The 144,179-nt window shown below is 34.4% G+C and overlaps 1 long non-coding RNA gene and 1 pseudogene across 1 annotated transcript; both read right to left on the reverse strand.

The window, feature by feature from the left end:
• Positions 1-32,286: 32,286 nt before the first annotated feature.
• Positions 32,287-95,361, reverse strand: LOC145285015 (uncharacterized). The gene is made up of 3 exons (XR_013868930.1): positions 94,948-95,361; positions 81,415-81,593; positions 32,287-32,454 (listed from the first exon to the last, which is right to left on the reverse strand). It is a non-coding gene; the product is annotated as an uncharacterized LOC145285015 (long non-coding RNA).
• Positions 71,684-71,809, reverse strand: LOC145285401 (U2 spliceosomal RNA; annotated as a pseudogene).
• Positions 95,362-144,179: the final 48,818 nt, after the last annotated feature.

The following is a 144,179-nucleotide window of genomic DNA, read 5'->3' on the forward strand; positions in this document are numbered from 1 at the left end:
TGTAAGTCACACGAGGCGAGAAATACATACATTTACTCAGATAGAGGATAAGGTGTAACACACTTATTGTTATTGCTTATCTAGATTTTCATTTGGATAATACAACAAATAAGGTTTATGTATTATGTACAAGGTCACGTGGGGATTTGAAAACCAAACGCACAAGGTGAAACGCACACTGGCATACAAAAGTGCTCGATGACCCCCATCGAAAATCTCCGGTAAGAGCACCTCAGCCAATTAGCAATAAACTAACCCGTTCCCAGTGCGAACGTAAAACCTGAGAGGGCGAACCCAACAGCAATAAAGCCTCTCTCGAACAGATTGTCGAGGACGTGTTTCAGATAGGAAAGTATGTCGAACATTTGCATTTGATACAAGTTGAAGTATATATTATAAGATTTACGACTGGATTTTTTTTCGATGAAATGTACACATATCTCTTCGTGTCTTTTTTTTTTCTCTTTTTTGTCGACATTCGTATCGGTTGCAGTTTTATCAATTTCTTTTCGAAATGTAACAAGTTTGTATCAATACTTGTGTTATGGAATACGGAACACATCCAACGTTTATAATGACGTTGATTGATTTATAGCAACGTCTTAAGAAAAAAACTTACCAAAGTCATGATCAGAGTATATGAGGTAGAGTTTGGGTAGAGTTGTACAATTTACAGCCTTAAATAATTATCTTCTTTTCTTACATAAAAACAACGCGAGAATAACACTAATAATGAGATAAATTTACGTTAACTTCAGGATTTATTCGCTTGCAACTGAAGTACGATATTACTAGAAATTGGGATAAACCAGTTCGTCTGATGTCTAGACTGGTCGGGTAAAAAAAAATAAAAAATAAAAAAAAATAAATAACCGTGAATGGATTCGTTGACTGTTGCAATAGCTTTTATTTAATGAGGGTATGATTAAAGAACATTCGAAGGCTCTACTTATAGACACTGACGATATGAATTGATCTTCTACTAGTAACAAACCAGAAACGGGAATCGCTCCATAAAAATATTGGATCGTTTAGAGTTCTCGAACATAATATTTTTGTGCCTCCAAATTTTAAAGTCCAAGGCTTATACAGATTAGCTACCTACCCAAAACTCTTTTTTTATTCTCAAGACTTATGTAGATTAGTTACCCATCGGGAACTCTTCTGAAATTAAACATAGCTTTTGATTCAACGGGAACGCTTCAAGTCAGGCAATCGTTAATAAATCCAAATCGCACTCTCGAAATTGGCGCCACTATTTTAAATTGATGTTGATTGCGAATGTATAATACAGAAAGTGCTGCCACTCTTTTCTTATAAAATGAACTATACTAAATGGCATAAGAAGGACGATAGTTTGTGAAAAATAGATTTATCAGCTTTAATTCAAACTATTAGACTACCCGTGACCCGTTGGTCAGTATGTTATATTAGCTATGGAATTAATGTATGAGTGTGACACTTGTGACGTAAAGAAAATAGTTTTTTTGTGACATAACAGAACCATTTCTATGAAAGTATATCAAAATAAAAGAAGAATATAGATAGATTTCTATGAGTCGTTCTGTTTATAATTATTTATTTTTGAAAAAAAAAAACTGACAGCTGTTGAATTATAAATGGTTTGCCATACTCATAGGTAAATGTGCACTGAACATATACCATAATACTTAAAGTTAAATTCAAATTTTGATATTTCTGTAGTAAATGAAATTGTTAGTTGAAAGTATATAATAGTTAAAACACACTCTTCATGTTAAGAATGGTTTTTAAAATAGAAAATGAAAATAAAATGTAACTTTTTCATTTATTTTAAACAAACATTCATGACCCATTGGGTCAAATATTTAATTTATATGGCCATAATAAGGTCAATAAAACTAATTAATACAATGCGGAAACGAACGATGTAAAAAAAGCAGAAAGTATTAATTATTGTTTATTTGGATAATTTAAACGAGAAAAAAGCCAAAAACAATTGGGACACAGTAAAATAATACGTTTTATTGTCGCGTTGATTATTTATTTGTAACGCAAGTTAAAAACATATTTTCGGGGTTATTTATTTATGTTCGTAGTGTAGAAGAAAATGTATGAATGTTTTTTTTAGAAAGGTGTATTAAAAAAATGGAGAATAAATTTAAAAAAGGAAGGCGGTAGGTAAATCGCCATTGTAAAATGCTCTTATGGTTGTCAACGGGTTAAAGTAGATTTATTTGTTTGAAAATTGCGACAGTTATAGTTTTAGTACAGAATAGTTGCATGTTAAATACTAATTTCTAAATAATAACGTTAATATTTCAATGCGTAGGTCAAATTCTGCAAAAGTAGCGATTTGTGTTCATTTGTTTACGCTGTTATGGGTGTATGTTCATGTACGCATGCGCAACCGGAAGTCGTAAACCGGATGTGGGGTTACAACACCCGTTACAAGGTCATTTGAGTTTTATAATTATATAGATTGAACTCTGTTAACTTGTTTTTTTTCTTGTGGCTCTAAAATGGATAATTTCTGTGATTGGTAAAATGTTCTTTTAGATATTGCATTTTTCGCTATAAAAATATATAAGCCCCCTCATTTAAAGCTAAAATGGACTTTACTGAATGACACAGCAAGGATGACTATACTAATTCTAGAAAAATAGATACGCCAGCTTTTACTTTAACCATCGAATACTGTTGGCTTGTTTTCTTTTTATGGCCTTAAAGATGGGTGATTTTATAAAACTCTTTAAGCTTTCCCATTTTAAGCCAATTTGAATGTATAGTAAAACCCCGAGATACGGTGACCCTAGAATACGTTTTTTTTCTTCAGATTACGATGTGGAATACGATGTTTTTTTCCGACCCCTGATTACGTTGTTTGCTCCGGTTTACTGTGTTATTTATGTTTCTATTTTTTATGCCGTATCTCGGGGTTCTACTGTATTAATATGTCTGCATTAGAAAATTCTCTAATTCATTTGATTTGGTAAAGTGTTCTTGTCTGTAAATCTTATTATTTCAATCTTTTACACGTGCATTTAAAATTTTCCGTGTGCTAGCTGTTCGGATTATTTTTCAATATAATTCTGGGTGTAGTTCCTACTCGTTAAGAGACAAAAATGATTTGATTTTTGATGCACGTAATATCGGTGTTTTGAATTTGTGCTCATCACAAAATACATTTTTTTTCTCCATTGTTTTTTTTCTTATGAGAAAATCGCTTGGTACACGGCATTGTTCGTATTGCAATTGACATCCAAATACATGCACCTCTTACTACAACGTTTCAAAATGTTTTATTTGAGGTTATTTCTCGTTTAACAGTGCGCTCAACTGATGAAAATAAATAAGTGTGAGACTCTAGTCTTAGACTTCCAGTGTGTTTGTTTTTATGACTTTTGTGATCTCTGACGCTGCTTGATTATGGAAATAAGTATACCATCTCTCACATTCTGAAAATTCAAATATATATATATATATATATATATATATATATATATATATGCATACATATACATATATATATACAATTAATTATTTATCATATTACAGCAGTTCAGATTAACATAGAATCTTAGCTTTCTAGCTGGAGGGGGCGAACAATGTTTGTGTTTTCTTACATTTTAGTTATAAACGGCTCCTTTAATTTTGTAAGCTGTAGTTTTTATTTATTAGGTTTTCTTTGATTCGAAGTCAATAGCTTTCTGGGAGATATACAATCTCTATAATTAAAACTCAAGAAAACACATTTTTTCCTATTGGTTCCTTTCCTCCATGCTCAAAACCTGAGGTAACCTCCTGATCTAAACTTTAGTAATATTATAAATAAATATTACGTTCTTATTATTAAATAATCGAGAACTCCATTGAATTACTTTCTATCTAACGAAACCAACATTTATATGTATACATGTGTGTGTGTAATGATTGTATTTGTGTGGTTTCGTCGGTGTAAACCCCAAAAGAAGTAGAGCAGTATTATAGAGTAACTTCAGTTATTTTTATGAACAGTATTGACTCTATATATACATACATGTTTCAGTTACAATTTCTGTCAAAATCCAACATCCCCAGACCACAATCTCGACTAAACCAAAGACAGAAACAGTAATTCTCTTCATACAAATCTTGAATTACCATTTCTAATCGCAACTGAAACATGTATGCAAATATGTAACCCATAATGTTTGTATGAATAAGGGATTTATACTATGTATATCTGTCTATATACATGTATACACATGTTTCGTTGGATAGCAGGGATAATTTCTGTTTGTTTTTCTTGCAATCCATTGTTTCTTTTTGGCGAGCTAATGTTCGAATGTTCTGTTCGAGTGCAAATAGAAATTTATCATAGTCGCAAACGTTTTCGCCCGCCATGAGTCGTCTTAAGGTGTGTGATGAATTAAAAAAATTACGTTTGATGAATTTATTGAAAAGTCGATTAAAATCGTTTAAAATCATGTTTAACTCTCATGGAAGTTGAAAACGTTCGCAACTATGACACATTTCTTTTTATACTCAAACAGAACGTTCGAATATTGGCACGTCAAAAAGAAAAAAATTGATTGCAAGAAAAAGCAAACAGGAATTGTCCCTGCTGTTCAACGAAACATGCATAAGAGAAAAAATGCTGCCAAATATACTAATACATGTATATATTAATGTTTGTGCTTATAGATAGATAGACACATACATAATATTCATATCTACGAACCTAGAATATACTTCACCTTATCATCACAAAGACGTTGAATGATAAGTCCATTTGTTGTACTTATTTTGCGCGATATGGCGCACTTTAATCAAATCAGCAACCATTATTTCTCCCCTTTTCTTCCGCGCGTTATCATTGAACGAGGCATAGTTGTGCACAGAGAACCGATAACGATACCCATCTTCATGAAATTTGAAATTTGGATTATGATAATTATGATTTAAAAATTTATAGGCGGCCGTTGCATCTAACACAGCTTCCTTCAATATCCCCTTTTGGTTTGCGATACTCGAGCTATAATCTTTGATATAATCTTTAACAAAAGGAATTTCCGAAAGATAAATAAATAGAATTATACAAGGACGGATGTATTTTTAAAGATGCGTCCGTTATTGAACGTTATTGAATGCGCGTTTAACAATGAACATTATCTTTTAAACATAAACATAATAATAATTGTCTGTATTTTTGAGATGAGGTGTTTTCATTGATTGAGATTGTCGGACTGACTTCCTCATCTTGGTTGTTATTGTCACAACGTTTCGGTCGTTTTGCCCTCCGGCCTTCATCATGTGTTTTGTATCGATAATAATAAAGGGTGTGGTTCAAGACTCCTAACAAACGGTTCCCCAGTTCTATACAAAACACCTGATGAAGGCCGGAGGGCAAAACGGCCGAAGCGTTGTGACAATAACAACCAAGATGAGGAAGTCAGTCCGACAATCTCAATCAATAAACATAATAATAATAATCCGTTGCGTTGTGGATAAAGTACGTATTAAATTTCACTTGTAAGTTACATTCTTCCAAAGGTTGAAGGTTCACTCTTCAGTGCGAACGACACGCAAAACACAACTGCGAATTACTAAGCCCTTCTACTCGATCATGGTTAAGAATAAAGAGTATGCTACCCCATGGATTCTATAAAGGGTTCTGTTTGAAAATCCGTGCAGATTCCCGAGTTCGACAGAAAGATTCCCGAGTTAGACAAGATACATCTAAGGAAGGTTAGAGAGTACATCGACTGAAATGTTGTGAAAATAACACGTAAGATAGGTACAGTAGTCCGGATACGATACGAATTATCATCATCATCAACATCATTATCATCATCATCACCATCATTATCATAATGCAAATTATCAATTTTCAACACAAAAATTCAGACCCCCCCTAAAAACCAAAAATCTATTTCAAAATTTATCATGCAGATCAAATAAACTTGTGAAAGTCGAGTATAATTTGTTTTTTTTTTCCTTGCTAAACTTGTACTACCTATCCATGGTAAGGTTGTCAGCAATTCAACTTGCAATTTCATTAGATAACTCGTGGCTTGTAATGTGATGTGGACATGTTAACATCCGACAACACTGAAAAGATAAAATCTTAAAGAGCGATGCCCTTTGACCCTTACTATCTCTTTCTCATAGAAGAGACCCTGTTAGTCGTTCTCTATTCTGTCGTTTATGGAGAGTGTTCGGCTGAGATTCCATCTATGCCTCCCACCTCATAAAAAGCATACACAACAAAAAATATCCCTAAAACCTTTTTTTTAATTGTTTCTATTTTTTGTTCTCTCTTTTTCTAAAACCAAACGAAACCCCCATCAGCAAAGTAGGACTGCCCATTTGTATAACACAGTGCCCCGAGACTGCTTCCCAGCTATTTACACGGTCGTTTTCAATCCAATGTAAATAAGTTGTTGTTTAGCCGCCCTCTTAATCAAATTCTGCTTAATCACCATCATCATTACCAATCATCTGACACTTAGTTAATCTTTATCCTCGATTGTCCTGGAGGCTTTGATAAGTTGTGACTTTAATAATACCTGAACGGACTGATAAGCTGGACCTGTTATCTATATTGATGGAAAGTAAAAAGAAAGTCGTCCTTTGATCTACTTTCGGCAAACTTTTAAGTCTTACTCTGATTTTGGGCCCTGTCGGTGGGGTATTAGAATATGCCAACTGCCCCCCCCCTGCAGAGGGTAAAAGTCCCTCAATGGGGGTCCTGGATATGACGTTAAACTATATCCAGTGGTGAGGTCTCAGCTTGTGGGCTTTGGGGAGTGTGGAGCCGCCCTTTAATTACCATTGCTCCCAGGTCCACTCTGACCCGGAGTGGTAGTACCTGTTAGGGTCCAAATTATGGGTTGAATAGAAACCGACGTGAAACCAACAAATATATTCTATTTAAAATATTTTTCTTCAAAATCTTTGGGTTCGGCATTAAATAACCCGAAAAGGGTTGACATGCCGTAAAACAAAAGCAACCAACCAACCAACTACTCTTATTTTGTTTTAAACATCTTGCAACACAATTCTCTATTTACATCTTACTCGCGATATGTCTAATTTGAAGTTTTGTTCTTTTTAAATATATCAGGTCTGTTTTTTGCAGATATCGATGATAATGACTATCCAGTCTCTTCTGCATTCGGTCCTTCTAATAGGATCCATCGTTATACATCTCGTTATCTTGTTGTCTTCCTTTGGGTTTCTTGTCGATTTTTCTAACATAAAATGTTTTTTCATCATGTCCTCCCGCATTATGTGTCCAAAGAATTTCAACTGTCTGACGTGGATGCTATTTAAAAATTGTCTGTTGTTTTCTAACTTACGCACGACGTTTTCATTGGTCTTTTTGCCCATGTAACTCTTACAAGATCTCCGCTGCTACTAAACGACTTTCAATAAGTTTTGTTAGTGTCCAAAATTCGAAGCCATAGAGAAGAATTTTCCATATATATGTTTTAAAGATTCTGAATTTTATGCTCAGTTTTATCTCTCTGTTTATAAAGATGCACTTACTGTTAAAAGACATCCAGGTGTAATAATACAATCTGAGTATTTGAATGTATCCACCTAGTATTTCTATTTGATCTTACAATTTGATTATACAGTAGGACTTTCGAGATACGGCATTAAAAATTAGTTACAAGATACAGTATAATATATAATACACATGTATATAATTAAATAATATTATAAATAACACCGTAAGGCGAAACAAAGGAGCCGTAACAAGGAGTAAAAAAACATTGTATTCACATCGTTACCTGATAAAGAAAAACATATAGAGACATCGTATTCCGGAGTTCTACTATATAGGCTTTTTGGAGATAACCATGAATTTTGTCTTCTTAGTATTAAGCTGCAGCGTTTTTTTTTTCTCGCTTTCCTCCGCTAATATTGTCAGTACTCGTTGTAGTTTGTCTTCGGAATTTGCGATGAAGACAGTGTTGTACGCCTATCTTAAATTGTTCATGCTTTGACTACCTACACTGACAACTTGATTATCAATTTCGCTGTAAATTTTGAAGATGTCAAGCGAGAAAACACTAACTTCACTCCTCTACGGACTAATCCGTAGCCGCTGCAGTCATTGTCAACATTGACTGCTGCTTCCTGCTCCCAATAAAAGTTTCTGAGGATTTTAAGATCTTTTCCATCGATGCTTTTTTTTTACATAGGATTCACCACTTATCAAGGCACAGTGGCCACTTGAGGATAAGGGTTAAAGAGTTTACAGTAGTCAATGGGACAATATCATAGGAATCGTTAGTAGTGTAAATTTGGTAAATTGGATTACTTAAGAGGAACGGCTCTTCAAGAACTTGTTTACGTTGGACTTGAAGACAACCATGCGATGGATTTGAAGACGATCATACTTGAAGACGTTGAACTTGAAGATGCCTAGTTGGAAAGCAGGCAAACAGAAGAGAGTTTAACAGATGTGCAGTTCTAAGAAAGAAGCTTTGTTCATGGAATCTACGTTTAGATTTAAGCACGGATAAAGTGTGGAAAATTATAGATAGTAGCTAGATGAGTGTTTCTCGTGAAATTTGGCGAGGGGGGGCATAGACAAGTGCTCAGAAACGCACTTGCCATAAAAATAAGGATAAAGCAGAGACAGGCTCGCAACGTCTTTTCTGTGAGAAAAAGGTTGCAGGGAAGATAAAAGATCATCCCTTACTAGGTTACGAAGTCTATTTTGAACTTTGTCAAGGAAGGATAAGTCTTTCTAGCATCTCCTGTCCAGATGTTAAGCCTGGTCAAAATGTCGAACAAATTCGTGTGTTGTGTAACCTTGTCAAAGCACATACATTGCGTTTTTTGTGCACATAGGCCTTGAAATCAAAGTGTGCTTCAGATACTGTTGGGACTATCTCATGACGTCACTTCCGCCGGTGACGTCACTTCCAGTATCGAGTACCAGTGCCTGGCAGTCTGAGATTGGCATACGACCAAGCTGGACGTGTGCAAACGTCCTACCGTTGAGGAATGGATATACTCAACTGACTTTGCCTGTAATTTATGTGAATACATGTTTCCTTCCTAAAAATCCTGTGTTCCTTCGTTTATTAACATTTAACCCCATAATAAATTCGATGGACGATGTTTCTGACTAAGATGGAACAATTTCTGTTTTCTTATTCGGATGCTGTTTTAAATAATACTACGCGAAATTTTTAAATCATTTCCAGGTATTCATCAGCGTTCAACTGTTACTCTATCTCATAAGTATTGGCTTATCAGTCGATTAAATTAAAAACTTTAGAGTTAAAGGCCATTAAATTGAGGCAGACGGCAGAAAATGCTAATTCAAGCTAAATCTTGATATGTTTCTGAACTTTTGAGATGACGATTAATAATTCGTATTATTTACATTATTCAGACAACAGTTCGCATTTAAAGTGTGATTTGATGTAATCTCCGATATTGTATCTTGAACTGCTTAATTCACGGAACTAGCATGCTTTAATTCCGTTAGCCATAATTGGATAAAAATCCCAGGTAATTCGCATCCGTATTTTTAGCCTCTCACACTGAGGATTGAACTTTCAACACACAAAAGAATATCACTTTTACAAGTAACTTTTTCCAAGTTCTCTAACCGACGGATTACAGATCCTTACGGTCAATTCTAATACGAAATTTAGTGGCCTTAAACAAAAAAACAAAAACAATAGTCAATTAACTTATAACTTCTACTCAGTCATGGCTTATGAAACGAGAGCGTGTTACTCTAATGAGTATGAAACGAGAGCGTGTTACTCTAGTGAATTAAATAAATAAATTACCTTTATTTTATATATCATTTTAAGAGCGTTTTCGCTCTATCTAATAATTTGAATTACAATCGTTTTAAAACAATTATGTCTTCTTTGCAGAACGTTGAATGCAAGATGAAAAAGGCAAATTCGCACAATTTTCTTAGTTCAATTCAAGCTAGGCCGAAATGATACTGAAACAACTCGCGATACTAACGAAGCGTTTGACCCATAAACCACTACTGAACTCACAGCACAATAGTGGTTTAAGAAATGTCGTGGTGGCGACGAGAGTCTTGAAGATGACAAGCGTAGTGGTTAGTCATCGGATGTTGACAATGATCAATTAAGAGCCTTAGTCGAACCAATCCACGCACACCTGTTCGAGAACTTGCTTCTGAATTAAATCATTGGAAAGACAAAAATCTTGATAAATGTGTGCGTCACGAATTGAACGATAACCAAAAGAAATGCAATTATGAAGTCTCATCTTCCCTTCTTTTACGCGATAAGAACGACCCATTTCTAAATCGGGTTGTAACTTGCGATAAAAGTGGGTTCCTTACAACAACCGGCGACGCTCAACTCAGTGGTCAGACGCCGAGGAAGCTTCACGACACTTCCCGAAGCCAGACTTGCACCAAAAGAAGATCATGCCGATTGTTTGGTTGTCTGCGACCGGTCATATCTATTACAGGTTTTTCAATGTAGGTGAAACCATTATGGCGGAGACGTACTGTCAACAAATGGATGAAATGCCTCAGAAACTTCGACAACAACACCCAGCATTAGTTCACGGAAGATGCCCAATTCTCCTCAATAATGCCCGACTGCACGTTGCTTAATCGACCCTGCAGAAGTTTAACGAATTAGGCTACAAAACTCTGCCTCATTCACCATACTCTACAGACCTCTCACCTACCGACTATCACTTTTCAAGCATTTCGACAACTTTCTGCGTGAAAAATACTTAAAAAAAAATGAACATCAAAACTCCTTCAGTGACTTCACAACGCAAAATTTTTACGTTCCTAGCATAAATACACTTGTGTTGTGTGTTGATTCTGATGGTGCTTATTTCGAGCAATAATTTTTGTGTGAGCCGATATATTTATCTGAATTTAAAAGTTAAAAAAAGCACAAGAACTTTCTTGTCAACACAATATATAACGTAGTATATATGTGTGTGTATGATGATTGTGTGTTCCCTATAGAAATATTTTTTTTAGAGAATCAACATAAACTATAAAGTGTATTTATGTATAACATTTACCATGGTACATAATGGAAGTGTTTCCGAATCTCTAAATGAAGAGACAAGGAGATATTACAACATAGCCACCTTAAAACCTTCGATATACTATATCTGTATCACATTTAAATTAAATGCATAAAATCTTCCGGGAAGACATGGGAAGTGATGCAAATCTCCAAGTGCCTTCCTAACCCAAGGAGTTTTTGGTGATTCAACCTCCTCAAAAACGTCTATACTCCATTGCTATGGAATTTATATATTACTAGCATGCCTACCCGGCGTTTCCCGGGTGGAGAGAGGTAATATACTAAGGATATCGAGAAACCACAGAAAAATATAAATGAATCAAAATCACACCTGTAACACGAAAGAGGAAAAAATAAGTGAAAAAGCTAACGCGTTTATGACGTCACGACGGGTCGAACTAACGTTTTTTAAACGTACATTGAGATTGTTACGCGTATGGCTTGCAAAAATGTCGACGCAAAAAGTGACTCTTCCTCATTGCCAAAAAAAAGCAAAAAAAAAAACAAAACGACCTAGTCGACCAGTACAGAATATCTTTTTTGGCCAATTTTTACATATTTTTAATCCGAGAGATTGATCTTTCTAACGATACCAATTTTGCCGCGGTCTGATGCGTCTGTCAAAGGTTTTGGGCAGACATACAAACACACGCAGACACACACACAAACTAACTCAGATTTTTCCTTTTATATATTAGATGTATTAAATTTTATGGAAAATAACATCAAAATCGCCCCATATGTTTATATTACTCTATGTGCTGAATATCTACGTCTCTATCTTTATGCAACGCATTTGGACCGAAACCCTTTTAAAACTTAAAATGCATATATCCTATTTTTTCCTGAGTTTTATTTTAAAAGTCGACATTACCAATGTCTGGATTATTCAGTTAGGAAAGTATCAGACTGCATGATGACATCAAAATATGCCAAAGATCTGGCGGAAAACCAGAATTATCATTCTTCTCAAGCCTGCCAAAGATACAGCGCACGCAAAGAGTCTTCGACATCTGTTTAACCTATTTTACACCTAATCTCCCACAGATTTGTCCACTTGCCATCACCTCCCACCCCTTAACAGTTTCCTGACTGGTAAATCGACAACAAGCCAGCCCCTGAATCTCACTCAACATTTCATATATATATATATATATATATATACACTTGTGCCCGATATTATTCATACCCCTCGGATCTTTGAGATTTCTATAAGAATATTGCTCAAACCAGAAGGTAGACAATATTAAAGGGATTTCAAACAATAAATCAAGCATAAGCATTTAATTTAAACTCAACAAATAAATAAATTATGCAAGTTTGAAACATTATACAAAGAAAAACAATAATGGCACTAGTTCAAAATTATTCATACCTCTCTTACTAATAGTCAATAGCATGCCCTTTATTCTTAATAACTGCCTGTAACCGTTTGGGATATTTATCAACAAGGTTTTTACAAGCATCAACACTGATTTTTGACCATTCTTCAATGCAGTAGTACTCCAAATCCCTCAAATTTCTAGGTTTCCGCTTTTTAACCTCAGTTTTCAATATGTGCCAGAGGTTTTCGATAGGGTTCAGGTCGGGACTCTGGCTAGGCCATTCCAAAACATTAATTTGATTATCCTCAAACCATTTCTTGACTATTTTGGCAGTATGTTTTGGATTATTATCCTGTTGAAGGACCCAGTTTGGTCCTAAATGGAGCTTCTCCGCATCCTGTCTAATGTTTTTCTGGAGTATCTCAAAATATTGCTCCTTCTTCATGGTTCCATCTATCTTGACCAAACTACCTGGACCACTAGCCGAAAAGGAGCCCCAAAACATTAGGCTACCACCACCATGTTTCACCGTGGGTATGGTGTTCTTTGGGTTGTAAGCTTCTCCTTTCTTCCTTCAAACGTAAGAAGCATCCATATGGCCAAACAATTCAATTTTTGTTTCGTCAGTCCACAAAATACTTGAGAAAACGGACTCTGGAGAATTCACATGGGTCCTAGCAAACTTTAGACGTGCTGCAAGGTGTTTTCCGGTGTGCAATGGAGTCCTTCTTGGTCTTCTTCCTTTCAGACCATTTTCATGCAGAGTCCTTTGCAATGTTTGCCTTGATATTTTTATGCCAGAAGACTCCAGATTTTCTAAAATGTCCTTATTAGTGGTGGTTGGATTTGCATTAACACTTCTTACAATATTCCTGGTGGCTCTAGCAGACAGTTTCCTTTTCCTTCCTCTACCAATCAAGTTGTTTGTTGTGTGGTGGCTCTGGAATTTTTTGATGATGCTCTGTACTGTTGCTGTAGGGACCTCAAATTTCTTGGAAATTGACTTGTAACCTAAACCATCCTTATGTGAATTCACAATTTTAGTCCTAAGATCATTACTAAGCTCTTTTTCTTCCCCATTCTAATAATTTTTATTCTTTTTATTGGTTTTCAGTTGATATTATTTTAATTTCTGAAAAATGCAAAAAACGAAATGAAATTAATCAAAGGTTGTATAAAAGAATTCAAAATAAGAATCAAACAGAAAACAAACAGTCAGAAACTCGAGTAATACTGAAAAAATAAGGGGGTATGATTATTTTTGAACATTGCAGATTTTATAAATAGCTGTATATTTCTTTTATTACAAGTATCCCGAGATTTTAAAATGACGAAAATGATCAGAAGAGGTTTATTAAGAATATGTATCAATATGGACGTAAACAATAAATTCTTACAAAAGTTACACCTAATAAACTCCATTTTCAAGGGGGGTATGAATAATATCGGGCACAAGTGTATATATATATATATATATATATATATATATATATATGATTAGTATGTTTTTTTAAAGAAATCCAGCAGAGTGCTCAATTAAAAGAAAAATCCGAAAAATAAGAGCGTGTTTATATTTTGTATTTTTTATACAGAAAGTTGTTAGATGAGATAAGTCATTGGTACCGTCGGTTTCAAGCCCGATAATTAGGACCGTTTTAGATATCTATATCAAGCTCTCTTCAGCCAATACTCATCTAACAGCTTTCTGTATACAAAATACAATATATATATATATATATATATATATATATATATATATATATATATATATAGAGAGAGAGAGAGAGAGAGAGAGTGTAAGGTATTTTAGGACGCTTATATGTTTGTAATTTAATATATACTAATAATTGTTTTTTTTCAGAAGATCCCATGGAAAATACTACTATAACTAATGAAATGAAAAGACTCGCTGTAATCTATATATCTATAAAAGTGAGAATGCACGCGTGTGTGGGGGCCATTTATCAGTCTATACACGCAACTATTTTTTGATCTACAAATTTGAAATTTGGTATATAAGGTATTCAGAAATATGGAAAATTTTTAATCGATTTTCACCCGAACCCCCCCCCCGGATTTCTAACGGGTCAAAAGTGAAAAACTTACATAGGATTCGTCGGACTTTTATCTATTGGCACACTGTTCCACGAATGCGCATGTGCAAATGGTTCACATGTCAAATTCATTATCTTAAGAATAAATAGGGTTGAAAACGGTTTTTAAGTCGTGTTAAGCCGGCCTCATTGTTATTGTTTTTGATTCACTGTGTCAAGGTTTTGATTCCGATCTCAGCTCGAGTATTTTTTCTTACAAGAAGTAAACTGTTTAGAAAAAATATAATACTTACATACACGTCTCAATTTTTTTCCGATTTCTTTTACTCAACCTTTTTGTATAGGAATTCAACGTTACGTTTTATATCTATGGTATATCTGTTTATAATAAATACGAATTCTGCATTAATTAAAGCATAATATTATGACTATTTTACGACCGGGCAAGGCCGGGCAGCCTGCTAATAGTGTCTATAAAAGCGAAGCAGGAATTCAGTAACTGCAAAATTTCTAAAAGTCGCCAAGTTTTTCGTTTGCTAAGTTAGGGACTGAATAAAAGCAATGCTGATGAATTAGCCACGAGCAAGAAAAAACAGCTTCGCCAACATTCTGACTGACTCAGAACATCTGAACTTAACCCCTGAATTTGTAAAAAAGGTTCATGGTGTTATCGACAAAAACCCTGCGACATCAATGCGACATCTTGCCAAAAATCTTCAAGTGTCTCAAGGAACAATAAGGAATGTTGTTCATTAAAGCCTTGCATACAAATCATACGATCTTAAACGAAGTCAGTTCATGTCAACAAAAATTCAAGAAAATCTGTTAACGCGTGTAAAAAAGACTCTTAACCAAATTGAAGCATCCAGAAGAACAAAGGTGACACTGATTTTGCTCTGATGAAACATACTTCGACCAGGATCAAAAACTTAATCGAAGAAATCATAGATTTCCATGTGCAGACTCCAGTGAAGTTCCAAATATTATGAACACGAGCAACAGTGATGGTTTTTGGTGGTGTGAAGGGGACATCATGCCACGTCATTTTTTCTACAGGGCCTCAGAATCAATACAGATGACTATGTTGAGAATCTTCAAACACTTGTTTAGACTTAGATAATACAATGCAGCTAATGGAAGGCCCCATGTCTTCCATCAAAGTCGGAACCATATCATAACATTCTCAAAACCCAAGATTGGATGACCAGTAATTTTCATGATCATGTCACACCAAAATAATGGTCTCTTAACTTACCAAACCTTAATCCTTTGGATTATTATATGTGTGGCGTCATTGAAAAGGAAATTATTAAGTATCCTCATAACACAATATCTTCTTTGATAGTAACAATAACCAAAGCAATATATGACATAAATAAAATCACCTGATCAAAGCTTGCAATTGCTTTCGAGCTCGAATTGAGTCGGTGATAGAAGCCGAAGGAGGGTGTATACAGAATAAAATGTAGATTAATATTATATTTATTTGTTTTTGTTACAAAAAATTGTAAATTTCAACGATTTAACAGGTTTATTGCTGTTTTCCTAAAAGTGTTAAAGGTGTTCCCAAATACTTTGCGCACACACCACACACACACATATATATATATATATATATATATATATATATATATATATATATATATATATATATATGTATATATATATATAATGGTCATCGTTCATCGTTTTTTGCTAATATCATTTATTTTCTCGTTTTTCAGAATCATCTAATGGATTGTCAAGTAGATAAAAAAATCACATTTCCGACATCTTTTTTTCGCCTTTAATCGAGATCAAAATGCGAGTGAAGGTATTTGTGCTGTATACGGAGAAAACGCTATAGCTGAGAGAATTGTTCCAGATTGGTTTACCAGATTCAAACTCGTTAATTTTGAGCTCAATGACGCTTCTCGTTCCCGAAGACCAATCAAGATAGACGAAGACCAACTCAGGGTTCCTTTGAAGGACGATGGCCATCAGACATATAGAGAATTGGGTGAAAAGATGAAGTGTGATTTTGCAACAATTTCACGACACCTCCAGTCGATAGGATTCATACAAAAACTTTTAGCTTGGATCCCACACAAACTTAATTTTGCTGTTAAAATTCTTTGATTTTCTACAAAAAACAAAAAAAACAAAAAAATAAAACAACAAAAAAAAATGGCAGGAACTTATGCAAACAACATAATATATATATATATATATATATATATATATATATATATATATATATATATATATATATATAAATGTGTGTGTGTATAAACAGTAATTATTCTTTATACCTACACATACTAGTGTTTGATGCTGATGCAATCCTCAACATAGGGGTGATAATTTCTGCCGGTCATGACATTCGAATTGCTGAAAAGAAACTCCAATATATTGGATATATATAGATATGATCCGGTTTGGATTTTGTATTAATCTTTCTTATGATAAGGTTCAGCGGACTAAGTATTATGATATCCGTCCGATGCACAGTTAGGGATGAATAGGGATTAGTCACCACAATACCACATTTAGTCTAACTTTTCCCCGAGAACTTATGGACGAATCTGATTGAAATTTTGTATGGACTTTTGTTATTGTAAGGTACAGAGAACCAAGCATTATGGTATCCGTTCTATGCACAGTAAGCGATTCATAGGAATTAGTATTTTATGCAAATAAGGCACACATTTAACCATATTACAATATCAAATTGTGCATAATGCACTTATTCTAAGTCAACAGTTTATAACTTTTTCCTTTTTTTAAGGATTAAAAAGTCAAGTATATATATATATATATATATATATATATATATATATGACTAGCAAGCCGCCCGGCGTTGCCTGGTCGTAAAATACGCTTAAATATGATATTTTAATTCATGAATATTTCGGATTTATTATTATAGAACCAATTCTTTATATTGTATCCAATATATAATAGTGATTTCAAAACTTAAAAAATAAATATATGACCTGGGTGCCATCAGCTAAAATTGTAACCAAAATATCTAGCCCTCTACCCTGAGTCGTTATCGATAAGCTATCGCCAGTCAAAAATGAACCAACTATAACAAATAATTGTGTATTTGCGCATGCGTAGAAGAGCATTTAACGACTTACGCCTGCTAAGTTTCATTTTTTTTTAAAATTTTGACTCATTAGTAGCTATTTTTACCGGCTATAACACGTAAAAAATGTTTCACAAAAATACTATCATTTGACTCACATCGCGCCGCTATACGACCTTTCGTCTCTGTGGAGATGCACTTTGAAAAATGGAGACAAACAGACAGACATAGTGAGTGTCTATTTGATTAATATATTTTAATGTATATGTATATTAATGTAAGTATTAACGTATATGTACACGCACCTAACTTTAATAATATATATATATATATATATATATATATATATATATATATATTAGTGATGGGACGATTCTAATACTTTTTCCGATTCCGATACAATTACCGATTCCGTACAAAATTCCCAATTCCAACACAATTACCAATTCAGATTCCGACTCTTTATAAATCTCTAAATAATTAACTATGAAATGTTTTTTCCTGATTATCGTAAAAAGAAATCTTAAATGTGCATAGATTTTCTCAAAGCTAGAAACACACTTGTGAGGAGGTGGTGTGCAGATTTTAGTTTAATTGAAAGTTAAAATCAATAAATACCTATTATTTTATTATAACTATTAGCAGTGGAAAATTTTGTCTTAAAAACAAAAACAAATGAAAAACGATAATTAAAGGAATCGTTTTTGACATCGAAAAATAGGCACACATTTTTCCGATTTCGATTCCTTAAAAAGTTCCGATTTTTCCGATTCTGATTTATCGTCCCAAAACTAATATATATATATATATATATATATATATATATATATATATATATATATATATATATATATATATATATATAACTACTTCATTTACTCACATAAATTAATATACGAAAGTATAAATTTATGCGTAAACTTTAAGTATTTACTTCAACAGTGCTCAACACGTAGGTAGAGCTAGTTAGTAAGTTATAAAATATATATGGCGATTAAGTTACACAGAATATTCCGCGTTTCATGGATGAAAGGCGGAATATTCTGTGTAGCTCAATCGCCATATATATTTTATAACTTACTATATATATATATATATATATATATATATATATAAATAGATATATATATATATACTTACATATATAAATACATATATATATATACTTATATATATATATATATATATATATATATATATGAGACAATAAGGGTGGAAAATGAAATGACAAAAACTATATATTGGTATATATAGAATGATTCATTTATTTAATAAGGGTATGGTCCTGGATATTACCTTAAACTATATCCGATGGTGAGGCCTCAGCTTGCGAAGTGGTAGTACGTGTTAGAGTCTCAACTATGGGTTAAATAGAAACCGACTTGAAAAAAAAACAAAACAAATATATTCTATTAAAAATTGTTCTTCAAAATCACTGGATTCGGCATTAAATAACCTGAAAAGGTTTAATATGCCGTAAAACAAAAAAAAAAAACCAACAAACCAACCAACCATCCTAATAAAGGTTTAGTTGTGGGATAAAGGGGACTCTTTGTACCAAGGTATTTCGAAGCCTAATACTTCACATTGTGTATTACCCCGATAAGTCTCCTCTTATAGAATTGAATTTACTCTCTTCTTCTTCTCTTACTCATCAACCTACACACACACACACACACACACACACACACACACACACACACACACACACACACACACACACACATATATATATATATATATATATATATAGTACGGAAAATCTAGTTTTTAAAGAGAACTGTTAATTATTCCATACAGATATCTTTATACTCGGATCCAGATAAGAACGAGTTTCGAAACATAATTAAAACTTCTTTATCAAAAGATACTGGTCACTGATAAAATGTTTCATGGCGATTCGATCAGTCATTGTTATAAAGTAAATTACTTGTTAAATAGATGATTAAAAAAAACAACAAATAACTAGATCTGATGTGAAACATCTTCTCTCCGTTAGGTGTAAGTAAAACATTACCGACTTCCGATGAATCGAAAAAGACGCCATTTTCCCGTATGATAACCTATCTTTAGCTTTGCAATAATGACGATAATGCAACTGAATCAATTGATTATCTATTTTCTTCCTATCCACCCAGCCTCACTCTCTACTGCGAGAGGATTAAAAATGTTTCGTATCTCAGCTGTTTCTTCGTAATAATTTAGTTCACTCAGGATCAAATTGGAGAAGCCCCCAGTGTACCTACCGTTTATTTTAATAAAAACATAAAACTTTATTTTTTTGTAGTGGTGAGAGTGTGACGATTTGGATGTCCCTCCGTCGAAACAACGAAGACCATATGGTCACCCTGGAAAGATGATGGATGACACAGGCTTAATTATGAAGCAAGCGTTGCGTAACCCGAATTACTGCTCGGCACAGCTGGATTTCAGTGGCAAGGAGAAATCGAGGGGGATTTGAAACAATGCCGACATACGCGAAGACCACATACAGAACCTGGTACTCCAGAATGGTCACCCATTTCAGAGCTGACCAAACTCAACGATGCTTACCTTCGCTGATCTAAAACAAACAGTGCGCCAACGTAATTATGTCGGATATTGTGACGATTTCCAGTAAACACGAAAGGGAAGAATTTGATTGAATCGAAGGTTTCCCTTCAAATTGCGTCTTTTTATTTTCTTTTCAAATTTATTTTACCGCGTGATCACCTATCTTTAGCGTTGCAAGAATAACGATAATGCAATTGAATCGCTTGATTATTCGTATTTTCCCTTCCACCCGACTTCTTCTTTACTATCCACCTGACTTCCTCTCTACCGCGGTAAGATTAAAAATGCCTCCTATCTCAGCTGTTTCTTTGCAATAATTTTCTTCAATCAGGATCAAATTGAAGAAGCCCCCAGTGTATTTATCGTTTATTTAAATAAAGGCATAAAGCTTTATTTCTTTTTTTGTTCGTGGTGCGGATGTAATGATTTATAAGAAACACTGAAGAGAAGAATTTGATTGAATCGAAGGTTTACCTTCAACTTATGCTTTTTTTTCTTATTAATTTTTTTTTTTAAATTCAGTTTGCTTAAATAAATCGACAGTATCTCATAGAACAACGCGATACGTCTATATATTTGAACGCGTTTTCATAACCGAAGAAAGACAGGTGTTTGGCTTAACTATATTTGCTTTTTTTTTTTTTTGCATCTTTATTTTTTTATTTCTATTTATCGGCTTCTTAAATTGCTTGTAAAGTTCATTATTTTATATTGTTTGTAAGACAATTTGTTGTTTTGCCAGTTGCTATCGCTATTATTTGATTTAGATTTTTTTAACGATGTTTTTTTTGTGTGTCGCTGGCATCTACTTTTTGTTGATGTGCTTTGTAAGCGTTTATTTAGTGTTGCTCGGGTAAATCGGATTATTTTCTTCTTGTCAAACTTATGCAATCATCAGAAACAGCGGATAGAGATGACGTTTCCGAATTCGCTATCTGAATGCGCACGACTCAACAGGCACGGAGTTATCTCCCTTCTATTTATTATAAACCGGATGTAATCACCTTGAAAATAAAACGAATCGATAAAATGTACGGTTATTGTTGTTTACTCTTTTTATCTTCTTTGAAAAGGGAATGGGCGCTTTAGGGAAAATAATTGGAGAAATTGTTTAAGTGGCTGAAGAAATATGACAAAGAATTCAAAATAAGAAAAAAAAAAGAAAGAAAAAAGAAGAAAAGCATTGAATCACTGGAAATTAGGAAGGCTTTGGAGGAAGTGATGGAAAAGGTTATGATGCAATTAAGAAAATGTGGGGAAAAGTTAAAGAATAATTATCGAAATGCATCGAAGTACGCAGGGGAAAACAAGGTTGAAATGAAAAGTTGTTTTATGTTACGAATTTGATTTCCCACATATATAAAGGATGAAAAGCGGCATATCAATACTTTTCGGATTTTTTAATGCCAAATACAGTTATTTTAATAAAACTTTTTATACTTACAGTTCTATATTTTCAAATATTTATTCATGGATTTTAGTTTGATCATTTCTTACGGCACATCAAACCTTTTCGGTTTATTTAATAATCCGATAATTTTTATATACGATTTTATATAAGTTGTTTTTGAAAGCCAAAACAATATATCTTTTCTTTAAATAGATATATAAAGATATTAAGCAAGCTCTCGACTCGAAATAGCCATTTTCAAGCGATTTCAATTCGTTTATTGTTCGTTTTTTTCTTGGCACTGTAAAAGTCTCTTTTGGTGATAATCCGTCGGGATGTTAACAGGACACATTTAAAGTGTTCAAATGTAAGCACACGGCTCACGATTCAATGTTATGAAATAGGATAACACTTTTTTGAAATGTCCGCATTTTCCTCGGACATCTACAGGGTGACCCTCCCCAAAAAACAAAAGCTAAATGGAGGCCATCTAGAACATATGCTGTAAAACGGAGAAAAAAAAGGCCAAAGGCCAAAGGCCAAAGGCCATTGTGTTTTGATGTGATGTTTTGAATATAATAAACTAGTTATGACCAAAGTTTCATTTCATTCAGACAAAGCACTATGAAACGGGGCTTAATTAGAGGTGGGCCTGTTTTTTTTGGTCACCTTGTATAAACAGCATAGCCATCGCTTCAATTTATTTAATTAAAGAATTGAAAATTATAGAAATGAAAAATTAAAAAAAGTAAAAGTGATAAAATGTAGTTCAGAACTGAAAGCAGAAATGGATAAAGTCCTTTCATTCCCAGACAACGCCGGAAGATTTCTTCTCGCTTAGGAACTAGTAGATCAGGCAGTCTGAATATACTGGCGTCCTGATGTAAAATGCACCAAATATTGATGCCTTTTTTCTTTCTTTTTGTAAAACTCAATCATATTCCGCAAAGCCAAAAATAAAATCAACGATGTTCTTCTATAAAACAACCAAACTAAACATTTTGAATAAATGTTTGAAGATATAAAGAACTGGAAGAACACAAAGATTATTTTCTAAAATTAATACATAGGACATTAATCAACCTGAAAAAGGTTGATATGCAGCAAAAGAAAACAACCAAACGACTAATATGCTAGATTTGAATAATAAAAAAACATTAACTGTAATACTAAACCTGGAATTCCAACAAAAAAAAAACTGAAAAATAATTTTTTTTTAAAATAATAAATCTTTCTTCTCCAAGTTGTAAAATTTTAATGCTAAAGCTATAATACCCCCCCCCCACGAAAACTTTAACACGAAATTTTACTTCTTATAAAACTTATAAAAACATTCCGGAAATGGCTGATGGAACTCGCCGAATATTTACGGTAAATGCGTGTTCTATATAAATACTGAATATTCGTGTTATATATTACTTTAATGAGCACCATATGTTCCTTTTTCTGTATTTTTTTTTGGGGGGCGGGGTCCAAGAGGATGCAAATATTCTCTTGATACATTTCTTAAAAGGATTATATAAACACAATGAATGAGACAACCACGATTTTTACTTGAATATATTTTATTGGTTCCCCGACAAAAGGAGGGTGGACCTATAAATTCATCCTTGTCCGTTCGTCCGTTCGTCCGTTCGTCTGTCCGCACTTTTCTCAATAACTACGCCTTGGAATCTTTTGAAAATTTGCACAAACATTAAACATGATATTAGTAAAAAAGTAACAGAACGGATTTTCCTGGAAAACTCCGGTTGCCCCCCCCTCCTAAGGGTTCCTTTCGGATTAATATGGCTAAAATTTACACTTTTGTGCTTATTAAAAAAATTGATGCCTTGGATTTTTATACAACTTTCTAAAAAGTTGTAACTAACTGATGTCTATATAATTTCGTTTATCTATACTTCGCGATAACTTTTGGGTGTGCTCCAGTGGCTCTTTAAGGGCCAATAAAAACACTCCATTTTTGGGACTATTTTACCATATTTTTCCAAAATTTTATGTGTATGTATATTTAGCAGTTTTGCATGGTGCAGAACTCAAATTTACATATGTTAAGGCCTAAAACTGCACTGTTTGTTCATTTTCACAAGGATCTGACACCCGCGGGGACTGTTGAGGCTAAATGAACTTAGTCATTTTTTATGCCTCGTTCACTTTGCACTCACGGAGGACAATGCATGCTTCACTTGTTTACTTACCTACCGAGTAATAATCTTTGGATAGGCTAGATCCTCATGTGCAAAGTATACAGTTGATTAGTTAACTAATATGACGTCAGAGATTTGAACATTGAAATTGCGAGAATATCAGCTGAGATACATGTAATAGGGTTTAGAGGAAATTCTTTCTTGTGAATTTCAATAACTAAAAAGAAGTATAAGCGCTGCTGTTTCTCCAGATCTTATGTTACATCTAGAATAAGTAAACTCACAACAACAATGTACTTTCATTCAAAGTTTTTCCTCTGCCACATGACTAAGCAAACCCACTGAACACTCATATGCTGAATCTTTAGCTTAATATAAGATCAGTTCCTGCCAATCAACCCGCATAACCTAGTCCATATGGAGACTCGTATCTAAATTTAACCTTAAAGGCAAATGTCGTAATATAATGGATCAAAATTTGTTTCTGGTATATTAAACGAACAGTTGAGTCTTGTATATACGTCGTAGATGGCCAACTAAATTATGACCGCGTCTGCGTGTTTTTTATACCCGTTCTTTATATCCGTCTTCCATTTCTTTCTAATTGTAATAATAAATGCAATTAAAAAGAAGAATCAGAAATCCATTATTTCTTACGGGTGGTATAGTATTATATTAGCCATCTATTAAAGAGGTACATGGAAAACACTAAAAATATTACCGTTCATTTCGACATTTGAAACCCAAGAATCATTCTGGCTTGTTCGTCACTTCGATTTCCTGTCATGACATGCAAACTTAACCCTCAACTTTATTAAACATCAGCAATTAACCTTGTTTTTTTTTTCGTAAGATACGTCATGTGAAACCTTTCATATTTACCAAACCACATATTATTACCCACTGAAATTTTGAAATATTCTAACGAAATAATCACGTTTTGTAGTCTACATTGATACTCTAATTACATCGTGTTAAAAATAGAATATGCAAAAATAATAATAAGTTCATATTTTCTTTATTTATCATGAAGTTTTCGATTCTTTGTCGAATCATAATGACAAAAACAAATGAAAATGTGGCAGCGAGAGACTTTTTAAACGATGATAAAAATAACGGTAATGAACACGTTTTGTAAAAAAAGAAAAGTATCGGATTTTTATTTATTTCTATCATCTCGTTGCTATATTAACATATTTTACTTGTCTATAAATTTTATCTTTTATTTTACTTTATTTTATTTTTTACTTTTATCTTCTACTTTTCATCATCTGACGCTCTTATTTTTTTATTATTCTTTGTTCTTTATCTTTTATTCTTTACCTTAATTGTATGACTCAGCATATTTTACTTTCATTGGACCCAAATTAATTAATTAACTCCAATAACATATAATGCCTACTCCCATGAGCGTAATCCATACCTCTACTGCAACATCTTAAAATGTCACTCTAGTATATTTAAAGTACCATAATTATCTAATAATCCACTGGATAACACTTTCTTCTCCTAGAATGTAGAATCCTATCAGATTCCCTTATATGCATATTGCTAGACGTCACATCCATATTGTGTTACCTAGCACCTCCCCTTCTTCGAAGCATTAGGCTTCAAAACGCGTGACATAAAGAGCTCTCATAACCCCTACACACTGTATTGTATTCCCCTGGTTCAAATTGATTAATACATCTATATGCATCAGTATATATATTACTATTAATAATACATTTTTTCTTATATATATATATATATATATATATATATATATATATATATATATATATATATATATTCTAGCATGGGTACCTGGCATTGCCTGGGTTGACATGAAGTTCCATTTGGAACAGACCTGCTATACTAATCATTTTCATCATGAGCAACGAGAATACCCCCACAACAATTCCATAAATAAAAGAACGGATAAAAACATGTAAATGTAATCGCTCCAAAAAAGAAGCAGTACGTGATACCCTCTCCACCAGATATTTCGGCAGAAAAGAATGCAAAGAGAAGAAACTATTCCCTCCACCCCAAATAAATAAAAGTAAATAATTACAACTTTTGTTTCAATAAAAAATAGCAGCCAATGCACGCGCAATCGTAAAAAAGGAAAAAAAAAATAGCCAAGTAGGCAGAACCCTTAAAAAAATGAATATCTATCAAAAATTAATTCCCAAAACAATTAAATGAAATTCTTCGTCATTTTATGTTTCTAATGTAATCCTTCTCCACCTCAAAAAATGTATTTGTCATATTTTGGGGTTCGTTTTGTTTATGAAATTGTTAGGTGAAAGTACAGAATCGTTTTATAAAAATTAATTAAGTTTATCGTCATTTTATGTTTCAAATGTAATCCCCCCCCTAAAAAACAAAATATTTTGTCATGTTTCCCCTCCCCTTTCGCTCGACAAACTTGAAAAAAATGCTAAAGGTTACATGTCTCGTTGAACGATTGGTGGCCAAAAAGTGGGTGTTCATTTTACGCTAAATTCATAAAGAAAAGTGGTCCCCACTCTACAATTTTTATTTTCTTTTATTTCAAAATTTCTTCATTCATATTATTTATAAATGCTGTTTAAACGTATTAGACCCTAAAAAGTAGATCTTAATTTTTTTAGAGTCACGTCGTAAAAGTTTACCTTTTTTTTAAATTAGAAAGTTAAGTTTGCAATCGATGACATTAACGTGAAAAAAAAAGTGTAAATTTAGAATTTAGATCTTTATTCTTTTAGGTGTTAAACGACGCTGGGTCACATCGTAAAAATTTACCGATTTCTGTATAGCCGTTTAAAGAACAATAAAAACAAACAAATGAAATCTTTTCAGTTTTTTCGTGTTTTTTTTTTGTTTGAATATTAAAAAAAAACAATAAAAGCCAAACATTTTTCTATCTACACGGGATTAATTTTTCAAGCTAGAAACCTATTGAGATTACCAAATTTAATAGGTGAATAGTTTGTTTGTTTATCCGAAGTTTCTAGAGGCAACTAACTCTAAAATGTTTTTTTAAATCGATGTTGGAATAATAATTCCAAATACATTAAATGAAATATGTTCTCAATATGATTATTGTTTAAAATTTATTACATAACAATTTTAAATAGAACACTTAAAACAATTCTCCCGTTGAAACATTAACTAAGATACCGCTATTTAATAAAATCGATTCTTCTTAATCTAATATGCAAATGAGATGATATCGTAAATGTATATTTGCGAGAATCATACTATATATAGAAATAAATGGAAGAGTAAAGCAAGGAACCTTTTGCATATATTAATCAAATTGTGAAAGAACAAACAAACAGACAGGAATACGAATATATATATATATATATATATATATATATATATATACAGAAAAGTGAATTGACAATAAAAAAGTATTAGTCTTCGCGCGAAGGAGCAGGACACAAAATGTTTTAAATAATAATAATAATAGAATAACAATAACAAAGACTTTCGTTGGCGAGGACTACTATTGACTGTAACCAGTCATTCAGTCCTTTTGAAATTTTCATCTCTATTTTTCTCGTTATGTACTGAATGAAACCTATATGAAATATGCTCCTTATTAAATTTTAAAGATTTTCTATTTTGAAAGAAGTTTTTAAAAAATTAATCTAAAAAGTTATTTTAAAGTTATTGTTAAAATCTTCAGATTTTCTCATTATTCAGACCTATATTACAAAGAGGGGGTTTCAAAAATGAGTTGTGGTGTGAGGAGAAATACACACTGAAACAGAGAGAATATTCAGACCTGTAATAATACAAAGAGGGGGTTGCAAAAATGAGTTATGGTGTGAGGAGAAATACAAACTGAAATAAAGAGAAGGAGAGTTTTAAAATATAATCTTAAAAAGATAAGGTACAAGCTAGAAAAGCATTTCATCCAAGGCATGAACATTGTTAAAGAAAATGTTTTTACTATAGGCTTTAAAAATAAAGGTACAAGATTCAATTTGAAATTTATTTATTTTAAAGTGGACTTTTATAAATTTTACAAAGTAAGGTATAAAAATTTAATTTTAAATGTAATAAAAAAAATTACCTTGGATTTATTTTATGTAATGTACATTTTGTTTCAGTTTAAAAACATTATCTTTCATCTAGCAATTAATGATATAGATATAACATTTTCAATGATTTTTTTTAAAAGTGCAACAGAATGTACATTACATAAAATAAATCCAATTCAATTTAAATTAAATTTTTATACCTTACTTTGTAAAATTTATAAGAGTGCCCTTTGAAGATAAATAAATTTCAGGTAGAGACAACCTCATGATGTAGATTTAATATTCGATGACGAAAATGTTGCTATGGTAACCAATAGCCAATAGAAGAAATCGTCTCGAAAACGTCACTGTTGTAAAAGTTGCTATGGTAACCAACAGTCAACCAGAAGAAATCGTCTCCCACGTTCCTTACTTAATCAGAGGATTTTTGAATAAAAGTAATTTTATTATAATTTTTATTTTAATGAACGAAAATTAAATTTTTTATTTCAAAACATAGCTCAGAACGTGACATATGAATTGTAAAAAATGTTTGAAATTTGATCGCAAAATGAGTGAGCGGTAAAGTTTTAAAGCAGTTCTAAATGAACTCATTTTCCTCTCAGTACAGCCCAATACGTCTCCTGTGCGTCATGAGTAAGTTGCTGGAATCTGTGTTAAATAGAGGAGTAATCAACCATCTCAGCAAAAATAACCTTCTTAGTGACATGCAATATGGTTTCCGTTCTGCTAGATCTACAGCATATGTGCTTACAGTTATATCTCATAGGATTAGCGAATCTCTCAACGGAGGTTACCTTTCTAGGGCAATTGCTCTTGACATATCAAAGACCTTTGATAGAGTATGGCATAAAGGTTTACTTCAAAAGATCTCAAGCTACGGTATAGCTGGAAATGTCTTCTCGATTATTAAATCGTTTCTCTCTGATAGTTTCATAAGATTAGTGGTTGATGGGCAGAAATCAGAAGCTCCCTGTATTAATGCTCGAGTTCCTAAGGGCTGCATCCTGCGTCCAACTCTTCCCGATCTACATTAATGATCTTCCAAATCACATCCTTACATCGTTCGTAGATATTTATGCTGATGACACTACCATCTATAGTAGCACATCTAAGACCGTAAACGTTCAAGTTCTCTTTGATTCTCTCTCCTCTGATCTTGGGCATGTGGTACAATTGGGAAAGGAGTGGCTGGTTACTTTTAATGAATCTAAAACCAAGCTTTTATCTTTAAATCATCAACGCTCTGAGCCCCATCTAGATTGAAATGAATGGCTCTCGTCTTGGGGAGGCCTCATGTTTTGACAAGCTTCTTGGCTTTACTTTTACTCCTGATCTTAAGTGGAACACATACATAAAATCCGTTGTCAAGGCCGCTGGAAAAATGCTGGGATCCTTCTATCGATCCAATAGATATCTCACTGCCGATGCAATTCTCTATCTATATGAGAGCCAGATACGTCCAAGGATGGAGTATTGTTGCCACATCTGGGCAGCAGCTGCTAGAAAGGACTTATCTCTCCGTCGAGAGATTCGGTAATCCTATGAGATATAACTGTAAGCACATCTGGTGTAGATCTAGCAGAACGGAAACCATATTGCATGTTACTAAGATGGTTATTTTTGCTGAGATGGTTGATTACTTCTCTATTTAACACAGATTCCAGCAATTTACTCATGACGCACAGAAGACTTATTGGCCTGTACTGAGAGGGAGATGAGCGATCACCTGAATTCTTAAATACGGGGCATACTGATGAGATTTTCCATGACGAGAAGCAATTCTCCTTAAGACAACGTTTAAACAGTTTTATAAGGATGGGCGCTAGTTCTGGTTGAAGTCTTTTGAGTACTATAATTGGAATACCGTCAGGGCCGGTTGCTTTACTGGAATTAAGGTTTTTGATTAGCTTGGCAACATCACGTACATATATTTGTATATCACATAGCATGTTTGCTGATACAGAAGGAAATATTGGAGGTTGGCGGCCTTGGTCGCAACGGGTAGAATTAGCTGCAAAGTTCTTGGCAAAGAGTTTGGCTTTATCTGATGCTGACGAGATGACCTCAGGACAATTCTTATCTGGAACCATAGAGATTCAACGAAGGGGCCCAAGGCACAGTTGATAGAGACTTTAAATCTCTACGGTTCAAGATGAGAATTGTCTGAAGATAGCGGTTTCAATCCTATCCAAAGCCGACCAGAGGCTTATTTGGCCAAAAGTATGATGAGACGACAACAACTACGGATAGCAGTGATTGCTGAGAATGCAGTTAGAAGATTCGAAGTTCCTATCCGTCGCGGTTACCACCCGACGAAGGCCAGAGAAATAGTTGGTCGAAACGTCGTGAAACAACAACTAATAAAGTTGTGAATAATAGTCCGCAATATATATAATACTCATCTCAATAATATATTCCAATCCAAATAATATATATGCAACTATAGATGTTAAACAGTTTGTGTATTGGCCTTTTGGCTGGGAGCAAGATGTGGTGTCTATTCTGGTGTTGCACTTCACGTTTTCTGTCCTCGGTCAGTGGATGAGAGGTCCTTCATGACCGAGACACTTTTTATTTTTGCTCCTATCCAGAGTGCGCTTTTTTGCCGAGCTGTATTATCCCCACATTAAAAAGCAACCTTGTGTCAAACTCTGCCCTCGTGGGGAGGCTAGTAAATAGGAACATTTACATGTTAAAAATTCTAGCGATTCTGTAAACTGCCAAACATTTCTGAATATTTCTTTCATTTGTAACCACGCCTTGATTCTTCTACATAGCTCGTTTAAAAGTGCCCTACTTATCTCGAGTGCTATTCGAACAACCATGGCCCATAGCGTAACGGATAAAGTACTTGATAAATTCAGTTGTCAGTTACACTCTACTGGAGGTTGAAGATTCAATTCTCAGGCCGGGTGACACTCAAAATACAATTAAAATTATTTAGGACTTCTACCCAGTCATAGCTGAGACAACGAAGCCATGCTATACCCATGAATTAAATAAAAGGTTCTATTCGAAATTCCGTACAGATTCCAGATTTCGCAAGAATAATTTCTGAGTTGAACAAAGTACACCTAAAGAAGGTCAGAGGTTATATCAGTCGAAACGTTGTGAAAATAATACTGAAGATGAGAACAATGATCCGGATAATTCAAATAATACGGATTTCTTTTTGTTCTATAACGTTTGAGTTTCGTATAGATTTTGCTTTTTTAAAAGAAATTTCACTTGGGTCAGAAATTTTAGATACCGAAGCGAACTGACGATTCTATGTGTCGTGTCCGACTCTTGTTGTATCCGTAGCGCCATATTTATCATAAGTGTTGCCAATTTCATGTGACTCTTTCCGTGAGTACTTGATTTTAAAGGGAATCTGGGAAGTTAATGTCAACAACAGAATTTTGTAAGTGTTTTTCATTTTTTTAAAAAAATATTGCGGATAACTAAAAAATAAAAACAAAACAAAACAAATAAAAAAGCAAGAATATTATATTTTCAAAACGAATCTATTCGAGGAACGCCTCGGTTTTTCAATTGAAAAAAAATGAGGAAAAGATAGAAAATTATGAAGATCTTAGAAGAAAATATAATCAAACATTTATTTTGGTTCGATTCTCAAAGGTTTCTTACAGATCCAACCCTACATTATACTTTAAGAAAAGTAGAAAATTGACCTTGTGTTTACTTTCGACACCCTTGTAACTCTCATTTCCCTTATTTTGTCCTTTAGTCCTCACATTTCATGAGTAATGTTTATGACAAAGGGGGAGAATTGCTGTTTTCTAGGTCAGAATCGATCCCATGTAACACATACTGTTGACAAGTTTTTGACTTTGAAATAGTATTTTTAGCTCTTTAGTGGCTTCATACCTTGTCTGGATCGATTTCCATGAGACAGAATCAAGCGTGTTAAAATCAAATCGAACATGTTGAATCGCATAAAAGAAGAAGAAGAAGAAGATGAAGAAGCTGAAGAAGAAGAAGAAGACGTAAAAGAAGAGAAAAAAGAACAAGTAGAAGAAAAAGAATAACCAGAATAATAAAACTATTAAAAAGCAAAGAAGAAAAAGGACATGTAGAAGAAGAAGAAGAAGGAGAAGAAGAAGAAGAAGAAGAAGGAGAAGAAGAAGAAGAAGAAGGAGAAGGATAATAATAATAATAATAATAATAATAATAATAATAATAAAAGCAAGAAGAAAAATAAAGGCGAAGGAATAGAAAAAGGAAAAAGAAGAAAAAAAGAAGTAAGAAAGAAAAAAGAAGAAGAAAAAGAAGAAAGAAAACGACGTAAACGATGAAAAACAAGTAGAAAAGAAAAATACAGCGGGGAAGTAGAAGAATAAGAAGAAAAAGAACAAGTAGAAGAAGAAAAAAAGAAAAGAAAAAAGAAAACGAAATAGAAAAAGGCGACTTACATCAATCCAGGATTACCTAGGATATAAACAAAAGAAACTATAAAAGTTATAAGCTTTGTAAATATATAGTTTTTTTCCCCATACATTTCATATCTACGTATATTTGATTTTGCCCAGAATCTGTATTGAATAATCGCATCATGCGTTTCTTATTGAAATCGCCTCGTTTTCTTATTGTTGTTATTTTAAACTATCCGATATTGAGCGCTATCTGTTGATTTCAGGAAATGTAATGGAACAAAAGAAAAGCAAAAAGAAGATTATTCCTGCGTTCGCTTTTATTGCAAAGGAAACAATAAAATTCTTTATCGAATCTGCGTTGTTTCATAATTTCCCGACGTAGGTCTGTACCGGTTGCCTTCTCTTTGTGTGCCTGGCAGTCAAAGATAAAGCCCGTATCACCTTCTTGTACAGCGCAGGCAAACATGATGACGACAGAGATCTGAAACAGATAAAAAGAATTAAGATAGAGGAGAATTCGCATGACGTAGCTAACAGGAGATACAATGCCACGTCATAATTTCTTTCATTTCTCTTCGGACTATTGTTTCAAAGTTGGCATCTCCTTTGGTGTATTATTTCTGCGCAGTGATGTTTTCTTCGTATTTAAACACCACTGTTATCCATTATTTGTGTGTTTTATACGGTGATCCGTCTCACAGACTTAAATGAAATGGACTGATTATTTTAGTACATCTGGACACTGTCAAAAATGATAGAAAAATTACGTGAGAAATGAGTCGCCATAAGAGAAGTAACTCATCGATAAAATATCTGAGTTGTAACAGAGTGCGGACATGCCTATGGTGGCTAGATGAAAATACCAAGCCGTGTGCAAAATACGCCAGGATAAGACAAAAGAAAAAAATATTATAAAAAGGAGAGAATTGACGTCTAAGATGACAGAGATCAGAGAGAAAGAACACAATCACGTTTAATTCGGGAAAGTACCCGGAAATAAATGTTATTACAAAAAAAGTAAAGTTATTACTTGTCCTATATTCCTTGCAACGTACTCTTCTATAACGTGTTGGGTCCCAAATGTCTACATGTTAATGCGTGTATAAATGTGTACTACGTTACATTATTACTTCCCTTTAATACATAAAATGGCTGAGTAAAATAGCTAGAAAACTAAACATGAGTCAGTTAATCCCCCAAAGAATAAATATACATTTTTGAAATTTTAGATATTATTCAATCAAAGCAACCTTAGTCAACATAATACTAATTTTGTGGATGATTGTTTTGTAGTTTTATATTTGGTTATTTGGTTTCGACTTTCTCTTAAACAAGTGATATAATGAATATGAATACATCCTGGCTCCTCCACCCAAGAATATGATTGGTTGATGTACGAGGTGGCTTTAATACGTTTCCAGACTTTTTTCATATAGGCACACATGAAACTCTAGTCCCGTTCGCAGTTATATTCCCCGGCTGCAATGCACTTGTATCGTTCCAACTACTTCTGAAAGGCTATATGAAAGTCATCGTGTATGAGCGTGTCAATGACCCTCGTCGCAGCCCTTTTCATGTCCTTAATTGTCTCATAGCGTCACTCTGTAAGGTTTTACATGAATTAAGGGAATAACCAAAAGTCACAGAAAGCAAGGTCTGGACGATAGGGAGGGTGAAACAGTCTTGATGCCCATCTTGGTCAAATAATCTGTGACAAAGATGGAGTTATGGACTGGTGCATTGTCCTGGTGGAAATGCCACAGACCCGATTTGAAGAGTGCTGACCTCTTCCAACGGAATCTCTTCTTGAACTCCCTTAATACCTTAACATAATATTCCTTTATATTATTCAATTGAAATCCATTATGCAGATGAGTATTATTTATTAATTTTATTTATTGCAGACTATTATCCTCATCTTTTCTGACTTGTTTCACGACGTTTCGGCCAACTATTCCTCTGGCCTTCGTCATGTGGTAACCGCGACGGGATAAGACCTAACTGCATCCACTGCAATTACTGCATTCCGTAGGTGTTCCAAGTGAGAATTGTCTGAAGATAACGGTTTCAATCCTACCCAAAGCCGGCCAGACGCTTACTTGGTCAAAACATGGTGAGACGACAACAACTATGGAAGGCAGTAATTGCAGTGAATGCAGTCAGAAGATTCAGAGTTCCTATCCCATCGCGGTCACCATCTGACGAAGACGAGAGGAATAGTTGGCCAAAACGTCGTGAAACAACTCAGAAAAGATGAGAATAATAGTCCGCAATAAATAAAATTAATAGTATTCCTTGTATACTGTCTGTTTAGCGAGAACATCAGTACATGTAGATTATGCCCGTGCTGCCCCACCCCCAAAAAAAAGGTACATCATAAACTTCTGTGTGGATTTGCTATGTCTGGCCTTCTTGGGTGTGGGAGAACCAGTATACTTCCACTGAGAACTCTTTTTGTTTCTGGATCATAGCAGTACATCCAGCTTTCATTGCAGTTCACCAGAACATAAAGAACTGCGAGATCTGGATTGATCACACCGACCATCTCCCTGTTGTTATGACAATGTCTTTCTGATCTTCTCTGAGCACCATTGGGACAAACTTCGCGCAAATCTTCCGCATCTTTAGTTTCTCGCGAATAATTGTGTGTACAGTTCACACATCAAACTGTGCACTTATTGTTTCTATAGACACGCAGAGGTCCTTATCCATGAAATTCTTTATTTGGCCAATCAAATCTGTTGTTCTGATTTCCTTACTCCTCCCACATTCCTCATCATCTGCATACCTCTGTTGAATCCCTGATTTTTTTTAAATCTGTTATTCCACTCAAAAACTGAGGCTCGATTCATGCAAGATGGTACAAAAGCAGTCTAAAGCATTCCATATATTTCTGTGACATTTTTCCAAATTTGAAGCAGAATTTTATTGCATTTCCTTCTTCTAAAGTGTCCTAAAATCCAGACTGCATTTTTGAAATTTACCAGCTGTGATAATGATGCTAGGGTGTATTGAAATTCCTGCTGTAGCTGCTCATTTGAATCTAAACATATAAAAATTGTCCAGTCATCTCATAAGATTGGTAGCAATAACATACTGAATTTTCAAGTGTGTACGACAATATTGAATGTTTGTACAGAAAAGTATGGAAACTTATTTAAGGCACCACGTAAATATAAATACAGATAAAGATAGCAGCCTTGGAGATACATTGAAAGATATACCGAAATCCTAAAGCCTATTACAAGACACAACCACGAACAACCGATTGTATTACTCTATTACTGTAAGCAAGACCACTCAGCTCTTTCAAACAAAACATATCCCTTTCTTTAATTAAGGTTCTCTCCAGCAGTTGGTTTATTCGCTAACTCTTGTGTGACGGAATAGATGTAACAAAGAAATATGTATTAGTATTTATTATAAGGTTGAAGGTAACGTTTTTAATTAATAGAAACTTGTACATAACATGATGTTATACCATAGATGAATTATAAACATGAAAGAAGTTGAAGGATATATGGATTTGAATGTGGTCGAAAAAATATTAACGTTAAAAAGGACAATTCAATTCATTTTGCAAAAAAATAAAACAATCATTCTTCAATTGCCAATGAGGGATAGAGTGGGAGAAATTTTTACAGAAGACGATACATTTGCTAAGCATTTGTCAAAACTTCACTTTGAATTGTTGCATTATTATTGCATTTATTATTTCGCTTCGAAGTCTATTTTAAGTTTCAGGGATTATGATCTCGCTTCGAAGTCTATTTTAAGTTTCAGGGATTATGATCTCCCTCTCTCCGATTCAACCGAAATTGGCGGTGAAATAGTTTCTTGTGGTTTTAGCACAGACTTCTTTTTCAATAGTCAGAAGAAAACAATGCCAACAATAAGGAGTTCTGTTTGGTATTAAAGAAAAAACATTGAATATGAGACAATATAAACAAAATAAATGACAATATTAAAATATTTCAATAATTTTTTGCTATTAATTATATATCTGTCAACGTAATATGTCTAATCACGATGATATCCGCGTGCCATATTTTTTGAATTTTAGTGGTAAACCAATATTTCAATATTGTTATTCATTTTGTTTAAGTCGTCTCGTGTACCACGATGTTTTTCTACCTGCATTGTCGTGAATGCAATGCTCTCGCGTATTACCTCTTCTGTTAATGGAAGGGATAATTCGGCATCTGTTAAAATGTTTTTGACTGGTAATGGAGGTATGACACCAATGACTTCAACGATCGTTTTTATAACCACGGTTATAGCAATCAACCAATGAAAGGCTTTCGACGTTATTATAAAAATATCGAATTTTGGATTCAATTCAGTTTGCTATAAAATCTGTGTTGAAACGACTGAATCGTGACTGCATTGATTCTTCGCCGCCATCTTTGTTACAAAGATTTTTTTACATGGAGGTCACCGCTTATCAAGGCCCAGAGGCCACTCGAGGATAAGGGTTAATAGGTATACATTAGTCATTGTGATTTTAGCGTAGTAAACATTAGTGAGGATTTTGTTAAGTATTTCTTTTACGATGCTATAAAACGTACTCATATAATAAATTATCCTATATCTCTTCAAAGCCACAATTCGCCCATACATGAAGTATTGCTGTCGCATCTGGTTTGGTGCATCCGGCACCAGTCTAACACTCTTAGACAGAGTCCAAAAGAAGTCTCAAATCTAATTGGTCCCGTATTATCAACCAAGCTCCAACGCCTGTCCCATCACTATAATGTTGCATGCGTATTCCTGTTTTACAAATACTTTATGGAATGTGCTCTGATGAACTCATAGTACTTGTGTCATCTCAACACATATATCCCCGACAACTGGGCAAGTAGCCACATCCCAGCCCATTACTGTTGAGATCTCTAAATGCAGGAAAGCCTTTTATCGTAATAATTTATTTGGAATTATTTTTCTGTTTCCTGCTTACCTAATTGTACTGATATGCAGAAGTTTAAATGTAATGTAAACAGATATCTCGCTACTCAACTCCCTACAGTCCCCTGTTAGATATGGGACCAAATAATAGCTCCCTTACGTCTAAGTAGCAATAAGTATTATTCCTCTGCACCTTTTCCTCTTCTTCTTCTTCTTCTTCTTCTTCTTCTTCTTCTTCTTTCTTCTTCTTCTTCTTCTTCTTCTTCTTCTTCATCTTCTTCTTCTTCTTCTCCTCACCCTCCTCCTCCTTTTTCTTCTTCTTCTTCTTCTTCTTCTTCTTCTTCTTTTTCTTCGTTCCCCCTTTTTCTATATTGTTTATCTTTCTTTTTAAATTTGATTTGTTTTTAATGTTCTTCTTCTTTAACATCCTTTTTTTCACCCACTTGAGTTTTCGTTTATTTCTCTACATATTCCATTTTGTTCCTTTTATTCTCATTTTATTTCTTTTCCATCTGCTTACCTTTAAAAACATTTCATCCGTCTTCCATTATCTTTTTCCTTTCTTCATTCTTTTTTTCAAAATTCAATGTTTTATTTTGAAATCTTATTTCATTTCACTTTTCTCTCAAGCCTATCTTAAAAGATATTTCAAGTAAAGTACTTTCGGGATGTTCACACGACAAACAACATGGTATCCCTTATCAGGTCGTCAGAGGAATCCCTCCCAAACAATTATTCCGTTTCTTTAGGGGCTGCACTTTCATTCATATTCATGAATCGGCACTTTATGTTGCGCACCGCACTGGGCGACATCTTTGGGGAGAAGCACATTTTAGTTTTAATTAATGTGGCGTATTCTGGCGAGATAGAGCCATGAATAAATTTGGATGGAATACGTTTGTTTTTGCTAAGCTCACTTCTTTCTCATTCCTTTTATGATAAAGTTTGGAAAGACAGTGAACCAAGAAAGGATAAAAAAAGCAGCAATTTTTAATATCTATAAACAAAATAAAGGGCATCAAAGATAAACTGAGAGAATTTATTATATATATATATATATATATATATATATATATATATAGAGAGAGAGAGAGAGAGAGATAGATAGATAGATAGATAGATGGAAAGAAAGATATGTGTGTGGGTCTATATATATATATACATATATATATATATATATATATATATATATATATATATATATATATATATATATATATATACATTCTGCCAGGCCGCCAAGCATTGCCCGGTCGCAAAAATATATTTTAATTAATACAAAATTCTTATTTATTATAAAAGAGAAATACTGTAGGTATTAAGCGTAAGTTCCTGAAGAGCGTGGAGTAAAAACAGCTACAACAACAACAACAACAACAACAAAACAGAAAGAAACTCAGACATGAGAGTCTTATGTTTTTTTTCTAAACAGTCTACTTCTTGTAAGTAAAAAAAATATACTCAAGTTGAGATCGAAACCAAAACTTAAAGACAGGAGATCAAAAATTCGTTGAGTATATAAGTTGAGAAGTGTCCTCACACACATTCTCACTTTTAATAATACATAAAAGCACTTTGTGTGTGTCTGTGTATGCGCCAGTTCGTTTCCTATGTACTCTAAAACGGCTACGTCTATGCTTTTGAAATTTCTCACAAATGTACTTCATGTATCTGGAAGTATTCTTCAATTGGGTTTGTAAAGGAATGTTTCAGATAAATACCGAAAAATCGATAATCAAAATAATCCGATTAAGGAGGGACAGTACTATTCCGACAAAGTAAAACCCTTATGTAGTTTAATATCAAGTTTATTTAAGAAGTTTCATCACCACACAAGATGAATGACCTGGCGTATTAAATCAACGGTAAGTTTTTTGATAAAACAGAGGGACGTTTGAAATGCCTGTTTCTGCTTACAGCACAACTGAACCATTATACTTGACTTTTGCACTTTAAACTTTAATTCAAGCCATTATACATTTTTCTCAATAGAATCAGCAGCATGTTCCCTCAGTGCGATGCACATTACAACATATTATGAACAAATTTACCGTGAAGAAGCATGTGAAGCTTCCTCTCGTTGAGCTACTAGAACAGGTTATCAATCGATTTGATTGCAAATTAAGTGATTTCATGGATTTCGATAAAAAAAGTATTCGAAGTATAAATCGCTCGTTGATCTTCATCCAACCCGGGTAACGTTGTCTCCTTGCTAGCTTGCCAGTTTGAAAGCATCCGTCATATATGACGTCATCTGCTATGGCGTTATACATGACATGTTTTTGACATCATCTGTAATGACGTCATATATAACTGTTATTGTTTGTTCACAGTATATATTACGTCATGGCAGATATATGTGCAGTATACATCATATGTGATGACGTCACAGCAAATTACATCATTTGCTAGTACATCATAGCAAAAAACGGGGAGAGCAAAAATGAAAGTAAGAATTCTAGAGCAACTATCTAACACACACACACACGCGCACACACACATATATTTATATATATATAAGAGCAATTTTATATATATATATATATATATATAGCATATATAGGTATATTAAGACGTTCGTTTCAATAATGTTTAAATAAGAAAGTAGACATTTAATGTCAATGTATGTGCAACAGAAAAACTCAACTTTATACATGAATATGCAAAGTATATTAATATAAGACATTTCTATATCTAAAGCACGAATGTGTTTACTGATTCCTTGATGTTATTTGCGCGGTCGGGTTTCGATCCTGGAGGCAGTTGCCTGTCTGGCCGCACTGATGAACTGCGAAACAGCGAAACAGTACTGTATGTGGATGACTATATATATATATATATATATATATATATATATATATATATATATATTCATTCATCGGTCGACCAGTATTAATCGTGACACTCTGCACTGATGATTCTCGAAAATGATAAAACGCTAGTATCTGTAGGCATTTAATTATTATAGTAAAAAATTTTGTCAGGCCTTTTAAAAAACTTGTTTCTTATCGTTGAACACTTTCAGGTTAAATAAAGTTGGTCAATTAAGCTCGCATGCGCAGATCATCATATAATGATTAGATCACTATGACAGACGTTAAAAAAGCATTTAAAAATAAATGTTTAAATTTAAACAGTGTTTCTCACGGTTAACGGTGGCTGAATGGGTTTGGCCCTTGCTAATGGAGTCAGAGATGGCTTCTTGGCCGTGTTCAAATCGGTTGATCGTTTTTTATTTTCGTGACACCCTGCACTGATGATTCCCGAAAGGATAAAACACTAGCGTCTGTAGATATTTCATTATTACAGTAAATAATTATATATATATATATATATATATATATATATATATATATATATATATATATATAGCTAGTGAATTAGAAGAAGAAAGTGAGTTCAATTCTATAAGAGGAGACTTATCGGGATAATATAAAGCTCAACATGTTTCAATGGAGCTTATATAGAAGAACAATAGGAATGGAAAATGAAGTCACAAAAACTATATATTGGTAAATATAGATGGGTTCATTTATTCAATAAGGGTAAATAAGCATTTCGTTGGGTGAATAGAGGGGACTCTTTATGCCAAGGCATTTCAAAGCCTAATGCTTCTCATCAGAAGAGTAGAAAAATGTTAGGTAACATAATGCGGATGCGACCTCTAGCGTGGGATTCATCAGAAACGAAATAAATCAATAAAATTATAGATGATGTTGGGGGAGCAATATCGAATTCTGAGATAAAGGAGTAGCGTATTATATAGAGTGTAATGTAAAAAGGTGTATGGGGTTTCTATCATAGTCTTAAATGTATGTCGTATATGTCTTAAGGCTTACGGGGATGTATAGTGTGAATGTGTGGTAATTGTATTTTATCGGTATGTAAGATGCCTATTATCTATGCAGGGGCATTTTATTGACAAATGCAATCGAGACGACAACAGCACTTTGAGGCGGTGTATAATTTTAGGATGAATATTATGATGATGATTTAAGGCGAACAGGTGTATTCTAAGCAGGGTTGAACAAAGGTGATTACATGGGGTGTCGTGCACCAGGGTTTTAATTTAGTGAGGCGATGGAGGGTCCGGAAGTGAGTTAAAGGGACAAGTTATGGGGTGGGTATGGTGGGTAGTTGTAAGGCTATAATAATAAATTTCAGAATACAAATATATATATTTAATAATATGTAGTAATAATCCTAGGGTTGCCTTGTTATTCGATGTACAGGGAGGGGTTGGGGTATAAGGCAGAGGTTTAAGGATAGGGTAGCAAACTTTATGGAGGTGGATAAGAAGACAAAAGAAATATTAAGATGTGAACGATTGGCGTGGTGAGATAATAGGGAAAATATACTACTACTACTACTACTAGTAATAATAATGATACTACTAGTAATAATAATAATAATAGTAGCGAAAAGGTAAATCAAATTAAGGGATAAACAATAAAAATAAAAATAAAATTAAAAATAACAAATGAAATAAAATTAAGGAATAAAGAATGAAGAGTAAAATAATAATAAAAATAAAAAATAAATAACTAAACTGAAATTTAGTTAAATGGGGACAGGGTTGGATAACTAGGGTACATACAATCTATATTTACGAATATATAGTCTTTGTGACTTCATTTTTCATTCCTATTGTTCTTCTGAATTAAATTATGCAGAATTACAACAAAAAGTATTGTTTCACAAAGGACTACAAATAATTATTAAAGTGTTTTCCTTAATTCATGGATTTTCAATGAATGGACCATCTCATCGGAGGAAATGTTAGAATAATAATAATAATTTTAAATTTTGCCCATTAGCACATGAATTGAAAATTAAAAGAATGTTTAGATTCAAAATAATAACGGCACAGAAACAGTTGTAAAATCGAATACATACTGGTATATTCCAGAATGAATTGCGTTTTTTATTTTTAAAATAATTGATCAGATACGGTTAAATTAGTTTATCATCTAGATAGAGCTTAGTGAAATTAAGATTTCATTTACAACAGAGCGTTTCAGAATTTCCTCTGAACTTTTATTTTATTTATTTATTTTTTTTTTTAAATTATATTTTCACCCTAAACAATGCACATTGCTACCTTGGTGTAGGGGCTACTATCAGGGAGATAAGCTACTGGGGCACTATGCAGGAAGTTTGGGCAGTAAGCTGTCGGTTCACATTACACTTGAACTTCTGCATGTCAGTACAGTTGGGGAAGCAGCGGGGGCGGAATGGAATTCCAAAGTCTAGCGGTTCTGGGGAAGAAACTGCTGGAGTAGAAAGCTCTCCTCCATCTAGGGATCTCTACTGTGGAAAGGTAGGATTTAGCTGCATGTCGAGTTTGTCGAGGTATTTACGTCGTGGGGCACAAGTGCTTGCAGTTCGTCAGAGCATTCACCATTATTTATCATGATATTATATTTTGATAATTATACTCTTAGTCTCTAAGGCGTTTCCTCTCATAACGATAGATTTATTTTACGCGTTCCCTCATTTTTTCTTTCTGATAGTTTGATTTTATTTTAGTCGTTCTCCCGTTTGAATTCGTTTTTCTATCCCCCCCTCCGATTCGGCCTTGAAAAGTAAGGGCGAAACCTGGTCGGCTGACTTTACCCCCTTAATTATTTAATTCTTCATTGCTTTCTTCACTCTCCATTAAATTTTTTTCCTCCGTCCTTCTTTTTACTATGGATACAAAAAACAAACAGTCTTCGTATTTTAACGTCTCTCTCTCTCTCTCTCTCTCTATATATATATATATATATATATATATATATATATATATATATATATATATATTCTTTACAGCCTTTTAATCCTAAATACTATATAAGAAAATTCTGTGAAAATTTAATCCTTTAATCTCCGGTAGTCGCTGAACAAATCCGTTTTCTCGAACTATGTTTTAGGAATCATCATTTGCTTACCATGAAACACTGGTTCGGTAATTTTAAAACAAAACAGTATATTAAAGCATGACTATTCAGCAGTGTTTACCAAACACCACCTTCTCTGAATAAAAGTATAAAAATGTTCCGGATAATGAATCCAGTTTTTTTTACTCGAGATTAATTAGGCTATTCATGTTATCAAAACCTTTTTTTTTACCTACTTCATATATATGTATGTGTATATATATAATGTACACACACACACACACATATATATATATATTTATATATGAGTATATATATTTATCTATCTATTTATCTATCTATACATGAACATATATATGAATATATATATGCATATCTATCGATCTATCTATCTATCCATCTATCTCTCTCTATATATATGAATATAATATATATATGTATATTATATATATATATATATATATATATATATATGAATATAATGTATATATATGTGTATGTGTTTGTGTACGTATGTGTGTAGAGATGGGGAAGCGTATAATTTCATGAAAAAATAGCATCGTTTATCTTTAATACACTAAAATAAGATCATATTTTCAGTGACACTTTCGACAATATAGAATTATAAGTACACACTTATTATACACTACTTTTACAACCATCACTTCCAGTTTCTAATAAAGCGTGTTCCTAGTCTACAATACATACATCTTATCCCTGCTTTACGATTATTTTTACTGTTCAACGCACTCTCTCAAATACGTAAGCCCACCGAGAGAGTAGCCAACCTTTTCACTCCGATGCAAATCTTTCTTCCTCTGTAACCCAAACTCATCGCTTCCATTTTTTGGCGGGAAATTTATCGTATGTAGTAGGTTTCGTATTTGCCTTTCACCATATTACTTTTTAATTCATATCACATTAAGATTTCATACTTACTTAATAAATGCTCCTTTATACTTTATAGTTCTATCGGATTAACAGTTTACCCCGAACCTACCAACTCGCTATACATATTAAGCTTATCCACCCTGCTTTAAGAATAGCAGCTCATCACATTAACTAACGTCTAAGCTTGATCCAACATGGCTGCCTTCGAATATGATTGGCATGCAATCTTACTGTGTTCTGCCTTATTATGATACTGGATTCAAGTCGATTTCTCTATACTTTCACATCAGCTTAAAAATATTCCTTGACCATAGGCCGACACTACACATATGCGAAGATTCCCTTCGTATACTTTTAAACACAAACACACCAAGTATACGTTTAGCGCCGAATCTATTCGCTTCTAACGGAACCTGTTGCTTTTTTACTTTTATAGAGAGTCACCAACCTAATAGGTCCCGAACTGTCAACTAGGCTTCAACTTCTGTACCATCGTTGAAATGTTGCACCCCTCTCCCTGTTTTACAAGTATTTTAATAGTAGATGCTCTGACGAACTACAAGTCGTTGTACTCCCTCGACGGAAAATATCTCCGACAAACCAAACAAGCAGCAAATTCCCACCCCTACACAGTAGAGATCCCCAGAATTCCCTTCCGGGTTCCTGCTTCTTCGATTGCACTGACATGCAGAAGTTCAAATGTAATGTAAGCAGACATCTTGCTGCTCAACTCCCTACATAGTATGCCTACAATTATGTCCCAGATAATAGCCCCTACATCAAAGTGGCACTATGCCTTGTTTGGGGTGAAAATGCAATAAAAATAAGATATTCACGTTGAATTACTTTTTTTTCTGTCCTATTCCCGTTTCTTACACTTTTTTGGAACATAACCTAAAAACACGCTTGAAATAACTCCATCTACAACAATCACTTTTATAGGGAGAAGAGTTGCCTTTCGTAATGTGTATTTTTTCTATATTTTCCCCCCTTTTTCTGGGTGGTTGGCAGTGTTGAATCGTTTTATTTCGTAAATTTTTAGGTGAAAGTACGTATTGTTTATCTAACCCACCCCTCTACAATTTCATTATAGCTTTCGAAATCATTACTATATTTTTAGGAAATGCTCCTTTAACGTTTAGAAAACTAATCAACAACTATTTATTACTTTTTAAACTTCCTTCTTTATCTTCTTTTTAGAGCGGTTGAACCGTACTAGATTTGGATGTTTTGGGGAGGAGTGCACGCCATTTTCAAAATTTACATATTTTCTTTTCGGAATTTGCAAGTTATTTTGATTTTTAGCATTACTTTTATTTAATATAATGTTCGATCAAAATACAAAATATACAAGCAAAAGAATAATTAATCTTGCCTTTGGTAACACGTTTAGGAGGAAATGAGTAAGATGTTAAAATTTTACTTTTAGGTGTTTACAATTTGCAAGTTATATTTTTTTTACCGGTAGTTGTGTTCATTAGATTTTTAGATGAAAGTACAGAAATTTTATTAGGCCGCTGCCCGTTTTATATTAAGAATAAGTTCTTCAATAACAACGTAATTATTTTAACATTGTCTTTGCCTCCCCACACAACAAAAATTTTGACACAAGATCGGTTCTTAATGTGAAATACACCCAGTTCCTCAAAAATGGGGAAGATTCTGGGTTGGAACAAAAGATTACTGATTTATTAAAGAACAATTTTTGCCTCATAGCCCAGGGATAAGTGTAACATCAAAACAGATACTACTCTTTGTTCCTGGAAAAATGAATAGTTCTTGAAATTATTTTCGGACGTGGTGTCTTCCATTCTAATCATGTAATGAAATCAGGAAAAAATGTATTAATCTCGCTCGGAATTTTGTTATAATCTATGTTGAAATTATATTTAGGGTTTGTATTACTGTACACATAGATTCGAAAAAATTCGAAAAAAATACTATTAAAAACCCGCCGAATATATGTTAACCTATGTCACGGTAACATATATTGAGCGAGTTTTTAACAATATTTTATTCGGTTTTTTATTTATAACACCTTTTCCCAAACTTACCGTGTTAAAGCAAGATTCGGACACCATCTTGAATGTTCCAATACATCGGTAAACATTGTATGTTTTTCGAGCTGAATAAATATGTTACATTGAATAAAAACACAAAAAATATATCCAGTTTGGCAGAAAAGTAACTTATCTTGCCTTTGATTACATTTATTTGTTATATATTTGTTTTTTGACAACTTTTTCGAATCTATGTGTACAGTAATACAAACCCTATATTTATTTTATTCGTTAACGAGCAGCATGCCCGGCGTTGCCTTGTCGTACAATATGCTTACACATTTTAATTTATGCAGATTGCGTAACTATTATTATAGAATCAATCCTCTATTGAATATTATGTGCTATGAGGAATAATCTGTCCAGTGGACTAATTCGCAATAAATAAATAAATAAATAAAAATAGAATAAAAAATATAATAAATCAAAATGATAATTTAGTTCATTAAATTCCGTCTTTGTTTGTTTACAATATCGCGTCAGTTGAAATCTTGCATTGACGATGAATGTTCTGGAGAAGTCACTTCCGATTAATGTTTAGTTTTAAAATATGCAAACGAAGAAATGATTTGCGGCGATTTAAAATGATATTTCTTTTATCGTAAATTCAACTCATTAATAATAATAAAAAAAAAATGAAAACCAAACGGTGAGGTACACCAGGGCCTGAACACGGGATTATTAGATCTATAGTCGAATGTTCTACCACTGAGCTATACCTCAATTATTATGTTTTCTTTTTAAAGAATACATAATTTGCTAAGATTTTATTACCTTCTTTGTCGGTGTAATGTATAAGAATTCCCTTTTTAAAAATTCTTTTTTTATATCTATAAGATTTTTGATTTCCAATACTCATCGGATGAATTTCTTTGCAAAATATATTTAAGAACACTACCAGAAATATAAATTACCTTTGTGTAAAATTCACAAAATATAAGTTCAGCCGTTTCCGAACCTATAAGGAGGGAACTTACACACAAAAAGTGACTTTTATATAATAGTAGAGATTAACAATGTTAAATATGCAGAAACTGATGACGTCACCGGTTCTATGGCAAGCATTGGAAATCCCTACTGATTACTTAATACAAAATAATACACTTTTAATTATTTACGAAACTCAGATAAGAATCAGCACGGAAATAAGTCAAAAATTTATATTTTGGTGTGCTAATATGTACATATATACACATACATATTCATTTCAAGCATATATTCATTAAAAAAAAAGATTGCTTAATATTTTTTACTTAGCTTTTTTCTTAAATAACCACGGGCAAGGCCCGGACACAGGGCCTGCTAATTAAAAATGAGTGCTAAGATTCTTAAGCTACGACTTTTTAAGCAACATATTTATCGATGAAACTGCTATATAAAATGTAAGTTGAACGGACCGATAAACTGAGTAACAGGCAAACTTATGCTCGTAGCGAAAAGATTGGGCGCATCTAAAACTTCTATTTCAAATATGGACGTGACAAACAAAAGCACGTACCAGTGTGACAAACGAACGAAAATAATATTTAGACTAAACCTGACACGTTAGTCGATAGCCAGTCTCTAATAGAAAGGTGTGGACGCATCTAAAATATGTATTCTTTATTTAGCTTGCTCCTTTAGTTATGTAAAATTGAAATATGTCACACCAACTACAAGAGAGTTCCTCTTCTAAAGATGGATGAACTTATTCCGAATCAAGATGGCGACTGGGTTTTAAACTGTACATGTAAAGTGAGGTATTGGTGAGATACGAGTGGGGCCATTGCCTTCGTTTCGATGGAGAAGACGTTGTAATACACACACACACACACACTCACGTGTGTGTGTGTGTGCATATATATATATGCATATATGCATATTTATGTATGCATGTATATATATGTATATATGATCAGCAATGACTTACATATACTCAATATATATATATATATATATATATATATATATATATATATATATATATATATATATGAATATATATATATATGAATTTATCTTTTGTGATTAAACCGGTTTATACTTTCATAAATAATATTTACTTGTTGCTCTGCCGCCGGAGAACAACTGCAACGCTTTTATCTAGGCATCAGGTTTTGGGGATCAGAATTAAGACCGTGATTTTGTATTTGTGCGGGTCGCAGTTTGTTCTGCGTTAAGTTAAGTCAGTGGGCGCATGAGACCCCGCCCAGGTCAGATAAGCAGTCGATATCGGTAAAAGGGAAAAAGGTAAAAGGGTCGCCACAAGTATTAAGTTTGAACTATCTCTCTGCTGACTCGATTATCTGATATTTTCCTTGTCTTGTTTCTTCAGTAAGTTTATGCGCGTTGGTAAAAGGGTGGGCGTGGGCGGAAAAGGGGTGAATTTTGTATAAAGAAAAAGCGAGAGAGGGAGAGAGAGAAAGAGGGAAGTAGAAAAATAGAAAGTGATAGAATAAGAGAGGAGATAGATAGATAGATAGATCGAGATAGATAGATAGATAGAGAGAGAGAGAGAGAGAGAGAGAGAGAGAGAGAGAGAGAGAGAGAGAGAGAAGCAAACAAGAGAATGCATTAAGGAGCATTACAGAAAAAAGATTAAATAGATTGGGGCTGTGGAAAGTAAAAAGAGAGATAGAGTGTGTGAAAAAGAGGGAGAGGAACGTCGTTAATGAGCGTGGTGGAGATGATTTATATGGATTAGTGACGATAGGACGTAAGAGAAATAATAATAATAATAATAATAATAATAATAATAATAATAATAATAATAATAATGAAAACTGCGACAGCAAAATTATATATGGCTTAGGCATCGACTGGCGCCACAGCAAATAGAAAGACTGGAGAGGGAAAGTATTAACCTGAACCGCACTTGATGAATGCAAAGAAAATTGGGAGTTCAGGGAGGCTTGTTGTCATCAAAATTTGAGTGAAGACTAATGATTGTTGCAGTAAGTCAATAAAAAGCGGCTATTGCCATAACGTGAAGTCATCGAAAGAGGTAAAGGGAACTGAAAATCTTGGGCGATTGTTGTCACCTGCTTTTATCAGTGAGTAATCTTTAATGCTGACCTTTGTCAGAACGCCGAGTCAGTACAAATACTACTACTACTACTACTACTACTACTACTACTACTACTACTAATAATAATAATAATGCGAAACTCTGTAAAAGAATGGAACGAAATGTGAGTTTTTCTTTTTTAAAAACAAAAAAAAAAAGAAGTTAATTATTACTTCGAATTTATTTCAGGAAGCAGTCTCTATTGCGATATAAATGTATAATTCTGTCTGTCCATTTAAATTTCACTAATGTAGGACCTCTAACATGAATGCGAAAAGTGGACAGGCGGGCGACTGACGAATAACTTAGCTGAACGTTGCTCCGAACTTTTAACCGGAAGCAGTGCTTTTCGCGATATCAACGTGGAAATTGCCCTGACTTAGAACGAGGGAATTAAATACTACCACAACATCAGGAGAAATAGCCATCCTCGTCTTCTTCCCATCCAACATTTCTAGCGACTAACCAGTATGGTGTTAGGTAGACCTATCATCGAACGCCTTCTTTCAGAGCATTACTACCGACTTTTACTAAGTAGAATACTTAGTTAAAATTTTTATTTAGTTTTTTATATATGAATTAAAAAAAAATTTTTTTGAAATTTTTTTTTCTTTTCTTTTTTATTATTTCTTTATTTTATTTTTATTCATTTTTTTCTTCTGTTTATACCTTATATGTATGTGTGATAGTGCACGATACCTCATGTATACATGGGAGCCAAACACTATACCTGCGCCAGAACCATAGGTTAAACAATTCTGGGCTCGATGTTGCCACAAACGTCAAAATATGAAAAATGTCAAGTACAAATAATTCAAACCATGGGACCCAGAAGAAAGATCTGGGTATCATGATCGACAGGTGCTCCTTCAGTAGCTAGCATGGGGTACCCGGTCGTCATCCTGCGAATGTTTGCCAACTTCTTAATTTCAGAAACTCAAATAACATGGACGCTGAACAGGTAAGCATAATCTCTAATTTCAGGGGACAAAATGATACCGAACAAACACAGCACAGCCGTGATAAGCATCAAAATGGAAAAAATCAGAGAAAGAAATGGAAAACAAAAGAGAATAGGCTAGTAATGGAATGCTACTATAGAATCCATCCTAAATATAGATATGGGGGTTATCGGAAACGAATGAAAGAACTATGGGACCTCTCCAGTGACCGCCAAGCGACAGGACAAAGAATTGCGGACCAAGCAACACTGATACTCAAGAAAGGGTGGCTCTCTAGACTAGAACTAGCAGAAATTCAGCGAAAAATAAATGAGAAAACTGAACAAGAAACACCCACCAATGGAACTGCTCGTAGAAAAATCCCACAAGCTGAAGCCTCACTAGTAAAAACACCAAAGGCCCAGGACCTACGAAGACCAAAGACTAAAAACGTTGAAACCGAGAACAATGAAACAGAACTAACAGAGAATGAAGCAAATGAAATAAATAAAATAACACAGTTTATGAACGAGGAAAAAACAAAACTCTCATCGTTAAAGAACAAAGAGCAGAAGAAATTGAAAACAGAAACAGAGAAGGTTAACACGCTCCTCCCACATATCCCAACAAACACAACCACGGACTTAAACAACCTCATTTACGCAGGCGCCAAAATGATAAGTATGAATCTCAAATCAGAAAAACAACCGGGAACAAGCGGACCGACAAAACCTGGATAGGAAAATAAGACTAGAAACCCAAATACAGAAACATAAAAAAGAAACCAAAACGATCAACAGGAAGAAAGCAATGTGGAAAAAAAGGAATATTGGAAATGTAACTGGCAGGGAGAGGTTAAACAAGAAACATGAAGAACTGGACCAAAATATAAAAGCAAAAGAAGCGAGATTGAGACGATATAGATATAAAGCTGAATAATGCAAATAAAACAGAACATTTGAAACGCCAATTCTACCAAAATGTGAACGGAGGAAACACAAAAACAGAACAACCAAATCCGACAGAAACAAAACTCTACTGGAGTAACATATGGGAAGAGCGACGAGAACACAATAGAAATGCCGAATGGCTGAAAGACATGAAAGAAGAGTTACAACAAATAGAAGAAGGAACAGTGAATGAAATCAGCAAGGAAACCCTAAAGAAAACCATAGGAAAAATGGCAAACTGGAGAGCACCAGGGCACGACGGGATACATGCATACTGGCTAAAAAAACTCACAACCTTACACGAAAGGCTAGCTCCAAACTTGAGAAGATGTATACATGAAGCAAACGTGCCAGACTGAATGACAAAAGGTAGAACCACACTGCTACAGAAAGGAATTATAGGCCAATCACGTGCCTACCCACCATGTGGTAGATACTGACAGCACAACTGAGGGAACAAATCTACCACCCACTGAATAACCGTGGACTCATCCCCGAGGAACAGAAAGGATGCCAAAAATAGAAAAAGAGGAACACATGGTCTGCTATATGTTGATCAAAAGATTTTAAAGGAGGTAAAAAGGAAGAGGAAAAATTTAGCCATAGCATTGATCGACTACAAAAAAGCGTACGACAGGATCCCCCAAGCATGGATAATAGAATTCCGAAAAATGTATAATATACCAAGCGGGATCATCAATGTAATAGAAAATGCAATGAAAACATGGAGACTGGAACTGACAGCAGATGGACAACACATAACAGAAATTAATATACAAAGAGGCATCTTCCAAGGAGAGTCATTATCACCATTACTGTTCATCATAGCCATGATGCCCTTGAATAGTATTCTGAGAAAGTGCCAAGCCGGATACAAGTTCCCCATTACAGAGGAAAAATGAACCACCTGATGTACATGGACGATCTGAAACTTTTTGCAAGGACCGAAAAGGAGGTAGAGACACTAATTAACACTACTAGAATCTTCAGCTAAGATATCCAAATGGAATTTGGAATGGAAAAGTGCGCACCACTAGTTATAAAAAAGGAAAAACTGGAAACGACAGAAGGCCTGGAACTACCCAACCAAACAGAAATGAGGGCACTAGGGGAATAAGACGACTATAAATACTTGGGAATTCTGGAAGCGGACATTATCAGAACAACAGAAATGAAAGAGAAAATTGGAAAGGAATACCTCAGGAGAACAAGAAAACTCCTGGAAACTAAATTATATAACAGAAACCTAATAAAAGGTATAAATACATGGGCAGTGTCACTAGTGAGGTACTCTGGACCGTTTATAGGATGGACAAAAGAAGAACTGAGGCAGCTCGACCAGAAAACCAAGAAAACTCATGACCATGCATAATGCACTACACCCAAAGGATAATATTGACATATTCTACGTGAAAAGGAAACACGGCGGGAGAGGACTGATCTCTATAGAAGACTGTGTGAAGGACACAAAAAAAGAACAAGAAAATACATAATGCAAAACACTGAAAGGATAATTATGGTAGCGAGAGATACGGAGAAAACCAACAAAACAGAAAACAGAAAGACAAATGACAAAACGAGAAAAGAGAAATGGGAAGAGAAACAGCTCCACGAAAAATTCGTAAGAATGACAAAAGATGAGAATAACGAAAACACCTGGACATGGATGCGAAAAGGACATATAAACAGAGAAACTGAATCCCTAATAACCGCAGCACAAGATAACTCGATAAGAACCAACCATATCAAAGCAAGGATCGATAAAACACAAGAAAACAGCAAATTCAGCCTCTGTGGACAAAGAGACGAAACGATAAACCATATAGTAAGTGAATGCAGCAAACTGGCCCAAAAAGAATACAAAAAGAGGCATGACCAAGTGGGGAGGGCAGTGCACTAGGAATTGTGGAAATGGCTGCATTTTGAGCGTACAGATAAATGGTATAAGCATAAACCCGCAACAGCACTCGAAAACGAGAACCACAAAATCCTATGCGACATGGACATACAGACGGACAAACCCATCCAAGCAAGAAGACCAGATGTCGTAATAATTAACAAGAAAGAGAAATCCTGTCAAATCGTAGACTTTGCTGTCCCAGCTGACCATAGGGTGAGTATGAAAGAAAAAGAGAAACGAAGCAAATACACAGAACTAGCCAGAGAGTTAAAAGGGATTTGGATGATGAAGAAAATAAAAATAGTACCGATAATAGTAGGAGCACTAGGAACAATCCCGAAAAACCTGGAAAAAAATGGCAGAAATTGGAATCAGAGGTATAGCTGCAAAAATACAACGCCTTACGATAAGGAAAACGACTGAAATATTAAGGAAAACCCTTGAATGCGGAGAATAACACAAGACAATATAACGAAGAAGCGTCACAGGGAATGATGAACACCGAAGCTGCAGATCTACATGTTCTACACCCCCCCATCATTAATCTCTCCATTGTTTCACCACCGCCCCCCCAAAAAAAATGTGATAACAAAGAGCCGAGAAGGGTCAAGGAAGATGGAAAGACCGAGGAGGGAGCACTGGCCAGACCTCCGCTGGACAAGTGCGAAGAGAACTGGAATCTTGGGAAGGCTTAGTGCCACTCAAATTCCAGTATAAACCAATGGCCACTGCCAGCGAGAAATCAATGGTAAGAGGATGTTGCGATGATGCAAATTTATTTGTAAATGCTATCGAAGGAGGAGGAGAGAGCTGGACGTCTGGGGAGACTTGTTGTCACTCAGCTTCCAGAGAACACCATAGGCCTCCAATCAGATCGTTTGCTGGCTCGTGTGAAAGCTCCAGGTGAGCCAATAATAATAGGAGCACTAGGAACAATTTCGAAAAACTTTGAAAAATGAATGAGAGAAGTTAGAATCAGCTGGAAAGATACAACGGATTACAATAATGAAAATAGCTGAAATATTAAGAAAGCCTTTGAATGTGGAGACTAATACACTCGGACTACATGAGCGGGTCAGACAAATTTCTACAGAGGCAACAACAATAAACTACATAGTAAGGATCCCGTGCACCCATCATCTGTGTTCTAAAATCCATAATGATCAATTATTAAATTTAGGGGTCAAGCTTGTACACATAAAAATATAAACACTAGACTTTTTTAAACGGGCTAAACAGTGGAACAAACAGACAAACAAACAGAGAGACAGATAAATAAGTATTATATAGAAGACTTTTTAGCTCATTAAAAATGGGTAAAAGTTATCGCTGTTGGCTTCTAATGAAGGCTTTATACCAACGGTTAAATCTGTGCACAGTTTTGCATTACGCCCTATTAATCCCTATTAATCCCTATTAATATCTATTAATCCCCAGCTGCATCGATAATACTTGGTTCGCTTTACCTTACCATAGCAAAGTTCAGCAAGATTGGCTCAGCAATTTACATGAAAAAATAAAACAAACAACCAGACTGACACACTAGGAGGAATAAATATAATATAAACCTCACCTGTTTGTTTAAATGTATGTATGTATGTTTGTATGTATATCTTTCTTAAAACTTTCGAGAGAAGCGACGGATTTTCAGGAGATCGATATCGTTTTTAAGATCGACCCTTTGGACGACAAATATCGAAACATTGGTCAAAAACATTAATTCCTTCACCCTCAACTGGACACGTTTCTTCAAGGAGCGGTAGTTTTTTTCGCAGATATTTTCGAAAGTCATTCCCTCTTTTCGATTGTCTAGCCGTAATTAAACCTATGTGACTTCCGGTTTGGTGATGGGTGCAACAGCAACGACGTCACGTTTTTTTTCCGTTCTTTTCCTCCTTCGCGGTACGGTTTCGAGCTTTCCTGCCTACTACCACTTTTTTGTTTGCTCAACACACATACACACTTCCAAACACCCGTGCAACGCCGGACACCCAGGCTAGCATAATATATGTAAGTATCCAAAAAGATTAGGATAAATAAAGATAGAGATATTGTCCAATAAGAAATATTACTAATATAACATGAAAATATAGTAAAAAAATATAGTAAAAAATATAGTAAAGTATTTATTTCTGATAAATTACGAGGGTCGTTCCAAAAATAAAGCCTCCAATTTTTTAAACTGGAAAACTAAAACGTTGAAAAGCTACGAAGACAGGAGTAGTATTATTAAAACAAGCGACCTTTTGTGCTCGAGATTTATTCTTCCACATAGATACCACCCTTCTCAATGCTCTTTTGCCAGCCTATTTTATTTCTCGATCGTAAAAATTCAGACCACACTTTATCACTCACATCTCTGTTGCCACTCTGAAATTGACGAACCCGTCCCCTAACTGTGCAAACATCAACTGAACTGCATCAGCTTTTCAAACATCCAACAGGTGCCGATGATTATTGATCGATTATAGTTTCTGCATGGAGAAATTGATGTATCTCTGCTTCTGACGGACGTCTATGACAGGAATTGCTTTCTTAGAGTCTCACACCGTTAATATCTGCAACAGAGAGATGGAACTTTCATGTCACGAATACATAAGCTGTCATCATAACAATGCCATTCGCAATGCGCTCTGATAAATTTGGGTGGAATAAAAAATAGAAGGTGTTACTTTTGGAACGTCCCATTGTATGGCATTCGTTCTTTAAAAAAAAATTACTTAGTAAGTACCCTTCGTCAATAATTTGAGATCATCATATATTGATAGTTAACAGTGATGGTACTATTCTTCCCTTAAATTGCTCGCCGAGAACGATTATGATATGCCTTGGAAACCCCTACAGTCTCAACCTGAAATTAATCTTTCCTAATCTTTAAACTATTTAGCAATCTGAAGTTCCCTTTACTGTAACCTTTCTGAGTATGACAAAAATAAAAAATAAATAAATAAAATAACTCAGTGAATAAGATATCACCAATTCTGGCGTTTGGGAGGATGTGGTCTCATTCTTTATTTGCCATCGCTTCGAAGTTTTATTCTCACTTAGAATGGTAAAGGGAGTTTTATGCGTTATTCTCTGCCTCACTCTATCAAAGAATATTTGTGATAGGAGCCGTTTTTGAATGGAAAAATTTAGAAGTGAAGAGGTCAGAGAGTTAGACCAGTCAGATGTAGCACATCATGTGATTTCCTGGCGAACTTTTCCCTTTCCCATAGCTGGCGAGCTTTCAAGCAAAGAAGGCCGGTCTAACATCTCTACCCAAGATAGTGCTTGCGAGTGTCTGACGTAGCGAGACAATCTGTCTGTCTGTCTGTCTATCTATCTATCTATCTATCTATCTATCTATCTATCTATCTATCTATTTGTCTGCCCGTCTCACGTATACACATTGTGTTCCTGATGTTTTTCTGTGACTGTCTATAAAAACGTGAACATTTTATTAAAACATCGGCGTTCGAGTGATTGTATTCCTGAATAAACAACGATGACGAGAACGTCGACAGGATATATAAATGATTTATACACTCAGCAGTAAGCTATCATATAACAGTATGAGTTGAATATAATCTATAATTCACTATTTACAAAATATATTCCCACAGAAAAAAAATCTGCAAAACATTCTATTATAAAAGTTACATTTTCGTCAAGAATAAATATATTTGAATATTAAGGAAACAACTCTCCTCCAAATTATTGGATTCAACATTTAATAACAACAAAAGGTTGCCGTAAAACAAAACAATCAAATCTTTCAGTGAATTATGAATTCATAACAGGGACTTCAAAACTACCCATGAGTCGACTTCCAGTCGCCGAATCAACAATAGTGTAATTTCATTTTCATTAATTAATTAATTCTAGTTATACGATATCATACAAAAGCTTATGCTGAAATATCGCATTTTCCTAATAACCACATTATAGAAAAAAAAGAGTGTTCTATATACGATTCTATAAAAACACTAAAATAAAGAGAAAATGACTCTGTAGGTTTGGAGGACAATTAGTTTTGTTATCGCTTTTGGAGAATTTCAGATCAAATCTAGACAATGCAAAAAGCTGTGAAAGTTTCGCGTAACATATTGGTAAAAGCGAAACAGACACTAAATTAATAGAATAACAAAAAATAAAACGTTATATGACCATTTATTGAATTAAAAAATATTTTTCTAATATAATAATTAGAACTAGCGAGACCTGTGGAAATTCCACAGGGGACATTCATATGTAATATATTGATGCTGGCATTCTGTAGATGTTCAGAGATGAAAATGAGGTTATTAGAATCTTGGGTGTTTATTTAGAATGACACCTAATCAAAAAAATGTACTCGACATGGAACGAATACGTCTTATTTAACAAACATAATTGATCAAGTAGTTTTATTGCATTAACTTGAATCGAAACCGAAATAAAAACTTATGAAAAATATATATATGAATTCTTGGTAAAATTCTTTATGACAAAATATGGAAGTACATAACAATTACACGACCCGGATGTAAGCGTGACGCAGAAAGTAACACACACGCTATCGTATGAATATATAGATTTCAAAATAAATTTCAGCAGACATCTTTTCTATTTTTCTGAAATAAATGAAAATGATCATTATATAAAAATGTAAGACTTATATTTATATATATAAAACCCCAACTTTTTGAAAATATACGACGTTTTTTGAAAAACATCTTAATGAACGATCCTCTAAGCAAAGAAAATTCTTAAATGAATGAAACTGACCATAATATAAAAATGTAAGAACGTCTGGAATTTTCTTTCCTTATTTTGAGAAGAATTTTACAAATATTAAAAACAACAACAACAACAACAACAACAACAACAACAACAACAACAACAACAACAACAGCAACAACAACAACAACAACAACAACAACAACAACAACAACAACAACAGCAGCGGCAGCAACAACAGCAACAACAACAACAACAACAACAATAACAATAATAATAATAATAATAATAATAATAATAATAATAATATGTCCACCAAATCTGAAATGCAGAAGTGCTGAAAAAATATATTTCAACGACTAGCGATCCAAAATATAAGTATCCTTCTTTTGGAGAATTATTTATGTTTTCATTTGTACATGAGTTGCAGTTGAGACTTCGTGGGTTGTTGATCCTCGTTCAATTGTGTTCCTTTTAAATATTGGTAATATTGAACGGCTTTTAAAATGACCATCACGAAACGAGACAGCTTTTACAGTGTGTCTATCTGACGATGATTCAATGTAACCATTTCGCTATTATTCGAATAGTATTTATATTTCAAAATATTATTTCGTTCAAAGCGATCCGTATACACATAAGTATTCATGTACTGTATTCACGTTTTGGTGCTTTTTTAAAATTACACTTAATAAAAAATACACACATCTTTTTTAAAATTACACTTAATAAAAATACACACATCTTTTTTAAAATTACACTTAAAAATACGCACATCTTTTTTAAAATTACACTTAATAAAAAATACACACATCTTTTTTAAAATTACACTTAATAAAAAATACACACATCTTTTTTCTGCATATACTTGTCACAGAACGAGGATGCCATATTCTAAAAATGACGTGAATTAATCTAGTAGCTTTTTTAAACAAGAAAATCAAATTTTTGGAGAAGAAAACGGGTGAAAAATGTTTTTAGAATGGGTTACAATTCAAAGTCCAACAACTCAATTAGGCCACAGAGATTTACTAATCGTGCTATTTTATTATCTATATATTAATACGGTAGTGTGTGTGTTATTTTCTGTGTCACGCTTATATCCGAGTCATTTAATTGTTATGTACTTTCATTTCTTGTCATAAATAATTTTACTAAGAATTTTTCATAAGTTTTGGTTTCAGTTTCGATTATAGCTGATGGCACTTAAGTCATCTATTTTTTTAATGAATAATTTTATCAAGAATTTTTTATCAGTTTTGGTTTCGGTTTCGATTATAACTGATGGGATGGCACTCCACTAATCTATTTTTTAATAAATAATTTTATCAAGAATTCTTCATAAGTTTTGGTTTCAGTTCCGATTATGGCTGAAGGAACTCAAGTCATATATATATATATATATATATATATATATATATATATATATATATATGCATATATATATATATATATATATATATAATTTTTTTCATAATTTTTTTTTATTTCGGTTTCGATTCATGCTAATGTACACAAGTCATATATATATATATATTTAATTTTTGAAATCGCAACGTTATAATATATAAAAATCGATAGAACATTAACTCTATAATAATATATACGAAATCTGCAAGAATTAAAATATCATATTTAAGCATAATTTACGACCGGGCTTTTCTGGACATTCGTGCTAGCTTAGATAACTACTTTAGAAGTTAAAAAAAAGCTACAATAATATCATACTGTCTCTATTTACACTGAAGATCTACAGAATGCTAACATCAATATATTACAAATGAATTAGTCCCCTGTGGAATTTCCACTGGTCCAGCTAGTTATGACATTATTAATTGCTAAACATTTATTTTCTTAATTAAAAATAAAACTACTTGATCAATTATGCTTTTTAAATCAGACATATTCGTTTCATGTCGAGTACATTTTTTTGATTAGGTGTCATTCTAAATAAACACCCAAGATTCTAATAACCTCATTTTCATCTCTATTTTTTACGTGTACCATATTTACCTATTTTTCCACTGGTGCTATTTTAACTGAGCTAATATTTACGGGTTATTTTTCTAGGGCCATTTTTACTAAAATTACTTATTACGATCTATAAGTTAGTTTTTTGATAGTTAAAAATACGTACATAATGATTCTTTTATTAAGAGTACCAGCAATGGAAAACTAAGTTTTGAACAAAAACGGTAAATGTATTTTTTAGAATCGGAAATTAGGATGAAATTCAACAGGCAAGTAGAACTATAGAATAATGTTTATGGAAGTTCCGTATAGTTTTAAGTACGCGGGAGAGAAAGGAAAATTATTCATAGTGTTCATAATTAGACGAAGTTTTGTTGTGGGTGTTTCATAAGCACTGCTTATCAAGGCTAAAGGAAATCGAAGTTATAACCGGTAAAAATTTGATTATTTGAGAGGACAGTTCAACAAGAATCTGGTAGCATTGGGCTTGAAAACAAGTATATTGTAGTCTTTCACCGACAATTCAATTCAGCAAAAATAAACAAAACAAAAAAAAAAACAATGCTAGTCTGTCTCTGCTCTATCGTTATTTTAATGGCAAGTGCTCATCTAAGCTCTAATCTCCATCTTGCCAAATTTCCATAAAAAAAAAACACTGGTCTAGCTGAAACCACTATCAATAATTATTCGCACTCTCCCTCTGTGCATAAATCTAAACATGGATTCCATGAAAAAATCTAATTTTCTAAAACCGGCCGTCCGTGGAACTCTGTTCCGCTGACCTGTTTTCCATTTGACTACAATCTGGTCGTCTTCAAATTCAACGTAAATAGGCTCTTGTTGAGGTGTCCCCTTAGGAAATCAAATTATACCAGATTTCTACTACTAATGATTACTTCGCCATTGTCCCAATGACTAGATTAAACTCACTTACCCTTATCCTCGAGTGGTCTCTGGTCCTTGATAGGAGGCGACATCTTTGTAAAAAAATAAAGAAGAAAAAAGATAGTTCTGGGGTATAAATTTTGCTCATAGATGTTCAGTTTAGGTTGATGGAGAGAAAAAAAAATAACAGAGGTATGTTTTAAAGGGGAGAGAACCGTTTACGTTTGCGTGAAAGGATGGAAGTATATATCTTTATATAACAATCTATACACATTGATGTTTATTATAGAGTTGAGAATAAACAATAGTTTTCATGTTGAGAACTTTTCGTTCTTTGACTGTTAAGACAGAAGACAAAGACCACATGAAAGAATTTCATACGATATTTATCTCGTGATACAACAATGCTAATAAATCTGACCGGGGAGAATGAGCGTCCCTTGCTGATCTTTAACAAGAAAATCGATTGATGATTTAATCAGACAGCAAAGTAGGAAGTTCAAAAGGTTTTTCTGATTTTGAGCTTGCAACTACGCTAATCTTCAATCCTTCTGGACTGGAGATATTTCATCAGACATTGTGAACAATATACCAATCGCGGACATCGCAATGGAAAAAGGATACTATATTTCATCCTTATGCTCTTGGGATACACAAATCAGAAGGAAAAAAGATGAAACATTTTGTTTATTTGTCAAGAAAATAAGGAGTTTCTGAAATTTTTAACAGTAGCAAACTAAACAAAATCGACATATATATATATATATATATATATATATATATATATATATATATATGTGTGTGTGTGTGTGTGTGTGTTATTTAATTGTTTTTTGTTTTTCGTGATACTTTTTGAAGGAATTCAATTTTTTATATGAAAGTACATTTTTTCCTAAATGCGAGTTGGGTATAATGTTCTCTTCGAACAATTTGGTATCCCCGAATGGGAAGCAGCATATGTATTGTTTTCAAAATATAAATATCCACTGACACGTTTTTCGTCGTCCAGGACTCATCAGAGTGGCTGAATCTCGCTAGATTCAGCCACTCTGATGAGTCGTGAATGACGTAAAACGTGTCAGGGATAATTATATTTTAAAAACTGATGTTTATTTAAATACGTATTCGGACAGTTTAATTTCGGCCACCGATTCCGTAGTCAGGGGGTAGGACTGCCGACTGTCATCACGACGGTTCTAGGTTCGATCCTCGGCTTGGGAGAGGTGTTAGTCTAGCGGCACTGATGAGTTGTGAAACAACGAAACAGGTCTGTATGTCGATGACTAAAATATATTTTATATATATATATATATACAGACACACACACACACACACACACACACACATATATATATATATATATATATACATATATATATATATATATATATACTAGTGATGGGAGGATACGAGGGGCGTGCAATAAGTAATGCCCCTGACCCACTTCCCATAGCAGTAGAGCAACGACACTTGGTACAGTTATTAGTCTTTCTCTACATAGGAACCACCCAGAGTTATGCAATTCTCCCATCGTTTGATGCAGCTCTGGAGACCCTTTTTGTAGAACACCCCAGGCTGGTCCTCCAACCACGACGTGACTTCAGAAATCAAGGCTGCATTATCTGGGAAACGCTTTCCTTTCAAAAACAACTTCATGGCTGGGAAGAGGTGAAAGTCAGCGGGTCCAAGGTCTGGAGAATAGGGAGGATGGGGAAGATTTCATAACCACATGCCAGTGCTTCTGAGCTGGCGACAACCGAGTTGTGGACCGAAGCGTTGTCCTTCAGGAGGAGGGTACCTTTGATGATCTTGCGCCGCCTCTTGATTTTGATAACTTCCCTTAATTTCCTCAAAAGTGAAGCATAATAGGCTCCTGTAATTGTGGTAAACTTTGCCAGAAAATCTTTCATATCTACTCCGTCCTGATCCCAGAAGACTGTGAGCATGACCTTGCTAGAGGAGGGCTGCATCCTTGCCTTCTTTGGAGGTGGTGAGTCCAAGTGCTTCCACTGCATTGACTGGGCTTTGGTCTCTGGATCATCCTATGTAATCAGTCTTTTGAAAAACTTTGACTCATCCTCTTGCACATCTCCAAATTCATCCTTGAGCACTCGACGCCTTCTCGATTTTGGAATGGTGTGAGCAACCTGGGAATCCATCTGGTAGGCACCTTATGCATATGCAAATGGTCATGAATGATAGTTTCACCGACCTTGTACTAATCTTGACATCTTGGGCTATTTGGCGAATAGTAATGCGCCGATCTTCCAAAATGGCAGCCTCAACTTGACGGACAGATGCCTCATCAATGGCAGAAGAGGAGCGACTAGGTCTGGGAGCTGTTTCCACAGACTTCCGATCATGTTTGAATTCACGATGCCAGCGTTTTACAAGGTCATATGATGGGGCATTGTCACCATAAGTTTCTTTCATTTCATCAAAAGTCTCCTGTGGTGTGCGTCCTTTCAAATACAAAAACCGGATCATTGCTCGACATTCAACAGGTTCCATTTCACACCTGACTACGTTCAAACAACTGTAAAACAGAAACCACAATTAGTTCAGAGCTGTCATTTGCCACATAACCCATAGAGACATAAATCATTGCACATGCAAAATTTCAGCTAGATTAAACAACTGAAAGTGGGTCAGGGGCATTACTTATTGCACGCCCCTCGTACCACTATTTTTTCCGACACAATTACTAATTTCATACTACCTTCCAATTCTTATAAATCTCTAAATATTTAACTACAGGGTTGGTATTTTTTGACGGTTACCGCAAAAACAAAGTTAAATGTGCAGATGTTTTCTAAAATGTAAAAATGAGGGGGAAATGATTTTAGTGTTCCTGGTATTTTAAAATCAATAAATATTTTTTATTGTATTATTATTATTACCAGCAGTTAAATATCTTTTGAAACAAAATGAAACAGTAAAGGACAATTAAAAGACTTGTTTTTGGTATCGGAAAATATGCACACATTTTTCCGATTCCGATACCTAAAAAAGTTTCGAATTTTTCTAATCTAGATTCAGATTCCGATTAATAGTCTCTATATATTCTATTCTATAAATTAAACATTTTTAATCGTAAATATAAATTATGTATGTGTTTTTATCCAGTGAAAAGTGTGAAACTACAAAAAACACACTTACAAGCCCAAATCACCTGCATCGGTATGATCTCAATCAGATTATGGTAAATAATACTTCATATCAATTCTGAAATTAAGTTAAGCAGGAAGATAACTGTTTCTAAATTTTTGAGATGGGGATTGATAATTCATATTATTTGGGGTTTTCGGACTACTGTTATCATTTTGAGTATTATTTTCAGAACATCTCGGTCCGACAAGCTATAACTGAAAAAGCCGATGTCACATCATTCGGCTTTTTCAGTTGTATCTTGTCGCACCCAGAAATCTTTTTGTGAAAGTCGAGAAACTATAAAGAATTTCGAACGGAACACTTTATTACATCAAGCATGACCTTGTAAAAATAACTCCCAGGATAAGAATAATAGCCCGAATACTGCAGTTAATTGAATTAACATTATTTTTTCTTTCTTTTTCTTTCTTTTTTCTATTCAACCAATTCTCGAATAGAAGTGGGGGGGAGAGCAAGGGAGCAGTTAGAAGTAAAGGTAGATAGAGAGAGAGACAGAGAGAGAGAGATGGAGAGAGAGAGATGGAGAGAGAGAGAGAAAGGATATATAGAAAGATAACTGATTTAAAAGAAAGAAGCGACTTACCCTTTTTAGAATTATTTTTTATGTTATAGGCAACTGAGAAGCAGCCCGTGCTATTGTGTTCAGACTAGAAGCACTAGAGAAGAGACCAACATTCATTTTTACACATGTGGTTAGAAATATGTACCACGCGATGATCAAATACAGACATTAAAAAAAAAAAACTTTCTTGACCCAATGATTGATTTTTCGATTATTGTTAACAACATTTCAACTGTCTTTAGGTTATTTTACGCTGAATCGTACATATGTTTGCATGCATTTAGTTTGTACATTAATTTGTCCGTAATCGTTTTTATTCTAAAACCTTATTTTTGACGGTGGCAAGACTTTGTGCACCGGCCTTCCTTTACCACGGCAACGACTCTGTGCTTAAATTCACTAAAATTAATCAAAGAAGCAATTTATATACGAGTGTACGTACGGCAATGAACAAAGATTACCATGGCTTAAATTAGCCATTTTTATGCACATGTTTACAAATAATTTTTAAATAAATTTTTTAATAACCATTTCTCTCAATATACAGCAACAAATTACATAAACAGTCTGTAAATATCTATTTAGACCATAGATGGGATCCTGGCAGGTGCTACGATTTTGAGTTAGAATGAATTTGAGAGCATGATCATGGCCATAGCTAAGAGAATGCCGGTAAACTAGGTCTCATATATCTGCTGACGTCACTAAATAAGATGGAAGCCGCCGCTCAGTCTCGAAACACAACGTATACACCCTTGTAAGGTTACCTGAGCGTGAAATTGTGAGGCAAGAATTGTGCAATCCCCAACCACACCTCTTCTGAATTTACCCTGCTTGAGTCCATTGGAATGGAGAAGTCCAGCACGACTGGAAACAATGCCGAGATGAGCGGAGTGCACACAACACCTGGAATTCCTAAATGGGTACCCATTTTAGTACTGGCCAGGCTCAACGTTACTTAACTTTGGTGATCTGACGGGAACAGGTGTGTCAACGTGATTATAATACCGACTAAGGTATTAGGCGAAAAACGACTATTTCAAAGGGTAATCATTTTTCTGTTTTAGTTCGTAAAGTTGCCTTGTGGTTGTATTCTTCCAAATCGCCGTGAAAATTATGAAACCCGTCTAAAGTAGACTATATTTTCTTTTCCAAAAGATAAAAAATTATTTTACAGAAATAAGCCATTAAAAGGGGAAATTTTTGTCAGGCAAATACATCAAAAGTAAGGTATATTTATATTTTTAAAAGGTGCATTTAATTAAAACTTAAAGGAATTTCATGACGTTAATTGATGACATTGTTAAAATGAAAAAGAAGCTAGAGGCACTTATTCTGCCTTGACAGAGTTCAAAATAGACTTCTTAGTCTATTGGAGGATGGAGTTTTCTCTTCCCTGCAACCTTTTTTTTCACAGAAGAGACGTTGCGAGCCTGTCTCTGCTTTATCATTATTTTCATGGCAAGTGCTCGTCTGACTCCAATCTATGCCTCCCCACCGCCCAACTTTCACGACAAACACTCGTCTATCTGAAACCACTATCATTAATTTCTACCACTCTTTATCTGTAACTAAACCTAAACGTAGATTCTATTACCGAAGCTTTTTTCTTAGAACTGCAGACCTGTGGGACTCTCTTCCGTTTCGCTGCTTTCCAACTGACTACAATATAGTGGTCTTCCAGTCCAACGTGACAAGTTCTTGATGAGCCACCCCTTAAGTAATCCAATTTACCAAATGTCCACTACTAACGATTACTACGATATGCTCCCATTGAACACAGTACACTCATTAACTCTTATCCGCCAGTGGCCTCCGGGCCTTGATAGGTGGTAACTGCTGTCGTAAAGTAAGTAAGGTTTATTCACTGTTGAAGTGAAAGCATGCACGTGGTACAACCAAGATCCGCCAGACTATCGATAAGGAATAAAAGCTATAAAAAAGACATTTTCTAATGTCTTTTTTAGAGCTTTTATTCCTTATCGATAGTATGACGGATCTTGGTTGTACCACGTTGTATCACGTGTTTTCTAACATTAAAAACTTAATTATAAAATTAAAAAAAAAGGAAAACGATTAAATTTATACTAAAACTAAACCTTATTAAATATTACTTTTAAAAAGAAACAAGAATTATGTATATAAAATTTAATATGTTTGAAACAGAATACAATCAAATGTTACATAAACTGAATTATGAATTTAGGGAACAAATTACCAAACAAGACTTAAATAAATAAATAGCCAAAAAAACATTAAATCAATAAATAAATTCAGAAAAAAACGATCAATAATTTTAAAATGGAAACAAACGATAAATGAGTTTCAATGAAAACGAACGATAAACAATTTAAAATGGAAATGAAAAATAAGTTTGCATGAAACGAAACGATGAATTATACAAAAATTAAAACAAAGCAAACTAGATTTCAACAAATAATTTAAAATGAAAATGAAAAATAAGTTTGTATGAAACGAAACGATGAATTATACAAAAATTAAAACAAAACTGCACGCCTGTGGAACTCTGTTCCGTCTGCCTGCTTCCCTCCGGACTACAACTTGGATGTCTTCAAGTCCAATGTTAACAAATTCCTAATGAACCGCCCCCTTTAGTAAACACTTCAGCAAATCTCCTTACTAACTTAATGTACTTGCAATAACCCTTATCCCTGAGTGGCTTCCGGGCCTTGATAAGTGGTGATCACCGTGTAAAAAAAAAAAAGCAAACTAGATTTCAACAAATAATTATTTGAAATTCAGGTACTTATGTTATAATATTTTTGCATATTCTTATAGCACATCATCCTAAATCTTAATATTAATTGATTAAAAAATCTTTAAGAAATATATAAAATGGTGGCGAATGGTGTTATTTTTGGAAAATTTTTAATTAAACAATTCTATTAAAAATAGCAGAAAAAGTTTGATATTATTCTGCTTTTCATATTATAAAATGCAGGCTTTTATCTTTCTGGAAAAGTTGCTTAAGAATAATGGATTTTTATAGACTTTAATTCGTTAAAAAAAAACAAATTGTTTTTTATACCATTTATTGGCGTGCCTATATAAAAAGAAAATGTTGGTCACCAGAGTTTAGCTCAGGACTATGTAAGTATATGTGCGTGCGGCTTGATGCTTCTTGTCGAACCCCATGGGCGGACGGCCCGGGAGAGTATTACACCCCAAGGGAAATAATTAGGTTTTGTAGAAGTGCTATGAAAAGTCCAGCTCTGTCTCCTGGTCGGAAGAGAGAGAGAGAGAGAGAGAGAGAGAGAGAGAGAGAGAGAGAGAGAGAGAGAGAGAGAGAGAGAGAGAGAGAGAGAGAGTATGTCGCGTGTTAAGATTTTTTATCAATTTCTATCACTTGCTCAGTTCGCTTGAGAGATAATCTCTAATGAAGCAGAGCAGAATGGAAGTTGAATACTTTCACCAATCAGCGCCGAGCTTATGAACTAAACACAGATTCAGAATCGTAAACCGAAGCTGCTGCGTTCTTCTGTAATCATTACTGCTATTGGAATATGACCCCTATCCAGAACTGAACTGGGAGTAATGATAACGAAGTGACCCTTACAGTCCGCCCCAAAACCCCTCGAATAGTGACCTCAACATCGGATGCACTTTAAGAGTACTGATTCGCCAGGAATTATTGTTTAAACATGTTAGCTGTAAATTGTGCCCGACTAAATAACGCCTAATAAATAAAGCGAAAATAATTAGGGATTGGCCAGATGCCAAACAAAAGAATTCTTCATGAAGTAAAAAAAAAGTATGGTAAATAAATAAAAGAGAAACGCGAAAAGGATGTGATAAAAATAAATAAAAAGAAAAAAAATGTTGATTATAAAAAAGATATGAGTTGTTCATGTTTATATTGTAAGTAACCTGTGAATATTCGCGGAAAGATAGAAATTCGAAAAAAAAAACATGGCTTGTTTAAAGACATCTGACGTCAGCTGATTGTCTCTTCTCGCGCTGTTCTCGTTCTGTTGTTATCTGCCCGCGAGAAGTCATCAGTTTACATCGCCTTTTACTCATCAATCCTTTTCTCACCCGTACTTTTTTCTTTATATTCTGTTTTTTTTTCTATTTAATGTTCATACGTTGGCGCTTTTTACTTCCTTTTAAAAGGAAAGAAAGAAAAAGATAAACATGTTAATTCATTCGCTTGTGTAAACATACGCACACATATAACTCAAACAAATAACTGAGTCTGGCTACGCCCGTTCTCAAAAGTAGTGCCCATAAAAATGTATAGAAATACGTGAGACAGAAGGACCAAATCCGAATGGATCAAAATATACACACATAAAAAAAGAAAAAAAAGTATTTATTTAAATAAACAATAAAACGTTCAGATTAAAACAAACTTTATTGTAAGTAAGAAATGCATTTTTAGTCAAACTCTATAATACTACAAACAGAGGACTGGCATTGTGTCTCTTAATTATATAGTTATACATGGTATTCGCCTCCACTTGATCACAGGCCTAGTGGTAAACGACACGAGCTGACGGCCTGGGTGTCCCAAGTTCGAATCCAGTTCGTTTCACAACAATCATTTTGACTTAGGATGTTGGCAAACTTTACATGCTCACTCCCGTATGGACTTGATAGCTTTCTTTTTCTTTGGAGAATCAACAATACCCAACAATCATGAGGTTGTTTACACATCAACTGAGAAAGCTAACATGCTTGCCCGTCAGTTTGCATCAAACTCTACCTTGGACCCAGCAAGCCATTCCCTCCCCGATTTTCCTCTGCGGACAGAAACCACGGTTGATTATCTAAAATCACGCTTTCTCAAGTACATGATATTATAAAAAACCTATGGATTTAGACAAGCCCGTTCTACAGCAGACATTATAACTGTAATCTCTGAATGATTATACCAAGCACCGAATAATGCAGGAGAGGGAGATATATCTAAGGCTTTTGACAGGGTATGGCTTGATGGTCTTCTCATGAAAGTAAACTCCTATGGCATTACTGGAGGACTGCTTAGCATAATTAGATCCTTGTTAAATGAGAGAAGAATCCAGGTTGCCCCAAACATTTGATATACATGCGGGTGTACCTCAGGGATCGATCCTTGGACCTTTAATATTTCTGATATTCATAAATGACTTACCTGATAAAATTGTCTCTGAGATGGGCATATTTGCTGGGGACACCACACTCTATAGCAGGCACGTGGGGAAAACTAATGAGCACATATCTAAGGTAATAGCTGAAACCTTAGAGAAATACCTTCAGTCTGTAGTGGAATGGGGTAAAAAATGGATGGTAACTTTCAACGCTGCCAAGACTAAGCTCGTTTCCTTTAATAATTACACGAAACCTTACCAACCACCAATAACTATGGCTAGAGATACTTTACCTGAAAGCACATCATTCAAGTTCCTTGGCTTAACGTTCACAGGAAACATGAGTTAGAATAGATACATCGAGATTATTGCCAAGGCTGCTGCAAAGAATGTGGGCTCTCTATACCGTGCTAGGAAGTTACTTACACCTGAAAGTATCCTGTACCTTTACAAAGCCACCATTCGCCTATGTATGGAGTACTGCTGTCACATTGGGCTGGTGCATCTGCTACTAGTTTCTCACTCCTGGACAGGGTCCAAAAGAGAGTCGCCAACCTAATAGGTCCTGAATTTTCATCTAAGCTTCAGCCCCTGTCCCATCGACGAAATGTTGCATCCCTCTGCCTGTCTTTCAAGTATTTCAATGGTGGATGATTTGACGAACTACAAGCCCTTGTCCCCCCCCCCGACAAAAATACAATCGAAAAACCCGACAAGCAGCGAAGTCCCACTCCTACACAGTTGAGATCCCTAGATTTAAGAAAACCTACTCTAATAGTTTCTTCCCTAGAACTGCAGAACTTTGGAAATCTCTCCCAGTTTCTTGCTTCCCCAACTGTACTGACATGCAGAAGTTCAAGTGTAATGTGAACAGGCACCTTGCTCCTAAACTCCCTACATAGTACTCCTGCAACTTAGGTCCCTGATAATAGCTCCCTACATCAAAGTGGCAATGTGCCTTGTTTAGGGCGAAAATGTGATAAAAAATAATTGTAACTAGAAAATATTGAGAAAGCTAATGCCAAGAATAGAATCTTCGGGTTCATACGATATGATGATGGTGACAGGAAGTTGTACCACAAAACAGGAAGTTGGTAATAGAAAGGTCAAATCGCCAACTTTGGCTTAACAAAAATAGTCTGAGCATCCCCGTCATCATTCTCTGACATGAGTGTGTCAAACGATTAGCGATAAACCAACTTTTCAAAGAGGGGAGACAAAGGGAGCGAGGACTTCCATGAACTGCACAGAAACAGCGGATATTTTAACCGTCAAATCTAAACGTATATACTATGCACTGAATAAAGGAAGGGAAGCTAGGGCTGTAGTCTTTGCTACATCCAAAGCATTTGACAAAGTCTAGCATGAAGGGCTTCCCACGAAAATTAAATCTTATTGTAGTCTTGGACGAATACTCAACAATGTCAGATCCTTCCTAGACAAGAGAAAATGCAGGTTGTACTCGATGGCTGTACGTCTAAACAATATGATATTAATGCAGGCGTGTTTATGCGCTCGATACTTGGACCTTTATTATTCCTGATATTCATAAATAACCTCTCTGATAAAATTGTGCTTGAGATGGGTATATTTGCTGATGACAACAAGCTCTATAAAATACATAATGCAAACATGAATGTACATTTATCTAAGGCAATTGGAGAAACTCTAGAAAACAACCTTCACTCAGTATTGGACTTTGACTGTAAGAAGATTATAACATTTAATGTTACAAAAACTAAGCTTGTTCCCGTTAAATATTATAAAATACTTTCTCAGCCACCGATTAACATGACAAATAACACTACCTGAAAATCCATAATTCAAACTCCCCAGCCCAACACTAACGGGCAACATAAATTGGAAAAATACATTGAGGATATTGCCAAAGCTGCTGCTAAGAAGGTGGGTCCCCCCCTAGCGGACTAAACCATTACTCACACGAAATAGCATCCTATATTTTTACAAAGCCACATTTCGCCTATGTGTAAGTTATTATTGCCACATTTGGTCTGCTGCATCTACCACTGGCATCTCCCTCTTGGACATTATCCCCCAAAGTGTTTCAAATTGAATAGATTACACACTATCGACAAAGCTCGAAGCTCTGTCCCATCGCTGCAATGTCGCATCCCTTCGCCTGTTTTACAAATACTTAAATGGAATGTGCTCTAATGAACACATAGCACTTGCTCTCCCTCCACCTACATATTCCCGACTGACCCGACAAGCAGCAAAATCTCACACCTTCATTGTTGATGCTGAGAAACCTTCTACTCTAATAGTTTCTACCCTCAGATTGCTAGGCTTTGGCATTACCTTATCGTTTCCTGCTTCCCTGACTTGCAGAAGTTTAAATGAAAACAGACATGTCGCTGCTCAACTCTCCACAGTCCCCCTGTAAGACTCTCAAATAATAACCGTTTATCTTTCAAGTAGCAATATACTTTTCTTTTAGGTTTAAAACAGTTAAAACAAGGCCGATAGCCATTAGTCGCGTACTCTCGTGTAATGAATGAATGCGTGAATGTAGGACTGACATGAAATTCTTAAAGATAAACTAAAATGACCGAAAAATGGGCTGAAATGACTTAAATGAATAAAAAGTGAATGACTTAGAATGACTTTAATGAACTTAAGGATGAATTGAATGACCTTAAGAATGACTTGAATGCTTAAACAATAACTGGAATCATTCAAAAACAACTTCAATGATATGGAGAATGACTTGAATGGCTTTGAGACTGACTGGTTGTAAAGTGGGTGATCAATTTACAATAAATTAATACAGAAAAGTTATCCCCCACTTTATATCACAATTAGTACAGCATGTAGTAAGACAGATACTACACTTTGATCTTGGCCAAAAGGCCAAGAAAAGGGTATTTAATTGCTTCCCCACCGAGCAAATTAGGCACGGCCGATTTTTAATGTGAGAAGTGAAGGGGAAATGGAGACCAACTCCCCGGGAGTAGGGGAGCTGGATAGTGACAATTGGTATGAAGGGGTGCCCCTACATTGACCAAGGTCTTATATGTGGGATTGCCCCCACATATGGTCTTTGCTTGCAGTATCTGCCAGATAAGATACTACACTTTGATCTTGGCCAAAAGGTCCAGAAAAGCTTAAAAAGCCAAGAAGAGCATCTATTAACAACAGACCTTTGATCTTAACCAAAAAGGCCAAGTACAAAAGTGTTACGGACAGACCGACCGACAGACCGACCGATCGACGGAGTGACTTATAGAGTCGCTTGCACGCGACTAAAAAACGGAACACATCTCAGCACGACAGCAGAACAAGTGGTACCGTGCCGACAAACCTCGTCGACTGATTGGTGAGGACTGATTCACGATTGCTATAAAAATATCATACAAGTAAACTTTTCGTATTATTTAGATGATTTTCACTAGTGTTCTCAAGTTGAGTGTTATTTTTACAACGTTTCGGCCGATCGAAACCTTCGACATTATTTCTATTGAACTCAGGAATTTATGAGTCGAACTTGGAATTTCACAACCTTTATTTACTCCACGAGGGTAACATGCTCTCGTTCCTTCAGTCATGATCGGACAGAATACCTAAGTAATTCGCAATTGTATCCTGGGCATCATCCGGAGTGAACATTGAATATTCTACCTACATATATGTGTCACTTACAACTGGAGCTATTTAGTTCTCTCCCACTGCAAGAACTTAAACACCAGAGTCGTAAAGTGGAATGGAGAAGTCAGCGCTTAAAAGTACCTGGACAGCCCCGCCGGCATTCCCTGGTGAGGGCGCCCCAGTCTATTAGCAATAAACTAATAAACTAACCTCTTCTCAATAGTTAGGTTTAATATCTGTTGATTTTGAGGGTCCAAGATACTTACAACTGGATTTTACTTAAGAATTCAATTGCGAATTGCTTAGGACTTCTACCGGATCATGGCCGAAGGGACGTGATCATACTACCCTTATATATTAAATAAAACGTTCTGTTCAAAAGTCCGTTCAGATTCCCGGATTCATCAGAAATATTTCCGAGTTCAATAATATCGGAAAAGGTTGGAGGTTACATCGGCCGAAACGTTGTAAAAATAACACAAAAGATTAGAACAGTAGTCCGAATAATCTAAAAAAAAATTCGAATTATCAATCCTTTTGTTAAAAACATTAGAAACACGTGTAAACTTTAATTTGTCATATTGTAACAAAAAATGAAGATTTATGTTAAAATCATAACAAATGTGTGACTATTTTTTATTTAATCGAAGACCAACTCAAAATGTTTCGTTTGATTTCGAATGCGTTGGTTAATTCAGTTTTAATGATGGTATTCAAATAACCTATCTGATAAAATTGTGTTTGAGATGGGTATCGAATCAACTATAGTTAAACATTAATAGCATTGGGAAATATACAACCCAACAATTTTCTCTTAGTTATGACTAGGTCTAGGCAAACAGAATATTTCAGCATATTTTCATTGTTTTGATTCTCGAGTCTGTATCCATTGATATCTTATATGCTCTTACATAGAGTGATGTGGTTCTCGATTGATTAACTGTGTCTGTGTCGGATACATACTCTAGATCCAAAACAATGAAATAATATGCTGTTTTCATAGCCCTAGTTATGACTATAATAGCAATTTATATGCATCTAGCTGTATGCGGTGATGTTTTTGCAATAGCTATTGTTTAAACATTTAATGATTCCTGATGGGTTGACATACCGTAACATATACGGACAAATTTAATATTAAATTAATAAGATTTTTTCCTTACAAGTAAGTCAGTTTCGTAATATTTATTCCTTTATATATTTATTACAGAAGGTCAGGACTACATTTGTACCGTCGGTTTGAAATCCAAACAAATAGAGACATATGTAAACAGAGGCTGATGAGCGTCCGACATAGGATCCGGCATAACAAACCGGCTGTAGATCCCTTTGTTTAGATTTGAAACCGATGGTACCGATGTTGTCCTTATCTTGTGTAATATATATATATATATATATATATATATATATATATATATATATGTGTGTGTGTGTGTGTGTGTGTATGTGTGTCTGTGTGTCTGTGTGTATGTATGTTTGTGTGCGTGCGTGTGTGTATATGTGTTCCTTTATATTCACTATAATTTCTCATAATCTTTGTTACTTAGTAAATGTTACCAAAGTAAAATTTATATCGTTCAGGTTGCAACCTCACGAGTCCCTGTCATAAAATTGAAGCGAGTTATAATTAAATTTAAGACAGCGTAAATATACGCTCGGTCCATCAAAATATTCTCGAGGCAATGTCATTAAAAGTGTCAATGCGCATCTCACTGCGCAGATACTTAGCAAGAACGGAAGTAGCCAGGGTCATCTGTGTAAGATACGTTATAGATCGTAAAATGGAATTTTATTCGACTAGTTGTTAGCGCAATATTCCTTTTCGAAGAAGACGATGATGTAAGATTTAGCAGACATGTTAGGGAAGAGATAGTTGTGAATCCCATCCTATTGGCATTAGTAGTTGTTTCAGTGTATCTCATCCTTTTAAGAGTTGCGTTTATTAGGCAAAATGTAAAATCAACCACTCTTCTGTTAAGGGCCACATGGGCCAGCTTATATAAACAGAAACTTTTAAGAATCCAATTTCTTTTGCAATGTTCAATACTACGGTTAACTGTTGACTGAATTACCACAAAAGTCTTAGACAGATGTCACAAAATTTTATACAAGGTGTCCGAAAAAACCACTGAAGGATTCTGAACTTAAATAGATGTTTTATTTCTGATGATATCTTTCGGTTATTTTAACACAATCTTACTACGACATTGGACATTTAAAAAATGTAAAAGTTAAAGTCTCTATTTATGAAAGATTGTCTCTTTTAAATGTATCAAATTTTCAGCTTCGCATATTTGTGCTCTTTCTAAAACATTATTCATGACAGATTGTAGAATCTTTGGATTTATTCATGACAGATTGTAGAATCTTTGGATTGCGATTTAACTCCCTTATTTCGTTCCTGACGTTTTCCTCCAATTCTTGCAGGGTTTGGGGTTTGTTAACATAAACTCTTTCTTTAAGATATGCCCACAAGAAAAAGTCAAGTCTGAGAAGCGTGGTGGCCATTTGACATTGCTGTTGATAAGCTCTTTGAGTGAAAACAATTGACCCCTGATTTTGAGTGAAAACAATTGACCCCTGATTTTAAGTCAAAACAATTGACCCCTGATTTTGGTAAAACAATTTCACAACTTGCATAGGTTGTTCACTACTACACTTTTCCATAATTAATGTTCGAAATATCATTTGTAAAATATCTGAAATAGAGAAAAAATAATCATTAATGGTAAAAGAACAAAGATTTTTAACCCTTCAGTTACTTTTTGGACACCTTGTACTAAAACTGATGAGCAGAGAATTGCCTGACGATAGAAGCGTACGCATTAAAAAAATCTTCAATAACTGTCGCTTTGATTGCAATTTTCGGATATTAATCTTCGGATACAATTCCTATTTTATCCCATGCAAAATGAGATCCTTTATCGAGGATAAGAATTATGAGAACGCATGCCAATATAAACATATTATTTGGATTAATCGGATTACAATTTCCATCTTGAGTGTTATTTTCACAACCGTTCGTATTCCAGTGTATCCTCTTAGCTCGGGAATTTTTCTGTCGAACTCGGAAATCTGCACTTAATCTTGAACATAACCCTTTTATTTAATCTACATGGGTAGCATGATCTCATTCCGTCAGCCATGATTGGGCAAAAATCCTAAGTAATTCGGAATCGTATTTTTTCATGTAGCTCACACTGAGGACTGAACCTTGAAATTGTGCAGATTCTTGTGTTCGTCAGATTGCCAAGTTTGACAATATACACCTAGAGGAGATAGGACGTTACATCGACCGAAACGTTGTAGAAAATAACACTTAATGAAAAAAGGATTGGTCCAAATAATGCTATAATAGAATAACAGCAGTAGTCCGAATAATGCATAATACGAATTATCAATCCTTATAAAAATAAAATCAGAAACATGATAGACACATGTTATCTTAGCCTTATCAATCGCAGATATCTCCTTAAAATTTGCGCTTTTAATAAAGTTTAATTTCCTCATTTTAATCAACAAAAAGCTTGATATTATTTAATTGGAATTCATTATTGAGATGAGTATTATTTATTAATTAGCCTCAATTTTTTACTCAACAACTATGGGAGGTAGTAATTGCAGTGAATGCAGTCAGGAGATTCAGAGTTCCTATCCGTCGCGGTTACCACCTGATGAAGGCCAGAGGAAGAGTTGGCTGAAACGTCGTGAAACACCTAAGAAAAGATGAGGATAATAGTCCGCAATAAATAAAATAAAAAAAAAATTGATGTTTCATATTAAAAGTTATGCATCAGCAATTTTATTTGATAATACACAGCACATATTTTATCGATATATACTCAGTCTGAAATGAGAGTGAAATTAGATCTATTTGTTTTTCAGCTGTCTGAAAAAAATTCGTTAAAACTTTTTTTATAAATATTGTATTTATTTAGTTATTGATTTACCCGTACAATAAAAAGCACACACATACACACATATCTATCTATCTATCTATCTATCTATCTATCTATCTATCTATCTATCTATCTATCTATCTATATATATATATATATATATATATATATATATATATATATATATATATATATATATATATATATATTCAGCCATTCTGATGAGTCGTAGACAACAAAACACGTGTCAATGGATAATTATATTTTAACAATACATATACCGCTCCTCATTTAGGTATATCAAATTGGTCAAAGGGAAAATTATTTCCAACTTGCATTTAGGTAAAAATGCACTTTCGTATAAATAATTGAATTTATTCAAAAATGTTGCAAAACAAAAACAAATAATATCTATCTATCTATCTATCTATCTATCTATCTATCTATCTCTCTCTATATATATATATATGTGTGTGTCTCTCCGTCTCTTTCTGTCTGTCTGTCTGTCTGTCCGTCTGTCTGTCTGTCTATCTCTCTCTCTCTCTATATATATATATATACAATTTATTTAACAACTATACATTACAGATTTCAGAGAAAGATCATACTTTACATGATATGGATTTTGAAAAAAAAAAAAAAAAGAGTCGCGAAAATACATTAAACAGAAATAATCACTGATTCGATCGTACTTTCTAAAAATGTCTCTTTTGGCGAAATTACCGTGTTTACGATGGCCGACTATATGGTTGCTTGGGTCTTAATTGTAACTTTGTATTATTTAAATAAAAATTATATCTCAATACATACACCATATATAATGATGAAGAAAGTAATAATTTCCATTTAGAAGTAAGCGTTTTCGTAAAGATAGCTTAATAATGTCAGTTTATCAGATTCGAATATCGTTATATAGTGTTTGGACAATGTTTAAATATTTGATTAAGCAGACACATATGGTAACGTTTAGAAGCGCTGGATGCCGCCTAGGCTTTAGGTAGTTACTAGTCAAGCCGCACTGAAGAGCTGTGATACAGCGAAACAGTCTTTCAGTGGATGACTATATATATATATATATATATATATATATATATATATATATATATATATGTACCACAGCTTTTTAGTGCGACTATGTGTACTCGCCTTAAGTACAGTCAGGTGATCATCTAGTTAATAGTTAAGATTCTAACCATATGACAAAGGGAGGGGCACTGGTAGATAATTCTCCATTTGTTAATTTGTTAATAAGGTAAATTTGCGTTAATAGAACCAACAGTTTAATTATCAGAGTGATCAACCTGATAAGGGGTGGTGACTTCTACACACACACACACACATACACACACACAACACACACACACACATATACATATATACATTTTTATTTTGTAGCATTCTTCATTATTGTTATTGGAATATTATTTGCTATAAAAATGGAAATGATATAGGTATTCTTCTACGAGTAAAATAATTGAAAAAAAAAATGATGAAATTAAACAAAAATTATGATTGCGGAGTGATGCTGAGTTTTCTGGTTATTTGAATGATATTTACCAGTATATGTGCCCTGAAGGTCTTAATCATTATTTAGCTTATTATATATGAAAACATGAAGTGTATTATAAGAAGTATATACTAAAAAAATGCAAATATTTATACAAACTCAAGAAATATATATATATATTTCTTGAGTTTGTATAAATATTTGCATTCTTTAAGTATATACTTATAATATATATATATATATATATATATATATATATATATATATATATATATATTATAATCTTAAGGCAAATAGGAACACAAATTAATGATCTTGTGCTATCGAGTTTTACAAAATATTTTAGGAGGTAATATTGTATAAGACATTCCCATGTATATAAGATACTTCCACACACACACACACACACACACACACACACACACACACACACACACACACACACACACACACACACACACACACATATATATATATATAAATAAGATAATCCCATATATATGTAGAAAAATACTTGATTATATGTTGCGCAATTTCGCAAAACGATTTCATTTCTTCGAGGCGAGAAATCTATCCTGAAAACAACGAAAACATACCGACTAATCGTACGACCTCACCAATCATTTCTCCCCTGAGAGCATGTCGTATGCCAATAAACAGATCAGCCATTGTTATCAACTTTCTCAACAAAGTTCTTAACTGGACATTTATGCCAAATTTATAGCCATATTTCTGAGGATTTATGACTATCTCGCATCAATAGTTTGACGTCTTTGGCCAAGTATATATTGAATGAAAATGTAGTAAATAAAATTATCTGTCCGTCCAACCTTTCAGTCAATAATAACATCATGTATATATATATATATAACTACTTCATTTACTCACAGATTTATATGCGAAAGTATAGATTTATGCGTAAACTTTAAGTATTTACTTGAAAAGTGCTCAATACGTAGGTAGAGCTAGTTAGTAATTTATAAAATATATATGGCGATTAAGCTACACTGAATATTCGGCGTTTCATCCACTCTAGGATTCGTCAGGCTTGTGCGCATAAGCCTGACGAATCCTAGAGTGGATGAAACGCCGAATATTCAGTGTAGCTTAATCGCCATATATATTTTATAAATTACTATATATATATATATATATATATATATATATATATATATATATATATATATATATATATTGTTGTAAGTCCGATATATTTCGCTATAAATAGCTTCATCGGGGTACGAAGTCCGGTACGTAATTTTTTTTCTTCTTCATTTTGGTGTTAAGGATGAGGTAATACATCGAAGTAGAGGAGAAGAGAAATGTACGTGTTTTTCTGTTGGTTCCGCGTGTGCTTGGTTCTAGTTGTGAGCGGGATATATATATATATATATATATATATATATATATATATATATATATATATATATATATATATATATATATATATATATGAATGATTGCAACGTCTTGTCAGACGAGTGCCACTTCCTCAGACCCTTAAAGTTCATGAGCCCCAAAATGACTTTTTTTTAAAGTCCTACCGGTGAATTCACACGCTCAAGCAGGCATGACACTGACGACGGTCATTGAGATCAATTATTACATTGCTTTAAACATTTCAAACCTCCACGCGTCACAACTTTTCCATTGCCACTGGACCACTGAAGGAGTATCTATACACAGATTACGTTACAGAGTCTTAGCTTTGTACGACAGCTAAGTCTCTCTCTCGGTTCAAAATGTTGAGATACAGCAACAAGCAAGAGCAAGATAGCCAGCAACAAGTTAAACTGCAGACCAGCTTAATCCTGGTACTGGTCTCCCGCTTTATAGTTTTGTAAATCAGAGATTTGCTTCTCCTAGAAAGGTTGCCTTCACCACAGCTTACGGGAGCCCTCTCCACACACACACACACACACACACACACACACACACACACACACACACACACACACACACACACACACACACATATATAAATAAGTAGGAGAGGATTTAAAGTATTGAAAGTTTCCTTTAAATGAAGACCTATCAAGATGTAGAACTATAAGCAGGTACAGTGGAATTTGAAAATAATAATAGAATTATAGACGGCAAAATCATAGACACAGATTTATTTGTCAATATAACAAGGAAAAGCTATGACTGGGCGCGTTATATGCATCCTCAATTATAGCTTTTTCCTATCGAAAATCATATAATCCAGTTTTAAATGTAAATAAAAATAAAATTCTTTTTATTGGCGCCTAAGAGTGTCTTTTAAAACAATGTGTCCGTTTGTTTTATATTTTTCACTTTATTTACGATACTTTAAGAGTCGACAAATTTTCAACTTCATATTCGGCGACCAGGCGCCTTTTCGGTTTAATGAAAAATAAAAAAAAATAAAACTAGGGAGTTCTTACGTTCAATCCCAGCCGGTGCGACCTCGTTAACAACAACAATGAGACATTTTAAATCTGAAATTAATTAGGAAACAAGTGAAGCATGCATGGTCCGTCGTAAGTGCATAGTTAACAAGGCATAAAAAATAACTAAGTTCAGCACCCCCCCCCCTATTTAACCCCCCCCCCCGGGGACGTCAAATCCTGGTGAAAATGAACAAACGGTGCAGCTTTAAGCCTTAACATATGTAAATTTGAGTTCTGCACCATGCAAAAAAAAAAAGAAAAAGAAAATATGACTACGTACATCATTGCCCTCCCCCTATTCAGTCCAAAAAGTCCCCAGGGCGTTAATATATTTAAATTTGAGTTCAGAACCATGCAAAACTGCTAAATAGACATTCACAAAAATTTTGGACAAATATAGTAAAATAGTACCCAAAATGGAGTGTTTTTATTAGTCCTAAAAGAGCCCCTGGGGCATACCCAAAAGTTAGCGCGAAGTGTAGACAAACATAATTATATAGAAATCAGTCAGTACAACTTTTCAGAAAGTTTTATAAAAATCCAAGGCATCAATTTTTTTAATAAGCTCAAAAATGTCAATTTTAGCCATTTTAACCCGAAAGGCACCCTTGGGGGGGGGTAACCAGAGTTTCCCCGGAAAATCCGTTCTGTTACTTTTTTTTACTCATATGATGTTTAATGTTTGTGCAAAAAAAAAAAAAATTCCAAGGCGTACTATTAAGAAAAGTGCGGACAGACGAACAGAAAAGTGTGAATTTACAGGTCTACCCGCCTTTTGTCTGGAGATCTTTTTATTTGCATTACATATATAAAATACGTTTGGAAGGCTAGAAAACAACGCATATATTTTATATACAAATTTATTTGTTTATTCAGATATTTCGATGATAAACATCATTGTCAATGAGAATCTACTATTTTTTTTTTTCACTTTTTCTCGTGCGCATGTTGGAATTCGTGTGTAAGACTGTCAGTTCTAAAGTCTTATTAAGGTATGATTTTAAAAAACAATCATAAGCAGGGTGTCACGTTAGCCGCACAAAATTAGTTATAGAAATGTTACCTGCGTTAGAAGCGTTGCATATATTTTGAAATCAAGAATTACGCTTCTGGGTCCTTCACTCTCCGCACGAAGAGTCCACGAGATGAAGAAATCGTTAATCTTAAGCCAAATGAAGTGGCAAACGCCCACGGATTGACTTAGATTAGATCCGCTAGTCACACACCTGGATGTTGGTAGTCCTGTAATTTAAAGAATGTTAATTTAAAAAAACTAAACAAAAAAAAAAACAAAAAAAAAACAAACAAACAAAAAACCCCAATAAACTCCTCTGATCGGTTTCTATACCAGGATTATATTTCCAGGAACTAGATAATTACAAAATTATAAAAAAAAACAAAAACAAAACAAACAAACAAACAAAAAAAACCTGCATAATATACAATGTTGTTGTAATACAAGATGATTAGATATATTTGATAAGTGTCAAGCAAATATTCCGTTAGAGAAATTCCCCGTTCGTACATCGAGTTTATATACGCGTCAACAGTCAGCAAGAAAATAAAACTTTTGTCTTTTAAAATCTATCTATCTATCTATCTATCTATTTATCTATCTATCTATCTATTTAATGTTACTGGCAGAGTTCTGTATTAATTTCCAAAATAAGAGCATAATATTTATTTATTCCTGAGTGGCTTCCGGGCCTTGATAAGTGGTAACCACCGTATAAAAAAAAATATCGATCTCATTGAAAATCAGAACAATATCAGTACCATCAGTTTCAAATCCACACAAAGCTACCTATAGTTGGTATCCTATGCCGTACTATTTTCAGCCGCTGTATATATTTGTCTTTCCGTCTCTCTCTTCCTCTCTCTCTCTCTCTCTCTCTCTGAATATATATATATATATATATATATATATATATATATATATATATATATATGGTGACCCCCAAAACGAGCCCCAACTCTAATTAAGCCCCGTTTCTTAGTATTTTGTTCGAATGAAATAAAACTTTTGTCATAACTAGTTTATTATATTCAAAATATCACATCAAAACACTAGGGTCTTTGGCCTTTTTTCCCCGTTCTACAGCATATGTTCTAGATGGCCTCCATTTAGCTTTTTTTTTTTGGGGGGGGGTCCCCCTATATATATATATATATATATATATATATATATATATATATATATATATATAATGGTTGTATCGATCGGTTTCCTAGAGGTAAATCCTGTAAATTCAATGAAAATCGCGTGGTTATTAAAGAGTGCTCAATACAAGACAGACCAGGTATAGAGTCTGTTTATTATACAAACATAATTGGTTAAATTTATAAAAAATAAATTAAAAAAATATATAAATAAACTTGTCAATAGGAAAACGAATTCGCCAACAGAAAAGAAAAAAAAACAACTATAAAAACCTAAGATTAGTAAGTAACGAGGAAAAGAGTATAATATTACTTGAGATCAAAGCGAAAACCTTGGCTAATAAACAACCACCAAGTTAAAAGAATACCAAAACCTCTCCACTGCGATAGCTTCACCGCACCAAATCGTACTCCCTCCTCGTCCCTACTCCCTTTCTCCACCACACCTCCATCTAAAACCTCTACTGCTCACATTCACAAAGTATACACCCTACTTTCTTCCAGAATGTAAACCACACCCGAATATCTTATAAAACTAATATAATTATGACTCACGTTTCAATATCATTTATTATTTTTTGTTTAATGAAGTGTTATCCTTGAATTGGGATTCCACTAAAATATGAGTGCACGTACGTAACCAGTACTTTTTGTATAATAAACAGATTATATATATATATATGTTATTTATATGTCTATATATATATTTCTTATATATATTATATGCATATATATGTATATATATGCTTATGTGACACTATGTTGTGCAACGGCTAGTTTTCTTTTGCGTAGTGAATTAACCGCTGCGTAGAGATAAAGCGATTGTCTGCTTGGCCACCACTTCACCTTGATTCATTCGCTTTTTCGTTCAACTAGCATGGGTAAGCACATATTATTTTGTCTCTCATGAAAAGTAGGAGGCACCTCTATCATCCCCAGCACTAGTTAAGCTAGTTAAGAGTAGCTAAGCCTGTCAAAAGTTTGTTTGTCATTAATTAATTTTTAATTGAAATATATTATAATTTTCTTGTAAAATAAATAGGTGACATCCTTCTATGTAAATAAACTGTGTTGGCTGTTATTATTCATTACCGAGCATGTTCTTGCCAGCATCCATTCCAGCCAGAAACACAACACCGTCGTCCATCAGTGGAGCAGAAAAAATGAAAACCAGGTTACTCCCTGCCAGCAAACGTGTTGCCGTTCCCAGGACGTTTCATAATCAAAGTTCACCGCCCAAGGTCCCATATATTGTCATATTAGTCCCCTGCCGATCACATGCGCCCATATAGTACCATATTGAAATCAGAATATTCCTAGCATAGGAATAAGCTCGACCCGGAGAAGATAAAAAAAAAAAAATGAATGAATAAATTTCTAGACGATCAAAAAAAAAAAAAACAAAAAAAAAACTACCACCGTTAAAAATCACACACACACACACACACGCACGCACGCACGCACGCACGCACGCACGCACGCACGCACGCACGCACGCACGCACGCACGCACGCACACACACACACACACACACACACACACACACACACACACACACACACACACACACACACACACACACACACACACAAAGAAAATAGAAACAGTATCCTGAATTTTAAATCGCGTTGCCAAACACATTCTTTCAGGCATTTCAAAAACAGCATCACAGATAAGAGCACGCACACTCTTCATATCCTTCTTTTTCTTCAACTTAACATCATGGCGTTGAAAAAAAAAAAAAAGAAGAAAATTCTGACGAAGGCGTATAACTCTGAAATATATTAATTTTAAACAAGAATTACTTTTTTCTTTCCATAATATCGCGTTGTAATTCGGCTTTCAAACGTATTTCATACGTGTTTCAATTTTAAATTCAAATTAAATCAACGCTTCTAACACGGAAACCCTAGCCTGAATTATATATATATCACGAATGGAAACAAAATTGATATAAAAAAATATATTTTCGCGAAAATTATACTTTCATCATATTTTGCTTAGGGTAAAATTTTTGAGTATCAAAACCTATCTCTTTACAACCCCCTCCTTTTCATAACCTATCATACTTTCATCAATCACAGTCCATTTTCTGGAGGCTGTTTTTGAACCCAGTCAACGACGGGTACTTCTGCTAGTGTATATATATATACATGTATATATATATATATATATATATATATATATATATATATATATATATATAGAGAGAGAGAGAGAGAGAGAGAGAGAAAGAGAGAATTATCAATCATCATGTCAAACATTTAGAAACAGTTAAGTTCCTGTTTAACTTAATTTCAGAATTGATATGAAGTATTATTTACCATAACCTGATTGAGATCATACCGAAGCAGATGATTTGGGCGTGTAAGTGTGTCTTTTGTAGTTTCACACTTTTCACTTGACAAAAACACATACAGGATACAAAATTTATGTTTACGATTAAAAATGTTTCATTTATAGAAAGTAAACAAATGTATAATTGGTATCGGGAGGATTAATCGGAATCGAAAAAAACGGAACTTTTTTAGGTATCAGAATCGGTATCGGAATCGGAAAAATGTGTGTCAATTTTCCGATGCCAAAAACGAGTTTTTTAATTGTCTTTTACTGTTTGATTTTGTTTCAAAAGATCTTTTATTGCTGTTAAAAATATTACAATAAAAAAATATTTAATGATTTTAAAATACCAGGAACACTGAAATATCTGCACATTTAACATGTTTTTTTTTTTACCCCAATCGGGGAAAATAGTTAAATATTTAGAGATTCATGAGAATTGAACTTTAGTATTGAATTAGTAATTGTATCGGGAAAAATAGTGGAATCCTCCCATCACTAGTATATATATATATATATATATATATATATATATATATATATATATATATATATATATATATATATATATATATAGTTCACCAAGCCAGACGCATTACGTACGAGCGTTTGCTCACTAATCTGTCTGCATTACTTTTATCAATTTGAATACTGATAAATAAAGGTAGATATTAAAAGTAGGAAAAACAAGCAAAAAATGATGGCGGCGAGCCAACCGCTCGCTCCATCGGCTTATCACTGATTTCGTAAAAATGAACAAAACAACAACAAACTCTCCTTTTATTTTTAGATGACACTTAACAGAAACAACAACTAGATGATAATTGAAGTAAAGGGATGTTACGTAAAGAGAAAGGAATGGACTGAAGTAGAGAAAGTCAGGATAGAGAAGGAGAAGCAAGAATTGAGTAGTAGAATAGAGGGTGAAAAAGAAGGAAGAGTTAAGGAAATGAAGTTTCTGAATTTTTGAGATGAGGATTGGTTATATGTATTATTATTCATCGGACTACTGTTCTCATCTTGAATGTGATTTTCACAACGTTTAGCTCGATATAACCTCCGACCTTCTTCAGGTGTATCTTGTCGAACTCGGGAACTCTTGGCTATAGGGAGAGTGAGGCACTGCCTTGATGCCCATCTTGGTCAAATAGTTTGTGACAAGAATGGAGCATCATTGCGACAAACTTCGCGCAAATCTTCCGCATCTTAAGCTCCTTGCGATTAATTGTGTGTACAGTTCCCACACTGACATCAAACTGTGCACTTATTGGCTCTATAGACACGCGACGGTGTTTATCCATTAAATTATTTATTTGGTTAATCAACTCTGGTGTTCTGACTCTCTTACTCCTCCCACACCTCTCATCATCCCTCACAGACTCCCTGCCTTGCTTGACTCTCTTATGCTACCTAAAAAGTAATTCTCGATTCATGTAAGATAGCCCAAAAGCAGTCTGAAGCATTCCACACGTTTCTGTAGCATTTTTTAAAACAAGTTTTAAACAGAATTTTATTGCATATCGTTTTTCTAAAGTGTTCATCACGTCCAGATTGCATTTTTAAAATTCAACAGCTGTGACAATCAGACTTTTATAGGGTACATTTCAATTCGAACTGTAGCTGTTCATTTGAAGATGAAATATAAAAACTTGGCCAGTCATCTCATAAGATATATTTAGTAATAACATACTGAATTTCAAATGTCTATGACAATTTTAAATGCCTTTAAAAAAAAGTGTGGAAACTTATTGAATGCACCTCGTACATTCGAAGAAGGTCTGAGGTCACATTGACCGAAACATTGTGAGAATAACACTAAATATGAGAGCAGTAGTCCAAATAATGCGAATAATGCAAATTATCAATCCCTATCTAAAAGAAAATCAGAAACATAATGTTTTAGTAAGTGTTTTTGTAATGATGAAGTAAATCATACGATTAATACATGAGGGTGTCTTTAAAATAAACGATAAAGATATTTTTCTGCTGTTTTGCATGTATCGTTAGAGATAGATAATTGCAAAGGGTGAAGTAACGCGACAGAGCCCTTCTCTCCTGCTTCATACGTCTTTTTATACCCTCTCGCCAGGGAGACACATGGTCAGATCAAGATTTGAAAAACTAGCACATTAGAGATAATAAACTTTGACCTACAAAAATGACTAAGCATCTCCGTCGGTATTTCCTGGTAAGGTTGCTTCAGGCGATTAGCAAACAAGTAACCAACAAGAAAGTTCAAGCTCCTTGGCTTAACGTTCACAGGAAACATGGATTGGCATAGATACATCGAGATTATTGCTAAGGCTGCTGCAAAGAAGGTGGGCTCTCTCTATCGTGCTAGAAAGTTACTTACGCCTGAAAGTATCCTGTACCTCTACAAAGCCACAATTCGCCCATGTATGGAGTACTGCTGTCACATTTTGGCTGGTGCATCTGCTACTAGTTTCTCACTCCTGGACAAGGTCCAAAAGAGAGTCGCCAACCTAATAGGTCCTGAATTTTCATCTAAACTTCAGTCCCTATCCCACCGACGAAATGTTGCATCCCTCTGCCTGTTTTACAAGTATTTTAATGGTGGATACTCTGACGAACTACAAGTACTTGTATCCTCTCGACGAAAATGCCCCCGACAAACCCAACAAGCAGCAAAGTTCCACCCCTACACAGTTGAGATCCCCTACATTTTACTCTAATAGTTTCTTCCCCAGAACTGCAGGACTTTGGAATTCTCTTCCGGTTTCCTGCTTCCCCAACTGTACTGACATGCAGAAGTTCAAGTGTAATGCGAACAGACATCTTGCTGCTAAACTCCCCACATAGTATCCCTGGAACTTAGGTCTCTGATAGTAGCCCCCTACATCAAAGTGGCAATATGCCTTGTTTGGGGTGAAAATGTAATAAACAAACAAAAAAAAACATAATTGAAGAAGGCAAAACCTGGAGGCTGGACTACTTAGAACTTATCATAAAAATCTCTCAGTCTGATAGCTATGCCCCTGTCGCACTACCTCTGTTCAATAGTTGACAACAAACTTTAGTCGATTTTATCTCCATTGGCTAGTGACCGATGGCATTACTGATCGATCGTATCAGACCGTTCGCAAACAGACACATATAGTGCGAACAAGAAATAGATAATGAAACATACTTAGCAAAATTGATAGAAGTAATTTTTCAAAAAGTGTATATGTCCAAAAATAAACATTCAGCGGTGCCTGATGAACGTTAACGAAGCCTATGCTGTTGATATCAGCACAGTTAGGAGATGGGATCATCGATTTCAGAGTGGCGACAGAGATGTGAGTGCCAAAACGGGCACTGGACTTTTACGACCGAGGCATCAAAAGAGGTTGGCAAAAGTGCATTGAGAATGGTGGTGACCATGTGGAAAAATAATTCTAGGGTATAAAAGGTCACCTGTTTTAATGATATGACCTCTTGTTTCCGTAGATTTTCAACGTTTAAGTTTTTAAGTAAAATAAAATAGGAGGCCTTACTTCTGGAATGATCAATAGAAAAAGCAAATTAAATAAAAAGGGGGAAAGTAGAGAAGGGAGGATGGGTTTTTATTACTGTACACGTAGATTCGAAAAAGTTGTCAAAAAACAAATATATAACAAATAAATGTTATCAAAGGCAAGATAATTACTTTTCTACCAAACTGGATATATTTTTTGTGTTTTTATTCAATGTAAAATGTTTATTCAGCTCGAAACACATGCAGTGTTTACCGATGTATTGGAAAATTCAAAATGGCGCTCGACTCTCTCTTTAACACGGTAAGTTTGGGAAAAGGTGTTATAAATAATAAACTAGACAAAATACTATTAAAAAACCACCGAATGTATGTCAACTTATGTCACGGTAACATATATTGAGTGAATTTCTAACAGTATTTTGTCGAGTTTATTATTTATAACACCTTTTCCCGAACTTACCGTGTTAAAGAGAGAGTCGGGCGCCATTTTGAATTTTCCAATACATCGGTAAACATTGCATATTTTTCGAGCTGAATACACATGTTACATTGAATAAAAACATATCCAGTTTGGTAGAAAAGTAACTTATCTTGCCTTTGATAACATTTATTTGTTATATATTTGTTTTTTGACAACTTTTTCGAAACTATGTGTACAGTAATACAAACCCGGAATGATTGAGAAGAGAAATAAAGGGGCGCGAAGAAAAAGAATGAAGTAGTGGGGATTAAGGAAAAGGTGAAAGGGGGAGGAACAAGTAAGAAAGAGCAGTGTTAATACTTTTTATAATGTAAACTCGTCTACTTAAAGTCATTATCAATAATTTCCCTTTTGACCCTTTTTATCTATCCACTAAGCTAGTTTAGTATAAATTCCATGAACAAAGTTTCTTTCCTAACACTACTCTTCTTTGGAACACCATACCACGAGACTTCATCTCAGCTGAGTATAACATAGTCATTTTCAAGTCCAATGTAAACAAGTTCTTATTGATCGGCTAATCGTAAATAATCAAGTTCTACCAACTTCGATCATTAATAATCATCACAGTGCTGTCTCACCGTTTCACCTGACACCTTTTTAGCCTAATCCTAGAGTGGTCCTCGAGTGGGCTTTGGGACTTGATAACGTAGTGACTATTTAGTAAAAATATGTTGGCACAAGTTTGTTTTACCGGTAGTTTTTCCTCTTTACGAATTTCCATAAAATCTCTTTGCTTATCTTTACAATTAAGTTTCTTTTTGTTATTTTCTTTATCTCCTCTTCTTATTCATCGCTTAATTTAAGTCAACATAAATTAATAGTTTTATGCTTTTCTTTTCTCTTCACTCCGCCCCTAATTCCACCTGACATCACGCCACGCTGCGTTCAGGTGCCTATCAGAATCACAAAGACGACAAGAGTTTACCTGGAGATAAGACAATAAAACAAAGTCGACACGAGTTCAGATGAAAGCAAGAAAAGACATAAAAAGAATGCCTTTAATGGAAACAGTTGTAATAATCTCGGAACAGCTGCCAATTGACGTTTTTCTTTTTACTTTTTCTTACGAGACAACAAGAAAATGTTAAAAAACACGGAATATAAAAACAAATTTTAAGTAAACACGGAATTCAACTGATTTGAACTGTAGTCTGGCTGAAGCAGAAGGAAATTATGATTCACTAAGAAAATACATTTTTTTTATCTGACAAATATGTATGAATATAAAACTCGTTTCTTGACTTAAATCATACTGAAAAAGTACACTATTCTAAAAAATTTCAAACACAATATCATTACATCTTTTCGTATAATCCATTCATAGTGTATGCTTCAGGAGATTTTATTGTTGGCATTGGTTTCCCTGATATCTTTCTAATCAAGAATTATTTCTAGAAAAAAAAAGGAGTACTTATGGGGAGGGACTATGTGAAGGCTGCCAGTATTCCAAATGAAAGTGTTTTTGTGAAACAAACTGGATTCGAACTTAGAATAATCAGAAATTATGGAATCTTACATTGTCCTCCTTGGTAAATTTTACACACAAATATATTGTAGATTTACGTAGCTTCTCAAACTTTTATTTCTGTAGGAAACGCGTAAACATCGTACAAACACGCATGCAGACAGACATTGAATTATATATATACACACACACATATATATATATATATGTGTGTGTATATAATATAAAGCTGAATGTCTGCGTGTGTATGTGTGTGTGTGTGTGTGTGTGTGTGTGTGTGTGTGTGTCTGGTCACGAATAGGTTCCTATATGGTTGACTATTTTAAAAAACTGATTACATATAATGATAGAAGATGTATCGAGACACAGGAATGGGTATGTATTGCGACCTTATTTATGCAGATTCAACTGCTGATGAAGTCAATTTAGATGCAATGATATATCTTTGAAGAATTTGGTAGATCTATGAGAGTTAACTCGAAAATATAACTTTTTCATCAACATTTATATATTATAATATTTAAGTTTGTTGTGTAATTGGGAACCAACAAGGGGCCTGTTGTGCAATGTGTACTATAGTCCATATGTGAGATATGTACTTGGAACGAAAGGTTCATCCTTATGTGTGTATGTGTCACTAAATGTCTACGGTGGTTCTTCACTATCTGAACCCTAAGCTATTTTCTTGCTGTTTATTTATGTTCCAATTCTATGCTCGTCTACATGTTCATATGCGCGCACGCGCATGTGTATGTGTGTGGTACATGTATTCTGGACATACCTTATTTTCATGCGTCGTTGATCTTGTCAACCTGGAATTCATCTCGTTCATGGAGGGGAGGCTGGAACCTGTTTGAACGAATATTCATTGATTTACAAGAACGCTGGTTGGTTTTATATAGTTTTTATTCACTTTCCAGCTGTTGGTCGCAGAAGAATGGAAAGTGAATATCTTTACTTTAGTGGTTAATTCTAAGTCTTCATTCTAAGGCACGTCAGCTCCATTCCCGATGGGAGGGGGGACGAACTGTTAAACCGTCCGTCCTGCTTAACGTCCAAATTTCAACCCCCATGTGTTCTCCAGCTAACCTGATTCACGTGACTCACACGTAGATCCGTCAACAGATAAGATGCTTCCGGTAAACTTGTCTATGATCTAGCTTTGTTATATTTGGACAGGTTTTTATCAACATTCTTCATATTCATCTCTTGTTTATCTCTCCAGTTAGATAGATAGATACATCCAGATGGATAGATACAGAAATAGATAGATAACTAGATCAAGAGATATATCGAGAATACACATAGATAAATAGATAGATCGACAGGCAGATAAATAACTTACCAATACTTTCTTGTGTTCGACCTACTACTAAAAATAATAACATCAAACTCCATTTCTTATAATAACTTGAATAAATATCTTGAAGATATTTACGCGGTTGCTGCAAAGGTGGGTGACTATCTACATTGTGCTAAAAACTTACTCGCTTTACAATATCCGGTGTCCCTACAAAGGCAAAATTTGCACATGCATGTCATATGGTTGCTACATTTGGGCTGATGCATCTACCACCAGTCTCTCCACAGGTTCCAAAAAAGAGACTTCAACCTAATAGATCCTGCGCTATCAACCAAATTTTAAACCCTGCCCTATAGTCAAAATGTGGCATCTCTGTGTCTGTAATACAACCATTTTAATAGAATGTATCTTGATTAACTCATGGCACTTGTGCTTCTTCGACGTAAATATCGCCGAGTTAATCGATTAACAGCAAAATCCCAACTCTTCACTGCAAAGTTTTCCAGATGCCGAAAAGCATTCTACTCTAATTAGTTTCTTCCCTCAAATTCATAGACTTTGGATTTCCTTACCGGTCTCCTGCTTCCTTGAGTATACTGACATGCAGAGATTTAAAAGTAATGTGAACAAGCATCTCGCTGCTCAACGCCCTACATAGTAACCCAATGTTCGTAATGAAAATCCAAATTGGGGTCCAAGTAGCAATGTGCCTTGCTTGGGGTGAATAAGAATAAAAATAAGAAAAATAATACATTAAAAGAAAGTAAAAAAGAAAAATACGCTTTACTGCATCTTTTATTTTTGCCATCTTATTTTAGGCCATCTTGTTTGATGAGATCTTGTATCGTGTCATCTTGGTTTTAACTTTCCCTGAACATTGGATAGGGTCACATGGTTTACTGTTTTTGTCTTGTAAGGTAACTTACAAAATAAAATTTTCAGGGCAAAACCGTAAACTATTTATTGATTAAAGTTATTTAATGAAGAACAAAATTTTTGAGTATGGCCCAAGAAATATTGGACAACTTAATATACTTTTGAACAATTTGCAGAAATGTTTTCCAAATTAGGGACATTCTACTGAATGCCATACCTTTTTATTCATATAATAAACGTGTATGTCAGTTGGTATGTTCATTGCATATAAGTATTACTATTATCATCAAATAAATGTAACGATGCCACTGAGACGTATGCAGCAGCAGCGGCATAACACGTATATAAATGATCAAGTCGTGGTGCGAGGTGACGGTACAGCGGAGGAAGAGGAAGTAAATAAAAGGATGCGAGATTTTGGAACCACGTGGCAGCAACAGCGACCGAAGAGCACATGTGTTTGCATAATAGACTAGAAAAGCATTTCAAGACGGTAGAGTATTGTTAATCACATGGCAGACGAAAGGAACTGTAAAAAACAAGATGCAGATGCAGTTTGCTGATAAAAGTACCGTTAATAAACGCCTTCTGTTTCAACTGAAAAAAAACTTAGGTAGAATTTCTTTCCTTTGTTTCTTTGTCGGGTCCGTGTAAAAATGTAACGACGACGTTAAATAGAGACATTGTGAATTCAAACCAAAGTATGAATTGTCTTAATCTAATATATAAAAGGCTATATGTCTGACTGTCTGTCTGTCGCCATATTTTCAAACTGTATCTCTTCCAAAACTAAAAGTCGGAGAGCGGCGTTATTGGTCTCAAATAATTGGACATTTTATGGATCGTTCTTTTATGGACTTTTAGCCGTTTAAAATAGTTTTTAAGAGGTCAAGAATGGGGCAAAATTAAAAAAAATCGTTATAAATTTTGTACGTTCATCTTTGTTTATTTTTAATTTTTTATCAGTTCATATGCATGTCACGTTAGTACAGTGGGAACGTCACCATGCTAGTTTCTATTTCGATTTTAATTAATGTCACTCAAATATTTTGTTAATGTTTTACTTTTGAAATCACGATTGCTAACAACATATACGAAATCTGGACAAATTAAAATATCATATTTAAGCGTATTTTACGTCCGGGCAAAGCCCCTCCCTTCACTAGTGTAGAAATATTTTTTATTCATTAACCAAGATTATAATTGACTAAGTGTAGCATCAGAACAGATACCGCACTTTATTCCTAAGCAAAATGCTAAGAAATGCAACGTGATTAAAAATTTAATAAAGGTGATGACATTTTGAATACGCTTTATATTCAAATTTCATAATTTTATATTCAATTTGCATTTAATTTAATTTTTTCTCTGCTAAATTTTAATTTCCAATTATCTTCTTACTATGGCAATTCATTTAGATGCATTTCTACTGTTTCTTTGATAATGGCTAACAAATATTTCAGCATCATCTGAAAATATTTTTTTTTAATGTTAGATAATACAAGTAACCATAATGATTGCCATTATACTTTCTCGTACAACAATTAATATGTGATATCTCATGAATATTCCAAAAAACCTTCGAGAAACACGGACCAGGAAGAACATCCTTGTTGAGATCAGATCATGCAACTTTAGAATTAATTTTCTATAACTGACATCTCCTAAAATGTCAAGAATGATAATACATGACATTAGAACTTGATATTGAACATGTGAAATAAATGATATTACTTCATGTTGACGTATTATCACAATTATGATATAACGTTCAACAAAATGAGGAAGAGATGGTGAACGTATAGAAGAACATTTGGTTACGTTGGATTAAGCGTAACTTTCTACATCTAAGATACCTTGCTTCAAAAACATTTGATGAAGCAATATTAAATATAAAGGTTGATATACTGTAATGTTGACGAAAAGACGTTGCGAGCCTGGCCCTTCTGTATCGTTATTTTAATGGCAAGTGCTTGTCTGAACTCTAATCTATGCCTCCCCCCTTTTGTCAAACTTTCACAAAAACTCTCGACTAGCTACAACCGCTACCAACATTTCCCCCAACCTCTATCTGAACGGAGATTTCGCGAATGCAGCTTTTTTATTCCTAAAGTTGCCCGCCTGTGGAACACTGTTCCATAGGCCTGCTTCTCGGCCGACTACAGCATGGTAGCCTTCAACTTTAATACAAACAAGTTTTTGTTTAACCGTTCCCTTAAATAATCAAGTTATGCCCAACGTACACCATTAACGATTACTACACTATCACCTTACACTCATTAACCCTTATCCTCGAATGACCTTCGGGTCTTGATAAGTGGTAACTTCTTTGCAAAAAAAAACATATAAACATTATGTGAGTGTATGTAACAAAAACTTTTATATTAAACGTGAAACTCAAATTAATATAGTCTTTTAAGGAATTTATTCTGTTCATAGAACAAGGCTCATCGAACTCTGAACACAACCGTTAAGCCAAGACATACTTACCTTATATAAGAAATCCGGTACTGTTTTTCCTTGCAGAACAATACGTCCAGCATAACCACAGTCTTTAAAGTGTTATAAAATAGTTCTGTCTTTCATTTTCAGGCAGTTGGTAAAATATAACTCATCAAGTTAACACGAGGTAAGCACATTTCTCACTTATATTCAACTGTCGAAAAAAAAACATTGTTGGTCTCGCATGGTCACAAAGGGCGCTAGATAATTACTTTAAAGGTCAACCCATCCTTCCTTGCAAGAACACTGAGTAGGAGGCAGAAAGAGAAATGTGCCGTGTGAAAAGTTTCAACATTATTGGACTTTAGGCTAGGGTCAAATTATCGTATCTGTTCTGTTCAAAGTTGTTGCAATAATGTTGATGGATGTGTTTGCGTACTAAAAATCAAGACATTGAAATATTTCACAGACTTTTACGAAAGCTTAATAGATACACCCTCATAACCGGATACATTTTTGAACTAAATTCACCAGAGTACGTAGATTCGTATGATTCAGTTTGAACAAAGTCGTAATATAATATCGTGGGTTTTGTGTTCGCAGCGGATATACATAGAATAAAAATATTTAAAAGCCGGCCGCAATACATAATAGATGAAAGATATGACTGAGTCACATTAGTCAAATTAAAAACAAGAGTATTTAAACTAATTACTATAGATATAAATAAAAAACGAATAGAGAAATAGAGAAAAATATAGAGAGCGAGAGTGAGAGAGTTATGAAATATCAAAATTGATAAAAGATGGTCACAATCTATGATGTAGAAATTATTATACGTTTATGTGTTTCTGAATATTTGAGATAATGATTGATAATTTATATTATTTAGAAAATTTGGACTACTGTTCTCATCTTGATTGTATTCCCATAATATTTCAGCCGATATAACTTCCTAGCTTCTTTAGGTACATCTTGTCGAACTATCAGGTACGATTATGTCCAGTTTCAGGAAGGCCACCCTCCAAGGTATACCTTCTCTTTAAAAAGGCGTTAGTTAAGTAATAATCGTCTGAGGCGCTCCGACCAGAGGGGCCGGACAGGAATGGGTTGACCTTTTCTCTGTGCGTTAGAGTGTGTTAAGCCATACCTAACCTTATGTCTGACCTACCGAAATGGAGATAAAACATAACTTAGTAGCTGCATAATCTTCTTGTATGCGCTCCAAAGCGATCCTTCCAGACTGAGAGCATGCTGCTCTGAAATCAATGCTTCTTATTTCTACGCCCAAAAGCATTACGTCGAAATAAAACTGATGGAAGATCGAAGAGGTTTGTTCGACTTGATCTTAATTCCAATTCTTGGAGGCGAAACATACATACCTGTTGACAAAACGCTTCTTCATATTAAACAAATTTTACGAAGACTCTAGTTTGGAAAACCATATTTTGTTTATTTGACTTTTACGGTATGTATTATCTCCTCATTTAATCATAATTGCTCCATTAATATATATATATATATATATATATATATATATAAATACAGAGAGAGAGAGAGAGAGAGAGAGAGAGAGAGAGAGAGAGGGGGGGGGAGAGAGGTATGTTATTTATTTTTGTTTTTGCTTTTGCGATACGTTTTGAATGAATTCAATTATTTACGAAAGTGTATTTTTACCTAAACGTGAGTTGGGAATTATTTTCCCTTTAACCACACTCTGATGAATCGTAGACGAGGAAACACGTGTCAGTGGATAATTATATTTTAAAAACAATAAATCTATAATGGCTATGTAAAGACTAAATTTAAACTTGTTCGAAAACATTATTTATTTAAGATTGTGAAATTAAAAAATAAAAATGAATGTGTCAGCTGACCGGTTTCGAAGCTCGCTCAACAGAGCTAACATCGAGCTTAATTACGTTTTAAAAAGAAAATGGGGGGGGGACAATGAATCGGAAATGAAAAAGTAGGGGGATATATGTATAAAAATAAAAAAAGGCGGGGATGAATTAATTATTAAATAGAAACTAGATTAAACCCTAAGAGATTCTCTTTTTGTTTGCAAAGAGAAGGTCTCAGAGTCTTAATATATATAGTTTCTAGAATTTTAAGATGGTAAAGAGAGTGCGACTTACTAAGGATGGACAAAAAGTCCGCACTAAAATTCAAAGCGCAAATACGATTATTTATAAGGTGCTCTCCTATAGATGAGCCATGGGTATTGTTCAAAACGTCCGAAGGTTGTTTTACCCTGTTATCTAATCTTTGAGACGTCCGCCCGACGTAGCGCACACCGCAGCTATATTTAAATAAATAAATAATAGAATTGCTATGGTGGGGGGGGAGAACGTTTTTACAAATTGAAGATAAAATGGGTTTACAAGAAAAAACAACACGGGTATTTGATGCAAAGTAACATTGTTGTACGACAGAAGAAATTTGCTTGGCCAAATCTTTCACTAATATTACCTAGCCAAGGTAGGCGTAGGTAGATACGGCATTTGTCGACAGATGCCTGTTTAATTTTATTGAAATTAGAAATTTTATTTTTAATAGTAGATTCCACGATTTGTAATGGAAAACCATTATTGCAAAGAGTCTTGGTAATAAATTTGTATTCATCATTTAATTTGTTATCTGAACATATCATACAAGCTCTATGGATAAGAGTGTTGATAAGATTATATTTTTGTTTGGTGGGGCAAAAAGAGTCCCAACGTGTGTAAAGACCAGTGAATGTAGGTTTACGGTAGATGGAAGTCAAGAAAACGGAAAGTGTTTTACACACTAGTACATCTAGAAAAGGAAGGGAAGAATTACTTTCTTTTTCTATAGTAAATTTTAGAACTGGGTGAATATTATTAAGGGGTGCAAAAAAGGTATCTGCTTCAGTTTCATTGTTGAACAGACAAAAAGTGTCGTCAACATAACGAAAATAAATATCTGGTTTTTGAAGGCCAGATAAAAGACTCTTTTCGTGGAAACCTACGAAAATATTTGCCAGAGCTGGTCCCAGGGGAGAACCCATCGAAACACCATCTATCTGCCTGTACATAATGTTATTAAAACTGAATTCGACCGAATTGTTGGCGAATTCCATAAGTTCCACAAAAATATTCTCAGGAATAGGGGGAGTTGGGAGCTGACTGCGATAAAGGGCATCGGCACATATATCAATAGTCTCTGATAGTGGAACGCAGGTAAATAGGCTTTCAATATCAAAAGAACACATAAATTTGTCAGTCTAAGTGATATTGAAAGCCTATTTACCTTCGCGCCTGGCCTCCATAGAATGGAAATAGGCACAAACTTTAATAAAGACTTTTCATATCTATCTGCGTAAGTATACTTTGATAATTATGTTTCAGTTTGAAGAAATATGGTATAATAAAATTATGGGATGTTCGTCCGTGCTTGACCTCCATAGAATGGAAATATGTCACAAAGTTTAACAAGTTTTTTTTTTTTAATATAGATCCAGAGAATATTGTGATAAGTGTTTCAGTGTGAACAGGTATGGTATAATAAATTATGGGATTTATCTATTTTATTTTTACTTTCATCATATTTTGCTTTGGTTTTGATACCCCAAATTCGAAGCTATCTCATTACAACCCTTCCTTTGCATAACCTATCATAAATCAGAGTCCATTTTCTGTAAGCTTTTTTTGAACCCAGTCAACGACGGATACTTTTGCTAGTATATATATATATATTTGCTAATATATATATATATATATATATATATATATATATGTTAGGGGTGTAATGATTTATCGGCAGGTAATCGGCAATTGGCCTAATCGGCCACTTTGCCGATTAATCGGTAATTGGTGGATTTTCCGATTAATCTACCGATTAATTACTTTTTCCTTTCCTATTTAATTTAAACCATTTCATCACTGCCAAGTGACTCATCAGATAGCTTTGACATATTAACATAATATCTGCTAATTTAACATAACATTTGTTAAGTTTCTGGCCACTATTATTGCTTTTTGCCTTTATTAAATAAAATTGTAAAATACAAATTTCAATTCTTAAATGAATATAATTAAACAATTATGCAAGAAACAAAATAGAAATGACAAAACTACAAAGTCTAAATTGTAATTCTTTAAGTGAGAAACTATTAGCTGAGGTTCTGCACCTGCTGCTGCTCTACTTCCTCTTCCACTCTTGCTGCTTGCTTTCTCTGCTCTCATAATCTCCTCAGTATTTAAAGTTGAATACTTTTGAGTTATAATGTAGAAACATTAGAGTTTTTCTATTCTCAGAATAGCCTGTTCCCCATAGGTTTATACACATTACCACCTCGTCTCACTCTCTACAGATGAAGGTGGTGCGCTTAAATGTTTTGAAGCCAGTTTACTCAGCAGTGGTAAGATCTACTGTGTCTACTTCCACCATTGAAATGGATCATCACCTCTTGCGAGTAGTTGTAAAGTTACATAATGGTCAAGTTCTTTTGTGCACTTAACCATAAGGGATTTACTTCTTCTGAGTCTAGATTGTGATTCTTGTATTTCTGTTATAGTTGCAGTCTTCAGATTTAACTCAGCTTCTACTTGCTCTAAGTTTTGATTTGTTACTATGGGCTTCAAATGAAGCTAATTTATCTAACAGGCTTGAATAAGATAGTTTTGCTTTCCCTTAGATTTTCTTGAACTTGAAAAATGTATCCTGTTGATTCCGCTTCATCAATAGAAAGTAGATGTATCCAATCCCGAATAGTGTTTTCTATGCTATTCTTTTCACATTTAAATTTGAATCTTGGATCTAATAAAGTAGACACACACAAGTTTTTATCATTTAGATAACATGAAAATCTTGTTTCCATTAATTCATTGAATCGTTCAACAGTGGTAAGTATTCGACTAAAGTCCGACATATCAGAATTAGATTGGACAGCTTCAGAAAGAAATAACCCCAAAGCTAAAATTGTGGGTATTATCATCGATATAAGTTCTATGACTTGCTTCTTTGGCGAGTTCTTCAAATAGACTCAGTAACTAGACAATTTTTTGAACAAGTCTCAATTAAGTAAGTTATTAAGACAGGAATCTTATTATCAACAGAATACATTACAAAGGATTTTCGTTGTTCCAAATTTCTTTTTAGAATATAATATATTGAATTCCACAGTGCTGTCAAATTTTGAATGAGTTTATGTTCTTTTCTAAATTAAGCTGATCCTGTATTGCTGTTAATTTTCTAATTGCTAATGGAGAGTGGCTAAAGTGAGAGACTATATTTCTGTTAAATGTAATTATTTTCTTAACAATCTGTTGGGAAAATGATGAGTCGTTTATTAATAGTTGCAATGTATGTATGAAGCATGGTGTGATTCTAAACCACATTCCTGGCCACCTGTTCCTGAGACTAAGAAAACTTTATTGAAGATTTTATACTCACTCAGAACATTGTGCAATCCTTCCCTTATTCTTGAACATGTGTGTGCACCAGAACAACTCTAAGCATAGCTCTGCACAGTGAAAAACGCTACATAAGATTATTACATTTTCTTGGGGATACTATTTAAGAAGTACATGGTGTAAAAGCTGACATTTGGATATAACATTCTTGAATATATATTGATTAGGCATGCAATATTCCAGGTCCCTATCTTTTAATAGTTTTTGTCATATGTGATTTTTGAAATTATGTTTATGACATTAGATACTTTATTTCCGCTGCCAAAATTGAACATATTTTTATCGACTTACTAGCATGGGTGCGCAGCGTTGCCCGGGTATTTGGATGTGTGGTGTAGCAAAAAAAAAAAAAAAAAGAAAAAAGTCAATTTTTTAAAGTTTGAACCCTATTATGACCCCTTAAAATTTATTGTTTTGGGCTCAAATCGAGTTATTAAGTTAGATCCACCTCCAAGGAACCTATATCTAAAATTTAAAGTGTTTAGACTCCAAATTATCGTAGGAGTTTGGTAGAGTTCTCAAAGGTCAAATTGTTTAAATTTGACCCGTTAACAGCCAGATTTCTGGCCGAAAACTGATCACCAAGATTTTCCCAAATCTCAGTACCCTGTATATCAAATTTCGAGTCTGTGGACTTAAAATTGACAAAATTACTCCATAGGGAAATGTACACAGGCACACAGAGAGACAGACACGGTCACTTTCATAGATATATATAGATAGATATATAGATAGATTAGACAAAAATATATACGTATACATAAATATATATGGAAACAATTTTGTGTTTACTATAACCTTTTTATTAAAATACTAGCAGGGGTTACCCGGCGTTGCCTGGGTGATCGGCCCCCTTCCCACTCCGAGGGGTAACAAAAAAAGTCACCCCTCTGGATTTACATGCTTGGTGCCGGCCTCCCCCCTTCAGGGAGAGATAATCCCCAACCCCACCTTCAGGGAGGAGGGTGCCTGGAGGCTTCTCCTCCCCCCAAAGAAAAAAGTCACCTCCTCCTGGCTTCTTCGCCCCCCCACCCTTGGGGGGGGGGAACACCGGCTCCCTCCTTTGGGGGAGAAACTGCCAAGCTTTCCCCTTTCAGGTGAGAAAATGCCAGGCTTCCCCTTTTGGTGGGGGGATGGTGGCGTGGCCTTCGTTATAAAGATGGCCGGCCAGCTGAAAAAATGACGCCATCGCCGAGGTCCCAACAAGCAAGATATGTGAAACTCTTAGACTGTCAATAATGAACAGTAATTTTTACAGACAGCGTTACAAAACTTCAAAATTGGATTAAAATACAGAAATAAAGAAAGAACAAGGATGGAATACTGCTGCCATATCTGGGCAGGAGCTGCTAAAAACAGCCTATCCTGCCTTGACAGAGTACAAAATAGACTTCGTGGCTTAGTGGGGGATGCCCTTTTCTCTACCCTGCAACCTCTCTCCCACAGAAGAGACGTTGCGAGCCTGTCCTTGTTTTATCGTTATTTCCATGGCAGATGCTCGTCTGAACTCCAATCTCTGGTCCCCCCTCACCAATCTTTCACGAAAAACACCCGTCTAGCTGAATCCACTGTGACAAATTTCCCCCACTCTATATCTGTGCCTAAATCAAAACGCAGATTCCATGAACAAAGCTTCTTTCTTAGAACTGCACGCCTGTGGAACTCTCTTCCGTCTGCCTGCTTCCCTCCGGACTACAACTTGGATGTCTTCAAGTCCAATGTTAACAAATTCCTAATGAACCGCCCCCTTAAGTAAACATTTCAGCAAATCTCCTCACTAACGTAATGTACTTGCAATAACCCTTATCCCTGAGTGGCTTCCGGGCCTTGATAAGTGGTGATCACTGTGTAAAAAAAAAAAAAAAGAACACGATGATTTATACTGAAACTCATCTAATATTAATAATAAAAAAATAATTAAAAAAACACAAGTTGTTTGTGTAAGTATTATAAGCAATTGAATATTTCGTTGTATTATAGATTTTAAAGATTAGAATGCGTTCTTTAATTACTTATAAATTACATTTTAAAAAAGTGAAGGAACACGATTTGATTTGTAGTAAACTTGAAGTTTATTTAATATAATTAAATGAAAATTATGCATGTAAGATTATGAATATTTGAAGCAGAACACAAGCAAAACATTTGATATGAGTTAAGACAATAAACAAATATTAAAATTAAACTATTTTTTTTAATCAAAATGAATTTTTTTAAAATCAAAATGAATGTTTGGGTTTGTATTACTGTACACATAGATTCGAAAAAGTTGTCAAAAAACAAATATATAACAAATAAATGTTATCAAAGGCAAGATAAGTTACTTTTCTACCAAACTGGATATATTTTTCGTATTTTTATTCAATGTAACATGTTTATTCAGCTCGAAAACCATACAGTGTTTACCGATGTATTGGAACATTCAAGATGGCGTCTAACTTCCTCTTTAACACGGTAAGTTTGGGGAAAGGTGTTATAAATAAAAAACTGGATGAAATAATGTTAAAAACTTGCTCAATATATGTTACCGTGACATAGCTTGACATATATTCGGCGGGTTTTTAATAGTATTCTTTCTAGTTTTTTATTTATAACACCTTTTCCCATACTTACCGTGTTAAAGAGGGAGTGAGGCGCCATCTTAAATTTTCCAATACATCGGTAAACACTGTATAGTTTTCGAGCTGAATAAACATGTTACATTGAATAAAAACACGAAAAATATATCCAATATGGTAGAAAAGTAACTTATCTTGCCTTTGATAACATTTATTTGTTATATATTTGTTTTTTGACAACTTTTTCGAATCTATGTGTACAGTAATACAAACCCGTTTTTCGAGCTGAATAAATATGTTACATTGAATAAAACACGAAAAATATATCCAGTTTGGTAGAAAAGTAACTTATCTTGCCTTTGATAACATTTATTTGTTATATATTTGTTTTTTGACAACTTTTTCGAATCTATGTGTACAGTAATACAAACCCGAAATGAAAAGACCACGAGTGAACGCGCGTTTTTTTTTTAGTTTAGTTTCATATATATACAGTTGTGCCCGATATTATTCATACCCCCCCTTGAAAATTGAGTTTATTAGGTGTAACTTTGTTAGAATTTATTGTTTACGTCCATATTGATACATATTCTTAATAAACCTCTTCTGATCATTTTCGTCATTTTAAAATCTCGGGATACTTGTAATAAAAGAAATATACAGCTATTTATAAAATCTGCAATGTTCAAAAATAATCATACCCCCTTATTTTTTCAGTATTAATCGAGTTTCTGACTTTGTTTCCTGTTTGATTCTTATTTTGAATGCTTTTATACAACCTTTGATTAATTTCATTTCGTTTTTTGCATTTTTCAGAAATTAAAATGATATCAACTGAAAACCAATAAAAGAATAAAAATTATAAGAATGGGGAAGAAAAAAGAGCTTAGTAATGATCTTAGGGCTAAAATTGCGAATTCACATAAGGATGGTTTAGGTTAAAAGTCAATTTCCAAGAAATTTGAGGTCCCTACAGCAACAGTACAGAGCATCATCAAAAAATTCCAGAGCCACCACACAACAAACAACTTGATTGGTAGAGGAAGGAAAAGGAAACTGTCTGCTAGAGCCACCAGGAATATTGTAAGAAGTGTTAATGCAAATCCAACCACCACTACTAAGGACATTTTAGAAAATCTGGAGTCTTCTGGCATAAAAATATCAAGGCAAACATTGCAAAGGACTCTGCATGAAAATGGTCTGAAAGGAAGAAGACCAAGAAGGACTCCATTGCACACCGGAAAACACCTTGCAGCACGTCTAAAGTTTACTAGGAACCATGTGAATTCTCCAGAGTCCGTTTTCTCAAGTATTTTGTGGACTCACGAAACAAAAATTGAATTGTTTGGCCATATGGATGCTTCTTACGTTTGGAGGAAGAAAGGAGAAGCTTACAACCCAAAGAACACCATACCCACGGTGAAACATGGTGGTGGTAGCCTAATGTTTTGGGGCTCCTTTTCGGCTAGTGGTCCAGGTAGTTTGGTCAAGATAGATGGAACCATGAAGAAGGAGCAATATTTGGAGATACTCCAGAAAAACATTAGACAGGATGCGGAGAAGCTCCATTTAGGACCAAACTGGGTCCTTCAACAGGATAATGATCCAAAACATACTGCCAAAATAGTCAAGAAATGGTTTGAGGATAATCAAATTAATGTTTTGGAATGGCCTAGCCAGAGTCCCGACCTGAACCCTATCGAAAACCTCTGGCACATATTGAAAACTGAGGTTAAAAAGCGGAAACCTAGAAATTTGAGGGATTTGGAGAACTACTGCATTGAAGAATGGTCAAAAATCAGTGTTGATGCTTGTAAAAACCTTGTTGATAAATATCCAAAACGGTTACAGGCAGTTATTAAGAATAAAGGGCATGCTATTGACTATTAGTAAGAGGGGTATGAATAATTTTGAACTAGTGCCATTATTGTTTTTCTTTGTATAATGTTTCAAACTTGCATAATTTATTTATTTGTTGAGTTTAAATTAAATGCTTATGCTTGATTTATTGTTTGAAATCCCTTTAATATTGTCTACCTTCTGGTTTGAGCAATAATCTTATAGAAATCTCAAAGATCCGAGGGGTATGAATAATATCGGGCACAAGTGTATATATATATATATATATATATATATATATATATATATATATAAGTATTTTTAAATTTTATCTTTCTAGCTTTAAAAAAAAGTTTTAAAATTTTATCAGCCGGCATAATTTATTTTTAAATATTGAAAGATTTCAGGAAAATTAATTTTTGCTAGAGTTTTAAAACATGTGTGTCAACAGCTTAAAAATTCGTCTCTTCAAAAGAACATGTTTTAAAGAGTGTGTGTGCGTGTGTGCGCGTGTGCTGGGTTGTAGTAGTAGTAGTAGTACTAATAATCTGTCCAGCGTTTGTTTTCGTGTTGTGTGTACGTGTGTGCGGCTAGCGCCAGAATGGCGGACGTTGTGTCGGAGGTTGGATTGTGATGTCTGGTGTAAGTTTCGTATTTTTGTAATTTGTAAATGGCAAGTTAGAAAAAAATTAAACCCTTCCAAGATGGACAATAAATAAGACCATAATATTTTATCGTAAAGTTAAGAGCGTAGGAACCATAGTTTTTTAGGAGATGTGATTATTGGATTAAAATCGTCTGTGGCACACACATCTCTGCTTTTATAGATATATAGATTATGCAAGTATAAATCATGTAGAATATCTGCATGAATATAATTACACGTAATAGTAAACTAAAGGTGATCATCCCATAAGAAAACCGAAAAAACTAATAGGGAATTAATTAAAATGAATGTTTAAAAGAATATGCAAATTAGCTAGATCTTTTGTAGATAAATGCAATTGCACGATCCATATATAAGAAAATTGTTTTTTCTTTTTAAATAAATAGAAAAGAGGGTTTTTAATATGAATATCAATGCACACACAAGAAAAACAAATTTATAGGAGTATAGAAGATATAGAAGATAATAAAGTAAGTTGCACCCGGGATGGTTTAAATAAAAATAGGCATAATAATGACTGTGTAAAGAATTATATTGAATGTTCATATTTACTGTCCTATAATTCGGTTTTATTCTATGATACTTTTAAAAAGTGCAATTTTGCTATTAGAAATGATGCAATGTTTACTTTTCGGACCTCAAAAATCAAAGCCGAAAATTGAATTCGAAATAATAGTATCTTTACGTCTTCTTATGCTAGGAGTGATGAAAGTATCTTTTGTGACATTTTTTTCTAATTACATTTTCCATTCATAATCTGAATTGTTACATAATAGTAAAAAGGATTCCTCTAAAGTCAGAAATACCAGAATTATGTTAAACAGCTTTGGACAGAAATAATCTCACAGTTAAATTTGTAGGAAATATCATTGCTATGGTCGATGTTCTATGATTTGCTTCTTTGGTGATTTCTTCAAATGGGCTCAGAAACTGGATTATTTTTTTCGAACAGGTCCACATTGGAAAGTTTTTAAGGAAGGAATCTTAGTAGCAGTACACATTACAAGAGCTTTTCGCTGTTCTTAATTTATTTTTCAGTAATTAATATGTTGAATTCCACCATGTAGTCACATCTTAATTGAGGTGACGGTCTCTTCAACAAGAAAACAGAGGATTAACTTGTCTTCGTTTACAATATAATTTAATCAATATTAATATCATTTATAACAACACAATCTGATTATTACCTATTAATTAGAAAACTGATTAATCGGTAATCGGCCAATTTGCTAATCGGTAAAAAATATAACGCTGTTTAATAGTATATTTTTTAATTAGTGCATGCGTAAAAAATACCCAAACAAACAAACAAGAAAACAGGTAAAGACCACTTACGCCAGGCCAAAGTCAATGTTTTTCTTTCAATTTGGACTGGCAAAAATAAAATCGTATATAGGTGCTATAGATTCAAAAACCCAAGTTATCAGATTTCAACTCTGTGGACCAACTATTACTATAGGAGTTTTGTAGAGACTTTTCTCACACCCACCGACCCGACAAGATTACTTATATATATATATATATATATATATATATATATATTGCAATTAGGAAGGGAAGACTTTTATGATTCATGATTAAAAGTAAATGTGTGTGTATATATATATATATATATATATATATATATATATATATATATATATATTCCTTTAATCTTCTCTCCAAAAAAGGGATGGAAAAAGGGGGGAAGAAGAGAGGAAAGAAAGAGAAATTGAGAGCCAGCTTACCGGTTTCGACCCTCGCTTCTCAAAGATGTATCGAGGGAATTTTTAAAACAAAGAATGAAAAAGCGAATAAAATTGCGTATTATTCAATTTACGGAGAAAAAAAAGTTGGAAAACGATTAAAATAAAACAGCGTTATGGTCGAATACCCTAGAGATTAATCAGGTTAAAACCCAGGAATAATTCCCTTTTTCATGCTTTGTTTTAAAAATTCCCTCGATACAGCTTTGAGAAACGAGGGTCGAAACCGGTTAGCTGACTCCCTATTACTCTTTCTTTCCTCTCTTATTCCCCCTTTCCCCCCTTTTTTGGAGAGAAGATTAAAAGAATATATATATATATATATATATATATATATATATATATATATATATATAATGAAAACAAAGGGATGTAGTGTTTACCTAATATACGCAATGGTAAACTTCAAACTAATATAAATAACGGTATTTATATATAGAAAATTTAATCCCAACCGAATTAATGAAATTCTACACAATTATGCAGAATGTAGAAACTATGCATAAATATAATTCAGCGTAATAGCGAAATGAAAGCAGTCATCTAAAATAAAACCATGAAAAATTAATAAATAATTAATTGACGCTTGTATTTCAAAGGAATATGTAAATTAGTTTACCTTCATGTAGTCGCTCGCATATCTATGACTGAGTATATTTAAACGTTCACTTTAATAGTTTTTAAATAGAAAAAGTGGACTTTTAATATCATTGTCAGGACGAGACATAATAGATAGTTAGATCACAATTCCTAATTTTTCCTGTGACAAAACTGAATTTTCTTTCGGGAATGGAAATGTCGGCAGTATTGAATCCACTTCTATTTAGCAATTATTAAAACGAACGTATTTAATATACTCAGTCATGAATATGCGAGCGACTATAACTGAGTCTTATCTTCGGCTATAGTTGCACGGCATTTAAACGCTTACTGTACATGAACATCCTTTGTTCGGATTCATAAACGGCAACTGAATGTTCTTCACGGTCTTTTATCTTAAGCGATTAAATCGGCGCAATCTAGTATAGGCTCTCAGAAACGACCCCGGGGTTAAACCCCCTTCACGAACTAAAGCTTCTACGTTTACCGCCCGAAAATATATTTCGGTTTATTTAATATGCTACGCCACGTTGTTGATAGATATCCACTAAAATACATTCGAAACAATTCAAAACGTGAGCCGATAAAAGAAAACAACAGCAGAAAAGAAAATCACACTTACAATAAAAGTAAATTAAAACGCAAAACAACAAGAGCCAAACAAAGATGGTTATCAATATTATAAAATTCAAAATGTATCTCCATCTATAACGCGGCCACGGCCCGTCTGCAAGACGCTACCCCTTCGTTACAATGCGACAAGGTACCTCGTGGTCTCTACGGTGCAGTACAGCAGACATATTTGCTGAGATTGTAAACAAGTTATATTATCCATAATACATATTCACATCTAGACCTGCAGTTTTCAGACTGTCTGCTTAGTAACTTTTCGCCTGCGTTCTTCTAACGTCTCTTTGGCGACGGAAATCTAGAAATTTATTACTTTTATTTATTTTAAATTCAAAGAATTAAAATAAAAAGAATGGCTTCAAATTTTTCCAGCGTTATCGCCTGATGTGTGTGTCTTTGCTTTCTCATATTTCTAATGTTTTGGTCATTTTTTTATATTTCTTGTCTGATTTCAAAGATTTTCTTTAAATTTCATAAATTGCCTTCTCTTATTTTGTCTACCGACATACACATACGCATATATGATTAAAATCACACACACATATATGCAATATATACAGCAACATAAATAATAATAATAATAATAATAATAATAATAATAATAATAACTCGATTGAGCATCAATTTATCTCACCTGTAAAACATTCACAGCAAACACTCTCCTAGCTACAACGACTATTAGAAGTTTCCAACACTATTTTCCTGGCATTAAAACTAAAAGAAAATTCGATGAGCAAAGCATTTGTTTCCCAGAACTGTGGAAAACAATAATGCGGAACTGCTTCCTAGCTGAATATAACATGATCGTTTACAAGTCTAATGTAAACAAGATCTAGGTGCGTCGTCTCCTTAAATAATTAATTTCTACTCAATTTCCACCATGACCGATTATCACAGTGTTTTCTTATCGTCCACTCGACACCCATTAACCCTTATGTAGCGTTCTACAAGTGATCTCAGGGCCTTTATAAGCGGTGATTATAACAACAACAACAATAATAATAATAATAATAATAATAATAATAATAATAATAATAATAATAATGATAATAATAATAATAATAATAATAATAATAATAATAACCCCCATCACGCATCCCTCCCCATTATCTCATCACCGTTCCCCCCTCAAAAGAAAAATGATACCAAAGTGCCGAGAAGGGCCAAGGAGGATTGAAAGTCCGAGAAGAGAGTGCTGACTAGACCTCCGCTGGACAAGCGCGAAGACAACTGGGACCTTGGGGAGGAATTGTGCCACTCAAATCCCAGTATAGACCAATGGCCACTGCCAGCGAGAAATCAATGGTAAGAGGCTGTTGCGATGACGCGAATGTATTTGCAAATGCTATCGAAGGAGGTGGAGAGAGCTGGACGTATGGGGAGACGTTGTCACTCAGCTTCCAGAGAATACCACAGGTTTCCAATCAGATCTTTTGTTGACCTATGTGAAAGCTCCATGTGAGCCAATAATAATAATAATAATAATAATAATAATAATAATAATAATAATAATAATAATAATAATAATAATGGCACTACACCAAATAAGTGAGGACGGTCAAGGAGGATGGAAAGACCGGGAAGAGAAAGCACTAACCAGACCTCCGCTGGGTGAGTGGAAAGAGGGCTTGCACTTTGAGGTGGCTTATTGCCATTCAACTTCCAGTTATGACCAATGGTCGCTGCCAACAAGAAATCAAGTGTAAGAGGCTGTTGCGAAAACGCAAATTCATTTGTAAAGGTTATCGAAAGTGGTGGAGAGTATTGGAAATCTGAGAAGAATTGTTGTCACTTGGAATCCAGATAACACCACAAGTTGTTCTCCAAGAGTAATTTTTGAAGATGGCTTGTGTGAATACTCGTAGTTAGTAAAACAATAAAAGCGGCACTCACTGTTTATTATAACCATGATGCCATCCAACTACATAAATATGAAATGCAAATCCAGATTCAAAGTTTACGCACAAAAACAAATAATAAATACATCTGAATCTATTTGCAAAAAGTAAAACAGAAACGGTAAAAAGGTGATCATCACGACCAAACTAATCAGTAAGGACATTCAAATGGAACTCGCAATAGAAAAACATACACTGTTATAGATAGAACAAGGGAAACTGGAGACATTGAAGAGTAGATAAAGGCTGTTGACGAACATGATAGCTATAAATATTTGGAAATTTTAGAAGCAGGTTCCATCGAATCTACAGAAATGAAAGTAAAAATTGGGAAAGAATACATGAGAACAAATAAAACCCATGAAACAGAACCATACAGTTAAAAAGAAGAAAAGCCTGGGCAATATCACTAATAAGATGATCTGGTCCGTTCGTTGTCTGAACCAAATAAGAACTGCGTCATCTTAATCGAAGTCGAAAAAATTGATGACCATGCACAATGCACTACACCTGGAAGATGATACTGACCGACTCTACCTTACAAAAAAAACAAGGGAGAAGAAGGTTGCTAAGTACAGAAGACTCTGTGGAACACACACACAAAAACAAAACTAGAAAATACATAACTGAGAATACAGAAACACTGATCATCGCAATAAGAGACACCGTCAAAATAAACAATAAACGAAATAGCGAAACCAAAAACAAACACCCAAGAGAAGATAAGTTGGAAAAAAACATTTACAAGGACGATACATAAGAATAAAGCGAATCACAAAAAAACCCTGAGAATGGCTAATAAAAGGACACTTGAACAGAGTAACACAATAGCTATTGATAGCTGCATAGAAGAATGCGATTAGAACTAACTACATTAAAGCTAAAATAGATAAATCCAGGAATTTGGCAACTGTAGATAATGTGGAGTAAGAGAGGTAACATTAAATCACCTCATAAGTAAATTCAGCATACTATCCCAAAAAAGAATGCAAGAACAAACAGGACTGCGTGTGGAAAGTTGTATACGGGGAAAGATGCAAATGCATACAACTGGTAAAACACAAACTGGAGACAGTACTGAGAAACGAAAACTACAAAATCCTCTTGGACATGGACGTGCAAACTCATCTAGGTAAAAAGATCGGACGTCATCATATTTAGTAAGAAAGAAAATGACAAATTGTAGATTATACCTTCCTAAGAGAACACTAGGTAAGATCAAAGAGACAGAACACGAAACAAATACGCTGAGCTTGCCAGAGAATTGAAACAATATGGGAAATCCGCGAATGAATCAATTCACATAAACTACGAACATTAATAATCTCGTGGAAACTGCAATAGACGTAAAACAAAAACTTGAAAAAATCACACATAAAACTAATAGGACTGAAATTGCTAAAAAGATTATAAATTGTGCCACCACCTACAAAAATAATCAGTCCATGTTGATACCACACGACATAATTATAAAATGCCGAAGAGAATCGAAAGAGCGAGAAAGGAGAACACTATCCAGACCTCCACTGAGAGTGTGCGGGTTAATTATAGTTACCAGCGAGAAATCAAGATTAAGTAGCTGTGACAATAATACAAAGTCATTCGCAAAGGTTATCGAAAAAGGTGGCGAGTACTGGAAATCTGGGAAGACTTGTTGTCAACCCGACTCCAATTTTAAACATTTTAAAATTTAGTCTCCACCCAAGTAAACACTGACTAATCTAAATGTTAGGTAAATTACAGTGATCTAACGGTCACCAGTGTAACGTTAGTCGTAAAGTTTCATGTCAAAATAGATTGCATAGATGAATGTTGTAGATTTGGCATAAATATTGGTGGACGTGACAGATAAACGGAGAAAGCGATTAAGATAGATCGAGATGGTAAATGGTAAGGGTTAACATGCAGAATCCGAGGTGTTGAAGTGAAATATGTGTGACTTAGGTCATGATATTTATCTTCTGTCCATGTCGAAGAGATGTGACACAAGGTCGGGAAAGTGGGACTTTAAAAGACAGTGCCACAGAGGAACACGACTTTGTCCTATAAAATGTCGGGGCAGCCTCATTGGCATTCCCAGGTAGGGGTGTCTCAGGCGATAAGCAATAAACTATCACTTTCTCAAAAGGCGAGAAGGCAAAACGTGGGAAGGTGGACCTCCTAGAACTGCACAGGACCATAAGTCAGCCAAGAGAGAGAAAACATCTTTAACCATGTCTGTTTGAGGTCATGTGTGAATATAAATAATCCCCTTTTTTGCGGCCGCGGAAGCAAGGACTCATGAAAGACAAGCCAAACTGACTCTGTCCGCTGTTCGTCTACACGTATAGTGGCAGTATAATTAATGACGAGAGTGAACATTTTTACCCATACTTAAAATATGATTGATTGAGATTGTCGGACTGACTTCCTCATCTTGGTTGTTATCGTCACAACGTTTCGACCGTTTTGCCCTCCGGCCTTCATCAGGTGTTTTCTATCGAACTGGGGAACCGTTTGTTACAGTTCGATACAAAACACCTGATGAAGGCCGGAGGGCAAAAGGCCGAAACGTTGTGACGATAACAACCAAGATGAGGAAGTCAGTCCGACAATCTCAATCAATGAAAACACCTCATCTAAAAAATACAGACAATTATCAAAATATGATATTTGCAAAACTCCCGAAATAAAGAGATATTAAACGTTAGTCAATCGCGACTCGAGCAGTAATGACAACCATGCATTTATGGTGTCGCAGCTACTGATGGAGTCAGTATATCCGTGTAAAATAAGTATAATTACCGTTTTCATATTCATAATCTGTAAAACATATTTCGATTGGATTACCTGAATCGTCTATTTATTCACATGTTCGCATGCGTAGATATCTGAATGCTTGTATCAAAGTGTAGAAAGTTGTTCTTATTTTGGAAATGTGATGTTTTTGGAAGACAGAAAAAACAAGAAAGAAATACAAAATCACCTTACTTTCTTTCCTTCGATATTTCTTACTTTTATGCCCTTTTCTATTATCACGTTTCACCATCTTTTTAACAGAAATTGCTTCAGTCAATGCGTGAAGCTACTTGATGTAGAGAACTAACAAGGACAAAATAGGATTAGAACAAAAACAGGAGATGCCCAAATACCTTAGTCTTGAAAATATTAAAGCTATATGAAGTGGAAAACAGTTGGCTGGAAGAGCGTTCTACAAGCTGCGATAATCCGTTTACTTATATATATTTTTTAATTCTTTTTTCTTATATGTTGACTCATTTTTATTGATTTTATTATTCCTTTGTCGTCTTTCGTTCTTCTTGAATCTACTTAGTTTCATCTTACCTTTTATTTCTGTTCTTTTTTCTCAGTTCATCCCGTAATATTTTCACTCTTTTTTTTATAGTACCTAAATATCTTATTTATTATTTTTAATTTTTGTTTTCATTAAATTTTTTATATTTTTAATCTCATTAGTTTCTTTTCATTTGTTTACATATTGCTATGTATTTTTCCCATCTTTACCCTTTTCTCCATTACTTTATCCAATTTCTCTTTATTCAACCATTTATTTATTCGCTTATTCCTTTTCTTCCCTTTCTTTTTATCATGACACGATATGGCTCCAGATCTTCTTAAACAAAGAATCATCGATATTTTTCAAAGATACGACCATATTTATCTTTGCGTCCAATCTTTCTGGCTGAAGGCGGCGACAATCAAACTTGCATATAAGACTGGGGAAAATTCAAAGGGAGGTAAGCGTCTGTATGACAAGGAAAAAGATTGAACATTTTGTTTAATGGAGACTACGAATTAGAGTGAAAGTACATGCAGATAATCGCTGATTTCATATTGTTGCAATATTTTGTGTTATACATTACTGAGCGATGATATGATTTCGAAGTAAAGTTTTGATGATTTATTATATATACGAGGTGCCTCCAATGAGTTTCCAGACTTTTTTTATGGACACTTTCATTGATAGAACACACATGGAACTCTAGTCCCCTTCGAAGTAATCTTCTCCGGATGCAATGCATTTCTTGTATCATTCCAAGAACTTCTGGAAGGCCCATAGATTCCCTCTTGTGTGAGCGAGTCAATTACCCTCATCACAACCTCTTTTATCTCCTCAATTGTTTCATAACGACAGTCTCTAAGGGTTTCCTTCAGCTTAGGGAATAACCAAAAGTCACAGGGAGCCAAGTCTGAACTATAGGGAAGTTGGGGAACTGTTCTAATGCCTATGTTGGTCAAATTATGTGTGACAAGGATAGAGCACTCTTGGGACAAACTTCGCGCAAATCTTCCGCATCTTCAGCTCCTCGCGAATAATTGTGTGTACAGTTCCCACACTGACATCAAACTGTGCACTTATTGTCTCTATAGACGCCCGACGGTCCTTATCAATGAAATTCTTTATTTGGCCAATCAACTCTGGTATTTTGACTTCTTTACTTGTCCCATACCGCTCATCATCCCTTACATACTATCTACCTTCTTTGAATATCTTATATCACGCAAAAACTGATGCTTGATTCATGCAAGATGTTGCAAATGTAGTATGAAGCATTCAATACGTTTGTGTGACATTTTTAACAGAAATTTATTGCATATCGTTCTTCTAAAGTGTCCTCACGTCCAGATTGCATTTTAGAAATTCACCAACTGTGACACTACGGCTTCACTAGGGTGTATTCCAATTTCTGCTGTAGTTGTTCATTTGAAACTGAAATCATAAAAATTTGTCAGTCATCTCATAAGATATATAGTAAAAACATACTAAATTTTCCAGCGTCTATGACAACTTTAAATGCTTGTACAAAAAAAAAAAAACGTCTGGACACTTATTGAAGGCATCTCGTACATTACTTAAATATTTCGGTGTATTAGTTCAAATATACTGTGCTTTGTGTTAATTAAAATATGTAATACATCATCGTAATAGGTTTTGAAAAATAGATAGAGAGATGAATACATAGTAAAGTTATGCACCCCTCTCCCTACGGCTGGAAGATGTGACGCAATCTCAAGAAAGTGAGATTTAAGAAGTCAACATCCCGGAGAAAGAGCAGTCTGGTCTACAAAAATGTCTAGGAATTCTTGTCAGCATTACCTGGTAGTGGCGACTCAGACAGTTAACAATAAACTTCTTCTCCGATGACTAGAAGGCTAAACGTGAGAACGTGGACTTCCTAGAACTCCACTTAGTGTGGAAACTTCTAATATTCTAAAACATAGTGTGTAAAGGTACAAATAAATGTTTAATTTGTTCATTTTCCGTTTATTTTTAAACGTCACGTGACCACGGTATAATGGCCATGACGTTGCTTCGGCTGATAGCTAGGGTGATGTGTTGGGACATTCAAGTGGTGTCTCAGGATCGTTCCTACAAATGACTACTGATTAACTTTTAACATTAATTAATAATATTAATAGGGTTTAAACTTTTCAAAGGGACATCACTCTCACACGTAGTAACAGGCGTTGGTTTCACCTGTAAATTCTGTATAACAGTTTGAATCAGCAAAACTAAACAATAGTGAAAAGTCGTTTGTATTTGTCAACTTTTAAAGGTTAAGTTCAATACTGGACGTTTGCAATTCGTCCCGTGTTTTGGAATATTTGTGATGTGCGGTTTCTTGGCATGAGTAATATTTCGGAAGTTAAAAATATTTGCTAAGTGGCGTTAGACGACAAGAGATGGTAAGCTTAATGTTTGAAGCCTTGGTTATATTTTAGCTATACAATGAATCAATAGCGTTACTTAAGCTATTATAAAGTATACTTTTAAATACAAACAATTATTTCTCTTTTTATGTAAACGTTTATTCCAGCGTGTCTACAGACAACAGAACAAAACAGTTTGCATATGCATAAAGGCAACACTAATTCCGACTGAGTTGTAGAGATCGTGTTGATCAGCCAATAACCTGTCTCCAACACTTACCTTTACGATGGATCATCACCATGCTTATATTTGCTATTAAATAGTACATTTGTAATGCAGATGGCGTCACAAATGAATACGTAAATCTAGATTGTTTTTTACTAATTTCTTGGTTGTATTTTCTTAAAAATTATTTATGAGGCCATCCTAATTCCGAACAACAATATGGTTTCTCCTTCAAAGTAATTCACAGCTCTGTCATTACCACCCTCTTGATGGCCTCCATATGTAAAAAATTGTCGACTTGATGGGCCCTTTTGTACAGAGCATGATCGATTGAATAAACAGATTTGTTTTTCATGACTAGATAAACATGTATCTTTGCTACGTTTTTAACCTCATGTCAAAACAAGTTGCGATAAACATACACTTCAAACAGTGTTACTCAAATCTTGGCTATTCGTCGTCCTCATACGCGCTTCTCTATAATCCCCCCAGACTGAGTGAATACCATCATCTAATTAAAGCTTGTTATTTATATGCTTAAAACGACTATCTTGACATAAAATTACTGGAAAATGACACTCCAAATCACTGGTCCGTGGAGGGGAAGGCAGAAAGAGATAGAAATCACTAATTAATCATACATTATAGGCACATGTTATTCCATGTCTAAACGCCTCACTTGCTTCCACATGAATAGACTTTTCTATCAATCCCTGTCGTATCTGTTTATAGTACATTCCCACGGTGTAAGTAATTTTCATCTCGGGATCATTAAGTTTACTTTGGCTAACCTCTCAGCGATCCCTATTTCCTGTAATTCTCAACTAACTAAACTATATTCTAGATTATCTTCTCGCTCGATATCTTTTTTGTGTGTTTATGAAAAAGAGGTGTAAATAAAATCATTTGAAACAAGCATGATTGCATAAAGCTATGGTTACAGTATATATTATATTATAGGCTTCCTAGATATCAATATAGATGATAAAAGATTGTTCCCATAGATCACCCGGTTCCGTAACTTTCCAGACACGCCTCATATTAAATCGCCACTTACAATAAAATAAATGCTGAAATGGTAAAAGACAAAAAAAAACAAAAAAACAAAAAAACAAAAATAGAACAAGGAAATAATTTATTGCCTAGAAAAATGCATTGAAAGGGATGTAATCTTTGATTTTGAGACGGTGAATATCAGACCAGGATATTATAGCATATCTTCTTTCCCCATTCCATGAATGCAAAAGAAACATGATACCAATGTTGATAACACTTTTAAACGCGCATTCAGTGTTTTTTTTTTTCAGTTTTATTTCAATTTTGAATTTTAACACTTTATGATCGTCCTGTGAGGTAGAGTTGGATTCAATTTCATTTTAAACAAAATTTCTGATAACGCCAAGATGTTCGGTGAAACATTCCAGTTCATATTTACATTACACTATATATAAAAAAAAAAACAACCAAAACTTTTTTTTTAAATCCAGCTTTAATGAAGCATTGTTATGATTTTATATAATCGTCACAATTAATATGATTTAACGTAGAACGTGGTTCGTCCGTTGAAAAAACGAAGACCATCTGATCATCCTAAGGAGTATACAAGACTCGCGCTGGGAGTTTGTTTAAAGTGAAACTAGTTTGCATAAAGCCATTCTCACTATCTTGCTTCAACCAGTCTGATCCAGCGATAGGACAGAGTAAACTCGGCTGGAGGCCAGGTGGTATTCAGATGTTGCCGGAAATGGCGACGTCTTCCTATATAGATAACCTGGAATTTCCAAATTGTCACTTATCTGGTACCAGCCGAGCTAAACGTTTCTTAATTTCTGCGATCTAACGTGATTATATTAATGTTATTATATACAGTGTATAGATGACGCTTCATATAATCGTTGATACAATTCAACCAACCGTTAAGTGGAGACGTTATGTGTTTATGATACTTTTAAATTGTAGTAATAAAAGTATGTATAGTAGTAATAAAAATGTTTCATAATAATGTGTCAGTACATATGAAAACTAAAAACTAGTCGAGGATAAATGTTATCAAGATGTATAGATTGCCGGTTAAATGATGATTAATGTTATGAGAAGATTGAAAATAATTAATGGTGTAAAATATGAGGTGACGGTTATTATTCTTCTAGTTTTCTGGCAAGTCCCGTGTATTTGCTTCGTATTTCTGTTGCCTTTGTTTTTAAACTATGGTGTGCTGGTAAAGAGCAAAATTAATGATTTGGGAGTTTTTTTTTGTTTTTTTTTTGCTATCATAATATCCAATCTCTTTGATTGGATGAATCTGTCTGTTTTTATTTTCACGTCTCATATGATTTTGTTGACGTTATTGTTATTGTTTACTCACTAGGAGTAGACACACAGGCTATCATAACAGAGACTTCCCTTTGAGAATGACTTGTGGAATTTCCTGGAGTGTGAGTGATAAAAAAAAAAATCCCGAGATTTCCAGTAATCTCCAACCTTTGCATATGACTTTGTGTTATCGAAACATCCGCTTACCATTGATTCTCCATTGGCAGCGACCGTTGGTTTTCACTGGAATTTGGATGCCAATAAGCCTCCCCAAGGCCCAATTCCTCTTTGCACTCATCTAGCGGAGGTTTGGTTAGTGATCTCTTTCTCTTTCTCCTCGGTCTATCCTTCTTGACTCCTACTTGTTTGGTGTGGCGCCTATTTATAGTAACATAAAAAAGAGGGGGAGAAGGCAGGGACACAAACGATACAGTTTCAGTTTTGATGATTCCATATAATGGTCATTTGTGTTTTATAGCTGTAGCAGTTTCTGTATTTCCAATTTATGCCTGTATCTTATGTGTATTAGTCTCCACATTCAAGGGGTTTCCTTAATATTACAGCCGTTTTCATTATTATTATCCGTTGTATCCTCTCAGCCGTCCATCTGGTTCCAATCTCTCCCATTCTCTTTTACAAAATATTTCAGTATTGTTCCTAGCGCTCCTACTATTAGTGGTGTTATTTTGAATTTCTTCACCTTCAAGATCCCTTTGAACGCCCTGGCCAGTTCCGTGTATTTTCTCCGCTTCTCTGTCTCCTTGATCTTCACTCTGTTGGCTTTATTCTATTTCAGTCGAAGTTCTCAGAAATGAAGGGACCCACAACCTAGGGCTAACACTTGAAGTCTATATGAGATACATAGATATTCGAACGTTCCATTTAAGTTCTTTATCTCTCAAACACTGAGTTAATAAAGAAGTTAAGAACATAATTTTCTTCTCCCCAATTAACCATTTTTATACATTGTACTATATCTTTCATTTTGGTCTCTTGGTCTGACTGGATTCATGGACAAGAATTTATCTAGTCTGGTGGAGTATCCAGCTTCGTGCTATTACTTGAGGGAGCGGGTGTGTTCTTTTGTGTGTCACGCTTTCCGGCAAATTTCATTGGTTGAGATTTAATTCCGGAATAAACATTAATTCCGGAATACACATTCACGAACATTCCAGGCAGCATTCGATTAGCGTATTCTCATACACACAGACACACACACACACACATAGATGAGCGTAAGTGCACACACACACGCACACACACACGCGCGCAAATGAAAATGTAGTAGTACCAATGATATTTTAATTAACGAATGTCCTTGCCAGCTTATGTAGTTTGGATAAAAGATCTAGAAGACATCTCCATTTACGCTGAGTACCAACATCAACATATTACTGATAAAAGAATCCACTATGGAATTTCCACAGGTCTCGCTAGTTATTATTATTATTATTATTATTATTATTATTATTATTATTATTATTATTATCATTGGCTCACAAGGAGCTTTCACACAGGTTATCTCATTGAAAACAACCTTTGCTGTTCCCTGGAAGCTGAGTGACAACACATCTCCCCATATTTCCAGTACTCTCCACCTCCTCCGATAACATTTGCAAATAAATTTGCATTATCGCAACAGCTGCTTGCCATTGATAGGCCATAATAATAGATTACTCACAGACAATAAGCGATGGTATTTCTTAGAGTCTGAGTGAAAACAAGTTTGCCCAGATCTCCAGTACTTTCCACCTCTTTCAATAACCATTGCAAATGACTGTGATTTTGTAACATTCGCTTACTATTTATTTCTTGCTGATAACGACAATTGGTATTAATACTTAATACTTTTCCTTTCGTTGTTGTTGTTGGTTTGACTGAATGGTTTAGACAAATATTAAAATGTTCAATTGGGTCTTGGGTTTCCTCGACGCTGATGATACCAAGAGAAAGATAAAAACATATGTAATAATAATAATAATAATAATAATAATAATAATAATAATAATAATAATAATAATAATATACGATTAAATGGTTCTCAAAACATAATATATATATAAGTGTTTTTCAAAACTTTATATATATATATAATACACGATTTAGTGATTCTTAAACATAAATAATAAACAAAATTGTTCCTTCTTACAATCTGACATTGAAAACTACTACCTCTTTATCGCAAAAGAACTTTCTTGACGAGGTAATTGAATTCGCAAAGCTTCTCTCCGATATTTCTAAGGATGAAACTGAAATCATCAAAAAGTGCAGAAATACTATGCTACTAAGCAGAAATTAACAGTCGACCAAGAAAGACCAAATTGATGTGTCGATATGCCAGTTGGATTCTGCTTCAATAACAGATCTAGTTGGTTTGTATATTTTACATAAGATTACTAGGATCATTACGGTTGAAAACATCGATTTATATAACGACGATGGGCTTATGATTATAAAATACTCTAATTGTCCTAACTGTGCGAGAATGAATAAAATGACCCTCAATGAATTTCGGAGAATCAAGCTAAAAGTTGATATTATTTCTAATATTAAAATCGGTAATTTTTTCGATGTAACCTTAGATTTTAAGAAAGGGTGTTATGAACCATATAAGAAAGATTATAATATCACCTATGTTAACCCACTATCTAACAACCCTAAATCTATTATCAAACACATACCTAAGTCAATTAGCAAAAGGATTAGTAATAACTCCTTCAACCAAAGCATCTTCAAGTCTCACAAAAAATTCTACAATAATGCTCTTAAAGACAGTGGCTATAAAAATACGCATCTATAATATACTGAACCAATACCCTCCAATAGTACACCTGAAATAAACAGAAAAAGAAAATAATCTGGTTTACGCCACCTTTTAATATGATGCTTGAAACTAACTTGGGCAATAAATTTTTAAACCTTATCAAAAGCATTTCCCTTCCGAAAGCACCATGCACAAAATTCTTTAATAAAAATACTATTAAATTAAGCTATAGTTGTAGAGATAATTTAGAAAAAATAATAAAACACATAATAACAAAATATTAAATGGCATTAATAGAAATACACCCGAAGTAACTAAATCATGTAATTGCAGGAAAAAGTTTGAATGCCCCTTAAAGGAAACTGCGTAATGACCTCAATTGTTTACAAAGCTACCATTTCTACTAAAGAAAGCCCTGATAACAAAAATATTATATTGGAATGGCAAGTAACAAATTAAAGGAAAGGCCACGACTGCTCCTTTGGAAATTCAAACTATACAGACAGAACATCACTATCTAAATACTTTAATGAATTAATTAAACAGAGATTGTCACCAATTTTAAATTGGAATATCCTTTAGAGAGCAAACACCTGTTTGTCTATTAATTCACCTTGCTTCCTATGCCTTCATGAGAAAGTATTTGTTAAACCATTTAGAGAGAAAGATAAGCTCCTAAATAAAAAAAAACCACGAAAACTCTATCAATTACAGACACTATAAGAAACTTTTTTTTACATGGGGATCACCGCTTATCAAGGCTCGTAAGCCAATCGAGGATAAGGGTTATTTGTGTACAATAATCAATGGAATAATATCGTAGTAATAGTTGGTATTGGAGATTTGATAAAGCGTCTTACTTAAGGGGGCGATTAATCAGGAATTTCTTTATGTTGGACTTGAAGACGTCCAAGTTGTAGTCAGGTGGAAAACAAGCAAACGGAAGAGAATTCCACAGGCGTGTACTTCTCAGAAAAAAAGCTATGTTCATGGAATCTACGTTTTGATTTAGGCACAGATAAAGTGTGGGGGAAACACTTCCTTTCTAACCTAAATCTTATCTGAAGACGTAGATACTACTTGAATACATACATAATGTATAACCTAATATGCCATGTGCATACCCTCAATTCTTATGCGTTAAATTATTATATTTCGTATGGTTTAATGGCACTTATCTTTCTGATTCCCATATACTTCTTCATCCCTTTCACTCCATCCATCATTCGTCTATACTAGGTATCTACCCCACTATGCACACTTATGTAACCATAAAAAACTATATATTTTTATTCCAGAAACTCATCCATACTTGTCATATATATGTATCCTACGGTTCTATTTTATATGTTATATATATATATATATATATATATATATATATATATATATATATATATCGTGTGAATTCTGTATGAGATTTTTTGTCAACACGTGTCTATATATCTGTTTTCCGCCTATATTGTAAAAACACATATAACTATACCAGTCCCTCCCTTTAACCTAATCTAATTAAGTTTCATGTTATATATGTATATGTACTAATATATAAGTTCTGTACTTTTGCTTCCCTGTAGTATATGTTTCAATATTTATATAACTGCATGTATGTATATTTATGAGCTGGGAAGAAGAAAATTGTTTTAGATCCCATATTTACTAATGTTCAAAACTAATGCAGTTAATGATTCTATTGCATTTTTATTTATCCTTCTTTTATATCTGTCTATATGTGCATATGTGTAGGTACGTTTGCGTATATGTGAGTATTTTATGCAAATGTCTGTTTAGTATATGCATGTGTATATATGTAGTTTACCATTATTGTTCTGACATGGTACACCTCCAACACTTGAATTTTCAAATCCACGAGCTAAACCCAGAACCACCCAAGTCCAATCTATATTTAAGTCTACTACTACTACTACTACTACTACTACTACTACTACTACAACAACAACAACAACAACAACAACAACAACAACAACAACAACCAAAGATATTATAAGCTTTAAGTTAAATATTATTTATCTATTATACCTAAGCTTTAATCTAATACGTGCAAATATAACGAACATTATAACTCAGAAGTTACTTATTTTGATAGATAATTTACGCCCATAGTAATGTATGCATGTTATCTTATTCCGTTAAAGTAGTGTAATTTTAATTTTAACACCTACTTACTCAATTAATAAGAAGTATAATTAACACCTTATGTAACGCATATAATAATGTGAAAAAATCAACACCTTATATAACAAATATAATGATGTGATAATATTGTTAATTGCTTAAAAACTTTTGTAAATAATAATAAAATTATATTATTATATATTTATATATCCATATAGGTGTTTGTACGTTTATATGTACCCCGATTAAATTTTAAATTCTCATAATAACTCCATAATGGATTTTGATTGTAAATTTAAATATAATTCATTAACTAATAACTTAATATTATTATTTCATATTCTAAAATTATTTACTTCAATATATACATATATATGCATGTTAGTATTTCCGAACGTATGTTTATGTGTATGTTCGTGCGTGTATGTTTATGTATATGTGTGTATATATACATACATATGTATATGTATGTATATAGATATATGTCTGAATATGTATATATCAGTCTATAAACACGTAACGTTCTATTCTTCATAATAGAAATAGTTCTTTTTTTATTATTAAACTCTTTTTCCCTCCCTAACCTTCATCTTTTTTCTGACACGCGACTTGTTGTGTCAACGAACACATTTGCAAACCCCTTTTCTGACACGCAAAAGTTAGCTTATAAAGAGACTAATTTAACTCCACTCCAATACTAACACAATCTACTGTTCTGGTAAAATTACGACCCACCTTAATAATTTCCAATTTTTATTGGCTATAAATCCAGCTGTTGTAATTTTTTTTATCAATTTTTCAAAAAGGTAGAAATACGACTTCTCCATTTTTATCCTACTTTTTAGAGAGCTCGCAACTTTCATAGTAATTTTTTTAAAGCTCCGTATTTTTTTCTATAGCGTCGAATGGTTCAGAGTCGCTTGACGAAGTCTCATTGAGTGAAACAGATGGCTGTTTATAGCGACCAAATGTAACCGTTTACCCTCGAATAAATAAATAAATTATATATATATATTTATATGTGTGTGTCTGTGTGTGTCTGTCAATCTACACACACACTGATATATATATATGATTTTCAGAATGTGAGAGATTGTATATAATAAATTCCACAGCCAAACAACGTCGCAGCCCACAAGAGCCATGACAGTCAAAGAACCGGAAGTCCAAGACTCGAGTTTCGCCCTCATTTGGGCTCATCAGTTAGACACATCCCAACTCAGGATTCGAAACCCGAGCCTCTTGCATGCAAGGCAAGCACTCTACCAACTGAGCAAACGCCCTGCACACAAGAATTTCAATTAACCAACACAGATCAAGCAAACCGCGCCGCAATCCGACTGTGAATGAACCTACTTCGTCTCAACAAGGGACGCGTTCATCCAATCAGCTAATAACCCCAAGCTGATGTCTCACAAGTAGGAGTTTTAACTCGAAAGGACGATGCCATCCAGCAATACTAACCAAGCGAGCAACTTATGATAGGATTTTCAGAATGTGAGAGATTGTATATAATAAATTCCACAGCCAAACAACGTCGCAGCCCACAAGAGCCATGGCAGTCAAAGAACCGGATGTTAGCAACGTAAGTACCCGTATGCCTTTCTCGAATGAATTCTAACTAGAAAGATATTGGGAAAATGAATGCCAACAGTAATCATCTAATTCCTAAGAAATTAATGAATGATATTTAACGACAACAACAACAACAACAATAACAGCAACAAGTCCCGTTAATTGTCAGACAATTTTTAGATATAGAATTCTACAGTAATTTTGCTTTTAAACGTAGACTAGCTGTTTTACAATACTCGCGATGTTAAACATTTCGATTTGGTGTATTTCAGTGTGCGATACAGAAATCTACAATTCAATACAGCGATAATGTTTCCACACAAAATATATTTGGGGAGGGGTTTGTTGGCTATTATCTTACTTTATTTATTTTATTTTGTGTGTGTGCGTGTGTGCGTGTGTGTACGTATGTGTGTGTGTGTGTGTGTGCGTGAGTGCGTGCGTGCTGTGGTCGGTTGATCTCGAGCAAGATGGCGTCGGTGGCCTGCACCGAAAAAAAAACATTCAAACAAGGAAAAATTCCGACTGAGACATCAGAATTATTATTTTCTGTTGTTGTTCACGCTTTTTACTTTTTTAGATGGTTGAGTGATTACAGAACGAGTAAACAATAAACTGGTGTAGTATAGCTTATTGAGTGTTGAACATTTATTTATTAACTTCTTTATTTTATTAAATTGTATTTATTTATTTGAAGTTTCAAATGAATAATGCCATGAGAGATTTATGCGCATGCGCTGTATTTGAATGTTCCAATTCCTTTTGTATTGGGGTTAGATGTTAATCTTCTTTATCGTCACATAGACGTTCAACATTATGCATGTCTACATCGCTTACACATACATACATACATACATACATACATACATACATACATACATACATACGTACACACGTACACACACTCATAAATACATATACACTCTCTCTCTCTCTCTCTCTCTCTCTCTCTCTCTCTGTTACTCTCTCTCGCGCGCGCCATGGCCGTCTCTGTTTCTTAATCAATCAGTTCATGAAGCTACTTTATTATTGGGATTTAAAATTTTTGAACGCATGACCATCTCCATACATGCTCACAAACATGCAAACACATACGCATATATATATATATATATATATATATATATATATATATATATATATATATATATATATATATATATGTATGTATATATATATGAATAAAAAAGAATGCGAAAAGTATAAAAGCTTATAACTTTTCTTTATTCGTTTTTAATTGGTGACGTGCAGGAATACAAAATAATAATATTATGAAAAAAAAATTAAAAAACTTTTTTCATAAGTACATAATTTTCGACCGATCCTTCAGTCTTCATCGGTGTAGTAAAAGTAGGAGGATGCACGGGGAAAAGGGGAATGGAAAAGGAAGGAAGGTAGAGGAGGAGGAGGAGGAGGAGAAGAAGGAGAAGGAGAAGGAGGTATAGCCAATGAGAAGGTGTCACGTCAGTCTTAAATATATGAACATATAAGTACGCACATACACACATGCACACAGTACATATATACATACAAACAAAAATTAAAAATTAAACAGTAAATAAAAGTGAGAAACGCGTCTTTAAAAGTCTAATCCTTTGAATTCTAACGATATTATTTATTCTAAGAGAGAATAAGAATTCAAAGGATATGAGACGTTATGAGGAGAAACGCTATGATGCTCACTTGTAATTTAACGGCTATTTCTAAATTCAACCGTTTTAAGACAAAAACGAAACGCTACTTTTTATTAATATGTATATTAATATGTACATATACATACGTATACAAACAAATACTCACTTGTACAAATATATACATATATATATATGCACATATGCATACATAAATGCATGCATATATACATATATACATATACTAACAGACATACATGTACATACATAAATGCTTGCGCATACATTTACACGTAGAGACAGCTGTACATATATACATATAAGTCTATATAAGCGAATGTGGGGAGAGAGAGAGAGGAAGAGGAGAAGAGAGTGACGGGAAAAGAAGTATAGGTGTGCGAGAAATACATACACTTATATACACACATACATATACGGTAATATGAAGAAAATTAACTTAAATCAAATGTGTTTTGAAAACATACACACATATATGCGCACACAGACATATATCCAAATGTACATACACATACATATATATATACATATATATATATGTACATACATACACATACATATACATGTATATACACATACTGACGTGTATATACACTATCAGGTACGCGTACACATACACTCGCACAAATACATACAAATATGCGTACATAATACGCACACACATACACATGCCATGTGTATGAGATGATAAAGAAAGAAAACATTAGGGAAAATGTAAAGATTTCGGAAAGAGTTCCCCCATCTCACCGTGCATTTTAGTCCTAAGGAAATGTTTATAGAATATCTTTGTAGTTATGAAAATTGTAGTCACTGAGAAGTCCTAGGTTTTTGTTAAGGCCTGTAGTATGCGTGTTGAGTTTTAGAATTAATTTTTTTTCATATTTTCTTCTCTGTTGTTGTGTAATAAAATTGGATGCTATGAGGATATATCTGATATTGTCTATTGTGTGGTTAGGTAAATTAAAGTGGATAGCTACTGGATGCTGTGTAGATTTATCTCTGATGGTGTGTTTGTGGTTATTAAGACGTAGGCGGAACTCCAGGCCTGTTTCCCCCACGTAGTTGCCTTTTGTGCATTTTGTGCAGTATAACAGATATATAATATTTGAGCTGCTGCAATTTAGAGGGGGGAGTTTGAGATGGACGTTGGTGCCTGGAGGAGTGAATGTGCTGTTGGTGTTAATATGTGTACATATTAGACACCTGGGTCTATTGCAAAGTTTGTTTCCTTGAGATGTTTGGGTGCGGTTAATCCGGGTGGATGTGAGTAAGGAACGTAAGTTGGGGAGTTGTCATTTGGCACAAATGGGTGGTTTGTTGTATATTGTGTTGAGTGTGGGGTCCTGTTGTAATTGTTTGAAGATCTGTTTCCTGGGGTTGTATAAATGTTTGGTGTTATTATTGAAGTGAAATACCATAGGTATTCGTGTGGATGTTTTGTTGTTTTTGTATGTAAGTAGGTTGTGTCTGCTAATGTGTGATGCTCTGTTGATGGCTTCTTTTAATATTTTGAATGGGTAGTTTTTGCGGAGGAAGTGGTTGATTAAGATGCCTACCTGTGTGTCATAATCGGATGGGTCTGTGCATATCCTTTTAATGCGTAGGCATTGACTGTATACGATTGACTTTTTCGTTGTGATTGGGTGGCAACTTTCGAAATGTAGGTAATTGTGTCCATCGGTCGGTTTTGTGTGTAGAGATGTGGTGATATGATTATTTGAAATATTAATCTGAACGTCTAAAAATGTGATATGCGTGGTTGAATGTTCAATTGTGAATTTTATACTATTATGACAGTTGTTTATATGTTGGAAGAAGTTCATCAATGTCTTTTCACCGTGTGGCCAAATGACAAAGATGTCGTCTATATACCTGTAATAGTGTGTCGGTTTGAGGCGGTGTGTGTGTATGTATTTTTGTTCGAATGTGTACATGAAGATGTTGGCATAGCTGGGAGCCATTCTAGTTCCCATGGCTGTGCCTTTTATTTGTAAAAAGTGTTTGTTGTTGAATGTAAAATTGTTATGTGTTAGAATGTACTCTATAATGCTGCATATGTTTGTGATGTGGGTGTCTTGTAAGTTCTGCGTTTGTAAAAAACTCCTGCATGCGGATATTCCTTCCTCATGTGGAATATTCGAGTAGAGAGAGGAAACATCCATCGTGACGAGTATTGTATTGTCTGGTAAGTTACCGATGTCGCGTAGGATCTGTAGGAAGTGTGTCGTGTCTTTAATATAACTGGGTATGTTTGGCATCAATGGGTTGAGGATGCTGTCAATGTATCCCGAAATCTTCTCTGTGAGGGTCCCGGTGCCCGAGACGATAGGTCTGCCAGGTGGATGGATTTGAAGAGCCTTAGCTATGTGGTATATGTCTATGGGTTCGGTAACCGATGCCTCAGTGTTTCCCGTGTCTTCAAATGGGAGGTGTGCGAGTATGTTGCTGACTATTTTCGGGAGTTTATGAAGTTTAGGGATAGTGTAAAAGACAGCCGGATTATGATGTTCTGGTACTAATTTTTCAACCGTTGTCCTAATGGTTTGGTCTAGACTGCTGATTAGGGTGTTTAGTTCAGATTTGAAAGTGCTACTGGGATCATTGGGGAGTGGTTTGTAGAAATCCCTGTTCGCTAGCTGTGTGTTTATTTCTGTTATGTAATCATTTGTGTTCATGATAGTGATAGCTCCTCCCTTATCTGCTGGTTTTATGGTGATGAGATCATTATTCTGTAATGATTTTATGGCCTGTTGTTCGTCCTTTGTGATATTATGATGGGTTTCCTTGTGCAGTTTGGCTATGATGAACTGGTCTAAATGCTTTTTTATTGTGTTGTTATGTGCATCTATGTTTAGATTGCGTCCATTGGCATGTGTCCAATGTTTAGATTTTGAATCTTTTGCACGTTTATTTGTGGTGGAATTGGTGTCTGCTTGCTGGTTGTTATTATGGAAGTATTCCTTTAATTTTATTCTTCGGATATAGTCCTCCATGTCATAGCATAGGTCCACCGGATTCAGGTTTTTGGATGGGCAGAATGAGAGCCCTTTAGCTAATAGCCTTGTTTCGTTTTCTGCAAGTTGGTGGTTCGATAAGTTGGCAATGTTGATGCTCTGTGATTTTTGGAGGATGCATTGCGCGTTATTATTTTTTAGGAGTCTACTGATGGTGTATGGGTTGTTGTAGATATGTTTTAACACTTGCTCTTTGTTGATTAATGTGTTGAGTTTCCGTTGTTTGAATTGTAAACATTGGCAGAGATGTTTAGAGTAGATTGTGTTAAGAGCTTTAGAGGTTTCCATAAATGTGGTATGAGTAAGTAAATCACGAAGATGAGATTTGTTTCTGTCGCATGTGTTCGAGAGTGTTTTTTGCTTTGCATAAAAGGTTTTATAGCGAGGTTCCGTAACTTGGACGAGGCAGTTTCATATATTTGTTTTGCTCTAAGTATATTGTATGTGTTAGATGCACCTTGGAAGTGGTTCTTAATTTTAAGTCCGGTGGGTATGATGTCTAATTTCTTGCATGTTGTGAGAAAAATGATGTCCGACCTTATGTGTGCCAGTTTCCTTAGGTTTCCCTCAAGTATTATATATATATATATATATATATATATATATATATATATATATATGTATATATATATAATAAATTCCACAGCCAAACAACGTCGCAGCCCACAAGAGCCATGACAGTCAAAGAACCGGAAGTCCAAGACTCGAGTTTCGCCCTCATTTGGGCTCATCAGTTAGACACATCCCAACTCAGAATTCGAAACCCGAGCCTCTTGCATGCAAGGCAAGTACTCTACCAACTGAGCAAACGCCCTGCACACAAGAATTTCAATTAACCAACACAGATCAAGCAAACCGCGCTGCAATCCGACTGTGAATGAACTTACTTCGTCTGAACAAGGGACGCGGTCATCCAACCAGCTAATAACCCCAAGCTGATGTCTCACAAGTAGGAGTTTTGTATATATGTATGTATGTGTGTTTGTGTGTCCTCTAAATACTTTTGACAGAAAGAACAAAAATTCACAAACTTGGTATCAAATTGAAGCCCCATCCTTCGCCAGAAAAATATCGAAAACTTGGCCAAAAACCTTAGTTTTTTTCACCCAGAAATCGACAATTTTCGACAGGAGGCGGTCAACAAAAACGGTCCACTCGTGATGAAACCGGTTCTACGCATGCGTCAGATGACTTCATGATGTGATTTACTTTAAATAGTTGAGGAACTGACTAAATTTCATGTACGTCGTGTTAGCTCAGTTGGCTAGCGCGTTGGGCCATTATCTAAATTTTTTGGGCTTGAATTGTGATGTGAGATGTATTTTATTTTTCGATTTTTTAAATTTAAATATTGAACCAGTGTTATTTAAGCCATTTTTCACAAAACGTTCGTTTTTCTGTTTTTTTTACTTCGCTTATCCACCCCCGACCACACACCCAAAAACACCCGGGTACCCACCGATTTTTTAGATTTTAATATCGAAACAGACTTATTATTTATCGCGTGTTTTTTTAACGTTCGTTTTTCTGTTTTCTTTTTTGTTTTTGTTTTTCAGATTTTTTACATTTAACATCGTTCATTTGCCTTACGTTAGTTTTTTTTGTGTTTTTTTCGATGTTTTGATTACCCCCCCGCTTAAGTTTTTACGTTCGTTTTTATGTTTTCTTTTTTTACTTCGCTTTACGTCGTGGTCGTCGTCGTAATACTCGCAAAAGATCTTAACTCTATGACTTCCGTGCGGGAACCTGTCAATTTTGTTCTTACTTAAATAAATTCAAACATCTTTCAGTAACTCATTCTGGTTGGTCGAACGGTTCATGTTTTTTTCACATTTTATTTTCCAACTTCGCCCCAGGGCTTCGGGTTCGATCCTACCAACTTACCAAAACTTTTTAACCCCCCCGGTTTCTTTTTTCTTTAAGAGCACACACACGTCGAAGCACCCGGGCAACGCCGGGTACTCCCGCTAGTCTATAATATAAACTCACCTGTCTGTTTAAATGTATGTATGTATGTTTGTATGTATGTTTGCCTAAAACTTTTGAGAGAGGCGACGGATTTTTACGAGATCGGTATAGTTTTAAGGCTCAACCATTCGGACGACAAATATCGAAAAATTACCCCAAAATATTAATTCCTTCACCCTCAAATGAGCACTTTTCTTCAGGGAGGGGTCGCTTTTTTACCGATATTGTCGAAAGTCATCCCCTCTTTTCGATTGTCTAGCCTTAATTAAAACGTTCGTCATTTCCAGTTTGGCGATGGACGCAACAGCAATGACGTTAGGGTTTTTTTCATGCTCTTTTCCTCCATCGTGGTATGGGTTCGAGCCTGGCTACTTCCACCTTTATTTTTTGCTCAACACACACATCCAACCACCTGGGCAACGCAGGGCATGCAGGCTAGCATACATATAAAGTACATATTGATTTATCTAATGAAATTTAATACGGCTTTCTCCAATTTAAAATGATAATAATACATGTAATTTTATGCCAGATAAGTAAGAAGAATTAATAAAGGCTTTCGGCTGAATGAAGGAATAGATACAGACAAAACAACTCGCGATGAACATTAGTGTGAAATAATTAGATAACTTAATGAACGCCATGTAAAAGTACACTAAGATAAAACCAATAAATATACGAAACTGAATTGACAAGAAAAAAATATTGGCCAAAAGTTGCTTATATTTAAATAAAGAGTCATATATATATATATATATATATATATATATATATATATATATATATATATATATATATATATATATATACTAGCATTTCAACCAGGCGTTGCCCGGGTGTTTAGATGTGTACGTTGAGCAAAAAAAAAAAAAGTGGTAGTATGAAGGCAGGCTCGAACCTGTTCCGCAAAGGAGGAAAAGAACGGAGAAAAAAGCTGACGTCTATGCTGTTACGACCACCACCGAACACGGAAGTAACATTTTTAAAAATTAAGGCTAGAACATCGAAAGGAGAGGATGATTTTCAAAAATATCGGCGAAAAAAGCAACCCCTGTAGAAACTCGAACTTCCAAACGATACTAATCTTTAGAAAATGTGTCGCCTCTGTCGAAAGTGCTGGACAGACATGCAAACATACATACAGACATACATACATATATTTATATATTGGTAACTAAAATTTTTCGACCCAAACCGATGAAAAAGCTTGCCCTATCTCTGAATACCCTTTATGTAAAATTTCAAATGTTTAGACCAGAAATTGTCTGAGTAATTTGGTAGAGACCGCAGAGGTCAAATTTTTAAAAAACTTTGACCCCTATTATGTATGACCCCTTAACATTTATTGTTTTGGGCTCAAATTGAGTTATTAAGTTAGATCCATGTCCTAGGAACCTATATCGAAAATTTCAAGTGTTTAGACCTCAAATTGTCGGAGGAGTTTGGTAGAGTTCTCAAAGGTCAGATCGTTGAACTTTGATCCCTTGGAAGCGAAATTTCTGGCCGGAAACCGATCACAAGGATTTTCCCAAATCTCAGTACCCAGTATATCAAATTTCGAGTCAGTAGACTTTAAATTGACAGAGTTATTGCGTACACAGACAGACAGACAGACACAGAGATACATAGACACGTTCACTTTTATAGATATACTAGCATTTCGGCCCGGCGTTGCCCGTGTATTTGGAGGTGTATGCTGAGCAGAAAAAAAACAAACAAAAAAAAGACAAACGAAAAGAAAAAAGAAAAAAAAGTATAATTTTTTTTAATTTGATCCCTATCATGACCCGTTAAAAGGTATTGTTTTGGGCTCAAATTGAGTTATTAAGTTAGATCCATGTCCAAGGAACCTATATCGAAAATTTTAAGTGTTTAGACCTCAAATTGTCGGAGGAGTTTGGTAGAGTTCTCAAAGGTCAAATCGTTGAATTTTGACCCCTTTACAGCGGAATTTCTTGCCGGAAACCGATCACAAAGATTTTCCCAAATCTCAGTACCCTGTATATCAAATTTCGAGTCTGACACAGACACACAGACACACAGACAGACAGACAGACAGAGACTTTCAAACTCCTCCGACAATTTGAGGTCTAAACATTTGAAATTTGTGACAGTATTTTGTATAGTTTTTTAGTTTTAACTCACTTTCTCAAACTTAATGTAATCAACAGTGTCCGCCACCATTTGTATCTTTCAAATACACCGATAAACACTGTTTTTCGAGCCGACTAAACGTGACATTAAGTGAAAACGGTGTGTATTACTAAACACAGATACAAAGAAGTTGTCAAAAAATAAATATATAACAAATAAATGTTATCAAAGGCAAGAAAAGTAAATGCTCTACCTAACTGGATAATATTGTAGTGTTTTTATGCAATGTATAATGTTTAATCGGTTCAAAAACATGCAGTGTTTATCGGTATATTTGAAAAATACAAATGGCGGCAGACTGTATCGAACACGTTAAGTTTGTGGAAATTTTGAGAAAATGAGTTTAAACTAAAAATACTGTTAGGAACTCACTGATCAAAGTGGGTGACCATCTTACGTTAAATTATTATGGAAAAGTGATCCTCCACTTTTTAAAACTACTATTTCTTCATATCTTGGAAACTGCTCAGTTGCCTTAATTATAAACGTTATTTTCGTTTTCAGCAACCTCGAAGACCTCTAACAGTGGTAATTTTAAAGGAATTTCCGAGGGTGGAGTAATTCTTCATATTTATCTTCTTTTCTTAAATTAAGAATTAGACAAATTTATTTTAGGTAGGCCTAGCGAGGAAAACTTTAAGCAAAAAAAAAAAAAAAAAAAAAAATGGATTATCGGAAATCGAGATGTCGTTAGATCCCGCGTCGCGTACAAACTGCCTTGTTAAAAATCCTTTTAGCCAATAAACACGAAAATAAATGCCCTCTTCCTCAGGTGGCCAGAAAGTGGGTGCTCATTTTAAGCTAAATTTACATGGAAAAGTGATCACCCACTTTTCGCAAAATAAATTTCTTCATATTCTGAAAACTGTTTTTGGTACTCATTTTGCGTTGAGTTCCATGGCGACCCGCAGAATTATTTAATGGTCGTTCCCTTGGTCCTCCTTAGTATTGGCTAACGCATGCGCACATAACCTTTTCTTTCTTTATTTATTTACGTTGCCTTTCGCATTTTTAAAAACATTATTTACGTTGGCTTAACTCTTTTCATAAATAATAAAAAAAAAACGTAACTAAACCGTTTATTGATAATTTGTCACGTGTACAAACATTTATTTATTTATTTACGTTGGCTTAATTCTTTTCATGAATAAAAATGATTTTTTCTTAAGAATAATAAAAGGAAAAAGTTACTAAACATTTATTACGTTGGCTTAACTCATTTCATGAATTATAAAAAAAGGTAACTAAACCGTTTATTGATAATTTCTCACTTACAAACATTTTTAATTTACATGAGCGGATAAGTCTGCTGGTCGCTATGGAACTCAATGGCCACCCAATATAGTACTTTGTTATATACAAACGTGAGACGGGCCTTAATGAAAAATTTTATCAAAATTCCGGGATGCTATTTTTTTTTTCAATAACATAAGAAATTAAGAATTAGAGAAATTTATTTTATTTAAGGTAGGATTCGCCAGGAAAGCTTTTAAGAATAAAAAATTAAGATAAACAAATGGTGCTAGTGCACTTACCGATCCGCGCTATTTTAAGTCTGCTGGCCGCTATGGAACTCGACGGCCACCCCAAAAAGTATTTATATACGAACGTGAGACGGGTCTTAATGGAAATTTTTATCCAAATTCCGGGATGCTGTTTTTTTTTTCAATAACATAAGAAATTAAGAATTAGACAAATATATTTTAGGTAGGCTTCACCAGGAAGGTTTTTAAAATAAAAATTTAAGATAAAAAAATGGTGCTAGTGCACTTACCGATCCGCGCTATTTTTTAAATTGTATTTCCAAGTTTAATTAAAGTTTTATGATATGTTTTTTTATTATATTGTAAGGTTAAAGTACAATATATATATATATATATATATAATTTAAAAAATAGGGATTTTTTTTACCCATCTATTTATTAGATAGATAAATGTTGTAATTCTAAAGTCGTCAACGTGTGGTGTACGTGAAAGGCTCATTTTTACTGTAAATGAAATGGCGGACAGTCTCGGAGTTACGAAAAATATCTTTATTTTATTTAATATATTTTTATAATTAACGATCTTAACGATCTTAATTTATGTTAATAACATTCCTTGACTTTACAGATAAATTTTCTGAATATTTCAATTAAATTGGTAATGCAGAAATATGGGTTTATCGACTTTGAACGAACCAAGAATGACATATACATATATATATATATATATATATATATATATATATATATATATATATATATATATATATATATATAGATAGATAATATGAAATAGGGTTGAAAATTAAACATTTTATTTTTAAAAGTTTTTTTTACTTCAGTCAGATCTAAACTGACTGACTAAATTCAACTGAAAGTGCTTAACGATAAGAAACGAATTTTTTAAAGGGCTTACATTATATATATATATATATATATATATATATATATATATATATATATACATATATATATATATATATATATATATATATAAATATAAACAAAACGTTTTGAGACCTCTACGAGTGGCGGACGGATGTTTATTTAAATAGGCATTCGGACAGTTTTATTTCGGCCACCGATTCCGTAGTCAGGGAGTAGGACTGTCGAGTGTCATCACGACGGTTCTAGGTTCGATCCTCGGCTTGGGAGAGATGTTAGTCTAGCGGCACTGATGAGTTGTGAAACAACGAAACAGGTCTGTATGTCGATGACTAAAATATATTTTATAAAGCTCCCCTCTTCGGTAGAGCACTCTCGTAAATTATCTTACTCGCTACTTAATTTAGCTGAAATAATGCGAAGCTCGCGATTTGTTTACAAACAAAACGTTTTGAGCCCTCTACGAGTGGCGGACGGATGTTTATTTAAATAGGCATTCGGACAGTTTAATTTCGGCCACCGATTCCGTAGTCAGGGGGTAGGACTGCCAACTGTCATCACGACGGTTCTAGGTTCGATTCTCGGCTTGGGAGAAGTGTTAGTCTAGCGGCACTGATGAGTTGTGAAACAACGAAACAGGTCCGTATGTCGATGACTAAAATATATTTTATATATATATATATATATACATATATATATAAAAGTGAAAGTGTCTCTGTGTGTCTGTTTGTGTGTGTGTGTGTCTGTATACATTTCCCTACGCAATAACTCTGTCAATTTTTAGTCTACAGATTCGAAATTTGATATACTGGGTACTGAGATTTGAGAAAATCGATGTGATCGGTTTTTGGCCAGAAATTTCGCTTTTAAAAGGGTCAAAGTTCAACGATCGTACCTTTAGGAACTCTACCAAACTCCTCCGACAATTTTGTGTCTACACACTTTAAATTTTAGATATAGGTTCCTTGGACATGGATCTAACTTAATAACTTTATTTGAGCCCAAAACAATAAATACTAAGCGGTCATAATTGGGGTCAAAGTTAAAAAAATTGACCTCTGCGGTCTCTTCCAAATTACTCAGACAATTTCTGGTCTAAACATTTGACATTTTACATAAAGGGTATTCAGAGGTAGGTCAAGCTTTTTCATCGGTTTGGTCGGAAATATTTAGTTACCAATATATAAATGTATGTATGTATGTTTGCATGTCTGCCTAAAACTTTCGACAGAGGCGACGGATTTTACCAAGATCAGTATCGTTTTAAAGTTCGACCTTTCATACGACAAATATCGAAAAATCGGCTAAAAAGTTAATATCTTCACCTACCACTAGCCACTTTTCTACAGGGAGGTCACTTTTTTCGCCGATATTTTAAAAGTTATCTTCTCTTTTAGATTTATTTCGTTTCCGGTTTGGCGGTATTCGTAACCGCATAGAAGTCAGGTTTTTACCCCGTTTTTTTCCCTCCTTCTCGGTACGAGTTCGAGCCTGCCTTCCTACTATCACTTTTTTTATTGTTTAGCTTTCTTTTTGTTCAACAGACACATCCAAAAACCCGGGAAACGCCGGGCTGAAATGTTAGTATATATATATATGACTACTACATTTTATCACATAAATTATTATACGGAAGTATAATTTTATGAGTAAACTAAGTATTTACTTCAACAGCGCTCAATACATAGGTAGAGCTAGGCAGTAAATTTGAAAAAAATATATGGAAATTAAACCACACAGAATATTCCGCGATATATATATATATATATATATATATATATATATATATATATATATATATATATATATATATATATATATATATATTTATATATATTCGTCACTGTGTGACATATCCTTACTAACATGAAAATCATTATGTCCGTTCGCCTGCAACACATAAAACTGTCTTTCTTTTTCTTGTTTTAAATTTTTTTAAGAGTCAATTCTAGGGGTTGAGGAGGAAGCATATTCTCAAGGTTGGGAGAAATCTAAGTAAAGGGATATTAATTGAAATACATTAGCTCCAGTTTAATATTTCTAGAATTTCTAAGCTAGAAACGAAATAAGATAAATAAAACGACGTTTTTTCATTTTACAGATATCAAACGTAATGGAAACCACACGATAATGTATTATTCCTTTGCGTCAAAATGAAATATACTTCACCAAGCTGGTATTGGAGTTTTAAAATATAATAAAAAACATAAATTATCGTCGTGTCACTAACTGAACACAGGTTAGATTATTTAGATCAGAAAATGTAAAACGAATTGTCTGTTTCTGATGACTATATATCTACCTCTCGTTTTCGTATCTTTCTCTATTTAAATATATACATTTCTCTCGTCTCTTGTTAAATAGTATTAATACTTGTGATAATATTTCGTGTTTTTAGAAATCATTTTTTAGTTGGTTTTAGTAATGTCTTTAATTAACAATTGAAAAATAATATACTAAATATGAGATAAACGTAGTTGTATATGTAACGTTACCAATGTTTACACACAGGACCCATGCGTTGCATGCAAATGAGACCAAAACAAAGAATAGCTCGACTCGACATTTATTTCCCCATTCTCCATTTATTTCTCTCATCCACGTCTCTAACGCGATCGTCTTTTCTAACGTGCTCTCTCTCTCCTTTTTTATAAGATTTTTTTCTTTATCGTTACGTTATTTCACACACGCTCGATATTTGTTATTAAAGATAAATAGTCATATACGGACAGATGTTTCGCAGTATCTGCAGCTGATCAGTGTGGTTGACTAAACCTGAGCTCCACCGTACAACCACCGAGTTTGTGGTCGGGTGCGCATACTACTGCCTTACGTGCTAGTTTATCATTTTTAAAGTTTTGCTAATTTTTATTGTCCTTTCAGCGATAACTATATATATATATATATATATATATATATATATATATATATATATATATATATATAGTCATCCACATACAGTAATGTTTCACTGTATCACAGCTCATCGATGCGGCTGGATCAGTAACTATCTCAAGGCACTATTGAAACTCGACCGCCCAGGCAACATTCAGCGCTTCTCACCGTTACGCTATTTGGCTGCTATTTTTATGGGAATGCGAAGTTACAATGTTTTAAACATTGTCCAGACGACTTAAGCATTGATTTTTTGGCTAGCGTCAGTTTGTTGTTTCGTTTTCCACTATGCTCAACCCCAGATAGGGAGCAGAAAGAGAGAGAGAGAGAGAGAGAGAGAGAGAGAGAGACCGAAGAAAGTGTGCGTGATGGAAGCAAGAGTAATAAACACTGTACAATATAAGCCCGGGGTGAGAATAATAAACAGAAACAAAGTAAGGGATTAATTATCTGTTGAGTAACTTGCAAGTTATCACTAATTAAAACAATAAAATATGTTTTTTTTTTATAGAATAACTTAATCTCAAAACCAAGGAAAATGTAAACACGTATTCTTTGTGTTAATAATATCTAAGACAAACCCAAACAAGCGTTGATTAATTCAGCTTTTGTGTAATAATAGATTAGATATGTAATAAAAGGAGGAATGTGCGAATGTGGAGTTGCAGGGGTAGAGATGCGACCGCGTGTCTTTCAACAAATATTTTTGAGGGAAGCTTCAGATATAATTAAGTGTTTTTATATGACTGTCTCTGAAGACTACGATAAATAAAACAAATATGTGCATTCCTAATCTATACATATATAAGAAAAGTACGTATCAACACACACACACACACACACACACACACACACACACACACACACACACACACACACACACATATATATATGTGTCTGTGTGTATATATATATGTATAGATGTATGTATATATGTATATATATATGCGCGCGTGTGTGTATATATATATATATATATATACAATTATTAGTTATTAGTTATATCTAGAGACACTATTGTTTCATGCTTTTGCAATATATATATATATGTATATACATATATATATAGATATATCTACGTATATATGTATATATATATACATATATCTGCATATATGTATATATATACATATATTTGTATATATGTATATACGTCTATGTATACATATATATGTATACATATATATATGTACATATATACATGCATATATATACATATATACATGTATATATATGCATGCATATGATGATGATGATGATTGCAACGTCTTGTCAGACGAGTGCCACTCCCTCAGACATTTAAAATCCATGAGCCCAAATGTCCAAGGGAGTATCTATACAAATATGATGTTACAGAGTCTTAGCTTTGTACGACAGCTAAGTCTATCTCTCGGTTCAAAATGTTGAGATCCAGCAACAAGCAAGAGCAAGATAGCCAGCAACAAATTAAACTGCAGACCAGCTTAATGCGGGTACTGGTCTTCCGCGTTATGTTTTTTTTTAAATCAGAGATTTGCTTCTCCTAGAAAGGTTGCCTTCACCACGGCTTACGGGAACCCTCTCTACCCCAATACACATCACACACACATACATACACACACACACACACAAATATACACGATGCTAGTTGGCCGTTGACCCAGAAAAAGAGTTCATTCGCCCTTTGGAAGGTCTTGTTTTTAATCCTTCAGGGAGACTAGCCGCCCTCCTCACCAAACAAGTCTGGTGAGGGAACCAGTTTAGTCGCCGGTGGCCCGACCATGAGGCGGATAGTACTGGGTTACATGTTACCAGTAGCATATGGCATGCATATACATATACATATATATATATATATATATATATACATACATATATATACATATATATATATGTGTACATATATTCACATATATACGTGCATACATATGTGAATATATACATATATATATATATATACACATATATATGCTTGATGATTACTTAATTTTTGCAGATGATCGCCGTCCTTCCCATTAAATCTCTCATGTCAACACAGGTAGCTCTTCAAACCAGCAGCTAACTTACACAAAGCAAAGATAACACATTAAGTCGAGTGTCTATACCGGGTTAACTGGACGACTCTTTTGTATGGTATCCTTTTGCACAACCACATGCCTTTTCAGACCAGCAGCCGACTTGCACTTTTGTCACACACCACGCCTGTCATGTCATTAGGTCGTCTAGTTAAGGTACGTAAAACATCTTTCGGGTGACTCACATATCCAGCTTTAAACAGTAGAAAGTGCCCAGATGTTTCCTACTTCCAGCCAGCTTTCCTTCACTGACAATTTACGCAGGTTGCTCTTAAGCAACCCTCCGAGTCAGCCCTTCGTCACTCACTTCTATTCTCGGCTATTTCCCACCAACCCTCAATATTTATGTCAAGCTTCTTAAGATTGTTTTTCACACGATCCTTGAAATTTTCCTTGGCTTGTGCTGTGAGCGCTTGCCAGCGGCTAGCTCGTCGTAGAAAAACTGCTTTGGTAATCTGTAGGCATCCATACGGACAACGTGTCTAGCCCAGCGCATCTGATTGCTGGTTATCATGCTTCTAATACTTGCGCAACTTTCTCTGGAAACGTCAGCGTCTGGTGTTATTGATTGTCATTTTATGCTAAGAATGTTTCAAGCCATTTCACCTGGTGTTAATAAATGGTTCACGTTTGACAAGTAACACCTCTGTCATGCTATAACCGCTACTCTAACTTGCCCAAAGTAACAGTCTTTCTGGATGCGAGCATGTATCTCAGAATCCAGCGAGCCATCCTGTGACAGGGTGCTACCAAGGTAAACAAATGTATCAACGACACTTAATATAGTGCTATCAATATAAATGTTGGGTTCGCGGTACGGAACAGCTATTGATAGAGCAAGCATTATTTTGGTCTTGCTCAAACTTATAGTGCTTGTATATGCTGCTGAAAATCTGTTGATAAGCAGTTGCATGTCCTCTTCAGTGTGAGTGACGAGATCGGCATCATCAACATGCAGGAACTCACGTACAAATGTTTGGAAGGTTTCAGATCGGGTATTAAATCTCCTCAGATTGAAAACTCTACCAGTAGTTCTGAGCGCCAGGCCAACTCCAATGTTACATTCTTGAAAAACATGGGAAAGTACAACCGCAAAATATATTGAGAACAGCGTCGGGGAAGGCATATCACCTTGCTTGATACCATTGTCAACAGTAATCTCTTAGTTCCGCGTTGAATGTAACATGTACTTTCATATTACGATGTAATTCTTTCAGCATGTAAAATGAATGTGGATGGACACCTAAATTTGCTAAGTACTTTCCACAAGGCCTCCCTTTAGACTGTGTCAAAGGCATTGGTTAGACCTATAAAGACTTGAGACAGAGCAAAGTTTTGTTCCAAATATTTCTACAGTTGTTATGCCGAGAAAATCATATCTCTTCTCGAACGAAACCAACACTGCGTTTCTGGTAAAATTGACGGACATATGTGAGTCAGTAGTCTTGTAAAGTAGAAGTCTGGCTAACACATTTCCGATTGCTTGAAGGAAAGTAATGCCACAGTAATTATCAAACTTTGACTTGATACGCTAACCCTTAAATAATGTCACCAGAATACCATCGATCCAAGCTTGTAAATGTGTGAGACTGAATACAGCTGATTTTATGTTCTCTCCTCCATTCTGCAACAGCTCTATCGGTTTACTATCCAAACCAGGTGCTATGCCTGGGTTGGTCTGACCAATAGCAAGATCTGTTTCTTTTCTTTTCGGAAAATCACCCAATTCCATGATTAAGCAGACACATCTACTTCTGATGGATTGGAGAATAGATTCGTGATATGTTCATGCCACCGTTCCATATCTTGAGTACTCCTGATCATCACTGACCCATCATTTGATTTAACTGAGACAACGGAAGCAGAGGACGGACCAAACACTGACCTAAATAGACAAAAGAGTTTCTTCGAGTTGTGTTGAGTGGCTGTACCTTGAATTTCAGCTGAGATGCGGGACCTTTCAGAGACCTTAGTCGACACTAAAGGGTAGACTTGTGTGCTTTGTTGAGACTTCAACTTGACATCCGTTTGTCAAATTTGGAACTAAGAGTAACTTGTGTAGATGATGTTTTCTTTCGAACATTATTCTCATCAAATCAATCTCTGTGTTTCTTCTCCTTTTTACCAAGAATATCCAGGACAGTTTTGTAAACTTGCTCTTGGATGTATGTATATATTCATACATGATGATTGCAACGTCTTGTCAGACGAGTGCCACTCCTTCAGACACTTAAAGTCCATGAGCCCGAAAATGACTTCCATCACCACAGGACCATTTTAATAGACAAATGCCTGAGGGAGTATCTATACACAGATGATGTTACAGAGTCTTAGCTTTGTACGACAGCTAAGTCTCTCTCTCGGTTCAAAATGTTGAGATCCATCAACAAGCAAGGGCAAGATAGCCAGCAACAAGTTAAACTGCAGACCAGCGTAATGCAGGTACTGCCCTCCCGCTTTATGTTTTTTTTTAAATCAGAGATTTGCTTCTCCTAGAAAGGTTGCCTTCACCACGGCTTACAGGAGTCCTCTCCACCCCAACACACACACAACACACACTGTGCTAGTTGGCCGTTGACCCCAAAAAAGGGTTAATTCGGCCTTTGGAAGGTATTGTTTTTAATCCTTCAGGGAGACTAGCCACCCTCCTCACCAAACAAATCTGGTGGGGGTACCAGTTTAGTCGCCGGTGACCCGGCAGGTAGTACTGGGTTACATTGTACCATTAACATATGACATGACCTAACACATACATACATACATACATACATACATACATACATACATACATACATATTTATGTGCGTGCGTGCGTGTGTGTGTGTGTATTTATGTAGTGGTTTTTATGTAGGTAGGTACATTTATATATGTATAAATTCAGAATGCACATAACTATATTTTATGTATATATATATATATATATATATGTGTGTGTGTGTGTGTGTGTATGTATATATGTATGTGTATGTATATATTCATGAATGGGTGTGCATTTGTATGTTTCCTTTTGCTTTTTCATCATTGTTTAAAAAGCATGTGAATCATAAACTGCATTCTTTGCATTCTAATGACTGATCCCCTTACATCATTAGAACAACCTATAAACCCACTCTTGTTATATGCAAGACATTTATGT

Source organism: Euprymna scolopes, chromosome 9 (genome assembly GCF_053919585.1).
Source record: "Euprymna scolopes isolate OS-2025 chromosome 9, ASM5391958v1, whole genome shotgun sequence".
NCBI lineage: Eukaryota > Metazoa > Mollusca > Cephalopoda > Sepiida > Sepiolidae > Euprymna > Euprymna scolopes.